This window comes from Mobula birostris, chromosome 11 (genome assembly GCF_030028105.1).
Source record: "Mobula birostris isolate sMobBir1 chromosome 11, sMobBir1.hap1, whole genome shotgun sequence".
NCBI classification, from domain to species: domain Eukaryota; kingdom Metazoa; phylum Chordata; class Chondrichthyes; order Myliobatiformes; family Myliobatidae; genus Mobula; species Mobula birostris.
This window is the reverse complement of record NC_092380.1, coordinates 36,046,362-36,190,540: the sequence shown is the minus strand read 5'-3', so window position 1 is coordinate 36,190,540 and position 144,179 is coordinate 36,046,362. Positions and strand designations below refer to the sequence as shown.

The 144,179-nt window shown below is 44.3% G+C and overlaps 1 protein-coding gene, 2 long non-coding RNA genes and 1 other non-coding gene across 5 annotated transcripts; 2 read left to right on the top strand and 2 right to left on the bottom strand.

The window, feature by feature from the left end:
- Nucleotides 1-36,395: 36,395 nt before the first annotated feature.
- Nucleotides 36,396-50,541, top strand: LOC140205024 (uncharacterized). The gene is made up of 3 exons (XR_011887734.1): nt 36,396-36,893; nt 47,889-48,233; nt 49,700-50,541. It is a non-coding gene; the product is annotated as an uncharacterized lncRNA (long non-coding RNA).
- On the bottom strand, nt 39,862-101,898 carry LOC140205022 (somatostatin receptor type 5-like). Of its 2 annotated transcripts, none has more exons than XM_072272095.1 (2): nt 101,702-101,898; nt 39,862-42,261 (listed from the first exon to the last, which is right to left on the bottom strand). In XM_072272095.1, exon 2 carries the CDS (start codon nt 42,222-42,224, stop codon nt 41,040-41,042), a length of 1,185 nt encoding a protein of 394 aa, XP_072128196.1. In that variant the 5' UTR covers nt 42,225-42,261; nt 101,702-101,898; the 3' UTR covers nt 39,862-41,039. The 2 variants fall into 2 exon arrangements, with proteins under 2 accessions (XP_072128196.1, XP_072128197.1); XM_072272096.1 differs by lacking the exon at nt 101,702-101,898 and adding an exon at nt 45,675-45,708.
- Nucleotides 68,059-99,418, top strand: LOC140205025 (uncharacterized). The gene is made up of 3 exons (XR_011887735.1): nt 68,059-68,206; nt 98,192-98,362; nt 98,986-99,418. It is a non-coding gene; the product is annotated as an uncharacterized lncRNA (long non-coding RNA).
- Nucleotides 68,105-68,229, bottom strand: LOC140205635 (U8 small nucleolar RNA). Its single transcript, XR_011887903.1, has one exon. It is a non-coding gene; the product is annotated as a U8 small nucleolar RNA (small nucleolar RNA).
- Nucleotides 101,899-144,179: the final 42,281 nt, after the last annotated feature.

Here is a 144,179-nt window from a genome sequence, read left to right as displayed (position 1 = left end):
ATACATAAAGTACAATAGAAAATATTAAAAGTAATGCTGACCATAAGACAGAAGATCAGAATTAGGCCAAAGTTCAAAGTTCAAAGTAAATTTATTATCGAAGTGTGCATATGTCACCAAACACTATCCTGAGATTCGTTTTCTTGTGGGCATTCCCAATAGATACAAATAAACACAATGGAATCAATGAAAAACTACACACAAACAAAGACAGACCAACAACCAATGGGCAAAAGACGACAAATTGTGCAAATACAGAAGGAGAAACAAAATGATGATAATAAATAAATAATAAATAATATTAAGAACATGAGATGTCGAGACCTTGAAAGTGAGTCCAAAAGTTGTGGAATCATTTCAGTGCCATTCAGCCCACTGGGTCTGCTCCATCATGGCCGATGTATTAACCCTCTCATTTCTATTCACCTGCCTCCTCCCCTTAGCCTTTGGTACCCTTACTAATCAGGAACGTATCAATGTCCACTGTAAATATACCCACCACCACTCAGTTCCACAGCACCCCCCACCCGCCCCCCTGTCTCGAATTTAGGAGTAGAGTCATCAAACACTACACACACTTTAACCTTTTCATTACCAGGATCATTCTCATGAACCTCCTCTAGACCATATGGCCATACGATGGTTGGCATCCATTTGTCTTGAAGGACAATGGGTGATGATGATCATCATCACAAGCCTGGGCGGGAGGTATGGAGATCCTGAGAAGCCCAGTCATCAAGATCCCCCTCTAGCTTCACCAGTGTAGTCCAAAGGAAAGCTTATGAAGCAATGTATTTGGCACCAGCTTGATTGCAGGAGCTGTTGGAAGGATGTTCAATGACATTCAGCCGCCTTAGGGGTTCCACTCTGGATTTACTGTCTGGGTTTACTCCTGTAGCCTTTGTCTTTCCCGAGGCTGCCCACAGGGCAGTGGGGCTATTTACCCATAGCTGGGGATCTGGTTCATTAGCACCAGGGTGTGTCCACATGTGCAGGGGCCAGACCTCCCCCCAACCTCGGAAGTTCAGCTGGAGTCTGAAAGGAGTTCAGTTTACATGTGTCGCCAGCAAGGAGGCACTACATGAGGCTTGCTGTTGGAGAGGCTAGGTACTGGCAGGGAGAGACTTACACATTCAGCTCTCCTTTTTGCAAGACTGCTAGCTAGCGGTAGAAGCTGAAAGTGATAGTGACAAGCACTACCCACTACTCTACCACACTAGATGCATCACAACAAGCATTTTGACCATAAGATATAGGAGTAGAATTAGGTCACTTGGCCCATTGAGTCTGCTCCACCATTTCATCATGGGTGATTCAATTTCCCTCTCAACCTCAATCTCCTGTCTTCTCTCCATATACCTTCATATCCTGACTAATTAAGAATCTATCAGCCTCTGTCTTAAATATATCAAATGACTTGGCCTCCACAGGTGCCTATGGCAATAAATTCCACTGATTCACCACCCTCTGGCTGAAGAAATTCCTCCTCATCTCCATTCTAAAAGGATGGCCCTCTATTCTGAGGCTGCGTCCTCTGGTCCTAGACTCTACCACCAAAGAAAACATCATCTTCACATCCACTCTATCGAGGCTTTCAACATTCGATAAATTACTGAATTTCAGTGAGTAGAGGCTCAGGGCCAGTGAATGGTCTTCATATGACAAGCCTTTCAGTCCCAGAATCATTTTTGTGAACCTCCTTTAAACCCTCTCCAATGTTAGCTTCTCACTTCCCACAAAATTCCAAGTGAGGCCTCACCAGTGCTTTATAAAGTCTTAACATTACATCCTTGGTTTTACATTAGAGTCCTTTTGAAATGAATACTAAAATTGCATTTGTCTTCTTCACTACAGACTCAACCTGCAAATTAGCCTTTAGGGAATACTGCACAAGGACTCCCAAGTCCCTTTGCACCTCAGATGTTTGCATTTTCTCTCCATTTAGAAAATATCTATTTTTTTATTTCTTCTACTAAAATGCATGACCATACACTTCCCAACACTGTATTCCATCTGTATTCCTTCTTTGCCCCTTCTCCTAATCGGTCTGTCCTTCTTTAGCCCATCTTCTTCCTCAAAACTACCTGCCCCTCCACCTATCTTCATATCGACTGTAAACCTTGCCACAAAGCCATCAATTCTGTCATCCAAGGCATTGATTTATAACATAAAAAGAAGCAGTTCTAACATAGACCCCTGTGCTATACCGCTGGTCACAACAGCCAACCAGAAAAGGTTCCCTCTATTCCTATTCTTTGCCTCCTGCCAATCAGGCACTGCTCTATCCATGCTAATAACTTTCCTGAAATACCATGGGTTCTTAATTGTTAAGCAGCCTCATGTGTGGCACCTTATTAGAGGCCTTCTGAAAATCCAAGTAAAGAACATTCATCAGTTCTCCTTTGTCTATCCTGCTTGTAATTTCATCAAAGGATTCCAACAGATTTGTCAGGCAAGATTTTCCCTTGACAAAACCATGCTGACTATGACCTATTTTATCATGTGCCTCCAACTACCCCAAAACCACGTCCTTAACAATTGACTCAAACATCCTCTGACTCCTCCAAGTAACCTGACACCTCAACCTTAATAATCAACTCCAATATCTTCCCAACCACTGAGGTCAGACTAATTGGCCTATAATTTCCTTTCTTCTGCCTCTCTCCCTTCTTGAAGAGTGGAGTGACACTTGTAATTCTCCAGTCCTCCTGAACCAAGACAGAATCCAGTGATTCTTGAAAGATCATTACTAATGCCTCCACAATCTCTTCAGCCACCTCTCTCAGAACCCTGGGGTGTTCACCATCTGGTCCAGGTGACTTATCTACCTTCAGACCTCTCAGTTTCCCAAGAACCTTCTCCCTAGTAAAGGCAACTTCACTCACTTCTGCCCCCTGACACCCTCGAACTGCTACCATCCTGCTATTGTCTTCCACAGTACAGACTGATGCAAAATACTTATTCATCTACCATTTCGCTGTCTCCCATTACTACCTCTCCAGCATTGTTTTCCAGTGGTCCAATAATCACTCTCATCTCTCTTTTACACTTCAAGTATCAGAAGTACTCTTTAGTATTATTGGCTAGTTTACTTTTGTATTCCTTCTTCACCTTCTTAATGACTTTTTTTAGTTGCCTTCCATTGGTTTTTAAAAGCTTCCCAATCCCTTAAGTTCCCACTAGTTTTTGCTGTATTATATGCCCTCTGTCTGGCTTTTGTGATGGCTTTGACTTTTCTTGTTAGCCACAGTTTTGTCATCTTGCCATTAGAATATTCCTTCCTCCTTGGGATGTATATATCCTGTGCCTTCCAAATTGCTTCCAGAAATTCCAACATTGCTGCTCTGCTGTCACCCCTGTCAGTGTTCTTTTCCAATCAATTCTGGCCAACTCCTCTCTTATGCCTCTGTAATTCCCTTTATTCCACTGTAATACTTGAACAGTTGAACAAAGGTAACTATGGTGCTATGAGGGAGGAGCTGGCCAAAGTTCAATGGAACAATACCCTAGCAGGGATGACAGTGGAACAGCAATGGCAAGTGTTTCTGGGAATAATATGGAAGGTGCAAGATCAGTTCGTTCCAAAGAGGAGGAAAGATCTCAAGGGGAGTAAGGGGAGGCTGTGGCTGACAAGGGAAGTAATGGACAGTATAAAAATAAAAGAGAAGAAGTATAACATAGCAAAGATGAGTGGGAAGCAGAGGACTGGGAAACTTTTAAAGAGCAACAGAAGGTAACTAAAAAGGCAATACGCGGAGAAAAAATGAGGTACAAAGGTAAACTAGCCAAGAATATAAAGGAAGATAGTAAAGCTTCTTTAGGTATGTGAAAAGGAAAAAAATAGCTAAGACCAAAATTGGCCCCTTGAAGACAGAAGCAGGTGAATTTACTATGGGGAATAAGGAAATGGCAGACGAGTTGAACAGGTACTTTGGATCTGTCTTCACGAGGGAAGACACAAACGATCTCCCAGATGTAATAGTGGCCAAAGGACCTAAGATAATGTATGAATTGAAGGAAATTTATTTTAGGCAGGAAATGGTGTTGGATAGGCTGTTGGATCTGAAGGCTGATAAGTCCCCGGGACCTGATGGTCTGCATCCCAGGGTACTTAAGGAGGTGGCTTTAGAAATGATGGATGCGTTGGTAATCATTTTCCAAAGTTCTATAGATTCAGGATCAGTTCCTGTGGATTGGAGGGTGGCTAATGTTGTCCTCTTCAAGAAGGGAGGAAGAGAGAAAACAGGGAATTATAGACCGGTTAGCCTGACGTCGGTGGTGGGAAAGATGCTGGGTCAATTATAAAAGATGAAATTACGACACATCTGGATAGTAGTAACAGGATCGGTCTGAGTCAGCATGGATTTATGAAGGGGAAATCGTGCTTGACTAATCTTCTGGAATTTTTTGAGGATGTAACTATGAAAATGGACAAGGGAGAGCCAGTGGATGTAATGTACCTGGACTTTCAGAAAGCCTTTGATAAAGTCCCACATACGAGATTAGTGGGCAAAATTAGGGCACATGGTATTGGAGGCGGAGTACTGACATGGACTGAAAATTGGCTGGCAGACAGAAAACCAAGAGTAGTGATTAACGGGTCCCTTTCGGAATGGCAGGCGGTGACCAGTGGGGTACCGCAGGGGTCAGTGCTGGGACCGCAGCTGTTTACCATATATATTAATGATTTAGATGAGGGAATTAAAAGTAACGTTAGCAAATTTGCCGATGACGCAAAGCTGGGTGGCAGTGTAAAATGTAAGGAGGATGTTATGAGAAGGCAGGGTGACTTGGACAGGCTGGGTGAGTGGGCAGATGCATGGCAGATGCAGTTTAATGTGGATAAATGTGAGGTTATCCACTTTAGTGGTAAGAACGGGAAGGCAGATTGTTATCTAAATGGAGTCAAGTTAGGAAAAGGGGAAGCACAACGAGATCTAGGTGTTCTTGTACATCAGTCACTGAAAGCAAGCATACAGCGGGCAGTGAAGAAAGCTAATGGCATGCTGGCCTTCATAACAAGGGGAATTGAGTATAAGAGCAAAGAGGTCCTTCTGCAGCTGTACAGGGCCCTGGTGAGACCATACCTGGTGTACTGTCTGCAGTTTTGGTCTCCAAATTTGAGGAAGGACATTCTTGCTATTGAGTGAGTGCAGCGGAGGTTCACAAGATTAATTCCCGGGATGGCGGGACTGTCATATGTCGAAAGATTGGAGCGACTGGGCTTGTATACTCTGGAATTTAGAAGGCTGAGAGGGGATCTTATTGAAACATATAAGATTATTAAGGGATTGGACACGCTGCAGGCAGGAAGCATGTTCCCACTGATAGGTGAGTCCAGAACCAGAGGCCACAGTTTAAGAATTAGGGGTAGGCCATTTAGAACAGAGTTGAGGAAAAACTTTTTCACCCAGAGAGTGGTGGATATATGGAATGCTCTGCCCCAGAAGGCTGTGGAGGCCAAGTCTCTGGATGCTTTCAAAAAAGAGATGGATAGAGCTCTTAAGGATAGCGGAATCAAAGGTTATCGGGATAAGGCAGGAACTGGATACTGATAGTGGATGATCAGCCATGATCACAGTGAATGGCGGTGCTGGCTCGAAGGGCCGAATGGCCTACTCCTGCACCTATTGCCTATTGTCTATAATACTGATACATCTGACTTTAGCTCCTCCTTCTCAAATTGCAGGGTGAATTTGATCATATTACAATCACTTGCTCCTGCGGGCTCTTTTACCTTAAGCTCTCTGATCAATTCTGGTTCATTGCATACCACCTAAGCCAGAATAGCTGATCCCCTAGTGGGCTCTACCATAAACTGCTGTAAACAACCAATTTGTAGGCATTCTAGAAATTCCCCCACTTGGGATCCAACACCAACCTGATTTTCCCAATCTGCCTGCATATTGAATTCCCTCAGGACTATTGTAACATTGCCCTTTTGACGTGCAATTTCTAACTCCCATTGTAATTTGTAGACCAAATCTTTACTACTGTTTGGATGTCTGTACATAACTCCCATCCGGATCTTTTTACCCTTGAATTTCCTAAACTCTACCACAATGATTCTATACCTTCTGACCCTATGTCACCTCTTTCTAATGATTTAATTTGATTTTTTACCAACAAAGCCATGCCACCTCCTCTACCTACCAGCCTGTCCTTCCAATACCACTTGTCTCCTTTGATGTTAAGCTCACAACTATAATCTTCTTTTAGCCAGGATTCAGTGATGCCCACAATGTCATACCTGCCCATCTGTAACTCTGCAATGTCTGCACAACCTTTCTTAGATAAGGGGCTCAAAAGAGCTTACAATATTCCAAGTCTGATCTAACCAATGCCTTTGCTTTTATATTCCAGTCCTCTTGAAACAAATGCTAATGTTTCATTTGCCTTCCTCACCACCGACTCAACCTTTAGGGAATCCTGCACGAGGACTCCCATGTCCCTTTGCACCTTGGATTTCTGTATTTTCTTTTTGTTTGTAAAATAGTCTAAGCTTGTATTTCCTTACCAAAGTGCATTACCTTACACCTCCCGACATTGTATCCCATCTGCCATTTCCTTACCCATTCTCCTAGTCCATCTGTCTGTCTGCAGACTCCATACTTCCTCAGCCCTACCTGTCCACAAACCTGCCACATAGCCACCATACACCATTGGCACCAATAGTGCAAAAAGAGAGCAAAATAGCGAGGTGGTCTTTGTGGACCGTTCCGAAATCTGATGGCGGAAGGAAAGGAGCATTTCCTAAAACATTAAGTGTGCTTCTTCAGGCTCCTGTACTTCCTCCTTGATGGCAGCAATAAAATGCTGGTAGTAATGTACTGAAGGGGGAGGGGGATTTTGTTGAAACCTATCCAACATTGAAAGGTCTGGATAGAGTGGACATTTCCTATAGTAGGAGAGTCTAGCACCATAGAGCACAGCCTCAGAAAACAAGGGCATCCCTTTAAACAGAGATGAAGAGGGATTTCTTTTTCCAGAGGGAGGTGAATCTGTGGAATTCATTGTGAGGCCAAGTCATTGGATATATTTAAAGTGGAGGTTGATAGTTTCTTGATTATAATAGGTATCAAATGATACAAGGAGAAGCCAGGAGGGTGGGGTTACCGTTACAGAGTCATAGAAAGTAACAGCACAGAAACAGGCCCTTCAGCCTATCTAGTCCATGCCAAACCAATTAAACTGCCTGTTCCCTTTGACCTGCACTGGGACCAGAGGGATAATAAATTAGCAGACTTGTTGGGCTGAATGGCTTAATTCTGCAAGTCTGTCTTATGGTCTTATAGAATATAGAACAGTGTAGCTCATGATCAGGCCTGTTGGCCCAAGATATTGTGCCAGACTAATTAAATTAGTAACCTTGGTGTAATGATGAATCAGGTTTGCAAGTCTGGAAAGGTCTGAATAGGTATATTAATCATTTATTTACAAAGAGTAAAAATTCTACCAACCATTCGCGTTCCCCAAGTTACAGAAACTACAAGGTAAATACACAGCAAACATACATATGTTCAACAAACACACGTGTTAAACGTGCGCACAGAGCATACCTTCCCAGTCGTCTTGCCTGAAACAAAAGGAAGAGAGTGAACCTCCCACACGTGCTCTCTACATACGCAGGATATTTGAAACTGGACACCAGGCAGCTATCCAATGGAAAAAGCACCTGCAGCTTCTAAACTACCTAATCAAGACAAAGCGACTTTCAACAGACAGAATAAGGCAACCCAAACCCCCCCCGCACCCCACAGAACACACGGCCAACTAAACTAATCCATTCTCCCTAAACAAAGTCCATATCTTTTCATTTCCCTGTGGAGTGTTGGCCGGAAGAAACTACAGTCTAATCAAGGACAGGGGAAGCAGACAAGCCAGTTTTCTTTGTCCCCCCCCCATTTTTGTGGACTCTGAACTGATTCTTGCTCTTGAGAGCAACTGAATGTGGACACAGGAGGCTTTAGGTAATGATCTGCTAAGCCTGAGACCATTCTCAAACAAAAAGCTATTTGTTATGTAAAGAGCGTGGACTCTGAACTGATTCTTGACTCTGGGACAATCTAATCAGAGCAATAAACTTGAGACCATTCTCAGAGTAGTATCTACTTGTTATGTAAAATGGCAGAGCTACCAAAGAAGCAATCGGTAATCTCGTTAGACTCTGTCTGGGTTGCCTCATTTAACTGGTTTGGACCAGTCAGAGTGTAAAGACAGAAATACACAAGGCTGCACTCACAACACCCTGGAGGAACTCAGCAGGTCGAGCAGCATTGGTGAAAATCTCGACTCATCGTTTCCACCGACGCTGCCCAACCTGCTGAGTTCTTCCAGCGTGTTGTGAGTGTTGCTTTGATCCCAGCATCTGCAGATTATTTTGTGTTTACAATATACAAGGCTGGGTGAGCAGAGCCATGGGACAATGTTGGCTGTAGCCCTGTACAATGACCAGTAAGAAGGTGACCCAGTTAGGTCAGGTGACCTTGAGCCAATGGGGTGAAGACCCAATGGTTCAATTGATGAGGAACAGTATAAGACCCAGGAGCTCCATATACACAGGGGTGATAACTCTCCAGCAGCTAGAGACTAACCATCACGGATAAGGAGGACCCCACGAACACGTGGAGATCGGGACCACGAGGAACACCTGGCCAGCGTGGACTTTTTCCCAGGTAATACCTTTTCTCCTCATTGACTGTTCACGGAGAGTCAGGGATTCTAGTAGGGTACGCATAGGTGGATAGAGTGTGAACCCACGTCCTTTTTAGTTAAAATCATAAAAGTTACTTGTTGGTAAATACAGATTCTCTGTGCTTCACTCATCATTATTACAAGGGGTGATTCTTGTAATAGGAGCTTCTTGAATTCCTCTCTCATTTCCTCCACCACTGCCCCGGCGTGCCATCTGGGCAGCCAGTACTCCGTGTAAAAAAAATGTCCCATGCATCTCCTTTGAGCTTTCCTCCTCTCACCTTCAATGCATCCCCTCTGATGTTAGACATTTCAACCCTGGGAAAAAGACACTGCTTGTCTATTCTATGCCTCTCATAATTTTATAAACCTCTATCAGATCTCCCCTCTGTTACTGCCGCTCCGGAGGTAAAAAAAAAATCAATCTGTGTTTCCCACCTCATTTCTCTCTTCCCTTCCTCTGTCTCATTGCCTCTCCCCCTCTCTCTCCCTCTTTCTCTCACACATGCACACAAAACCCCTCACTCCTTCCTCTGCCTCCTCCCCTCCACTTTTCCATTACCCCTTACATGCCCCACATCTCTGCACTAGCTTTCTCAAATGACATTCCCTCCCTTCCTTCCTTCCACACTTGCTTTACAATTTCAGCACCTTTGCCACCCCCACCCCAATGACTGGCAGACAAATAATCACAGCTGGCAAAGCATGAGTCACTTCTTGCTAAATGCACCAGCTCGGAGAGTAATCACAACAGTTTAATTGAGATTATATTGCACATCACCGGTGGTGTTTTACCTCCGAGTACTGTGAGTCTGATCTGTGCTGCCACTGATATCGCGAGGATTTATTAAGCCTAAAGGAATTTACCATAGAAACACTGACGTTATCCACTGAAAATAACAGCACACAAATACCTCACCAAAATCCACCCTAACTTTGGCATGTGGGAGAGAAGTGGTTGAACTAATGATTGCAGACATTTTGCTTAAAGCTGAGATGCGCCAGTCTCTTTATGAACAATTCACAGTGGTGGGTACAACCCAGACCTTCAAAGGAGAAGGCACCCCACCAGTGAGCACATCTACAAGCAGCACTGCAACAAGAAAGCAGCCTCCACCCCAACACCCCCACCACCCAGGACATGCTCTCTTCTCGCTGCTGCCATCAGGAAGGAGGTGGAGGAGCCTTAGCTCCCATACCACCAGATTAAGAAAGTTATTACACTCAGCCGTCAGGCTTCTGAACTGGCGTGAACAACTGCACTCACCACAACAATGAACACAGCCTGTGGACTCACTTTCAAGGACTCCACAACTCATGTTCTCGGTATTATTTATTTTTTTGGCTATTTTGGATAGTTTGTTTTCTTTTGCGCATTCTTTGTGTGTAGACACCAATACCAACAATGAACAATGGTGCAGAGGTAGATTGGAAACGTTCTTGAGAAGCGACAGGACAGGCTCAAGGGACCAAATTGCCTACTGCTTCTCCTGTTTTATACGCTCCTCATTTTATCACCCTCTTCATCTTACTCACCTTATTCACTCCTCCTCCATAAACCTCAGCCGCCGCTCCTAATCGCTGAGCTGAAAAGTTCCATGCCAGTTGCCTAGTGACAATGGTTTCTCCATCACTCTTTAGAGTCACTTCAATTAACAGTAGATTGTTAAATGTAAGATGCAAATGCATGCTGTCAGTAGTCTTCACTAATGAGTCCTTCAATTTGGTATCGTTGACACCCAGAATGGCGAGTGTGCGAATTAACATCAGTCTGGCATTATTCCACTCAAGGGTGAAATGTTAGGCACTTCATTGAAAATCTTCTTCCATTGTTATCTTCAGCATTGAATCCTGGGAATTATAAAATTGCACATCCATTTTCACAGTCTAATGTCTTTATGCTCCTAATTCAGCTATCCCCTCAGATGAAACTGTCACTTTTGACCAAACTTACCAACTGTGATGCCTAGCCAAGCTGATCCCATTTGCCTGTATTACGCACACACACCCAAACACACAAGTACGCACCTAAACACACACACACACACACACACACACACAAGTTCATTAGATTCAGTGGAGGCAACTGCTGAAAACTGTGTGCTCTCTGCCTCTGGGCTGGACAGCCAGCGAGACAATGAACAGACATTTGTTACTTTTCATTTCAGAACATGACAATTCTCAGACAACAAGAGTACATTGCAGAACAGGACCAAATACTGAGCTCAGTGCTGTCAGCAGTCAGCCTCCGAGCCTTGTGGCAGCTCTGGAGAAAATACTTTGCAACCTAAAGTAGCAGAATCTCCAACAAAAAAGCATAGAATCTGCCAGGAAATACTCGTCGGGACAGGCAGCACCTGTCCAGTTTATTGTCAATTCGTACCCCCGGGTATTTGTAATCCTCCACCATGTCCACACTGACCCCCTGGATGGAAACAGGGGTCACCGGTACCTTAGCTCTCCTCAGGTCTACCACCAGCTCCTTAGTCTGTTTTTATTTCTGATTTGCTGCATTTGCAGTTTATGGATTTACAAAATTTCCAACAATATATTTGCTGTTATGTAATTTTGAAGGTACTGACAATAGGAAGACCAATGAAATGGATTTAATTAATCTTTATAAAATATTGAAGTTATATTTTGATTAATAGATATTCCAGTTTATAAGATATTATAAATTAATTATCTTTAAAATGTTCCAAAGTTATCTGTTTAAAGTTGAGTCAAAGCCTTGCACTGTCTCTTAAACTGAGCACAGGAGGTTCTGCAAATGCTGGAAATCTTGAGCAACAGACAAAATTCTGGAGGAACTCAGCAGGTCAGGCAGCATCGATGGAAGAGAATAAACAGTTAATGTTTCAGGCTGATAGGCAGCCGTATAGGAAAATGTCTCCATATATTACCCTGAGATTTATCTTCTTGTAGGCATTCCCTGTAGAACAAGCAAGGACAATAGAATCAATAAAAATCTACACACAAAGACAACCAACGTGCAAAAGGAGACAAATTGTGAACAAATAAAAATAATTAAATAACACTGAGAGCGTGAGTTGTAGAGTCCTTGAAAGTGAGTCTATTGGTTGTGTAATCAGTTCATTGTTGAGGTGAGTGAAGCTGTCCACCCTGGTTCAGAAGCCTTATGGTTGATGGGTAATGGTAATAGTCATAGTCATAGTCATACTTTATTGATCCCAGAGGAAATCGGTTTTCATTACAGTTGTACCATAAATAATTAAATAATAATAAAACCATAAATAGTTAAATGGTAATATGTAAATTATGCCAGGAAATAAGTCCAGGACCAGCCTATTGGCTCAGGGTGTCTGACTCTCCAAGGGAGGAGTTGTAAAGTTTGATGGCCACAGGCAAGAATAACTTCCTATGACGCTCTGTGTTGCATCTCGGTGGAATGAGTCTCTGGCTGAATGTACTCCTGTGCCCCACCAGTACATTATGTAGTGGATGGGAGACATTGTCCAAGATGGCATGCAACTTGGACAGCATCTTCTTTTCAGACACCACCGTCAGAGAGTCCAGTTCCATCCCCACAACATCACTGGCCTTACGAATGAGTTTGTTGATTCTGTTGGTGTCTGCTACCCTCAGCCTGCTGCCCCAGCACACAACAGTAAACATGATCGCACTGGCCACCACAGACTCGTAGAACATCCTCAGCATCGCCTGACAGATGTTAAAGGACCTCAGTCTCCTCAGGAAGTAGAGATGGCTCTGACCCTTCCTGTAGACAGCCTCAGTGTTCTTTGACCTGTCCAGTTTATTGTCAATTCGTACCCCCGGGTATTTGTAATCCTCCACCATGTCCACACTGACCCCCTGGATGGAAACAGGGGTCACCGGTACCTTAGCTCTCCTCAGGTCTACCACCAGCTCCTTAGTCTTTTTCACATTAAGCTGCAGATAATTCTGCTCACACCATGTGACAAAGTTTCCTACCATAGCCCTGTACTCAACCTCATCTCCCTTGCTGATGCATCCGACTATGGCAGAGTCATCAGAAAACTTCTGAAGATGACAAGACTCTGTGCAGTAGTTGAAGTCTGAGGTGTAAAAGGTGAAGAGAAAGGGAGACAAGACAGTCCCCTGTGGAGCCCCAGTGCTGCTGATCACTCTGTCGGACGCACAGTGTTGCAAGCACACGTACTGCGGTCTGCCAGTCAGGTAATCAAGAATCCATGACACCAGGGAAGCATCCACCTGCATCGCTGTCAGCCTCTCCCCCAGCAGAGCAGGGCAGATGGTGTTGAACGCACTGGAGAAGTCAAAGAAACATGACCCTCACAGTGCTCGCTGGCTTGTCCAGGTGGGCGTAGACACGGTTCAGCAGGTAGACGATGGCATCCTCAACTCCTAGTCGGGGCTGGTAGGCGAACTGGAGGGGATCTAAGTGTGGCCTGACCATAGGCTGGAGCAGCTCCAGAACAAGTCTCTCCAGGATCTTCATGATGTGCGAGGTCAATGCCACCAGTCTGGGGCGCGGCGTCTTCGGCACAGGGACGAGGCAGGACGTCTTCCACAGCACAGGAACCCGGAGCCTCAGGCTCAGGTTGAAGACATGGCGAAGTACTCCACATAGCTGAGGGGCACAGGCTTTGAGCACCCTGGTACTGACACCATCTGGTCCTGCAGTCTTGCTTAGGTTGAGACGTTTCATCTGTCTTCTCACCTGTTCAGTTGTGAAGCCCACCGTGGTGGTTTCGTGTGGGGGAGGGGTATAGTCATGAGAGCAGGGTGGAGGACTGTGAGGAGGAGAAGGAGGGGAGAGTGGAATATGTGTTGATTGGGGGCCGACAACGGATGACTCATGTGGGGGATGGGCAGTGGCCACAATGTCAAATCTGTTAAAGAACAGGTTAAGTTCGTTGGCCCCTGTCCACACTGCCTTCAGCTCCTCTGTTGCTAGTTTGCCAGAGCCCAGTGATGGTCCTCATCCCCCTCCAGACCTCTCTCATGTTGTTCTGCTAATAACTGTTCCTGGACCTCCTCCCGAAGACAGCGGCAAAAAGAGAGTATGACCTGGATGGTGGGGATTCTAATACATGAGTATTAGTAAAGTAACTGTCCAAAAGTCAGTGTTGCCCCAGAATCCTTCATTTGTATCTTTATCTTGGCTTGCTGACCTTGGGTACCAGGCTTGAACAGAAATGCTGTATGAGAGTTAGGTATTCAAGAGCCATGTTCAGCCGGGGTGACCGCACTATGTCTGCACATGGTCCCTGTCCGCTTATCCTCTTGACTGTTTCCACACATACATAAGGCCGTACAAAGTGTCTGCACTCTTTTCTGTTCATACACCATCTTATCCCTCTCCTTGCCCAACTTCCACATTGGCATTGGTATTGGTTTGTAATGACCACATGTACAAATACACAGTGAAAATCTTGTTCATACAGATCAAAAGTACCCAGACAAGAGTAGATGTGCAGGGGATGTTTCCGATAATGGAAGAATCTACCCACCACAGGACACAGTCTCAGAACAGAAGGACATCCCTTTAGAACAGAGATGAGGAGGAATTCTTTTAGCCAGAGGGTGGTGAATCTGTGGAATTCATTGCCACAGGCAGCTGTGAAGACCAAGCCATTAGGTATATGTGAAGTGGAGGTTGATAGGTTCTTGATTAGTCAGGGTATCAAAGATTATGGGAGAAGGCAGGAGAATGGGATGAGAGGGAAAACAAATCAGCTGTGATCGAATGGTGACCTCCAAGAGGACCATAACCTTGTTGTGGTTTGGAGGCTTGCATGTCTCAATGACCTGGAGAGCTGTGTTGGCTGCAGTCCAGGCTTTATGCTTTGGCTGCACACTCAAAAAGTGGGAGAAACACAGAAAGCCAGGCAGCATCTAATGAAAAAAGTAAACAGTTGATGTTTCAGGCGGAGACTCTTCATCAAGACTGGAAAAAAAGATGAGAAGTTAGAGCAAGAAGATGGAGGGAGGAAAGGAAGAAGTACAAGGTGGTAGGTGATAGATGAAACCAGGAGAGAGGGAGGGGTGAAGTAAAGAGCTGGGAAGTTGATTGGTGAAAAAGATAAAAGGCTGGAGAAGCAGGAATCTGGTAGGAGACGGTCGAAGACCATGGAAGAAAAGGAAGAGGGTGGAGCACCAGAGGTAGGTGATCGGCAGGTAAGCAGGTAAGGTGAGGGAGGGAAACAGGAATAGGAATGGTGAAGGAGTTGGGGGGGGGAGGAGAACAATAACCAAAAGTTTGAGAAATCAATGTAGAGATGTTTATGCTTTGGCTCTTGGTTGGGTCACCCATGCCAAGCAGCTCAAAGGGTAGAGGCCAGACTAAGAATGGTCACCGCTCCTCCAGATTCAGGGTTCAGCTTAGGGCTAACAACCCTGACTGGTAAAACGAAACTGTTACAGAAACAGCAATGAAGAATCTTTCTATATCTGAGTGAGGCAGTATTCCCGAGTCTCCATCCAGATCTTGCATGACTGACAATAGTGAAAAACAAGAGAAAGCTACTGATGTGATGAAGGAAGATCTACACACCACCAGCGATGAAGGAGCTTAATTTGTTCCCTAAGTGCCAGCAGTAAGTAAGTAAGCGGGTGGTAAGTAAGATTGAATGGTGGAGTAGACTCGATGGACCGAATGGCCTAATTCTGCTCCAGACAGGGAGCCTGAGGAATGATGTGAATAGTCAGCATTAGAACCAGCCTTCAAAAATAAAACCTTGTTTGAGTGTAAAACTACTAGGGGTGATCAGTTTTGAAATTAAAAATACAGTAATCTAAATAAACAGTACTCCCTGCAGAACGCAGGCTACTTGAGAGATGTGGTTTGCAAACTGACCAAAGGCAGCAACGTCCTCCCCAGGCCATGTGGGTTTCGTCCAGCTGCTCCGGTTTCTACCCAAGCTCCAAAGACATATGGGTTAGGGTTAGTGAGTTACCGTCATGCTATATTGGTGCTTGGTCACAACTCACTAAAATAAATTTATAAAATAGTGAGGTAGTGTTCATGGGTTCAGAATTCTGATGGTGGAAAGGAAGAAGGTGTTTGTAAAGTGTTAAGTGTGTGTCTTCAGGCTCCTGTACCTCTGCTCAGATGGTAGTAATGAGAAGAGGGCATGTCCTGGGTGGTGGGGGTCCTTAATGATGGATGCTGCCTTTAGAAGGTGTCCATGATGGTGGGGTGCCTGGTACCCATAATGGAGCTGGATGAGTTTTACAACTCTCTGCAACTTTTTCTGATCCTGTACCAGACGGTGTTACAAGTTTTTTAATGTACGTCAGTAATGTGACAATAATGAACCTATTTCTCATATGCATCAGCCACCAGGATTATACTAATTGGTTCTCATCAAATCAGGTGTCAGGTACCTGTTTAAGTTATGTTACACCATTGTGACTGAGATCAAGGAAGCTTCAAGACGAGGCTTAATATTTTTTAGCACATCAAGCAGAGTTATAGGCATACACTTTATTAGGTATATGTATTCCTGTATATGTTCATGTTCTTCTGCTGCTGTAGCCCACTCACTTCAAAGTTGAAAGTGTTGTGCATTCAGAGATGCTGTTCTGCATGTAACGTGTTGTAACATGTGATTATTTGAGTTTCTGTTAGTTTCCTGTCAGCTTGAACCAGTCTGGGCATTTGCCTCTTATTAGCAAGGCACCTTTGTCACCGAACTGCTCACTGGATTTTTTTTGTTTTTCACACCATTCTCTGTACACTCTAGTGACTGCTGTTTGTGAAAATTCCCCGAAATCAGCAATTTCTGAGATACTCAAACCATCCCATTTGGCACCAGCAATCATTCCAGGGTCAAAGTCACTTTGATCACATTTCTTCCCCATTTTGAACAACAATTGAACCTCTTGACCAAGTCCAGATGCTTCTATGCAATGATTGGTTGATTAGATGTGTGCATTAATGAGCAAGTTTACAGGTGTACCACTGAGGGTGTTTGCTCTATTCTACAATAACTAGAACATTTCAATTCTGGTACTGTACTGTAAGGAGTCTCTGTATGTTCTCCCTGTGGAATGTGAGGGTTTCCTCTGGGTTCTCCAGTTTTCTCACCCAGTCCAAGGGTCATAAGACGTAGGAGCAGAATTAAGCCATTCAGCCCATCAAATCTGCTTCACCATTCCATCATGGCTGATCCTGGATTCCACTCAAGTCCATACACCTGCCTTCTTGCCCTACCCATTGATACCCTGACCAATAAGGAAATGATCAACTTCCGCCTTAAATATACCCACGGACTTGGCCTCCATCACAGTCTGCGGCAGAACATTCCACAGATTCACCACTTTTTGGCTAAAAAAACCTTCCTCCTTACTTTTGTTCTAAAGGGTCGCCCCTCAATTTTGAGGCTGTGGCCTCTTGTTCCAGATACCTCCACCATAGGAAACATCTTCTGCACATCCACCTTATCCTTGTATCCAGATCCTTTTAACATTTGGTAGGTTTTAGTAACATCCCCACACGTTCTTCTAAATTATGTGCCAGGCAGGTTAATTAGTCATTGTAAACAGTGCCATGATTAGGTTAGGGTTAATTGGGTTTGTCAGGGATTGTTGGGGAGGGGCGGTTCGAAGGACCAGAAGGATCTACTCTGCACTGTATCACAAAATACAATAAAGTTTGTGGACTCAAACCATCACCATGCCACTTTTGTGTGCCCAGATTCTCTGTCTTTAGAAAGCTTTTAGATGATTTTTGTGAAGTACTCTGTAACAGCAAAGTGTTTGAACATTCAGAGGCTTCTTGCCAATTACAGTGTGCTCCCATTGTAACCATCTAATTCTGGAGAAGTACTTGTCAGACACAAAATATTGAAGCAAATGATGTCTTTCTAGCTATTGAATCACACAGTGTTATTTTGTTCTTGGGAGTAAAGAAACCTGATGCACTGAGATTGGAAAATTTTGTACTGAGAGGAACTCGAATAGAATGGCGACTAATTATGATGAATGAAAGTCTATTGATGTCCCAGAATCAGGTTGAATATCACTGGCATATGCCGAGCTTCAACATCTTTAGTGGCTCAACACCCTCAAATAAATTGTTGAAATAGATGAACAGCACACACAAAATGCTGGAGGAACCCACAGGTCAGACAGCATCTTTGGAAATGAACAAAGAGTCAACGTTTTGGCCAGGACAGGAAAGGAAGGGAAAGAATAAAAAGGTTGGGAGGGCGGGGTGGTGTGTGGAAGGTGATAAGTGAGGCCAGGTGGGTGGGAAAGGTAAAGGGCTAGAGAAGAAGGAATCTGACAAGTGAGAGGAGTGAATTATAGGAGAAATTGAAGGAGGAAGGGCACCAGGGGGAGGTGATAGGCAGGTGAGGAGAAGAAGTAAGAGGCCAGAGTGGAGAATAGAAAAGGAAGGGAAGGGGAAAAATACTGGAAGGAGAAATCAATGTTCATGCCATCAGACACCTAGAGGTGTTGCATCTTCACCCCAAGAGTAGCCTCATCATGGCAAAAGAGGAGGCCATGAACCGATACGTCAAAATGGGAATGGCGATAGGAATTAAAATGGCTGGCAACTAGGAAATTCCACTTTTGGAGCAAAGGTGCTCGACAAAGCACTGCCCCAGTTTACGTCGGGTCTCAGCAGTGGGGCATGGTTCTTAGACCAGCACAGGATCAACAGTGGAGAATAACATATTAGGATATAAACCTTTTACAGGTTTCAGAAATATAATAATGCATTGGAATAGGATGAAAAACATAAGTAATAGACTATAATAATCAATAATAATCACCTGTATTAATGCAAAAAGTAATAAGAATAAAATAAACGAGCTGGAATTATATGGAAGTGCAAACAAGTATGATATAATAGCAATAACTGAAACCTGGCTGAGCTCAAAGGGTGGTGATGAATATAGTATTAAAGGATATACTTTACTGAGGAAAGACAGGGGAAGTCGTAAAGGTGGATGAGTAGCCATATACATAATAGAGAATTTAAACATGAGGCTGCTTATGATAGGAGATGAATCAAGACTTAGTGAAGACATCCGGGTGAGAATTGAAAGCTATAAGGATAAATTGAAAAGCTATGAGGAGAATTGAAAGGCTATAAGGAGAATTGAAAGCTATAAGGGGCAGCGTAGTTTGCGGGCGGCGGAGTGAGCCAGGAGCAAAGTGAAGGCTTAAGGGCTTAACAGGCTTAGGCGGAAACGGGCGAGGCGAGGAAGGTTTGGTATTCATTTTTTCCTGTTATTTGAGGAGAGGGGGAAGCATGAGTGTCAAGGGCAGCTTGTTCTTCTCAGTGGAGTCTCCCAGCCTCCGGACGTCCACATCTGCGCCAGGTGCGCCGAGATGCAGCTCCCAAGAGACCGCGTTAGGGAACTGGAGCTGCAGTTCGATGATCTTCGTCTGGTCAGTGAGAGAAAGGAGTTGATAGACAGGAGTTACAGGCAGGTGGTCACATCGGGGTCACGGGAGGCAGACGAGTGAGTCACGGTTAGGAGGGGGAAGAGGAAGAGTCAGGTAATAGAGAGTACCCCAGTGGCTGTGCCCCTTGACAATAAGTACTCCTGTTTGAGTACTGTTGGGGAGGTGGGGACAGCTTACCTGGGGGAAGCAACAGTGGTCATGCCACCAGCACAGAGTCTGGCCCTGTAGCTCAGAAGGGTAGGGAAAGGAAGAGGAGGGCAGTAGTAATAGGGGACTCGATAGTTAGAGGGTCAAATAGGCGATTCTGTGGACACAGTCCAGAGACCCGGATGGTAGTTTGCCTCCCTGGTGCCAGGGTCCGGGATGTTTCTGATCATGTCCAAGATATCCTGAAGTGGGAGAGAGAGGAGCCAGAGGTCGTGGTACATATAGGTACCAATGACTTAGGTAGAAAAAGGGGAGAGGTCCTGAAAGGAGAATATAGAGAGTTAGGAAGGGAGTTGAGAAAAAGCACCGCAAAGTAGTAATTTTTGGGATTACTGCCTGTGCCACGTGACAGTGAGAATAAGAATAGAATGAGGTGGAGGATAAATGCGTGGCTGAGGGATTGGAGCAGGGGGCAGGGATTCAAGTTTTTGGATCATTGGGACCTCTTTTGGTGCAGGTGTGACCTGTACAAAAAGGACGGGTTACATTTGAATCCTAGTGCGACCAATATCCTGGTGGGGAGATTTGCAAGGGCTACTGAGGTGACTTTAAACTAGAATTGTTGGGGGGTGGGAATCAAATTAAAGAGACTAGGAGAGAGGAGGCTAGTTCACAAATAGAGAAAGCTAGTAGACAGTGTGTGAGGGAGGATAGGCAGGGGACAGTGATCAGGAGCACTCAGACCAAAGATTTAGGGGACAAGGAAGAAAAAGATAACAAAGTTGTCTGCTCCATTAAGGATAAACAGAGAGTAAGCGGTGGAGAGTTTCTTAAATGCATCTATTTTAATGCTAGGAGCATTGTAAGAAAGGTGGATGAGCTTAGAACATGGATTGATATCTGGAAATATGATGTTGTAGCTATTAGTGAAACGTCGTTGCAGGAGGGCTGTGATTGGCAACTAAATATTCCAGGATTTCATTGCTTCAGGTGTGATAGAATAGGAGGGGCAAGAGGGGGAGGTGTTGCATTGCTTGTCAGAGAAAATATAACAGCGGTGCTCTGGCAGGATAGATTAGAGGACTCGTCCAGGGAGGCTATTTGGGTGGAATTGAGGAATAGGAAAGGTGTAGTGACTCTTATAGGGGTGTATTATAGACCACCTAATGGAGAGCGAGAACTGGAGGAGCAAATTTGTAAGGAGATAGCAGATATTTGTAGTAAGCACAAAGTTGTGATTGTGGGAGATTTTAATTTTCCACACATAAACTGGGAAGCCAATTCTGTAAAAGGGCTGGATGGTTTGGAGTTTGTCAAATATGTGCAAGATAGTTTTTTACAGCCATACATAGAGGTACCAACTAGAGAAGGGGCAGTGTTGGATCTCCCGTTAGGGAATGAGATAGGGCAGGTGACGGAGGTATGTGTTGGGGAGCACTTCGGGTCCAGTGATCATAATACCGTTAGTTTCAATATAATTATGGAGAAGGATAGGACTGGACCCAGGGTTGAGATTTTTGATTGGAGAAAGTCTAACTTTCAGGAGATGCGAAAGGATTTAGAAAGAGTGGATTGGGACAATTTGTTTGATGGGAAGGATGTAATAGAGAAATGGAGGTCATTTAAAGGTGAAATTTTGAGGGTACAGGATCCTTATGTTCCTGTTAGGTTGAAAGGAAAGGTTAAAAGTTTGAGAGAGCCATGGTTTTCAAGGGATATTGGAAACTTGGTTCGGAAAAAGAGAGGGATCTACAATAAATTTAGGCAGCTTGGAGTTAATGAGGTGCTCGAGGAATATAAAGAATGTAAAAAGAATCTTAAGAAAGAAATTAGAAAAGCTAAAAGAAGATACAAGGCTGCTTTAGCAAGTAAGATGAAAATAAATTCAAAGGGTTTCTACAGTTATATTAATAGCAAAAGGATAGTGAGGGATAAAACTGGTCCCTTAGAGAATCAGAGTGGACGGCTATGTGCGTAGCCAAAAGAGATGGGGGAGATTTTGAACAATTTCTTTTCTTCCGTATTCACTAAGGAGAAGGATATTGAACTGTGTAAGGGAAAGGAAACAGGAAGGGTAGTTATGGAAAGTATGAAGATTAAAGAAGAGGAAGGACTGTCACTTTTAAGGAATATAGAAGTGGCTAAGTCTCCGGGTCCGGACAAGATATTCCACAGGACCTTGAGGGAGGTTAGTGTGGAAATAGCAGGGGCTCTGACAGAAATATTTCAAATGTCATTAGAAACAGGGATGGTGCTGGAAGATTGGCGTATGGCTCATGTGGCTCCATTGTTTAAATAGGGTTCTAAGAGTAAACCTAGCAATTATCGGCCTGTGAGTTTGACGTCAGTGGTGGGTAAATTGATGGAAAGTATTCTTAGAGATGGTATATATAATTATCTGGATAGACAGGGTCTGATTAGGAACAGTCAACATGGATTTGTGCGTGGAAGGTCATGTTTGACAAATCTGATTGAATTTTTTGATGAGGTTACTAGGAAAGTTGACGAGGGTAAAGCGGTAGATGTTGTCTATACGGACTTCAGTAAGGGTCTTGACAAGGTTCCACTCGGAAGGTTAGTTAGGAAGGTTCGGTTGTTAGGCATTAATATCAAAGTAGTAAAATGGATTCAGCAGTGGCTGGATGGGAGATGCCAGAGAGTAGTAGTGGATAACTGTGTGTCAGATTGGAGGACGGTGTGTAGCGGTGTGCCTCAGGGATCTGTACTGGGTCCAATGTTGTTTGTCATATATATTAATGATCTGGATGATGGGGTGGTAAATTGGATTAGTAAGTATGCAGATGATACTAAGATAGGTGGAGTTGTGGATAGAGAGATTTAGGCCAGTTAGAAGAGTGGGCTGAAAGCTGGAAGATGGAGTTTAATGCTGATAAATGTGAGGTGCTACATTTTGGTAGGACTAATCAAAATAGGACATACATGGTAAATGGTAGGGCATTGAAGAATGCAGTAGAACAGAGGGATCTAGGAATAATGGTGCATAGTTCCCTGAAGGTGGAATCTCATGTGGATAGGGTGGTAAAGAAAGCTTTTGGTATGCTGGCCTTTATAAATCAGAACATTGAGTATAGGAGTTGGGATGTAATGTTGAAATTGTATAAGACATTGGTAAGGCCAAATTTGGAGTGTTGTGTACAGTTCTGGTCACCGAATTATAGGAAAGATATCAATAAAACTGAGAGAGTACAGAGGAGATTTACTAGAACGCTGAGCAACACACATCAGAGTTACTGGTGAACGCAGCAGGCCAGGCAGCATCTCTAGGAAGAGGTACAGTCAACGTTTCGGGCCAAGACCTTTCGTCAGGATGTCAGAATGTTGCCTGGGTTTCATCTCCTTAGTTACAGAGAAAGGTTGAACTAAGTTGGGTCTTTATTCTTTGGAGCGTAGAAGGTTGAGGGGGGACTTGATAGAGGCGTTTAACATTATGAGGGGGATTGATAGAGTTGACGTGAATAGGCTTTTCTCATTGAGAATGGGGGAGATTCAAACAAGAGGACATGAGTTGAGAGTTAAAGGGCAAAAGTTTAGAGGTAACATGAGGGGGAACTTCTTTACTCAGAGAGTGGTAGCTGTGTGGAACGAGCTTCCAGCAGAAGTGGTTAAGGCAGGTTCATGTTGTCGTTTAAAGTTAAATTGGATAGATATATGGACAGGAAAGGAATAGAGGGTTATGGGCCGAGTGCAGGTCGGTGGGACTAGGTGAGAGTAAGTGTTCGGCATGGACTAGAAGGGCCGAGATGGCCTGTTTCTGTGCTGTAATTATTATATGGTTATATGTTAAAGGAATAACATTGGGTGGATGTTATAGACACCCTAATGCTGATAGTGATTTCAACAAGCAACCCAATAAGAAAAGCAAGTTCTGAGGGTTATAGTTATGGATGACTTTAATTTCCCAAATATTGAGTAGGAGAACCCAGTGAATAATGGATCACAGCAAAGTGAATTCATTGAGCTATTGAATGATTGTTTTTTGTCCCAGTATATTAATCAACAAGAGGACAGGTCTGTCTAGATTTGTTATCCTTTAGCAATCAGGACAGAATTTTGAGTACAGAAGTTGTTGAGCCATTATGAGTGATCATAATATTGTTAGTCTCAAAGTACTTTGGGGGAGTATATCAGTAAAAACAAAAGTTATTAAATTAAATTTCAGAAAATTAGAATGCAGCAACAACATCTAAAGGAAAACTGGAAGGATCTGCTTGGACACTGAGTCAGTTGAGGAACAATGGGGTTGATTTAAAGAGGTAATACACAAATTGCAGGGATGTTTATACCCAAGTTTAGGAGAAGCAATAAAAACAACAGATCAACTACATGAATTAATAAAGATATACATAAGAATTTTAGAGAAAAGACAGCTATATAAGAAATATAGAAACAATAGTAACAACATTAGCTGTGGGGCATATGAAAATATGGATGCTATAGTGAAGAGGGAAATTCAGATTGCTCAAAGGCAGGTCCAGAAGGCTATTGCTGATAATGCTGATTGACTCTAAGAGATGTTTTCAATGCTTTAGCAGTAAAAGAAAAGTCAAGGAGGAAGTTAAGCGTATTAGGAATAATAACAGCGTGTTAAATTATGCAGAGAAGGACATTGTGGACACTCTTAATTCATATATTGCTAAAGTATTCGCCTGTGAAGAATGTAGTCAATACACCAGTAAGTGTAGAGAAAAATAAGGTTGTTTTAAGTGACTTGGTGATCTTAGAAAGTGAGGTCCTGCTTCAGCTGAAAAGGCTGAAATCTAATAAATCTCCAGGGTCAGACAATGTATATCCAAGGGTACTTAAACAGGTCTGTGATTATATATACAAACACCTAACATTTATTTTTCAAATGTCATTGAAGACTGGTGAAATCCCTAAGGACTGGAAATGGGCTAATGTTGTCCTGGTATACTGTATAAAAAGGGTGACTGTATTGACCCTGGTAACTGTAGACCAGTAAGGTTAACATGTACCACTGGCAAGATAATGGAAACAAACATAAAGAATGAGCTGGAAAAGCAGTTCATAAGAACAGGCATGTTAACAGAAAGCCAGCATGGGTTCAGAAAGGTGAAATCATGTTTTACTAATATGCTGGAGTTCTATGAAGAGGCAGTAAAAGCTAAGGTAATATTAGAGCGATTGATATCACCTAGTTGGATTTTCAGAAGGCTTTTGACAAGGTACCCCATGAGAGGTTAATAATCAAATTACAGGAGGTAGGGATTAAGAGTAAGGTGTGCGAATGGGTGCAGAATTGGCTCAAAAATGAGTTATGTTGAGAAGATCATTTCCACACCTAGAAGATGTTAGAAGTGGGACTCCGCATGGATCAGTTTTGTGGCCGCTGCAGTTTATAATTTACATTAATAATTTGGATAAACCAGTAAAGTTTGCCAATGACACAAAATTAGTGGGATGGTCTAATAAAATTCAGGCAGCAAAATCAATACAGTTCGATCTAAACAAAATCCATTTGTGAATAGATAAATGGTAGATGAAATTTAATGTAAGTAAATGCAAAGTATTACATATAGAAAGTAGAATTATTAGATATAAATATACAATGGGGGGGGGGGTCTTGAGCTAGAAAGTGTACTGTATGAGGAGGATTTGAGTGTCCTGGCAGACTCATCAGGATCAACATCTAGACAATGCACAGAAGCGATTAGGAACACTCATAGAATGCTGGGCTATATTGTGCACTCAGTTGAGTTCAAGTGCAGAGACGCTTTCTTGAATGAGGCCACACCTTGAGTACTGTGTACAATTTTGGTCCCCATATTGTGTAAAGGATGTGAAGGCACTGGAGAGAGTCCAGAGAAGGGCGACTAATCTCATTCCAGGTCTGCAGGATATGACCGATGAAGAAAGATTGAAAGAATTAAATCTTTTTAGAATGAGAGGAAACATGACAGAAGTGTTCAAAATCATTAAGGATATACTATAAATAAGATGGATGCCAGCTGCTACTTCAAAATTAATCCATCATCAAGGACACGGAGCCATAGGTGGAGAATGGTTAAAGGGAGATTTCGGATTAACATCAGGAAGCATTTCTTTACACAGCGAGTTGTGGACGCATGGAACAAACGGCCTAGTTGTGTAGCTGAGAGTAGTAGTTTAGAGACTTTCAAATCTAAACTGGATAGTTATTTCAACACACGATGTGAATAGGAATGTGACAGGCTCTGAGGGCTGAATGGCTTGCTCTTGTCAAAGACTTTTCAATGTTATAATGCTCTGATGTAAAGAAGGTTGCACCGGGAGCACCAGATACAATAGATGACCCCAACAGATTCGCAGGTGAAGTGTTGCTTCACCTGGAAGGACTGTTTGGGGCCCTGAATGGAAGTGAGGGAGAAGGTGAATAGGCAGGGGTAGAATTTCAGTTGCTTGCAGGGATACGTCCTGGGAGGGAGATTAGTGGGGAGAGACGAATGGACAAAGGAATCATGGAGGAAGCGATCCCTGTGGAAAATGGGGGACGGGATTGGGTTTGGTGGCAGGGTTCTGTTGAAGATGGCAGGAGTTGCAGAAGATGGTGTGTTGGATGCAGAGGCTCCTGGGGTGATAGGTGAGGACAAGAGAAATTCTACTGTTGTTGTGAAGCTGGGAAGAGAGGGTGAGTGTTAATGTTCAGGAAATGGATGACATGGGGGTGAGGGCAGCATCAATGTTGGAGGAGAGGAACCCATATTCTTTGAAGAAGGGGGGCATCTCTGAGTCCTGGAAAGGAAAACCTCATCCTGGGAACAGATGTGGCGGAGACGAAGAACTGAGGAAAGCAAATAGCATTTTCACAGGAGGCAGGATGGGAAAAGTTATACACAAGACAGGCACGTTTATAAAAGATGTCAGTACACAGTTTATCTCCAGAGATGTGAACAGAGAGATCAAGAAAGGGGAGAGTGGTGTCAGAAATAGACCAGGTGAAAGTAAGGGCAGGGTTTAAGTTGGAGGCAAAGTTGATGAAATTGACGAGCTCAGCATGGGTGCATGAAGCAGCACCAATGCAGTTGACAATGTAGCACAGGAAGAGCTGGGAGGCATTACCAGAGAAGGCTTGGAACATGGACTGTTCTACATAGGCAATGAAAAGGCAGGCATAGCTAGGACCAGTGCAGGTGCCAATGGCCACCCTTGAGGTGAGAGAAAGTGGGAGGAGTGAAGGAGAAATTGTGAGAGTGAGGACAAGTTCTGCCAGACAGAGGAGGGTAGTGGTAGAGGGGAAATGGTTGGGCATTGGAGAGCTTTAAAGCCTTTTGAAATGCATAGGGACAGAATATCCATAGTGAAAATGTAGTGGTCAGGGCCAGAGAATTGATAGCTTGTGAGGAGATTGAGAGCATGTGAAGTGTCGTGGATGTCGGTGGGAAGGGACCGAACTAAGGGGAACAGAATGGAGTTGAGGTACGCTTACTTGAGTTTAGTGGGGCAGTAACAAGCAAAGACCGGACCCATTGTTGAAATAGATTGTGGCCAAAGGCCAACCCCGGCAGTACCCCAACAGCATAAACACAAAAAATTCTGCAGATGATGGAAATCCAGAGCAACACATACAAAATTCTAGAAGAACTCAGCAGGTTAGGCAGCATCTATAGAGGGGTGGTAAATAAACAGTCCATCTGAAATAAATTTCCTACAGCTGGAACATCCATTTTGCTAACTTACAGTAATGTCTATCCCTTTCCCCCTTCTTCTTCTAACATTCCCCATTCTGGTTCCCCTCCACACCTTCTCTTCTCACCTGCCCATTACCTCCCTTTGATTCTCCTCCCCCTTTCCTTTCTCCCATGGTCCACTCTCCTCTCCTATCAGATTCCTTCTTCTTCAGCCCTTTACCCTTTCCACCTATCACCTCCCATTTTCTTACTTCATTCCCTCCTCTCACCTACCCACCTTTCCCCTCACCTGGTCTCGCCTGTCAGCTTGTACTCCTTCCCCTCCTTCCACTTCCTTATTCTGGCTTCTTCCTGCTCCTTTTTGGTCCTGAATGAAGGCCTCAACCTGAAACGTCGACTGTTTATTTCTCTCCATAGATGCTACCTGACCTGCGGAGTTGCTCCTGCATGATGTCGTTTGTGTGTTGCTCTGTATACCAACAGTCATAGCCTGCCAGCTAAGAAGGATCTATTTACACAGGACCCCTCTGCTCTCTAAAGATTTGAAGATTAATTTTATTAGTCACATCAAGACATCAAAACATACAGTGATACGTGTCATTTGCATCAAAGACCAAAGATATGATGAGGTGAAACCCACAAGTACCAAAAGTCTGTCTCTTCTCACGGCACACCAGCTCAGCTGCCGTCAGCATGCATGCTTTGATGAATTCCCCCTCTGAGTATAGCTTTGATGCAGCAGCTATTTTGCTGGCAATAACATAGCTGGCCTTGACAGCTCCATCATGAGTCTCCCGACTTTCGGTGAACATTGATTGCCGTTTTTTCAGGACTGCTTCGATGTCAATTTTTCTTTTCTTGGAAAGCATTTTGAACCACAGCAGCAAACAGTCTCAGCCTTGCTACAGGTGTTACTTACCTGAGTACTCTGTATGTTTATACTGTGTCTGACGACGTAAGTGGGGTCCTAGTGGTCTTCAGTGCAGGGTGGTAGGTGCTTATGCACAGCGGGTGGTTAACTGCCGCCTATTGTTTTCTAAGTACACAGAACAAGCTGCCGACGCAGCAGGCGGCACAGACAGCGGTGGGAGAGAGAGCGGCTGCCGTACAGATACATAATAAATGGTGGTGAATATACTTTATTTCCCCCCAAATCATCCCGCGGGCTGGATTGGACCCCTTTGGTCCGCGGGTCAGTAGTTTGACACCCCTGGAATAAGGTATGTTTCAAATCTCTCTCTTTCATTGGCTACTGCAGATTTTAACATGCTACTTCAAAATTAATCCATCATCAAGGTCACGGAGCCATAGGTGGAGAATGGTTAAAGGGAGATTTCGGATTAACATCAGGAAGCATTTCTTTACACAGCGAGTTGTGGACGCATGGAACAAACGGCCTAGTTGTGTAGCTGAGAGTAGTAGCTTAGAGACTTTCAAATCTAAACTGGATAGTTGTTTCAACACACGATGTGAATAGGAATGTGGCAGGCTCTGAGGGCTGAATGGCTTGTTCTTGTCAAAGACTTTTCAATGTTATAATGTTCTGATGTAAAGAAGGTTGCACCGGGAGCACCAGATACAATAGATGACCCCAACAGATTCGCAGGTGAAGTGTTGCCTCACCTGGAAGGACTGTTTGGGGCCCTGAATGGAAGTGAGGGAGAAGGTGAATAGGCAGGGGTAGAATTTCAGTTGCTTGCAGGGATACGTGTTGGGAGGGAGATTAGTGGGGAGGGACGAATGGACAAAGGAATCATGGAGGGAGCGATCCCTGTGGAAAACGGGGGAGGGGGTTGGGATTGGTGGCAAGGATCTGTTGAAGATGGCAGGAGTTGCAGAAGATGGTGTGTTGGATGCAGAGGCTCCTGGGGTGATAGGTGAGGACAAGAGAAATTCTACTGTTGTTGTGAAGCTGGGAAGAGAGGGTGAGTGTTGATGTTCAGGAAATGGAGGACATGGGGGTGAGGGCAGAATCAATGTTGGAGGAGGGGAACCCATATTCTTTGAAGAAGGGGGACATCTCTGAGTCCTGGAAAGGAAAACCTCATCCTGGGAACAGATGTGGCGGAGACGAAGAACTGAGGAAAGCAAATAGCATTTTCACAGGAGGCAGGATGGGAAAAGTTATACACAAGACAGGCATCGTTTATAAAAGATGTCAGTACACAGTTTATCTCCAGAGATGTGAACAGAGAGATCAAGAAAGGGGAGAGTGGTGTCAGAAATAGACCAGGTGAAAGTAAGGGCAGGGTTTAAGTTGGAGGCAAAGTTGATGAAATTGACGAGCTCAGCATGAGTGCATGAAGCAGCACCAATGCAGTTGACAATGTAGCACAGGAAGAGCTGGGAGGCATTACCAGAGAAGGCTTGGAACATGGACTGTTCTACATAGGCAATGAAAAGGCAGGCATAGCTAGGACCAGTGCAGGTGCCAATGGCCACCCTTGAGGTGAGAGAAAGTGGGAGGAGTGAAGGAGAAATTGTGAGAGTGAGGACAAGTTCTGCCAGACAGAGGAGGGTGGTGGGAGAGGGGAAATGGTTGGGCATTGGAGAGCTTTAAAGCCTTTTGAAATGTATAGGGACAGGATATCCATAGTGAAAATGTAGTGGTCAGGGCCAGAGAATTGATAGCTTGTGAGGAGATTGAGAGCATGTGAAGTGTCGTGGATGTCGGTGGGAAGGGACCGAACTAAGGGGAACAGAATGGAGTTGAGGTACGCTTACTTGAGTTTAGTGGGGCAGTAACAAGCAAAGACCGGGCCCATTGTTGAAATAGATTGTGGCCAAAGGCCAACCCCGGCAATACCCCAACAGCATAAACACAAAAAATTCTGCAGATGATGGAAATCCAGAGCAACACATACAAAAATTCTAGAAGAACTCAGCAGGTTAGGCAGCATCTATAGAGGGGTGGTAAATAAACAGTCCATCTGAAATAAATTTCCTACAGCTTGAACATCCATTTTGCTAACTTACAGTAATGTCTATCCCTTTCCCCCTTCTTCTTCTAACATTCCCCATTCTGGTTCCCCTCCACACCTTCTCTTCTCACCTGCCCATTACCTCCCTCTGACTCTCCTCCCCCTTTCCTTTCTCCCATGGTCCACTCTCCTCTCCTATCAGATTCCTTCTTCTTCAGCCCTTTACCCTTTCCACCTATCACCTCCCATTTTCTTACTTCATTCCCTCCTCTCACCTACCCACCTTTCCCCTCACCTGGTCTCGCCTGTCAGCTTGTACTCCTTCCCCTCCTTCCACTTCCTTATTCTGGCTTCTTCCTGCTCCTTTTTGGTCCTGAATGAAGGCCTCAACCTGAAACGTCGACTGTTTATTTCTCTCCATAGATGCTACCTGACCTGCGGAGTTGCTCCTGCATGATGTCGTTTGTGTGTTGCTCTGTATACCAACAGTCATAGCCTGCCAGCTAAGAAGGATCTATTTACACAGGACCCCTCTGCTCTCTAAAGATTTGAAGATTAATTTTATTAGTCACATCAAGACATCAAAACATACAGTGATACGTGTCATTTGCATCAAAGACCAAAGATACGATGAGGTGAAACCCACAAGTACCAAAAGTCTGTCTCTTCTCAGGGCACACCAGCTCAGCTGCCGTCAGCATGCATGCTTTGATGAATTCCCCCTCTGAGTATAGCTTTGATGCAGCAGCTATTTTGCTGGCAATAATATAGCTGGCCTTGACAGCTCCATCATGAGTCTCCCGACTTTCGGTGAACATTGATTGCCGTTTTTTCAGAACTGCTTCGATGTCAATTTTTCTTTTCTTGGAAAGCATTTTGAACCACAGCAGCAAACAGTCTCAGCCTTGCTACAGGTGTTACTTACCTGAGTACTCTGTATGTTTATACTGTGTCTGACGACGTAAGTGGGGTCCTAGTGGTCTTCAGTGCAGGGTGGTAGGTGCTTATGCACAGCGGGTGGTTAACTGCCGCCTATTGTTTTCTAAGTACACAGAACAAGCTGCCGACGCAGCAGGCGGCACAGACAGCGGCGGGAGAGAGAGCAGCGAGGGAGAGAGAGCGGCTGCCGTACAGATACATAACAAAAAGGTGGTGAATATACTTTTTTTTCCCCAAATCATCCCGCGGGCTGGATTGGACCCCTTTGGCCCGCGGGTCAGTAGTTTGACACCCCTGGTATAAGGTTTGTTTCAAATCTCTCTCTTTCATTGGCTACTGCAGATTTTAACATGCTACTTCAAAATTAATCCATCATCAAGGTCACGGAGCCATAGGCGGAGAATGGTTAAAGGGAGATTTCGGATTAACATCAGGAAGCATTTCTTTACACAGCGAGTTGTGGACGCATGGAACAAACGGCCTACTTGTGTAGCTGAGAGTAGTAGCTTAGCGACTTTCAAATCTAAACTGGATAGTTGTTTCAACACACGATGTGAATAGGAATGTGGCAGGCTCTGAGGGCTGAATGGCTTGTTCTTGTCAAAGACTTTTCAATGTTATAATGTTCTGATGTAAAGAAGGTTGCACCGGGAGCACCAGATACAATAGATGACCCCAACAGATTCGCAGGTGAAGTGTTGCTTCACCTGGAAGGACTGTTTGGGGCCCTGAATGGAAGTGAGGGAGAAGGTGAATAGGCAGGGGTAGAATTTCAGTTGCTTGCAGGGATACGTGCTGGGAGGGAGATTAGTGGGGAGGGACGAATGGACAAAGGAATCATGGAGGGAGCGATCCCTGTGGAAAATGGGGGAGGGGGTTGGGTTTGGTGGCAGGGTTCTGTTGAAGATGGCAGGAGTTGCAGAAGATGGTGTGTTGGATGCAGAGGATCCTGGGGTGATAGGTGAGGACAAGAGAAATTCTACTGTTGTTGTGAAGCTGGGAAGAGAGGGTGAGTGTTGATGTTCAGGAAATGGAGGACATGGGGGTGAGGGCAGAATCAATGTTGGAGGAGGGGAACCCATATTCTTTGAAGAAGGGGGACATCTCTGAGTCCTGGAAAGGAAAACCTCATCCTGGGAACAGATGTGGCGGAGACGAAGAACTGAGGAAAGCAAATAGCATTTTCACAGGAGGCAGGATGGGAAAAGTTATACACAAGACAGGCATCGTTTATAAAAGATGTCAGTACACAGTTTATCTCCAGAGATGTGAACAGAGAGATCAAGAAAGGGGAGAGTGGTGTCAGAAATAGACCAGGTGAAAGTAAGGGCAGGGTTTAAGTTGGAGGCAAAGTTGATGAAATTGACGAGCTCAGCATGAGTGCATGAAGCAGCACCAATGCAGTTGACAATGTAGCACAGGAAGAGCTGGGAGGCATTACCAGAGAAGGCTTGGAACATGGACTGTTCTACATAGGCAATGAAAAGGCAGGCATAGCTAGGACCAGTGCAGGTGCCAATGGCCACCCTTGAGGTGAGAGAAAGTGGGAGGAGTGAAGGAGAAATTGTGAGAGTGAGGACAAGTTCTGCCAGACAGAGGAGGGTGGTGGTAGAGGGGAATTGGTTGGGCATTGGAGAGCTTTAAAGCCTTTTGAAATGTATAGGGACAGGATATCCATAGTGAAAATGTAGTGGTCAGGGCCAGAGAATTGATAGCTTGTGAGGAGATTGAGAGCATGTGAAGTGTCGTGGATGTCGGTGGGAAGGGACCGAACTAAGGGGAACAGAATGGAGTTGAGGTACGCTTACTTGAGTTTAGTGGGGCAGTAACAAGCAAAGACCGGACCCATTGTTGAAATAGATTGTGGCCAAAGGCCAACCCCGGCAGTACCCCAACAGCATAAACACAAAAAATTCTGCAGATGATGGAAATCCAGAGCAACACATACAAAAATTCTAGAAGAACTCAGCAGGTTAGGCAGCATCTATAGAGGGGTGGTAAATAAACAGTCCATCTGAAATAAATTTCCTACAGCTGGAACATCCATTTTGCTAACTTACAGTAATGTCTATCCCTTTCCCCCTTCTTCTTCTAACATTCCCCATTCTGGTTCCCCTCCACACCTTCTCTTCTCACCTGCCCATTACCTCCCTCTGATTCTCCTCCCCCTTTCCTTTCTCCCATGGTCCACTCTCCTCTCCTATCAGATTCCTTCTTCTTCAGCCCTTTACCCTTTCCACCTATCACCTCCCATTTTCTTACTTCATTCCCTCCTCTCACCTACCCACCTTTCCCCTCACCTGGTCTCGCCTGTCAGCTTGTACTCCTTCCCCTCCTTCCACTTCCTTATTCTGGCTTCTTCCTGCTCCTTTTTGGTCCTGAATGAAGGCCTCAACCTGAAACGTCGACTGTTTATTTCTCTCCATAGATGCTACCTGACCTGCGGAGTTGCTCCTGCATGATGTCGTTTGTGTGTTGCTCTGTATACCAACAGTCATAGCCTGCCAGCTAAGAAGGATCTGTTTACACAGGACCCCTCTGCTCTCTAAAGATTTGAAGATTAATTTTATTAGTCACATCAAGACATCAAAACATACAGTGATACGTGTCATTTGCATCAAAGACCAAAGATATGATGAGGTGAAACCCACAAGTACCAAAAGTCTGTCTCTTCTCACGGCACACCAGCTCAGCTGCCGTCAGCATGCATGCTTTGATGAATTCCCCCTCTGAGTATAGCTTTGATGCAGCAGCTATTTTGCTGGCAATAACATAGCTGGCCTTGACAGCTCCATCATGAGTCTCCCGACTTTCGGTGAACATTGATTGCTGTTTTTTCAGAACTGCTTCGATGTCAATTTTTCTTTTCTTGGAAAGCATTTTGAACCACAGCAGCAAACAGTCTCAGCCTTGCTGCAGGTGTTACTTACCTGAGTACTCTGTATGTTTATACTGTGTCTGACGACGTAAGTGGGGTCCTAGTGGTCTTCAGTGCAGGGTGGTAGGTGCTTATGCACAGCGGGTGGTTAACTGCCGCCTATTGTTTTCTAAGTACACACAACAAGCTGCCGACGCAGCAGGCGGCACAGACAGCGGCGGGAGAGAGAGCGGCTGCCGTACAGATACATAATAAATGGTTGTGAATATACTTTATTTCCCCCCAAATCATCCCGCGGGCTGGATTGGACCCCTTTGGCCCGCGGGTCAGTAGTTTGACACCCCTGGTATAAGGTATGTTTCAAATCTCTCTCTTTCATTGGCTACTGCAGATTTTAACATGCTACTTCAAAATTAATCCATCATCAAGGTCACGGAGCCATAGGTGGAGAATGGTTAAAGGGAGATTTCGGATTAACATCAGGAAGCATTTCTTTACACAGCGAGTTGTGGACGCATGGAACAAACGGCCTACTTGTGTAGCTGAGAGTAGTAGCTTAGCGACTTTCAAATCTAAACTGGATAGTTGTTTCAACACACGATGTGAATAGGAATGTGGCAGGCTCTGAGGGCTGAATGGCTTGTTCTTGTCAAAGACTTTTCAATGTTATAATGTTCTGATGTAAAGAAGGTTGCACCGGGAGCACCAGATACAATAGATGACCCCAACAGATTCGCAGGTGAAGTGTTGCTTCACCTGGAAGGACTGTTTGGGGCCCTGAATGGAAGTGAGGGAGAAGGTGAATAGGCAGGGGTAGAATTTCAGTTGCTTGCAGGGATACGTGCTGGGAGGGAGATTAGTGGGGAGGGACGAATGGACAAAGGAATCATGGAGGGAGCGATCCCTGTGGAAAACGGGGGAGGGGGTTGGGATTGGTGGCAGGGTTCTGTTGAAGATGGCAGGAGTTGCAGAAGATGGTGTGTTGGATGCAGAGGCTCCTGGGGTGATAGGTGAGGACAAGAGAAATTCTACTGTTGTTGTGAAGCTGGGAAGAGAGGGTGAGTGTTGATGTTCAGGAAATGGAGGACATGGGGGTGACGGCAGCATCAATGTTGGAGGAGAGGAACACATATTCTTTGAAGAAGGGGGACATCTCTGAGTCCTGGAAAGGAAAACCTCATCCTGGGAACAGATGTGGCGGAGACGAAGAACTGAGGAAAGCAAATAGCATTTTCACAGGAGGCAGGATGGGAAAAGTTATACACAAGACAGGCATCGTTTATAAAAGATGTCAGTACACAGTTTATCTCCAGAGATGTGAACAGAGAGATCAAGAAAGGGGAGATTGGTGTCAGAAATAGACCAGGTGAAAGTAAGGGCAGGGTTTAAGTTGGAGGCAAAGTTGATGAAATTGACGAGCTCAGCATGGGTGCATGAAGCAGCACCAATGCAGTTGACAATGTAGCACAGGAAGAGCTGGGAGGCATTACCAGAGAAGGCTTGGAACATGGACTGTTCTACATAGGCAATGAAAAGGCAGGCATAGCTAGGACCAGTGCAGGTGCCAATGGCCACCCTTGAGGTGAGAGAAAGTGGGAGGAGTGAAGGAGAAATTGTGAGAGTGAGGACAAGTTCTGCCAGACAGAGGAGGGTGGTGGGAGAGGGGAAATGGTTGGGCATTGGAGAGCTTTAAAGCCTTTTGAAATGTATAGGGACAGGATATCCATAGTGAAAATGTAGTGGTCAGGGCCAGAGAATTGATAGCTTGTGAGGAGATTGAGAGCATGTGAAGTGTCGTGGATGTCGGTGGGAAGGGACCGAACTAAGGGGAACAGAATGGAGTTGAGGTACGCTTACTTGAGTTTAGTGGGGCAGTAACAAGCAAAGACCGGACCCATTGTTGAAATAGATTGTGGCCAAAGGCCAACCCCGGCAGTACCCCAACAGCATAAACACAAAAAATTCTGCAGATGATGGAAATCCAGAGCAACACATACAAAAATTCTAGAAGAACTCAGCAGGTTAGGCAGCATCTATAGAGGGGTGGTAAATAAACAGTCCATCTGAAATAAATTTCCTACAGCTTGAACATCCATTTTGCTAACTTACAGTAATGTCTATCCCTTTCCCCCTTCTTCTTCTAACATTCCCCATTCTGGTTCCCCTCCACACCTTCTCTTCTCACCTGCCCATTACCTCCCTCTGATTCTCCTCCCCCTTTCCTTTCTCCCATGGTCCACTCTCCTCTCCTATCAGATTCCTTCTTCTTCAGCCCTTTACCCTTTCCACCTATCACCTCCCATTTTCTTACTTCATTCCCTCCTCTCACCTACCCACCTTTCCCCTCACCTGGTCTCACCTGTCAGCTTGTACTCCTTCCCCTCCTTCCACTTCCTTATTCTGGCTTCTTCCTGCTCCTTTTTGGTCCTGAATGAAGGCCTCAACCTGAAACGTCGACTGTTTATTTCTCTCCATAGATGCTACCTGACCTGCGGAGTTGCTCCTGCATGATGTCGTTTGTGTGTTGCTCTGTATACCAACAGTCATAGCCTGCCAGCTAAGAAGGATCTATTTACACAGGACCCCTCTGCTCTCTAAAGATTTGAAGATTAATTTTATTAGTCACATCAAGACATCAAAACATACAGTGATACGTGTCATTTGCATCAAAGACCAAAGATATGATGAGGTGAAACCCACAAGTACCAAAAGTCTGTCTCTTCTCAGGGCACACCAGCTCAGCTGCCGTCACCATGCATGCTTTGATGAATTCCCCCTCTGAGTATAGCTTTGATGCAGCAGCTATTTTGCTGGCAATAACATAGCTGGCCTTGACAGCTCCATCATGAGTCTCCCGACTTTCGGTGAAGATTGATTGCTGTTTTTTCAGAACTGCTTCGATGTCAATTTTTCTTTTCTTGGAAAGCATTTTGAACCACAGCAGCAAACAGTCTCAGCCTTGCTACAGGTGTTACTTACCTGAGTACTCTGTATGTTTATACTGTGTTTGATGACGTAAGTGGGGTCCTAGTGGTCTTCAGTGCAGGGTGGTAGGTGCTTATGCACAGCGGGTGGTTAACTGCCGCCTATTGTTTTCTAAGTACACAGAACAAGCTGCCGACGCAGCAGGCGGCACAGACAGCGGCGGGAGAGAGAGCGGCTGCCGTACAGATACATAATAAATGGTTGTGAATATACTTTTTTTTCCCCAAATCATCCCGCGGGCTGGATTGGACCCCTTCGGCCCGCGGGCCAGTAGTTTGACACCCCTGGTATAAGGTATGTTTCAAATTTCTCTCTTTCATTGGCTACTGCAGACTTTAACATGTTTTCCTGTTAACCCAAGCACAACTGAACAACACCAGCGGCAGCGATAAGATGGGGGTTATTTCTTGTTGCTGTCTGTGAGAAGTTTGTATATTCTCTGATGACCATTTGCGCTTCTTCCAGGTGCTCCGGTTTCTTCCCACATTCCAAAGACACGTGGGTTAAGGTTAGTAAGTTGTGGGCATGCTGTTTTTGTGCTGGAAGCAAGGCTATAATATCAGCTTGTCAAAAAATATTGTGGCAAAGTGAATCGGGGACCTTGCCGGAGATTTGAATAGTCAACTAAAAGACAAAGTGACGTCATTTATTGCGTCTCTATTGCAATTGATGAGAGCACCGATGTGACTGATGTAGCTCAATTGGGAATATTTATTCGTGGTGTTGATGCATCTTCAACCGTCACTGAGGAGTTTGTGGAGATGGTGCCCATGACAAACACAACGGCAAATGACGTTTTCTTCAGCCTCGTTGAGGCCTTGGACAGATTGGAGTCACGCTGTTAGCGTGGCAATAGATGGTGCACCGTCCATGGTTGGGGAAAAAGGCAGGTGTTGTTGCGAAACCCAGAGAGAAAGTTCAGATAGAGAACCCAGAGCAGGAATTCTGGAATTTTCGGTGTATTATGCACCAAGAGGCGTTATGTAGCAGGAGCCTGAAAATGGACAATGTCATGGATGTAGTAATCAAAGCGGTTAATTTTATTAGAGCCGAAGGACCCAACCATTGGCAATTTGACACTCTTTTGTCCGAAAGTAATATTGGACACTGCCTACCCTACCACACTGAAGTCCGCTGGTTGAGCAGAGGGGTTGTGCTCAAACTTTTTTTCAATTACGTGCGGAAATTGGACTATTCATGAACGAGAAAGGGAAGCCAGTGGCAGAGTTGGATGACCCAGTCCGGCTTCACGATCTTGCAATTTTGGTGGATATAACAGAGCACTGAAATGTACTTAATGTTTACATGCAAGGCTGCAACAAACTTGTTACGGAATACTAGGACAGCATTCGTGCCTTTCACATTAAATTAGGCCTGTAGGAGATGCAACTGTCCCGGAGCAACCCAGCTCATTTCCCCTCTTTGCAGCCTGTGCGTGTCGCTCATGGGAATAATAACAACATGGACAGGTACAAGGACAAAATATCACGGCTGAAAAGTGAGTTTCAGAATCGTTTCCAAGTCTTTACTCAGCTCGAGAAGGAATTCTCACTATTTTGCTCGCCATTTGCCGTCAACGCAGCATCAGATGTGCCGGAAGATCTCCAAATGGAACTAATTGAAATTCAGTGTAACTCAGCTTTGAAATATAAATTTGAGACTGTGGGTCTGGACTCATTCTATCATAACCTGGGACCAATGTACCCCAAGATGACAGACTTTGCCTCAAAGATCCTTTGCATGTTCGGGACAACATATCTCTGTGAGCAGGCGTTCTCCGTAATGAACATTAACAAATCCAAACTGTGCTCGCAGCTGACACACAGACATCTAAATGACATTATGAAAATCACAACTGCTCAGAAACTGGTCCCTGATGTTGACAGGCTGGTTAAAGCCAAGAGATGTCAGGTGTCTGGAAGCAGCAAGTGAAAAATGAGTGACACTGTTCGATGCACTGCGACATGTAAGCAAAATGCATTATGAAATATTGAGTGTCATAATATTGTGATTCATTCATTTTCTGACTATTCTATTATTGTAAATGTGATCACTTCAATAAAAATTAGAGGCTAACAGTGTTCATTGTGTGAGTTTGATTGCTGGAAGCAGGCTAATAAAAATTAGGTGCAGTTATGTAGCCGACATTTACAATTTATTTCGTTAGGTCTACATTTGTGTCTGCTAATGTTCGATTTCAAATGGTTTGTTGATGGAAAGGATGTGACTCCCAAAACAATCTTAGCCAAAATAGCATGGTTTTTTTCTCTCTCTTATCACAACTTTCTTGTAGCCTACGACCGTAAGTTAATACCAATCATAAAAATAATGCTTGCTAGGCAATCTTCTTCATAAGAAACGAGATTTGTAAAGTGAAGCACTTTGTAGTTATAGCAGAGGCTGAGACACATGAAAGCAGGTTGAAAAACCAAAAGCAACGAAAGCTGTGGGAGCACACGTGCGTGCGTTCAAGCGTGCATAACTGATCCGGCCTGCATGAAGTCGCATTTTGCCCAATCTGGCCCGTGTCCTAAAATGAGTTTGACACCCCTGCCTTATTCATACTTCATCTCTGCCCCTCCAAGTTTCACCTATCACCTCTTTCCCCTCCCCCACCTCCTTTTAAATCTATTCCTCAGCTTTTTTTCTCCAGTCCTGCTGAAGGGTCTCGGCCCGAAACGTCGACTGTACTCTTTTCCATAGATGCTGCCTGGCCGGCTGAGTTCCTCCAGCATTTTGTGTGTGTTGCTTTTGGATGTCCAGCATCTGCAGATTTTCGCTTGTTTATTCTTTTAGTGATTTTTGTGTGGGTGGGCACACGTGTGTGTACATGTGAGTCTATACTCACTATACTCACAGGAATGAGGAGGAATTGCTTTAGCCAGACGGCGGTGAATCTGTGGAATTCATTGTCACAGGCCAAATCATTAGGTTATTTAAAGCAGGGATTAATAGGTTCCTGATTGGTAAGAGTGTCAAAGGTTATGGGGAGAAGGCAGGACACTGGGATTGAGAGGGATAAAAAATAGCCAGGATGGAATAGATTCAATAGGCTGAATGGACTGTCTGCTGCTATGTCTTATGGTCTTGTGGTCAAGGACAGAGAGGGATAAGTTGACCTGTTTCAACCAATGGGAATGGCTTCCTCGGGTTATGGTTACTCAACGGTTAGGTTAGATTAGGAAGCCTTAGACACACTTTAAATGTTGTCAGAGTTTTCGATCTGGCCTTGAAAAACACTGATACTTCACACAAGATTTGAGAAGTTTAATCAACGGGAAATAATGAGGCCAACAAAAACAGCGATGAAACAAACTGTCATGTATCAGGTATAGGCTCTGAGCTTCAGAGGTACAGGCACCAAACAGTACAGGCAGCAAGTTGTACATGTACAGGCACCTGGTAATACAGGCGGCTGGCCGAACAGGCACTGATGTGGTCAATACAGGTACAGTCAAGATAGTACAGGTGTAGACACTAGGTTGTGCTAGTCCAGCTTTTACAGGTAACAGAAAGATACCCAACAATAGACAAAAGGGTATTAGGCAGTACAGTGTAACAGCCAGGCAATGGAGGTACAGGCATATGACAGTACAGGTACAGGCACCCAATAACAGAGTACAGGCACCCAGGAGTACAACTGTCAGCACGGTACAATGACCAGGCAGTTCAGGCACAGGAGTCAAACAGCATAGACAGGCACCTTGAAGTACAGGCAAGGGCACCAAGCACTTAGTATAGGCACCTGCCAGTACAGGCACGTGTATCTGGGTGAACATGGAATGCAGTACAGTTACAGAATCTATATGTGATACAGTACACAAAAACATCACTGCAAACGGCACAAACGTCCAGGTGTCTGGTCGTGACGGCAACAAATCACAGCATCAACTTAGATGTCAGATCTGATCCCACTGCTACTGGCAGGCTCCAAGTTCTTCACATGTTCCTTCACAAGGTGAAGATCAATCCACTCCTTGTGTATCACAAAGTATGACTTGCATTATACTTGCATTCAGGGTCTTAAAGGTGGTAGAACATTGCACATTTTCACTGGCTCTTACAAAGATATCTCACTGTTTTATTTTCCTTGAAGAACCATTTTCCACTCTCACCTTGACCAGTTAGGTGTATGTTGGTGGAACTGGATGCAGCACTTGGTGTGTTAGGCTTTGGGGTTGGGAAAGCAACTGTCTGTGCCACTGGACCCCACCTCTCAGTCCACCTAATCCTCAACATGGTGCAAGACTGTAGAACATTGCCTCCAGTGGACAAAGGGTTCTAACCATCCCATCTCCCACCCGGAAAAAGTTCAGCTAATTCGGCCCAGAACCTTTCTTGCTCTGGGTGGTCCGATCCCAAGGTGGAAGGGTTTGATAGATACAGATCTGTTCATCACAGGAGGGGAGTGGAAAGAAACAGTCCTTCGATCCTGGCGGGTTACAAGTCACTGATCTCCAGTGGCCCACTTTTGACACTGTTGGGCAGGACTTCCCCAGGCATTTGCTGCTCTGAGCTCCTCTCCACAAAACCCACTTGGGCTTGCGCCTCCTGCGCGATATTGTTGACGTGGCACATCTCCACGTAGCTACTGCCCGTGGCCTTGCTGCCAACGTTCTTGTCGTCCACTCGTCTGGTGGTGCGGCAGAGGATCTTGCGGAAGCCCTGTTTGAAGTTGTCCGAGAGGAAGCTGTAGATGAAGGGGTTGGCGCAACTGTTGGTGTAGGACAGGAGCACCACGAAGAAGTAGAGACCGACCAGTGATGGCTCTGAGGGCATGGTGGACACCAGATTGACAATATTCATGACATAGAAGGGTAGCCAGCAGAAGACAAACACAGCCACCACGATGACCACCATCCAAGTTACTTTCCTCTCCGACTTCTTCCTTTTGGTGGAGGTGGCCCTTACCTTCCGGCCTGAGGACTTTAGCTTGATCACAATGAGGAGATAACAGAGGCAGATCACCAGCAAGGGTCCAAAGAAGCCCAGGGTGGCTGTGTAAATGATGAAGGCTGTTGACCAAACCATGATGGGCTCTGGCCAGTTAATGTTACAGGTGTGCATGCCGATCTTCACGCTGGAGAAGATGATGACCGGGAGGACCACGACAAAGGAAATGGCCCAGACCATGACATTGATAACCTTAGCCACCTGAGGCTTGCGCCACTTGATGGACTTCACTGGGTGGACCACAGCCAGGTACCTGTCGATGCTCATGACAGTCAGGCAGAAGATGCTGGTAAATTGGTTGATGCCGTCCACGGTCATCACCAGTCGGCACATCAGTGAGCCAAAGGGCCAGTAGGACAAGGCATTCTGAATGGCAAGGAAGGGGAGGCCAAGCATGAACAGCTCATCGGCGATGGCGAGGTTCAGGATGTAGATGTTGGTGACCGACTCCATCTTGGCATAATGCAGGATGACGTGGATAACGAGTGTGTTGCCACCCAGACCAATAACACAGACAGTGAAGTAGATGACGGGAATCAGGATGGCACTTCCACTGGTACTGGCCATGGGTTGCACGGTGCTGTTCTCGGATATATTTTCGATCCACAGCGTGGGAATGTTGAATCCTTTGGAAGGTGCTGCTGTGGCCAGATATGGTAAAGGTTTCTCCATTTCCTCCCGAAGTGACAAATGCAGATGTTGAGGATTCCTGCAAAAAGAAACAACATTCTTCTATTTGTGTTATGTTATTTTATTTTATTCAGAGATTTAGCACAGTTACAGGCCCTTCCAGCCTAACGAGCCCACACTGCACCCATGTAACCAATTACCCTACTAACCTGTATGTCTTTAGAATGTGGGAGGAAACTGTAGCACCCAGAGGAAATACACTGGTCACAGGCAGAATGTCCAAACTCCTTACAAACAGCAGCATGAATTACGAGGGTTAATATCTACCCTGTCCTCTGATTTTCCACACAAAAATACCTTTATTCACAGAGTAGATTTTGCGTTACATTATTCCTTAAAAGTGGTGTCACAGTTAGATAAGGTTGTAAAGAGAGCTTTTGGCACATTGACCTTCATAAGCCCCTATTGACATCAATGGAACTGGGGTTGAGAGAGTAAACAGCTTTAAGTTCTTCGGCATCCACATCACCGAGGACCTCATGTGGTCTGTACACACCAGCTGTGTGGTGAAAAAGGCACAACAGAGCCTCTTTCAACACAGACAGCGGAGGAAGTTTCGTATGGGCTCCTAAATCCTAAGAACTTTCTACAGGAGCACAACTGAGGGCATCCTGACTGGCTGCATCACTGCCTGGTATGGGAACTGTACCTTCCTTAATTGCAGGACTCTGCAGAGAGTGGTGTGGACAGCCCAGCACATCTGTAGTTGTGAACTTCCCATGATTCAGGACATTTACAAAGACAGGTGTGCAAAAAGGGGCCCAAGGGATCATTGGGGACCCGAGTCACCCCAATCACAATCTATTCCAGCTGCTACCATCTGGGAAACGGTACCGCAGCATAAAAGCCAGGACCAACAGGCTCCGGGACAGCTTCTTCCACCAAGCCATAAGACTGCTTAACTTATGCTGGTTTGAGTGTATTTCTATGTTATATTGACTGTTCTATTTATTATAAATTATTATAAATTACTACAACTGCACATTTAGATGGAGACGTAATGTAAAGATTTTTACTCCTGATGTACGTGCAGGATGTAAGAAATAAATTCAATTCAGTTCAATTCAAAGTATTAAGTACAGGAGATGGGATGTTATGTTGAAGTTGTATAAAATGTTGGTGAAGCTTCATTTGGGGTGCTGTTTGTAGTTCTACTTACCAACCTACAGGAAAAATATCAATAAGACAGAAAGAGTACAGAGGAAATTGACAAGGCTGTTGCTGGGGCTCGAGGACCTGAGTTATAGGGAAAGGTTGAATAGGTTAGGATTTTATTCCCTGGAGCACAGAATGAGGGGGGATTTGATAGAGGTATACAAAATTATAAAGGATATAGACGTGGTAAATGCAAGCAGGCTTTTTCCACTGAGGTCAGGAGGGACTCGAACTACAGCTGATAGGTCAAAGATGAGAAGTGAAATATTTAAGGGGAACTTCTTCACTCAGAGGGTGGTGCAAGTTGGAATGAGCTGCCAGCAAAAGTAGGAGATGAGGGTTTGATTGCAACATGTAAGAAAAGTTTGAATAAGTACATGGATGTGGAGGACTATGGTCTATGCAGGACTTAGGGACTAGGCAGAATAATAGTTCGGCATGGACAGGATGTGCTGAAGGTCCTGAGCTCTATGACACTTTGACTAGTTAATTTGTGCTATTTGTAAACTTTATGCTACTTTAACTATTCTTTTTTGCACTGTTTATTTATTTTTATAATTTATAGATGTTTCTGTCTTTGTACTGTTTGTCTCTTCTGCCACAAAACAACAAATTTTATATTGTATTTCAGTGATAATAATCCTGATCCTGATTCTGACGTGAACAATATTTATTTCAGTCAACCATTTTAATCATTCCAATAACCAATAAACTTCACCTCCATTGGCTCCATCTGCTCTTCGGGAAAGCAGCCAAAGTAATCAAGGACCCCTCCCACACTGGTCATTCTCCCTTTTCACCCCTTCTATCAGGAAGAAGATACAAGGGTTGAAAGCATGTACCACCAGGCTGAAGGACAACTTCAATCCCACTATGACCAGTCTCTAACAGACATCTCATACACTAAAAAATGTAGTTTTGATTTCCCAACCGACCTTGCAGTGGTCTTTGCATATGAGAGAATGGCAGGGCAGACTCAATGGGCTGAAAGGCCTAATTCTGCTCCGCTGTCTTATGACCTTATGGTCTTATTTGTCTACATGCACTGCACTTTCTCTGTAACAGAAACACTGTAATTCTACACCTGGTTTCCTTCCCTAAGTTTGAAACATTAGAGATGTGACTAGTGGTGTGTCTCAGGGATCGGTGCTGGATCCTATGCTGTTTGTCATCTATATCAATGATCCAGATAATAATGTGGTTAACTGGATCAGCAAATTTGAAGATGACACCAAGGTTGGGCGTGTAGTGGGCAGTGAGGAAGACTATCAGAGCTTGCAGAGAGATCTGCATCAGCTGGAAAATGGGCTGAAAAATGGCAGATGGAATTTAATGCAGACAAGTGTGAGGTTTTGTACTTTGGTAGGACCAACCAGGGTAGATCTTACACAGTCACTGAGGAGTGTGGCTGAATACAGGGATCTGGAAACACAGGTCCATAATTCATAAAAAGTGATGTCACAGGCAGATAGGGTCATAAAGAAAGCTTTTGGCTCATTTCCCACCGCTGTCTGTAAGGAGTTTCTATGATCTCCCCATGTTCACATAGGTTTTCTCCATGGTACAAAGATGTCCCAGTTGGTGGGTTAATTGTCCTGTGATTAGGCTGGGTTAAATCGGGGGTTGCTGTGCAATACGCCTCGAAGGGCCAAGTCCGTGCTACCTCAATAAATAAATCAATACTTTGAATGGGTAGTTTCTGGGATGTGTTGATACCTACCTTATGAGTAAATATGGCCAATCTGGCTATGACAATCAATCTGTGATGACACCATCACCCCAAATACATTGAGAAAACATCTCATAAATAACCTCCAGGTGTAAGAAGGGAAGACCAGCCTTCAAATCTTAGCATTTTTACGATCTCCTGAAAGAATCAGTGAACTTAACTCTCAGGAATGCAGGTATGGCACCTTACAGACACTGGCGGAAAAGAGAGCACCCATTAAAGCAACAAGCTCGATGAAAGTCCTGAAAGTATTGAATTCTTAAAGCAGAAAATGAAGCAGTGTTCAGTCCCGCTACCCCAAGCCAGCCAAGATACCCCATCTGAGCCCGGTTTGTTTGCATCTGACCCATCTCCCTCTCTTCTTGCTACGGCCATCGAGCTGGAGCTGCAGGAGTCTTGAGGTCCCATGTCAACAGGTTCAGGAGCAGTTGGTGCCCTGCACCCAATGGGCTCCTGGACTGGCTTCACTCACCCCAACGTGAACTGTTTCAGGTGTGGACTCACATTCAGGGATTCGGACCTCAAGTTCTAAGTATTAATTTGTTTACCTGTTATATTATTTACATGATTTGTCCTTTCTTGTTTCTTGGTCTTTGTTAAGCATAGTCTTTCTTCTTTGTTGGTCTTTGTTAAGCGTGGCTTCTCGTGGATTCAATTGTATTTTTTATTATCTGTGGGAGCTTGCAGGAAAATGAATCTCAAGGTTGTATATGGTTTATACACTTTGATAATACACTTACTTTGAACTTTGGCATCAAAATAGGACTTGATATCACTTGGGCTCCACGTGGACAGAATGTTGAAAAACAGCGAATTAAAACTTTTTGAGAATTCTGCTCGGGATTTTTTTTTTGGCTGGGTTAGCCCATCAAAGACAATAAAAAAACACAGGGACCTTTGAAAAAGACAGGTCAGTTTACATTATTTCACACAGCCACCTAGAAATCTACTGTTCTTGGTGTTTCTTTATCTCTCTGTTCCCTTCTGATGAGTCTTTGTGCCAAATTCAGCAGTGCTGGCACGCACAGGGCTCACAGCCTTTGGTCATTCACACCCAGGGGGGTCAGACCATGGATCATCAGATGCCATTAAATGCAAACATGCTCCCTCCTATCACTGGAAGTAGATGTCACGCTGGAATTTAACTCTTTCTGTACTCCTAACCCTGAGTGGTTGTGCACTAGTATTGAGTGCCCTTACAAAGAAGGCACAGCAGTGCCTCTCCTTCCTTAGTTGTTGGAGAAGAATCGGCACGCTACCTAAAGCCTTGACAGACTTCTACAGATGTGCGTTGGAGAGTACACTGACTGCTTACATCACAGCCTGCTATGGAAACACCAATGCCCTCGAACAGAAAAGCCAACAAAAAGTAATGGATCATAAACACAAAATAATCTGCAGATGCTGGGGTCAAAGCAACACTCACAACACGCTGGAGGAACTCAGTAGGTCGGGCAGCATCCGTGTAAAGTCCTGAGGAATGGTTCCAGCCCAAAACTTCGACTGATCTTTTCCACGGATGCTGCCCGACCTGCTGAGTTCCTCCAGCGTGTTGTGAGTGTTGCTGAAAAAGTAATGGATACAGCCCAGTACATCGCAGGAAGAACCATTGAGCAGATCTATGTATAGCAGTGTCGTAGGAAAGCAGCATCCATCATCAAGGACCCCACCATCCAGGTCATGCTCTCCTCTTGCTGCTGCCATCAGGAAGGAAGTACTGGAGCCTCAGGACTCACACCACCAGGTTCAGGAACAATTATTACCCTTCAACCATCAGACTCCTGAACCAGAGTGGATAACTTCACTCAAACCAGTACTGAACAATCTATGGACTCACTTTCAAGGACTCTACAACTCATGTTCTTAATATTGATTAGTTATTAATATTCTGCTTTTCTTCTTTTTTGTATTTGTACAATTTGTTGTCCTTCGCACATTGTTTCTTTGAATTGAATTGAATGATCTTCATTGTCATTATACATAGGTAAAATGAAACTCTGTTTGGCTTCCTCTCAGGCAATTAAACAAAGCGGTAGATAAAAACAAGACAGTAATAGAAACACAGTGTTAAATAGATAAGTAGCAGAAAATAAGTTGCAGCAGCACCAGAATATCACAGTAATGCACAAAGTGCCATTTGTGCACATATTTGAGTCCTTGTGTATGCAAGTGTGTGCTCGCAATTTCAGTCATTGTTCTGTGGGAGTGGTGTGATGGAGGCCACAGCTCTGGGCTAGAAGCTGTTCCTCAGTCTATTTGTTCTGAACCTTTTGCTGGATGGCTTTGTGTGTCTTTGTGTGCAGTATTTCATTGACTCCGCTGTGTTTCTTCGTATTTACTATGAATGCCCACAAGAAAATGAATTTCAGGGTAGTACGTGGTGACATGGTAGTATTTTGGTAATAAATTTACTTTAAATGCTGGCCTTTGAGTCCTGCTGTACCACTGTTCATATGGTGCATCAAACTGGTGCCAATACCTCAGGCATTCACTCCAACACTAGGATTTAGATATCGATTTATTTACTATGTGTACATGAAAACACATGGTGAAATGCCCTGTTTGCTTTAACAACTAACACAACTGAAGGAAGTGCTGGGGGCAGCCCACAAGTGTCGCCACACATTCCAGCACCAACATAGCCTGCCCACAATGCTTGGCAGAACAACACAGAATACAACAAACAACAATAGCAAAACAAGCTCTGTTCCTCCCTTGGTCCCACCCAGACACAGACAGTCATTTAACCGCATGACACACAGTCTTTTTCAGCCTCCAGTGGACTCAGACTCCGACTCGGGCCTGCAGATACTGGGCTTTGACTTCCCCAGGGGACTTGCAGAGATTCGCAGACTTGGCTCCGGCCAATGGGCCTCGACATCTGGACTTCCAATTTAACCCTCAGGACTTGATCCACTGCATTGATCTCAGAACACACCCATCAATGAACTCTGAACACTGGCTATCAAACACCAGACTCACCGATGATGGGAACCCAATCAGAAAGCCTTGAACTCTACATCCAGTCTCGTCCATCAGGGTCAGTGATCAGCATCAGTACCTGGACCGGCTATAGTTCTGGGCCTGCGATTTCCCCATTCCACTGGGTAAGTCAGAGGCCCGATGTCTCTATGTCCATGAGTTTCTCAGGAGGCTGAAGGGCTGGAGGCAGCCTGTCCTGGGGTTGGAGTGAGTTGGTGAGTGGGCAGGTGGGAAGGAGAAAAGGGGCTTGCTTTGTAGTTGTGGTTATTCCTTGTGTTATTCTGCCAAGCATGGTGGGCAAGCTATATTTGTGCCAGATTGTGTGGTGAAACATGCAGGCTGTCCCAGTCCATCCTAGGTTGTGTTGATTAACACAAACAAATGCTTTTCACTGTATGTTGGATGCAGATGTGATTAATAAATAAAGCTGAATCTGAGTCACTGTTACGAGGCACAATACAGGTTTGAGGAACAGAACCCCTTCGTGCGGACTCAAAGGTGAATTCTCCAGATAAGTCAAGTTTTCTGTCAGTCTGTAACAGAACAGTACAGCAACGGATGTGGACCTTCAGCCCACATGTACATGTTCAGCACAATGCCAATTTAAACTAATCCCATCTGCCTGCACATTCAGATCCAGATATACTTACTTGTCACATGTACATCGAAACAAACAGTGAAATAACAACCAAACACTCAAAAGCATTGACCTTTTAGGGATAATCAGCATGTCTTTGTGCAAGGGAAGTTGTGTCTTCTTTGAGGAGGTGATGAAGAGGTGGAGAAACGTCTTTGCCAAAGGTGCTCCTTCCCTCCACTAGCCAGCAGGTCACCCTCAGGCAAGGTGTAGCACCTGCTTAGCCCTCCCCCACTCCCCACTCATCATGGTCACGTGATGCCATGAAGACATGGCAGCAGGTGGTGGATGGTTGTATGAGCAGCTGTTGCATATCACAAGTCCTGGTTATGCCACCACTGATGCCAGATAGACAATCCCTGAAGAGTATTGATTATGGCTGGGATCATGTGTCTTGTAAAGACAGTGCCCAGAAGAAGGCAATGGTAAACTACTTCTGCAGAAAAATGTGCCAAGAATAATCATGGTCATGGATTAGACCCTGATCGCCTACGACATACGAAATGACACACAATGGATGATGGTGAAGATGTAGGGTAGAGCAGTGGATGTTGAATGTATGGATTTCAGTAAAGCTCATGACAAAATTTCCCATGGCAGGCAAAAGATTAAGACACTTGGGATCCATGGAAACTTTCAGTTCTACACATCCATCCCATCTTCCTTGCAAATATTTTGCTCCAAGATGTTCGAGCTACAACTTCTACTGCATTGCAGCTCAGATTTAGTTGGTATTTAGTTTCCTTTTTGGTTCATAGAGCTGGTTTTGGGGACAGAGATGGGAATTAGGGGTCAGGTTAGAGTTTAGAAGCAAGGATGTGGGAGAATTAGAGGTCAGACGAGAGCCTAGGTCACCGCTTCACATTCAAAGGCCAGTGAAGCAGATGTGGAAATATCATGATAAGTAAACTTGAATCTTGAGATGAAAACTAACAGATTTTCTCTCTTTCACAGTTCAGATGAAGGGTCTCAGACCTGAAATACTAAATCTGTTTCTCTGCCAGCTGACCTGAGATGTGTTTCCAGTATTTCTAGTTTCATTCGAACATCGGGGATATTGACTCACCTACCAACACCAATATTTAACATACCAATTTCAATCTCTCCCTCTCCCAGTGAAGAGTGCTCTCCTGCTTCAAACATCCACCATTGTCCCTGTATCTAAAAAGACCAAGGTAAGATGCCTAAACAACTGGCATCCTGTCGCACTCAACTCAATAATAAGCAAATGCTTTAAGAGGCTGATCAAGGGCTACATCTGCAGCACGCTACCGCAGACACTGGATCCCCTACAATTCGCCTACTGACACAACCAATCGACAGATGATTGTCTTTACATACCTGGAGAAGAGGGGTGCTTATGTGAGAATGCTGTTCTTGGTCCACATTTCAGCATTCAACACCATAACACCCCCTCCAGGCTTGACAAAAAGCTCAGAGACCTCTGCCTTCACCCTGCCTTATATAGCTGGATCCTGGACTTCCTGTCAGATCACTGGCAGGTGGGAAAAGTGGGCTCTCTCATCTCTGCCCCTCTGACTCTCAACACAGGAGTTCCCCGGGGCTGTGTCCTAAGCCCCCTCCCTTACTCTCTGTATACCCATGCCTGTGTTGCCACACCCAGCTCCAATCTGCTAATTAAATTTGCTGATGATACTACATTGTTTGGCCTTATTTCAAATAATAATGAGGCAGCCTACAGAGAAGAAGTCATCACCCTGACACAGTGATGTCAAGAAAACAACCTCTCCCTCAATGTCACGGAACAAAGGAGCTGGTTGTGGACGACAGGAGGAATGGAGACAGGTTAACCCCTATTGACATCAATGGATCTGAGGTTGAGAGGATGAACAGCTTTAAGTTCCACAGTATCCACATCACCAAGGATCTCACTTGATCTGTACATAATGGCTGTGTGGTGAAAAAAGCACAACAGCACCTCTTTCACCTCAGACGGTTGAAGAAGTTCGGCATGGGTCCCCAAATCCTAAGGACTTTCTACAGGGGCACAATTGAGAGCATCCTGACTGGCTGCATCACTGCCTGGTATGGGAACTGTACCTCCCTTAATCGCGGGAGTCTATAGAGAGTGGTGCGAACAGACCAGTGCATCTATATACATGTATTTCCCACTACTCAGGACATTTACAAAGACAGGTGTATAAAAAGGGCCCAAAGTCAAGTCAAGTCGCTTTTTATTGTCATTTTGACAATAAATTGCTGGTACGGTACACAGTAAAAATGAAACAACACTCCTCCAGGACCATGGTGCTACATGAAACAACACAAAACTGCTGCAGATGGTGGGATCTGAAGGGAGAGGAAGGTGGAACATGAAACCGAATAGGGGAGGTGGGGAGGGCAAATGGGAACATATCAGGAGGGTATGCAGTGGGAGGAGTGTTTTGGTGTGTGGGTGGAGGTTGAGAAAGAAATATAATGACAGAGTGGAATGTTGTGGGTGGGTGTGGGAAGACCTGGATAGATCAGGAGGAGCGAGAACTCCCTCTTCTCTTTTGGGCCCATATCTAAGGCCCATTAGCACCCGCTCTAAATCTTCAGCCACCCACACTAGGGGGTCACTTACAGTGGCTAATTAACCCAACGACCCACGATTCACTGGGTTATCAGAGGGAGCCCAAGTATCTGAGAGAAATCCACGCGGTCACCAAGTGAGTGTAAGGAAGGGTGTGCTTCCGTTAGGGAGAATCCAAAGGAGGTTTATGAAAATAATCCCAGGAAAAGAAGGTTAACATATGAGGAACATTTGATGGCTCACTGAAGTTTAGGAAAATGTGAGGGGAATTCATTGAAACCTATCCAGCCTTGAAAGGGATACCACACACAAAATGCTGGAGGAACACAGCAGGTCAGGCAGCATCTTCCCCCTTCCTTTCCAGTCACGATGAAGGGTCTCAACCCAAAATGTCAACTTCTTATTCATCTCCATAGATGCTGTTTCTCCAGCACTGTGTGTGTGTTGCTTTGGACTTCCAGCATCTACAGAATTTCTCATATTTAGAATAATGAAGGGCCTAAATTGAGTGAATGTCCAATAGCCAGAGAGCATAGCCTCACAATAGAAGGTTGTCCCTTTAGAACAGAGATGAGAAGGAGGAATTTCTTTAGTCAGAGTGTGTTAAATCTGTGGAATCCCTTGTCACAGACAACTGTGGAGGCTATATTATTGGGGATATTTAAAGTAGAAGTTGATAGGTTCTTGACTAGTAAGGGTGTCAAAGATTAGGAGGGAAGGCAGGAGAAGACCATAAGACCCTTAGACATAGGAGCAGAATTAGGCCTTTTGGTCTATTGAGTCTGCTCTGCCATTTCATCATTTCATCATGGCTGATCCAATTTTCCTCTCAGTCCCAATCTCCTGCCTTCCCCCCATATCCCTTCATGCCCTGACCAATCAAGAATTTATCAACCTCTGCCTTAAATATACATAAAGACTTGGCCTCCACAGCTGCCTGTGGCAACAAATTCCATAGATTTACCACTCTCTGGCCAAAGAAATTCCTCCTCATCTCCACTCTAAAAGTACACCCCTCTATTCAGAGGCTGTGTCTCCTGGTCTTAGACTCTCCCATCATAGGAAACATCCCCTCTATATCGACTTTATTGAGGCTTTTCTTCATTCGATAGATTTCAATGAGGCCACTCCTCATTCTTCTGAATTCTAGTGACTACAGGCCCAGAGCCATCAAACACACTTCATAGTCAGAGGCTTTTTCCCAGGGCTGAAATGGTTACCACAAGAGGACACAGGTTTAAGGTGCTGGAGAGTAGGTACAGAGGAACACTCACAACACGCTGGAGGAACTCAGCAGGTCGGACAGCATCCGTGGAAACGATAAGTCGATGTTTCGGGCCGGAACCCTTTGTCAGGACTGTAGGTGGAAGGGGCAGAGGCCCTGTAAAGAAGGTGGGGGGAGGGTGGGAAGGAGAAGGCTGGTAGTTTCCAGGTGAAAAGCCAGTAAGGGGAAAGATAAAGAGGTGGGAGAGGGGAGGCAGGGAGGTGATAGGCAGGAAAGGTGAAGAAAGAATAGGGGAAAACACAATGGGTAGTGGAAGGAGGCGGAACCATGAGGGAGGTGGTAGGCAGCTGGGGGAGGGGGCAGAGTGACACAGGGATAGGGGAAGGGAGGGGGAGGGGATTACCAGAAGTTGGAGAATTCTATGTTCATACCAAGGAGCTGGAGACTACCCAGACGGTATATGAGGTGTTGCTCCTCCAACCTGAGTTTAGCCTCATCATGGCAGTGGAGGAGGCCATGTATGGATATATCTGAATGGGAGTGGGAAGCAGAGTTGAAATGGGTGGCTAGTGGGAGATCCTGTCTGTTTTGGTGGACGGAGCGGAGGCGCTCGACGAGGCGGTCCCCCAATCTGAGTCGGTTTCACCGATGTAGAGGATGCCGCACCAGGAGCACCGGATGAAATAGGTGACCCCAACAGACTCACAAGTGAAGTGTTGCCTCACCTGGAAGGACTGTTTGGGGCCCTGAATGGTGGTGAGAGAGGAGGTGTAGGGACAGGTGCAGCACTTGCGCTTGCAGGGTTAAGTGCAGGGTGGGAGATCCGTGGGGAGGGACGTGTGGACCAGGGAGTCGTGGAGGGACTGATCCCTGTGGAAAACAGAGAGGGGTGAAGAGGGAAAGATGTGCTTAGTGGTGGGGTCCTGTTGACGGTGGCGGAAGTTGTGGAGGATAATGTGTTGGAGATGTCAGGGTAAGTTTTTTACTCAGAGAGTGGTGAGTGCGTGAAATGGGCTGCCGGCAACGGTGGTGGAGGCTGATACGATTGGATCTTTTAAGAGACTTTTAGATAGGTACATGGAGCTTAGCAAAATAGAGGACTATAGGTAAGCCTAGTAATTTCTAAGGTAGGGATATGTTTGGCACAACTTTGTGGGCTGAAGGGCCTGTATTGTGCTCTAGGTTTTCTATGTTTCTATGTTTCATATGACAAGCTATTCAATCCTGGAATCACTTTCATGAAGGCGTTAAGAGGAAAAGTAAATTGAATGGCGGAGCAGAATCAATGGGCCAAATGAATAATTTTGCTCCTGTAGTCTTATAGTCGTCTAGCGTGCTTAATTTCTAACTTACTTTTGAAAGGTTACTGATTGGAATTCATAAACATGAGAAATTCCGCAGTGCTGGGAATCCAGAGCACCACACAGAGAATGTTGGAGGAAGTCAGCAGGCCAGGCAGTATCTATGGAAATGAATAAACAGTCAACGTTTGGGGTGGACACTTTTCTTCAGGACCGGCAAGGAAGGGGAAAAGATGTCAGAATAGAAAGGTGGGGGGAGGGGAAGGAAATGCCATGTCTGCTTCTCACCCCATAGATGCTGCCTGACCTGCTGAGTATTTCATAAGCCAAAATAAATTTATTATCAAAGTACATAGAGTATATGTCGCCATATCATACTTGAGATTCAGATTCTTGCAGGCATTTACAGGAAATATAATGGAATTTCTGTATAAAAACAATCCAAAGACCAAGACAGACAAACAACTAATGTGCAAAGGGTCACAGAGAGAAGGTAGGACAATGGGGTTGAGAAGGAAATGGATCAACCATGATCAAATGTTGAAGCAGACCCAGTGAGCCAAATGGCCCAATTCTTCTCCCAAGTCTGAGGGTCTTATGATCAAAAATAAGACAAATTGTGAACAAAAAAGTAATTCTGAGAGTATGAGTTGTAGGGTCCTTAAAAGTGAGTCCACGGACTGTGGAATCAGTTCAGTGATACAATGAGTGAAGTTATCCACACCCAGTTCGGGACCATGATGGTTCCTGCACATGTGAATTTCCTACCAGACCATGATTTACGTTTTTATTTATTGAGATACGGTGCAGAATAGGCCCTTCCGGACCTTGGAACTACACCAGCCAACAACCCCTGATTGAACCCTAGTCTAATCACAGGACAATTTACAATGACCAATTAACCTGCTACCTGGAATATCTTTGGACTGTGGGAGAAAACTGAAGTTCCCAGAGGAAACCCACATGGTCATGGTGTAACCAGTCAGAACACTGAATGGTACATCTGTAGAAGTTTAAGTTGTAGAGTGTCCCATTTTTTGTTTTTAGTCACTGTTGAGGGTATGCCCCATGTAAAACAAATCCTTTAAATATGACAGTTCCCTTTTCTCGATATGTTCAAACCCACTACTTATTCCTAATAGAGACAGCATGGTAGTGCAGCAGGTAGTGCTGCTGCCTCACTGCCCTGGTTCAATTTGGGCTTCTGGTGCTGTCTGGGAGGAATTTGCATGTTCTCATTGAGACTGTATGGTTGCTCCAGTTTCAAAGGCCTGTGGCTCAGTCAGTTAACTGGACACTGGAAGCTGCTGCTAGTGTTTGGGTGAGGGGCGCAGTTTGGTGGGGGGGAGAGATGAAGGGAACATGAGGAGGATGACTTACAGGGAAAATTAGTAGGGAGAGCCCTCTCCACCACTGAGCACGTTTACATGGAGCACTGCCATAAGAAAGCAGCATCCATCATCAAGGACCCCACCGTCCAAGCTATGTTTCCCTTAGTACTACCATTGGGCAGAACTTACAGAAGCCTTCGGTCTCACACCACCAGTTCAGGAACAGATATTACCATCAGACTTCTGAAGTGGCGTGGATAACCTCAACAATGAACTGATCCCACAACCTGTGGACCCACTTTCAAGGACTCTTTACACTTCATGTTCTCAGTGTTATTTTTTATTTTGCCCAGATTTGTCTTCTTTTACACATTGTTTATTTGTCAGTCTTTACCTATGTATAGTTTTTAACAAAATTCTACTGTTTTCCTTTAAATGCTGGCAAGAAAGTGAATTTCAGGTTAGTGTATGCTAACATACAGTACTTTGATTATAAATTTGCTTTCTATTATTTGCACAATTTGTCTCCTTTTACACATTAGTTTGTTGGTCTTTGTCATGTAGAGTTTTTTCAGAAGTTCTACTGTATTTATTTATTTTCCAGTAAATGCCCGTAGGAAAATCTATCTCAGATTTGTATATTTGTATATGGTGACATATATGTATTTTTCAATTTATTAACTTCAAGTTTAACTTTGAACTTTTTGTTCATTCAGCAAGCTTTCTCTGTCATATGAAATTGTGCAATATTCAATCTTTTGTCATTGTCCTATTCCTGAAATTATTTTTCAGTTTTAATTCCATTCATTAAAGCCTCAAGTTGGACTGAAGCAAAATGGAATTGCCGTAAGTTAGCTTGATTCTGGAAGGTTAGCCCACACAGATTTATGATGGATTTAACAGACAGATGTCCAAAGGTTCTCTGGACTACTGAGACAAGCTATTAATATGCCTATAGACACACTTGGCAGGGCCACTCAGTGTATCTTGCCACACTTGGCTGAACCCTTTGAAGGACTCTCAAATCTGTCCCGAGAGATTTGCCAGGTTGTTACTAATATACTTCAATCATATTTCATAGATGAATTTTTGCTGGCTCATTTCAAATGGCTTTATGTCAAAATAGGTTAACAGGGTTAAGAACATGAAGCTTGGAAAAATAGAGGGCTATGGGTAACCCTAAGTAATTTCTAAAGTAAGTACATGTTCAGCACAGCATTGCGGGCCAAAGGGCCTGTATTGTGCTGTAGTTTCTCTATGTTTCTAACATTACAGGCCTTTCAGTCCACATCCCTCTGCAGTCCCTTGCAATCCTGTGCGGAGGTCCCTCCATACCAAGTGGTGATGCCACCATTCAGAATGTTCTCCAGGGTGCTTCTGTAGAAATTTGCTAAAGATTTTGGTGACATGTCAAGTCTCCTCAAGCCTCTAAGAACCATAGTCACTGGTGTGCCTTCTTTGTGACTTTGCATCTATATGTTGGGCCCAGAATAGATCCTTGGGGATGTTGATGCCCAGAACACTTATTGTTTTTTTCCTGCCTTGCCCAACCCAGCCCTGCCACAGCAACAGAACACTACTGACCATCTTTCGCACTACCATGGACTTGCCTCTGAATGTACTTCTGTTTGCATTAGTGTTTTGCTTTAGAACACAGATGTCGTGCCAACCTCCTAACCTATCGATAACCATTCCCTCCTACATCACCATCATTATGAGTCGTGTCGTGTGACATAGGCGATTGTGGTCTCATCACCATGGTTATTCTTGGCAAATTTTTCTACAGAAGTGGTTTGCCATTGCCTTCTTCTGGGCATTGTCTTTACAAAACAGGTGACCCCAGCCATTACCAACACTCTCCAGAGATCGTCTGCCTGGTGTCATAACCAGGACTTGCAACATGCACTAGCTCCTGCACCACCACCCCGGTAGCATATTCCACATACACACCATTCTCTGTGTGAAGAATTTACCTCTGACAACCCCTCTGTAGTTTCCTCCAATCACCTTAAAATTATGCCCCCTTGTAGTAACCATTTATGCCTTGGGAAAAAGTCTCCGGTTATTGACTCAACCTATCTCTAGTACACCTCTATCGAGACACCCCTCATCCTCCTTCGCTCCAAATGGAAAGCTGTCCTGTATCGTATAATTGATAATTGATATAGAGGTGTATAAGATGATGAGAGGTATTGATCATGTGGATAGTCAGAGGCTTTTTCCCGGGGCTGAAATGGCTGCCACAAGAGGGCACAGGTTTAAGGTGCTGGGGAGTAGGTACAGAGGAGATGTCAGGGGTAAGTTTTTTACTCAGAGAGTGGTGAGTGCGTGGAATGGGCTGCCGGCAACGGTGGTGGGGGCGGAAACGATAGCGTCTTTTAAGAGACTTTTGGATAGGTACATGGAGCTCAGAAAAATGGAGGGCTATGGGTAACCCTAGTAATTTCTAAGGTAGGGACATGTTCGGCACAACTTTGTGGGTTGAAGGGCCTTTATTGTGCTGTAGGTTTTCTATATTTTTATGATATACTGAGGTACAGTAAAGAGCTTTTAGACCACAAGACAGAGCAGCAGAATTCGAGTCATCCAGTCTGCACTGCCATTCCACCATGGCTGATTTATTATCCCTCTCAACCTCATTCTCCTGCCTTCTCCTTGTAATCTTTGATGCCCTGACTAATCAAGAACCTATCAACCTCTGCTTGAAATATACCCAATGATGATTCTACAGCCATCCATGGCAATGAATTCCATAGATTCACCACCCACTGGCTGAAGAAATTCCTCCTCATCTCTGGTCCTAGACTCCCCCACTATAGTAAACATCCAATCCACATTTATTAGGTCTTTCGACATTTGATAGGATTCAATGTGTTTGTTTGAATCCCCTGCACCACCACCTCTCATTCTTCTAAACTCCAGTGAGTATAGACCCAGAGCCATCAAGCTCTCATACATTAACCCTTTCATTCCCAGGGTTATTCTCTGGACCCGGTTTTGCTTGCCTGCTATTGAGACTGATCTATCCGTACACTAGTAGGTACATTAGGGAACTACAAATTAAGAGGAAAACAGAATATAGAATATACTGTTACAGAGAGAGAGTGATGCAAGCAGACAAATAAAGTGCAAAGACCATGACAAAGCAGACTGAGAGGTCAGGAGTTCATACTTAGCACAAGAGGTCCATTCAGACATTGCATTTTGAGCGGCACAGTTGCATTGCTGTTAGCATAACGCTTTTCAGTGCCACCAATCCAGGTTCAATTCTGTTACGCTACCAGGCTGCCCCTATAGATACAAAAAAAACACCAAGTTCTTTGCTTAAAAATACTTCACTCCCTCTGAGTTAGACAATAAATTATGTTCAGGAGAAGGCCGCCCAGACCTTTTACTCGTATGGCCATTTAACAAGATCAAAGCTGACCATTTGGTATCCACAACCATGCATTTCCTTTGGTTTCTGGTAACCTTTCTCCCTGTGTCAGGAACCTGCCTCCGAGGCTCTGCTGTCACCACACTTTGACAGTCTGAGATCAGCATTTAAATTATTAGTAATTGTCATTTTCTTGAGTTTAACTTTCTTTAAGCTTGTTTTTATGTTTTCATTGTCAGCTGTCTGTAAATGTTCAGTGTCATTTGCAGGAGAGCTGGAGTTATATTTTTGTATTTTGTCCATAAGCCAGTATAAAACAAGACTGCAAGCACGAGGAATTCTGCAGATGCTGGAAATTCAACAACACACACCGAAGTTGCTGGTGAACGCAGGAGGCCAGGCAGCATCTCTAGGAAGAGGTGCAGTCGACATTTCAGGCCGAGACCCTTCGTCAGGACTAACTGAAGGAAGAGCTAGTAAGGGATTTGAAAGTGGGAGGGGGAGATCCAAAATAATAGGAGAAGACAGGAGGGGGAGGGATGGAGCCAAGAGCTGGACAGGTGATTGGCAAAGGGGATATGAGAGGATCATGGGCCAGGAGGTCCAGGGAGAAGGAAAAGCGGGGGGGGGGGGGGAAACATTTCTACCTCCTACCCAAGATCCAGAAACCTGCCTGTCCTGGCAGACCTATTGTCTCAGCTTGCTCCTGCCCCACTGAACTCGTTTCTGCATACCTCGACATGGTTTTATCCCCCCTTGTTCAATCCCTTCCTACCTATGTTCGTGATACTTCTCACGCTCTTAAACTTTTCGATGATTTTAAGTTCCCTGGCTCTCACCGCTTTATTTTCACCATGGATGTCCAGTCCCTATATACCTCCATCCCCCATCAGGAAGGTCTCAAAGCTCTCCACTTCTTTTTGGATTCCAGACCTAGCCAGTTCCCCTCTACCACCACTCTGCTCCGTCTAGCGGAATTAGTCCTTACTCTTAATAATTTCTCCTTTGGCTCCTCCCACTTCCTCCATACTAAAAGTGTAGCTATGGGCACCCGTATGGGTCCTAGCTATGCCTGCCTTTTTGTTGGCTTTGTGAAATAATCTATGTTCCGAACCTATTCTGGTATCTGTCCCCCACTTTTCCTTCGCTACATCGATGACTGCATTGGCGCTGCTTCCTGCATGTATGCTGTGCTCGTTGACTTTATTAACTTTGCCTCCAACTTTCTCCCTGCCCTCAAGTTTACCTGGCCCATTTCCGACACCTCCCTCCCCTTTCTAGATCTTTCTGTCTCTATCTCTGGAGACAGCTTATCTACTAATGTCTACTATAAGCCTACTGGACTCTCACAGCTATCTGGACTATTCCTCTTCTCACCCTGTCTCTTGCAAAAATGCCATCCCCTTCTCACAATTCCTCCGTCTCCGTGACATCTGCTCTCAGGATGAGGCTTTTCATTCCAGGATGAGGGAGATGTCCTCCTTTTTTAAAGAAAGGGGCTTCCCTTCCTCCACCATCAACTCTGCTTTCAAATGCACCTCCCCCATTTCACGCACATCTGCTCTCACTCCATCCTCCCGCCACCGCACTAGGAATAGGGTTCCCCTGGTCCTCACCTACCACCCTACCAGCCTCCGGGTCCAACATATTATTCTCCATAACTTCCGCCACTTCCAACGGGATCCCACCACTAAGCACATCTTTCCCTCCCCCCTCGCTCTGCTTTCCGCAGGGATCGCTCCCTACGCGACTCCCTTGTCCATTCGTTCTCCCCCATCCTTCCCCACTGATCTCCCTCCTGGCACTTATCCTTGTAAGCGGAACAAGTGCCACACATGCCCTTACACTTCCTCCCTTACCACCATTCAGGGCCCAAGATAGTCCTTCCAGGTGTGGCGACACTTCACCTGTGAGTCGGCTGGGGTGATATACTGCGTCCAGTGCTCCCGATGCGGCCTTCTATATATTGGCGAGACCCGATGCAGACTGAGAGATCATTTTGCTGAACACCTACGCTCTGTCCGCCAGAGAAAGCAGGATCTCCCAGTGGCCACACATTTTAATTCCACATCCCATTCCCATTCTGACATGTCTATCCACGGCCTCCTCTACTGTAAAGATGAAGCCACATTCAGGTTGGAGGAACAGCACCTTATATTCTGTCCGGGTAGCCTCCAACCTGATGGCATTGACTTCTCTAACTTCCACTAATGCCCCACCTCCCCATCGTACCCCATCCGTTATTTATTTATATACACACATTCTTTCTCTCACTCTCCTTTTTCTCCCTCTGTCCCTCTGACGATACCCCTTGCCCATCCTCTGGGTTCCCCCCCCTCCCCCTTTTCCCTCTCCCTGGCCTCCTGTCCCATGATCCTCTCATATCCCTTTTGCCAATCACCTGTCCAGTTCTTGGCTCCATCCCTCCCCCTCCTGTCTTCTCCTATCATTTTGGATCTCCCCCTCACCCTCCCACTTTCAAATCTCTTACTAGCTCTTCCTTCAGTTAGTCCTCATGAAGGATCTCGGCCTGAAACGTCGACTGTACCTCTTCCTACAGATGCTGCCTGGCCTGCTGCATTCACCAGCAACTTTGATGTGTGTTGCTGAAACCAAGACTGGCCCTGTTGTCCCACTGGCTGTTCTTATTGAAGAAGGCTCCTTCTCCTGTACACAAACACACAAGTTTCTGCAGATGCTGGAAATCCAGAGCAACACACAAAATGCTGGAGGAACTCAACAGGACTGGCAGCACCTCTGGAGGGGAATAAGCAGTTGATATTTTGGCCTAGACCCTTCATCAGGATGGGAAAGGAAGGGGGAAGGAGGTGGAGGGGCGTGTATGATTCTAAGCTGGCAGGTGATAGGTGAGACTGGGTGAGGGGGTAAGTACCACTCATCCATACAATGTCCTTCTATTCTGAGGCTGTGCCCTCGAGTCCTGGACCCTCCCACTATTGAAACATACTCTTTGTCTCTCAAAATGTGGAAAGGAGTATTGTGCCTGCAGCAAGCTGAGATCCCTGTAGTGAGAACACCCGCTCGTACACATCCCAGCAGTGTCCTTCGGGCTTGCTTTAGCACCCCTGGCACTGCTGCAGTTCTCCAACATGGACAGCAGTTGTACAAGTCACCTGCATCAGCTGAAACTGCCAGCATTCCTGCGGCTAATTCCACTGAAAGTGGTCATTTTACTTGTAAGTCTGAATCAGAATCAGAATCAGGATAAATATCACTGACATACACCTCTATGCAAAAGTCTTCAGCACCTTTATGTAGCGAGGGTGCACGGTATTGTATTTGTCAATGTGGAGTTTGGTAATCTGGTGGGAGCAAAGGATGTTGGGAATGGCTAGGGTGAAGTGTCGCGGGAGGGGTGTGAGACAGGTGGCAGAGGAGTGTCAGGGGCTCAGTGTGTCGCGGGTACAGACACACCCAGCCCTGAAACAACAGGCAAGGTCATTTGATTCCAAACATTTGGTTTATTGATAATTACAGAATGTTTCTCTGGTGTTTCCCGCCTCCTCCCCTCTCCCTTCCCCTTTTCCTAACCATGATTCCCCTCTCCCTGTCCCCTTCCCACTCAGTCCACAATAGAGACCCATATCAGAATCAGGTGTATCATCACCCACATATGTCATGAAATTTGTTTGTTTTTGTTTTGTGCCAGCAGTACAGATCAATACACAATAAAAAATCTACAAATTACAATAAGAAATACACACACTATATGTATATTATTAAGTAAGAAATTCAAAAAGAGAGCAAAAAGACAGAGAGGTAGTGTTCATGGGTTCATTGTCCATTCAGAAATCTGTCAGTGGAAGGGACAATCAGCGGAATGAACATCACCTTTTGTCAGCTTGTTAATCTACCAGTAAAAGTGCAAGTTTATCACCCAATGTACAATCTAAAATTACAATGCAAGGACAAGTCTTGAATGATGTGTTGTTCTCACTGACTGTCTCAGGCTGTTTCTGGCTCCTTGTCACAATCTAAGTGAAGCTTATTGCCATCTGCACAAGTACATGCAAGCACAGGTGCGATGAAAAACTTACTCACAGTAGGATCACTAGCGCATAATGTCAGATAAGTAACATTTCCAAAAAAAGCAAACACTGAATAAAAATGCAGAGCATCAAACTGTAAATGCCAGAGGCACTCGTCAGGCCAGGCAGCATCTGTGGGGTTGAATAAACAGTCAATGTTTCGGACCGAGACCCTTCATCGGGACTGGAAATGAAGGGGGCAGAAGCCAGAATAAGAAGATGGGAGGAGGGGAAGAAGTACAAACTAGGTGATAGGTGAAACCTGGTGATGGGAAGGTAGATGGATGGGTGTACAGCTATAAATCATACACAACTTTTAAAAGAAAGAACACTATTAAAGCAAAAGGTCCAGTTTAGGGCTGTGGTCAATGTGGTCATAACATTGGTGGTACTGAGATAGTGGTTAGGGTGTTGTCGGTTGGTTCAAGAACCAAATGGTTGAAGGAAGTATCTGTTCTTGAACCTGGTGGAGTGAGATTTCAGGCTTCTGTACCTCCTGCCCAATGGGAGCTGTGAGAAGTTGGCATGACCCAGATGATGGGAATCTCTGATAATAGGATTTGCCTTCCTGAGGCTCCAAATGGTACGGTACTATGGCACAGGAACAGGGCCGGATTAACCTAGTCACAAAAGTAGCATATGTTACGGGCCCTGATTCTTGAGGGCCCCGCACTAAATGCTTGCAAGCTGCGGTCTGGTGAAATTGGCATCTCACCGTATTCTCACGACGATCTGGCAACACTGTTGTTTTCATGTGGGTGGAGCTGCATGTTGCATGGTATGTGTGTGCAGGCGTGTGTTGGCTCCTTGCTGTGTCGCGGTGACCTTTGTGCTATCTCCCACGCTCCCAAGCCGCTGCAGCGGGCGCTGTTACGCAGCTGGAAGGTGCCCCGCTGACTTTGACTGTGCGCTATGTTTTGCCGTCAGGACCAGTTGAAAGATTTGTGAAGTTTTTGGAGATGGAAGGTCATACTGCTGAACAGCTCGCTGAAAGTTTACTTGACTTTATAAAGGAAAATGACATTGATATAAAAGACTGCCGTGGTCAAAGTTATGACAATGTCAGCACATGAGTGGCAAGTATAGTGGCTTACAAGCACGAATTAAAGAGCTGAATGAGTTTGCGGATTACATTCCATGTTTTGAACATTTACTAAATTTGGTTGGAAAACGTGCTGTGAATGTTGTCAAGAAGCATTCATTTTCTTTCAATTTGTAGAAAGCCTGTACACATTTTTTTTCAGCTTCTATTTATCGGTGGGATCTCCTTTCTGCTGCATTGTCTGATGGTAGTGCTCATTTGCCCATTGTGAAAGGAATGTCAGATACCAGGTGGTCAGCTCGTGCAGATGCAACAAAAGCACTTTTACACAGCTTTTCTGCAATAAAACAAGTCTTGGGTGACATTTCAAATAACAATGATCAGAAGGCAGTCCCACAATAAGTGAAGGTTTCGTCACCCAGCCCACCGTCTCCCTATTCCTGGATTCTGATTTTCTTCCTGCCACCTCATTGGACTGGTGTATGGCATGAGAAGGAACTCCAAAACTAGGGGGCATAGACTTAGAGTGAAGACAGGAAGGATTTAAAAGGGACCTAGTGGGGGCAGTGGGGAGATCTTTTTCACACAGAGGGTGGTGGGTATATAAATCTGCCTTGGACAGTGCCAAGCCTGGCTGTGAAAGGAGGAGGGTTGGGTATGAGGCTGTCAACCCATCCCATAAAAACCCAGGACTACAGAGAAACCAACAGAAGCTCCAAAGTCCTCATCCCTGGATACACCAAGAAGATGAGCCACACCTGGGACAACTTGAAAGACCAGCTCAGGACAGAGTACTCTGGCAGGCTGCTTTCAGCGGTCAATGTCCCAGCTGGGGTGATGGGTTAAGAGAAACAAGATGGTGGGTAGATAGAACTATGATGTTGTGGCCATTACAGAGACTTGGATGTCTCAGGGGCAGGAGTGGCTGTTGAGTGTGCCAGGCTTTAGATGTTTCAAAAAGGACAGGGAGGGAGGTAAAAGAGGTGGGGTGTGGCATTGCTAATTAAGGATAGTATAATGGCTACAGAAAAGGAGGAAGTCATGGAGGGATTGTGGGTGGAAGTCAGAAACAGGAAGGGGGTAATTACTCTTCTGGATGTTTTTTATAGACCCCCTCCCCAATAGTAATAGGGATATCGAGGAGCAGATAGGGAGGCAGATTCTGGAAGGGTGCATTAATAAGAGGGTTGTTGTGATGGAAGATTTTTACTTTCCTAATGCTGATAGCTTCTCTTTAGCGTAAAGGGTTTAGATGGGGTGGATTTTGTCAGGTGTGTTCGGGAAGGTTTCCTGACGCAATGCGTAGATAAGCCAACTAGAAGAGAGGCTGTACTTGATCTGATATTGGGAAATGAACCTGATCAGGTGTCAGACCTTCTGGTGGGAGAGCATTTTGGAGGTAGTGATAACAACTCTATCTCCTTTACCATGACACTAGAGAGGGATAGCAGAAGACAAAATGATAGGGGGAAATATGATGCTATTAGGCAGGAACTTGGGAGCAGATGTTCTGAGGGAAAAGCACAACAGAAATGTGGCAAGTGTTCAGGGAGTTCTGCAAAGGTGTGTTCCATTGAGGCAGGGAAAGGATGGTAGGGTAAAAGAACCATGGTATACAAAGGATGTGGAAAATCTAGTTCAGAAGAAAAGAAAAGCTTATGAAAGGTTCAAGAAACTATTAGAAACTAGGTACTGTTAGTGCTCTAGAAAATTACAACAGTGCCAGGAAGAAGCTCAAGAATGAAATTAGGAGAGCTAGAAGGGACCATGAGAAGGCCTTGATGAGCAGGATTAAGGAAGACATCAAGGCATTCTTCAAGGTGACTTGCAGCGGACTGAAAAGCTTGAGCATGTAGATATTAAGAAAGAGGATGTGCTGGAGCTTTCGGAAAGCATCAAATTGGATAGGTCGCAGTGACTGGATGGGATGTACCCCAGGCTACTGTAGGAGGTGAGGGAGGAGATTGCTGAGCCTCTGGCAATGATCTTTGCATTATCAACGGGGACAGGAGAGGTTCCGGAGAATTGGAGGGTTGTGGATATCGTTCCCTTATTCAAGAAAGGGAGTAGAGATAGCCCAGGAAATTATAGACCAGTGAGTCTTACTTCAGTGGTTGGGAAGTTGATGGAGAAGATACTGAGAGACAGGATTTATGAACATTCGGAGAGGTATAATATGATTAAGAACAGTCAGCATGGCTCTGTCAAGGGCAGGTTGTGCCTTCCGAGCCTGATAGAATTTTTTGAGGATATGACTAAACACAGTGATGAAGGAAGAGTAGTAGATGTAGTGTATATGGATTTCAGCAAGGCATTTGATAAGGTTCCCCATGCAAGACTTATTGAGAAAGTAAGGAGGCATGGGATCCAAGGGGACATTGCTTTGTGGATCCAGAACTGGCTTGCCCATAGAAGGCAAAGTGTGGTTGTAGACGGGTCATATTCTGCTTGGAGGTTGGTGACCAGAGGTGTGCCTCAGAGATCTGTTCTGGGACCCTTACTCTTCATGATTTTTATTAATGTCCTGGATGAGGGAGTGGAGGGATGGGTCGGTAAGTTTGCTGATGTTTGGTAAGGTTGGGGGTGTTGTGGGTAGTGTAGAGGGCTGTCAGAGGTTGCAGCAGGACATTGATAGGATGCAAAACTGGGCTGAGAATTGGCAGATGGACTTCAACCCAGATAAGTGTGAGGTGGTTCATTTTGGTAGGTCAAATATGATGGCAGAATATAGCATTAATGGTAAGACTCTTGGCACTGTGGAGGATCAGAGGGATCTTGGGGTCCGAATTCATAGGATGCTCAAAGCAGCTGCGCAGGTTGACTTTGTGGTTAAGAAGGCGTACGGTGTATTGGCCTTCATCAATCATGGAATTGAATTTAGGAGCTGAGAGGTAATGTTGCAGCTATATAGGACCCTGGTCAGACCCCACTTGGAGTACTGTGCTCAGTTCTGGTTGCCTCACTACAGGAAGGACGTGGAAACCACAGAAAGGGTGCAGAGGAGATTTACAAGGATGTTGCCTAGATTGGGGATCATGCCTTATGAAAACAGGTTGAGTGAACTCAGCCTTTTTTTATTGGAGCGACGGAGGTTGAGAGGTGACCTGATAGAGGTGTATAAGTTGATGAGAGGCATTGATCGTGTGGATGGTCAGAGGCTTTTTCCCAGGGTTGAAATGGCTGCCACAAGAGGGCACAAGTTTAAGATTCGTGGGAGTAGGTACAGAGGAAGATGTCAGGGGTAAGTTTTTTAAGCAGAGAGTGGTAAGTGTGTGGAATGGGCTGCCGGCAACGGTGGTGGAGGCGGATATGATATGGTCTTTTAAGAGATTTTTGGATAGATACATGGAGCTTAGAAAAATAGAGGGCTATGGGTAACCCTAGTAATTTCTAAGGTAGGGACACGTTCGGCACAACTTTGTGGGCCAAAGGGCCTGTATTGTGCTGTAGGTTTTCTATGTTTTAAAGTATGTGAAGAGCAAGAGGATGAGCCATGTGAGAATAGGACCAATCAGGAGCGAGAGTGGAAACATGTGCATGGAGCAGAAGGAGGTAGCGGAGAGAATTAATGAATACTTTGCTTCAGTATTCACCATAGGAAAGGACCTTGGCAATTGTGGAGATAACCTCCAGTGGACTAAAACACTTGAGTGTATAGACATTAAGAAAGAGGACGTGCTGGAGCTTTTGATAGGTATTAAGTTAGATAAGTCACCGGGACCAGATAAACCCCAGGCTACTGTAGGAAGTAAGGGAGGAGATTGCTGAACTTCTGGCAATGAGTACCAGAGAATTGAAAGGTTGCAAATGTTGTTCCCTTGTTCAAGAAAGGGAGTAGAGATAACCCAGGAAATTACAGTATAGACAAGTGAGTCTCACTTCAGTGGTGGGCAAGTTGTTGGAGAAGATCCTGAGAGGCAGGATTTGCGAGCATTTGGAGAGACAGTATAGCGCAATTCTCATGAACACAAGAGATCCTGCAGACACTGCAAACCTTGAGCAACACACACAAAATTCTGGAGGAATTCAGCAGGGCAGGCAACATCTTTCAGATTTCCAATTCAGATTCTTTTACACATGTATATCAAAACATGAAGTGAAATGTGCTAACAACCAACACATCCAAGGTAAAAGTCGCTGCACGTTCCAAGGCTGACGTAGAATGCCCACAATCGTCCGCTGAACAAGACAGAACACAACCAAAAAAAAAGCTCATTTCCTTCTTCCCACCCACGCACAGTTCTGCATTCCCAGGATAGGCTTCCAGGAGGGAATAGCGTTAATCATAAACAGATAACGTGGTAGCATTATGACTGCCGCTATTCAGCACTACTTTCATTTTTGACAGAAACTGCTAATAGCACACATAACGGCCCAATAACAGCTGTTTCTCCTCCCCCACTACCCTATCAAAGCTCAGATATGAAAACGCATTACGCCTAGTGCCAGCAGTTCGTCATTGTATACTACAGTTAACATCAAGGAGAAGATTGCTAGCAGTCAGAATGGTCCTGAGGGGTTGTCAGACCCCCAGGGTGGGAGCTCGTTAATCACCGGCTCATATTTCACCATTCATCATTTCTGCTGCAAAAATGCAACAGGTAAGGATATACCTCACTGATAATAACGATGGATTGTCGGCGGATCAATACCAACAACTAGCCACACACATTTAAGTCACAGTATTCAGGGTATAAACTATACCGTCTACCGTTCACTGTAGTGCTTTTTCACATACATAGACAAAAGTCGATTCAAAATTTTTCCAAAGCTAATGGTTATAAACCGTTTGCTTTAATTTCCCATAATGCATTGCAGATTAGACTGCGTCAAACAAATCAGGGTCCACGGGAGGAGCAAACTCATTTAAACAGTTTTTTCACCTTTGATCTTACGAGTTGGCCAGTTGGCTGCGGGAGTGGCTGAGTTAGCTTGACTGGAAGCTGGCTGTGTTTTGCTTGATGCGTGAATGTGGTTTGGAACCTGTTGAGGGAAAGAGAGTGGGGAAGGAACGGAAATTGCTGGGAGGGGGTCGTGTGGGTCCGGTAATGGCGGACAAGATAAGAGGTGGGGTTGAGGGAAAGAAAGTGGAGAAGGAGAGGGATAGAGACTTGGGACCAGAGGTAGGTAGCTGGGGAGAGGTGGATTATTGTGAAGGGAGAAATAAAGGGAATGAGGAGGTAGTGAGGGGTCGGATGAATAAAAACCAAGACAAAGGGAATAAAAGAATAAGAAATGATAGTGGAGAAAGCTCTGAAAGTGAGGAAGATGAACAAGCTCAGAGAGGAGGTGTTGTCATAATTAGGTTTAATGAGAAGGCTCGTATGAAGAAAATTAACCCGTTTGTGCTAACAACAACTCTGACAAATAGGGTAGCGGAAATAGTATTTGCAAAAGTCCTTAATGATGGCAACCTATTGGTAAGATGTGTGAATGAGGAACAACTTGAGAAAGCACTCAAGCTAAAAGAGATAGGAAAATGCAAGGTGGAATACACTGGGAGGGTGGGAGCACAAAACAGTGGTTGTAAAGGAGTGATCACGGAGATACCAATGAGTATAAATATGGAGGAGATAAAGAGGAATATCAAAGGAGGGAAAGTAATGAATGTTCAAAGACTGAAAACAACAAAGGAGGGAGTGAAAAAGGAAAGTGAATCAGTATTGATTGAATTTGAAGAAGAAAGAGTGCCAAGGAAGGTGTTCCTGGGTTTCATGAGTTGCCCAGTAAGGGTGTATGTGCCAAAGCCATTGAGGTGCTATAATTGTCAAAGGTTTGGACACGTGGCTAAAAACTGTAAAAGGCAGAGGAGATGTGCTAGATGTGGGGGTGATCATGAATATGGAAAGTGCGGAACAGGAGTTCAACCAAAATGCTGCAATTGTGGAGGAGCTCATAATGTTGCATATAGTGGGTGTGAGGTTGTGAGACGGGAGACTAAAATTCAAGAAATAAGAGTGAAAAGAAAGATCACTTATGCAGAAGCTGTAAGAATGTCAAGAGAACAGAATAATGTTCCTAATGAACAGGGAGCAATAGGGATACGAGAGATGCAACAAAGAACAAATGACAGGATTTATGTAGACAAAAAGGCTCTAGTCACATTCATTGCAGGAGTGATTAATAGTACTGCTGAGGTAAAGTCAAAAAGTGACAAAATTCAGCTGGTGGTAAAAGCAGCAGTAAACCATTTAGGGTTAGTAGGACTGACATGGGAGGAAGTGAGGGAGAACCTCAGTAATCAGTCAAGCCAGGAAGTGTCATGTGTTGGTTAATACTAATTATGGTGATTCTTTTACAATGGAATGCAAGGAGCTTACTGGCCAATAGCCAGGAATTCAAGCACTTTATTAAAGAAATGGTTGTAAAACCGGATGTAGTGTGTATTCAGGAAACTTGGTTGAAACCAACTTTAGACTTTGTGGTATATGGGTATATAAGGAAAGATAGAAATCTAGGGGGAGGAGGGGGCTGTGCTATGTTAATCAAGCAGGGTATACCATATAGGGTACTGGAAAAAGATGATCAGGAATACATAGTGGTGGAAGTGTGGGAAAGAGGGGAGGGAGTGGTTATAATTAACAACTACAATCCATGTAAAAGGTTGGATTTGGACAGCCTATTAAAGATACAAGGACAAAACAGACATAAAGTAGTGTGGTGTGCAGATTTCAATGCTCATAGCACAATATGGGGGGATCAGATTACAGATCCAAATGGAAAGGTAATTGAAGATTTGATGGAACAAAGGGATTTGGTGTGTATGAATGATGGTAGCGGCACAAGGATAGATATAACAACAGGAACTGAGCCAGTGTTAGATGTTACGTTAGTGTCTAATACCTTGGCTGGCATTAGTAACTGGGGAGTTTGGACTGCTTCAACAGTAGGCAGTGATCACTACCCAGTTTCATGTTCAGTGGGTGAAAGAGTTGAAGTAAGACCAGGTGGCGGAACCCCAAAGTGGGTATTTGAAAAAGCTGATTGGGGTAAGTTCCAGAAGTTGAGTGAAGAAGGATTGACAAAGATTGATATTTCTGGAAATGTAGATGAATTAAACAGTCAGGTGACTTCAGCAATTATCATGGCAGCAGAAGGATCTATACCTAGGAGTAAAAATAGGATGAATAGAAAACTGGTACCATGGTGGACAGAGGAATGTTGTCAGGGTGTAAAAAAACAGAAATAGAGCATTCAGGCTAGTTAAAAGAACCCATAATATGCAGCATTTGGTTCAATATAAGAAAGCACAGGCAGTGGTGAGACAAACTATACATCAAGGTAAACAGCAAGTTGGAGGAGTTTTTGCGACAAGGTAGGAAGAACAACACCTGTGGGAGAGATATGGGGAATGATTAAGAGGATGGGAGGAGATAGAAGGGAATGGGAATATCCAGTAATGATATCTGAGGAGGAAACTGCAGTCTCCAGTAGGGATAAGGCTGAGGTCATGGCCAAGTCATTTGTACTGATACGCAGTTCAGAAAATTTGTCTGAAGAAGGGAGAAGAAGAAGGGAAAGAATAATGAGCCAACACCCAGGTGTGTTAAGCAGGAGGGAAGGAACAGATGATATAATTGATGATCCATTTACATTAGCAGAAATGGTGAGAGCAATAAAGAGATCGAGACCAACCTCCCCAGGGAAAGATCTGATATGCTCTGTGATGCTAAAAAATCTAGGAGAAGGAGTGCTCTTGAAGTTGCTGCATTTTTATAACAGAGTGTGGGAGGAGGGAAGATTACCAAGTGCATGGAAAGAAGCAGTAGTAATTCCAATAAGGAAGCCTGGCAAGGATCTATCAAAACCCACTAGCTACAGACCAATTGCATTAACATCAATTATATGTAAGATAATGGAAAGGATGATAACAGAAAGGTTATCATATGAGCTTGAGAAAAGGGGAATGCTGGCAAGTTATCAGAGTGGTTTTAGAAAGGGAAGGAATTCCATGGACTCAGTGATTATGTTAGAGACTGAAATAAGGAAGGCCCAGGCAAATAGAGAGTCAGTAGTGGCAGTGTTCTTTGACATTGAAAAAGCCTATGATATGATGTGGAAGGAAGGATTATTAATTAAACTGCACAAGATGGGGGTTGGTGGGAGAGTTTTTAATTGGATTAAAGATTTTTTGTTTGGTAGAAAAATTCAAGTTCGGATTGGATCAGAATTATCAAAACAGTACATAGTGGAAAATGGCACACCTCAAGGTAATGTGATTAGCCCATTACTTTTCATGATTATGATCAATGATGTCTTCACAAAGGTACCAGTGGATATAGGTAGGTCACTGTTTGCGGATGATGGGGCCTTGTGGAAAAGAGGCAGGAACATGGACCATATAATCAGGAAACTACAAGAAGCAATTGATGAAGTGGTGGAGTGGGGTTATGATTGGGGATGTAGATTTTCAGTAGACAAAACTCAAACTGTATTTTTTACCAGGAAAAGGGTTGAGGTAGGGAAGAAGTTAAGGATGTATGGGGTTGAATTAGAAAGGGTTGCATCATTTAAATTTCTGGGAGTTATATTTGTTTCACGATTAACATGGGCAGACCATACCAGGAAAGTTGAGGAGAAATGTAAAAAAGTAATAAATGTGATGAGATGTTTGACTGGTAGGGAATGGGGAGCAAGTTGTTCAGCTTTGAAGAGAATGTATGTGGCTTTAGTAAGATCTGTATTGGATTATGGAAATATAGTATATGGATCAGCAGCTAGGTCTCTTATAAGGAAACTGGATGTGATTCAGGCTCAGGCCTTGAGAGTGTGCAGTGGGGCTTTTAAAACGTCACCAGTGTCAGCCCTACAGGTAGAAATGGGAATAATGCCTTTGGAACTAAGAAGGATGCAACTGATGGCAAACTACTGGGCTAACTTGCAGGGGCACAATGATTCTCACCCTACTAAAGGAGTGTTGCAGGAGTGCTGGGAAAATGGGAGGTTTCAGAGGGATACCTTTAGTTGGGTGGGAAATGATATCGCGAAAGAATGTGGAGTATTTGATCTGAGGATAAGTCCTTCAGTAGTTTATCGGGTTGTAGCTCCATGGAAGCTTGTATGGCCTGACATAGACTGGCATTTGTTAGAGGTAAAAAGGAAAGAAAGATATAAAACAGATTTGGTAAATGCATTTAACTGTCATGTGATGGAAAAGTATAGTGATTATACTCACATTTATACGGATGGTGCGAAGGAACCTGAAACAGGAGTGACAGGGTTTGGGGTGGTAATACCAGCAAAAGAAATTGGAATCAGCAGAAGAACATCTAATAAGTTAGGGGTGTTTACAGTGGAGATGCTGGCAGTGTTGGTTGCGTTGCAATGGGTGCAGAAAGCCAGACAAGCCAAACCATTGATATGTTCAGATTCATCCTCAGTTCTAGCAAGTTTAAGGTCTTTTCACACAAACAGTCGGCAAGATGTACTTTATGAAGTCCTTCAGTTAGTTACAAGAATTGCAAATCAGGGAGGTCAGGTAAAATTTCTATGGGTTCCAGCACATGTAGGGGTGAAGGGGAATGAGAGGGTGGATGAGTTGGCAAAGAGGGCATTAAAGAAAGAAAATGTGGAAATGCACATTAGTATCAGTAAAGCAGAGGTTAAGTGTGTAATCTGAGAAAAAGTCAACCGAATGTGGCAAGAAAGATGGGACAGGGAGGGGAAAGGGAGGCATTTATATCAAATACAAAAGAGTGTTGCAGTTACTAGGGTAGGTAATGGAAACAGAAGAGAGGAAATTGTGTGGACTAGGTTAAGGCTGGGGCATTGTGCATTAAACAAAACATTGAAAATAATAGGGAAACACCAGACAAGATTGTGTGAGGAATGTCAGGAAGAGGAGTCAGTAGAACATGTAGTTTTGTGTTGCAGGAAGTATGGGATACAGAGAGAGATGATGAGAAATAAATTAAGGAAGTTGGGGATGCAGGAATTCACATTAAAAGGGTTGCTGGGCATGGGTGAGAGAGCACAAGTCCGGGTATTTTTAGCGTTTTTAAGGGGTACAGGGTTTTTTTTATAGAATATGACGAATAAACAGGAATAGGATACTAGGATGGTCAAAGATGGGAGGGTGAAGTGTAGGTGTGTGTGTGTGTGAGAGAGAGATTGGGTGAAGGGATTTAGAATGCAGGTCTAGTGCACATTCTGGAGCAGAGGGTGGCGGTAATGCACCACTAAGCTGGATGCCAACCACCGTAAAGCAAGATACAGACAGACAGATCTTACGAGTTTTCCAGCATCTATCGTTTTATTGTAATTGATTGCTCGTGCCAAGGTCGACCAGATGGGAAACTAGTACACATTATGGATTCGTTTGCTTTAGAGCTAGAAGGAGATTTACTTTTCAAAATTAAATAGAACAAAATTAAGTTTTTATTTATGAATTTGAAGTGGTTTATTATTGTCACATGAACTGAGATAGTGAAAAGCTTGTCTTGCATGCTGTTCAGACAGATCAGTCAATAAGGTAGATTAATGACTGAATGCACAATAACCTTAAAAAGTTTGAAGTAAATTTAGTATCAGAGTACATATATGTCACCATATACAACCCTGAGTTTCATTTTCTCCTGATGGTTGAGGGATAATAACTGCTCCTGAACCTGGTGGTGCGAGTCCCGAGTCTCCTGTACTTCCTGATGGAGGCTGCGATAATGGCAGTGGTCACTCGTCTTGTAAAGACACTTCCCGGAAGAAAGCAATAGCAAACCACTGCTGTAGAAAAATTTCCCAGGAACAATTATGAACATGGTGAGAGAGTAACTGAGTGAAGGGGTCTTCCCCACAGGCAACAATCCCTCGCTCGGTAGACAGATGAAATACCATGATTGCCCACGACATACAATGTGTGATGAAGATGGCTAAGAAGATTTTTCATCTTGGAAAAGTGTGAAGTGATTCACTTTGGAAGGTCAAATTTGAAGGCAGAAGACAGAATTCTTAACAGTTTGGAAGAATAGAGAGATCTTGGGGTCCACGTCCATAGATCCCTCAACGTTGCTGCACAAGTTGATAGGGTGTGTGCCCTACATTATTCAGAGGATTGAATCCATGTGCCACGAGGAAATGTTTATACAACCCTGGTTAAACTACACTTGGAGTATTGTGTTCAGATCTGGTCACCTCATTATAGCAAGGATGTGGAAGCTTTAGAGAGGGTGTAGAGGAGATTTAGTGAACATGTCTAATGAGGATGGGTTGAGGGAGCTGGGGCTTTTCTCTCTGGAGCAAAGGAGGGCGAGAAGTGACTGATAAAGTGTACAAGATGATATAAGGCATAGATCTAGTGGATAGCCGCAAAACATTCCCTGGGCAGAAATTACTAATGCAAAGGGGCTTCATTTTTTTCTCTCATCTGGTGGCAATCAGTATGAGAGGTCGTTCGTTTATGATGCAGCATGAGGTTTAAAAAGAGCTCGGGTCATTTTCGGCTTTTTCTCAGCGGGCAGCAATCAGCTCGGGTCAATAAAAAGAAAAGAGTTTGAAGCAGAGCAGCCATTAGTGGAGGAGGAGAAGATGGCGGCACGATGCAGCACTTCGGTGGTGATGTCTGTTATTTGTCAAGTAGGGGACCGTGCACAATTCTGATTCGATGGAGACAGACGTGAGAGTATGGAGGAACATCTGGAAAACTTCTGAAATGCCCGCTTGGCTGCCGCTGTTACTGTGTAGTCCGGACTCTCGGAGGAGAAGGCCCCAAATCCTCAGCTTTGCTTGTTTCGGTGGCCAGGCGAGGTTGATGGCACTCAGGAGGCTGTATCGGAGGGGCTGGTCAGAGGCTCGAAGTTTTCAGACGGACAGACTCAGTGTCGGCTGTGGTCGGGTGCATTGTTTTGCACTGCTGTAACTATATGTTATAATTATGTGGTTCTGTCAGTGTTAGTCTTTGGTTTGTCCTGTTGTTCTGTGATATCACTCTGGAGGAACATTGTATCATTTCATAATGCATGCATGCATTTCTAAATGACAATAAACGAGGACTGAGTGTTCTCATAATCTAATCTAATTATTGGAGTGGGGCATTGCTAGAGTGGTCTGGCTTTGACTCAACATGCTTTGGTTCAATAGGCTTGGGCAAGCAAAGGTGGAGGTTCTAAGTAAGTAAGTAAGTGAGAGAGATTCTAGTAAGTTTTTTTGGTTAGTACACAGCTAGTGCACTGAGAATGAGTCCAGAGTTAGTGCACTATGTTCCTTGTGAGAGCTGTGGGAAATCTGTGAGTCTCCCTGATAACTGCATCAAGCTGCAGCTCCTGAGAGATCGTGTGAAGCTCAGTTACCTTCAGCTGATACGGGACAATGAGGAGGTGATAGACAGGAGCTACTGGGAGGTAGTTACCCCAAGGTTGCAGGAGGCAGGTCCCTGGGTGAGTGTCAGTAGAGGGAAAGGGAGTAGGCAACCATTGTAGAGTACCTTTCAGTAATAAGTATACCTCTTGGCATATCGTTGGTGGAGGGGACAATCTAACGGGGGAACCTGGCACCGAGTCAGGCTCTGTTACTCAGAAGGGAAGGGGGAAGAAGAGGAGGGCGGTAGAGATGGGGGATTCCAGAATTTGAGGAACTGAAAGATTCTGTGGACATGAAAAAGACACCCAGATGGTTGATGCCTCCCAGGTGCCTGGGTCAGGGATGTCCTGGATCGGGTCCACGGCATTCTAAAGGGGAAGGGTGAACAGCCTGAAGTCATCATACATATTGGTACCAATTATATAGGTAGGAAAAGGGAGGAGGTCCTGAAGAGAGAATATAGGGAGTTAGACAGAAAGCTGAAAAGCTGGACCTCCAGTGTAGTAACCTCTGGATTTCTACCTGTACCACATGTCAGTGAGGGTAAGAATAGGATGACTTGGTAGATGAACATTTGGCTGAAGAATTGGTCCGGGGGCAGGGTTTCAGATTTCAGGATCATTGGGAAGGTATGACCTGTACAGAAAGGACAGGCTACACCTGAACCTGAGGGGTCCAATATCCTTGTGGACAAGTTTGCTAGACCAGTTGGAGAGGGTTTAAACTAATTTGGCAAGGGATGAGAACAGGAGTGATAGGGCTAAGGGTGGGGCATTTAGTGTACAACTAGATGCAGTGTGTAGTGAGACTGTGAGCAAGGACAGGTCAGATTGGGCAAAATTGCAATCAGTAGGAAGAGTTAAAGTGTAACAGGCAGGCAAAACCAAAAAAGGTAATGAATACATGACTGAAGGTGTTATATTTGAATGCACGCAGTATACAGAATAAGGAGATGATCTTGTAGCAGTTACAGATTGGCACGAATGACGTTGTGGGCATCTCTGAGTCATGGCTATAAGACGATCATAGTTGGGAGCTTAATATTGAAAGGTACACCTTGTATCGAAAGGACGGGCAGGTAGGCCGGGGGTGGGGTAGCTCTATCGGTAAAAAAGGGGTGGCATAAGATCAGGATGATATAAAATCCTTGTGGGTTGAGTTAAGAAACTGCAGGGGTAAAATTATCCTGAGGGGAATTAAATACATCATCCAAACAGTAAGCAGGGTGTGGGCTGAAAATGACAACCGGGCACAGGAAAGGCGTGTGAATATATGAAAGAGGACACAAAAAGCATTTTTCAGATAAATAAGGAGTAAATGAGAGACGAGAGTGGATATTGGACTGCTGCAAAATTACGCTGGAGAGATGGTAATCAGGGACAAAGAATTGGTGGAGGAACTGAATAAATATTTTGCATCTGTCTTCACTGTGGAAGACACAAGTATAATGCCAGAAATGTGAAAGTGTCAGGGGACAGAAGTGAGTGTTGTTGCTATTACTAAGGAGAAGGTGGCTGTGAAGCTGAAAAGTTTGAAGGTAGATAGTCTCTAGGGCCAGATGGACTATGCCCCAAGATTCTGAAAGAAGTGGCTGAAGAGATTGTGGAGGCATTAGTAATGATCTTTCAAGAATCAGTAGATTCTGGAATGGTTCCGGATGACTAGAAAATTGCAAATGTCACTCCACTGTTCAAGAAGGGACAGAGGCAGAAGAAAAGAAATCATAGGCCAGTTAGCGTGATGTCAGTGGTTGGAAAGATGTTGGAGTCTATTATTAAGGATGGGGTTTCAGACTACTTGGAAGCACATGATAAAATAGGCCAAAGTCAGCATGGGTTCTAAAGGGGAAATCTTGCTGAACAAATCTGCTGGAATTCTTTGAGGAAATAACAGGCAGGATTGTCAAAGGAGAGTCAGTGGATCTTGGTTATTTGGATTTTCAGAAGGCCTTTGACAAGGTATCACACATGAGGTTGCTTAACAAGTTAAGATTCCATGGTATTACAGAAATAGATAAAAGATTGGCTGATTGGGAGGAGACAAAGAGTGGGAATGAAGGGACCTTTTCCGGTTGGTCTCTGGTGACTAGTGGTGTTCCACAGGGGTCACTGGTAGGACTACTACTTTTCACATTGTATATCAATTATTTGGATAAAAGAATTGATGGGTTTGTGGCCAAGTTTGTGGATGATACGAAGATAGGTGGAAGGACAAGTAGTGTTAAGGAAGCAGGGTATCTGCAGAAACATTTAGACAGATTGGGGGAATGAGTAAAGAACTGGTAGATGGAATATAATGTAGGGAAGTGCATGGTCATGTACTTTAATAAAGGCATGGACAATTTTGTAAAGAGGGAGAAAATTCAAAAAATCAGAGGTGCAGAGGGACTTGGGAGTCCTCATGCAAGGTTCCCTAAAGGTTAACTTTAGGTTGGGTCAACAGTAAGGAAGGCAAATGCAGTGTTAGTATCCATTTCAAGAAGACTAGAATACAAAAGCAAGGGTGTAATTCTGAGGCTTAGTCAGATCACACTTGGAATACCATGAGCAGTTTTGGGCCCCTTATCTAAGATGGCATTGCTGGCATTGGAGAGGGTCTGGAGGAAGCTCATGAGAATGATCCCAGGAATGAAAGGGTTAACGTACGAGGAGTGTTTGATGGCTCTAGGCCTTTACTGATTGGAGCTTAGAAGAATGGGGGGGGGGGAATCTCATTGAAACCTATCGAATATTGAAAGGTCTGAATAGAGTGGATGTGGAAAGGATGTTTCCTACAGTGGGGAAGTCTAGGACCAGCGGGCACAGCCTCAGAATTGAGGGACATCCATTTAGAACATAGGTGAGGAAAATTTTCTTTAGGCATTGGGTGGTGAATCTGTGGAATTCTGCTGTAGATGGTTGTGCAGACCAATTCAGTGGGTATATTTAAGGTGAGGTTGATAGGTTTTTGATTAATCAGCACATCAAAGATTACGAGGAGAAGGCAGGAGAACTGGGTTGATTAAGGATAATAAATCAGCCATGATGGAATGTTGGAACAGACTCGATAGGCTGAATGGCCTAATTCTGCTCCTAGGTCTTACTGTATTAATTTTAATATGAATGGAGGGAAGTATAGAAGGAATGCCAGAGGCAAGTTATTTTACACAAGAGATGGTGGAATGCCCTGCTAGGGATGGTGGCAGAGGCAGATACATTAGGACCATTTTTAAAAACTCTTAGATTGGCACATGGATGGTAGAAAAATGGAGGGCTGTGTGGGTGGTTTAGGGTTAGATTGATCTTTGAGTAGGTTAAAAGGGTAGCAGAACATCATTTGCTGAAGGGCCTGTTGCTGTTGTTGTTCAGCCATTCAGTCGAGTCCGACTCTTCGTGACCTCATAGACACCAAGCCTTCTTGTTGGAAACTGCCTCTCTAAGATCCCCCAAGGTCATACGCATTGTCTGAGTATTATCTATCCATTGTAGCCTCTGTCATCCTCTCCTTCTTTTACCTTCTGTTTGACCTAACATGAGAGTCTGCTCCAAGGAATCCTGTCTTCTTATGATGTGGCCAAAACATTTGAGCTTTTGTCTCATAAGCCTCCCAGTGAGTAATCTGGCTGTATTTCTTCATGTATTGACTTGCTGGATCTTCTTGCTGTCGAATGAACTCCTAACACTTTCCTCCAACATCCAAGTTCGAAGGCATTAACTCTTTTGTGTTCAGCCTTACAACCATACATCACAACTGGAAATACCATAGACTTGACTAAACGGATCTTCATAGTCAATGCTATGTCTCTGCTCTTCAGTATTTTATCTAGATTTGCCATTGCTGCCTCCCTAGAAGTAAGCCTCATTTAATTTCTTGGCTGCGGTTACCATCTAAAGAAATCTTTGAACCAAGGAAGACACCTAATGGATAAAAGTAACCAGAGAAACATAGAAAATAGGTGCAGGAGTAGGCCATTCGGCCCTTCGAGCCTGCACCGCCATTTATTATGATCATGGCTGATCATCCAACTCAGAACCCCGCCCCAGCCTTCCCTCCATACCCCCTGATCCCCGTAGCCACAAGGGCCATATCTAACTCCCTCTTAAATATAGCCAATGAACTGGCCTCAACTGTCTCCTGTGGCAGAGAATTCCACAGATTCACCACTCTCTGTGTGAAGAAGTTTTTCCTAATCTCGGTCCTAAAAGGCTTCCCCTTTATCCTCAAACTGTGGCCCCTTGTTCTGGACTTCCCCAACATCGGGAACAATCTTCCTGCATCTAGCCTGTCCAATCCCTTTAGGATTTTATACGTTTCAATCAGATCCCCCCTCAATCTTCTAAATTCCAATGAGTACAAGCCTAGTTCATCCAGTCTTTCTTCATATGAAAGTCCTGCCATCCCAGGAATCAATCTGGTGAACCTTCTTTGTACTCCCTCTATGGCAAGGATGTCTTTCCTCAGATTAGGGGACCAAAACTGCCCATAATACTCCAGGTGTGGTCTCACCAAGGCCTTGTACAACTGCAGTAGTACCTCCCTGCTCCTGCACTCGAATCCTTTCGCTATAAATGCCAGCATACCATTCGCCTTTTTCACCGCCTGCTGTACCTGCATGCCCACTTTCAATGACTGGTGTATAATGACACCCAGGTCTCGTTGCACCTCCCCTTTTCCTAATCGGCCACCATTCAGATAATAATCTGTTTTCCTATTTTTACCACCAAAGTGGATAACTTCACATTTATCCACATTAAATTGCATCTGCCATGAATTTGCCCACTCACCCAACCTACCCAAGTCACCATGCATCCTCTTAGCATCCTCCTCACAGCTAACACTGCCACCCAGCTTCATGTCATCTGCAAACTTGGAGATGCTGCATTTAATTCCCTCATCCAAGTCATTAATATATATTGTAAACAACTGGGGTCCCAGCACTGAGCCTTGCGGTACCCCACTAGTCACCGCCTGCCATTCTGAAAAGGTCCCGTTTATTCCCACTCTTTGCTTCCTGTCTGGTAACCAATTCTCCACCCACACCAATACCTTACCCCCAATACCATGTGCTTTAAGTTTGCACACTAATCTCCTGTGTGGGACCTTGTCAAAAGCCTTTTGAAAATCCAAACATACCACATCCACTGATTCTCCCCTATCCACTCTACTAGTTACATCCTCAAAGAATTCTATGAGATTCGTCAGACATGATTTTCCTTTCACAAATCCATGCTGACTTTGTCCGATGATTTCACTGCTTTCCAAATGTGCTGTTATCACATCTTTGATAACTGACTCCAGCAGTTTCCCCACCACCGACGTTAGGCTAACCGGTCTATAATTCCCCGGTTTCTCTCTCCCTCCTTTTTTAAAAAGTGGGGTTACACTAGCCACCCTCCAATCCTCAGGAACTAGTCCAGAATCTAACGAGTTTTGAACAATTATCACTAATGCATCCACTATTTCTTGGGCTACTTCCTTAAGCACTCTGGGATGCAGACCATCTGGCTCTGGGGATTTATCTGCCTTCAATCCCTTCAATTTACCTAACACCACTTCCCTACTAACATGTATTTCGCTCAGTTCCTCCATCTCACTGGACCCTCTGTCCCCTACTATTTCTGGAGGATTATTTATGTCCTCCTTAGTGAAGACAGAACCAAAGTAATTATTCAATTGGTCTGCCATGTCCTTGCTCCCCATAATCAATTCACCTGTTTCTGTCTGTAGGGGACCTACATTTGTCTTTACCAGTCTTTTCCTTTTCACATATCTATAAAAGCTTTTACAGTCAGTTTTTATGTTCCCTGCCAGTTTTCTCTCATAATCTTTTTTCCCCCTTCCTAATTAAGCCCTTTGTCCTCCTCTGCTGAACTCTGAATTTCTCCCAGTCCTCAGGTGAGCCACTTTCTCTGGCTAATTTGTATGCTTCTTCTTTGGAATTGATACTATCCCTAATTTCTCTTGTCAGCCACGGGTGCACTACCTTCCTTGATTTATTCTTTTGCCAAACTGGGATGAACAATTGTTGTAGTTCATCCATGCAACCTTTAAATGCTTGCCATTGCATATCCACCGTCAATCCTTTAAGTGTCATTTGCCAGTCTATCTTAGCTAATTCACGTCTCATACCTTCAAAGTTACCCCTCTTTAAGTTCAGAACCTTTGTTTCTGAATTAACTATGTCACACTCCATCTTAATGAAGAATTCCACCATATTATGGTCACTCTTACCCAAGGGGCCTCTCACGACAAGATTGCTAATTAACCCTTCCTCATTGCTCAAAACCCAGTCCAGAATAGCCTGCTCTCTAGTTGGTTCCTCGACATGTTGGTTCAAAAAACCATCCCGCATACATTCCAAGAAATCCTCTTCCTCGGCACCTTTACCAATTTGGTTCACCCAATCTACATGTAGATTGAAGTCACCCATTATAACTGCTGTTCCTTTATTGCACACATTTCTAATTTCCTGTTTAATACCATCTCCGACCTCACTACTACTGTTAGGTGGCCTGTACACAACTCCCACCAGTGTCTTCTGCCCCTTAGTGTTACGCAGCTCTACCCATATCGATTCCACATCTTCCCGAAGGCCAGTATTGTGATGCAATGTGCATGTAATAAAGTGTAGCATGAAGACACTAAGGTGCAAGATCATAACAAGGTAGATTGAGAGGTCAGGAGTCCATCTTATCATCCCAGCCCTCTAGCAGTGGGATAGAAGCTGTTCTTGAACCTGTTGGTATGTGCTTTTGTATCTTCTGCCCAATGGGCGAAGGGAGAAGAGAGAAGTAGGTCATTTTTGAGTGTGACGATGGTTCATAGTACCTCCAACATGCTTTCCAGCAAATAGTTTTAGACCTTACTACCCTTTATCAGTGGCGGCATGACCAGGTCCTCCGGACAATTGCTGAGACAATCTGCAGCACCCTTAACATCTGCTGGAAAACAAGTCCGGTCAAGAATACCATCTGCTTTGTCAAAGAGGGTGAAAGACCAACAGAACACCAGAAAGCAACCGTGTTGCTCTTCACCGCACAGGACTGGAAGCTAAAAGCAGACCTGGGAAAACAGCTGCAGTTTCCTCCCCACATCACAGAGACTACAATGTGGCCTGACATTGTGTTGTGGTCCAACTCACTGAAGCACGTTCTTATGCTTGAACCTACTGTGCCGTGGGAAGAATGCATGGAGGAGGCCTACAAGCGGAAGAGAGCCAAGTATGATGATCTGAAGAACAACTGCCAAAGAAGAGGCTGGAGAGCAAAGTGTTGGCCCGTGGAGGTCGCGTGTCGTGGCTTTGCAGGCCAGTCGCTCTGCAAAGTATACATTGCACTTGGAATCATGGGAGAGAGAGAAGAAGGAGAGCCATTTCTACCACCATAGATGCAGCAGAGAAAGTGTCAAGATGGCTCTGGATGAAGACGGCAGATCCATGGGTTGCTGCTAGGGCACAGGCCGGGGTCTGATCAACCCCAGTCGGGTCACCTGGCACAGTCCGGAGTCTGATCAACCCCAGTCGGGTCGCCTGGGCAAGGCCGGGGTCTGATCAACCCCAGTCGGGTCGCCTGGGCAAGGCCGGGGTCTGATCAACCCCAGTCGGGTCGCCTGGGCAAGGCCGGGGTCTGATCAACCCCAGTCGGGTCGCCTGGGCAAGGCCGGGGTCTGATCAGCCCCGGTTGGGTTGCCTGGGTGAGGCCGGGGTCTGATCAACCCCAGTCGGGTCACCTGGCACAGTCCGGAGTCTGATCAACCCTGGTCAGCTTGCCTGGGCGAGGGTGTATGATGTTGAAAGACCCAAAACATCTGACGACCCCAGGTAACATCACTAATGATGTGCCCTATCTTAGCATCATGCAGATGTTTCTATAAGAAGAAGAAAGATGTGAGAAATGTTTCATCATCCAATGTCATCCGCCTTCCAATGACTTAAAACTGAGGTTTTATAACGCACTGGTCAGACCACATTTTTGGAATACTGTGAGCAGTTTTGGGCCCCTTATCTAAGAAAGGATGTGCTGGCATTGGAGAGGGCCTGGGGGAGGTTCATGAGAGTAATCCCAGGAATGAAGGGGTTAATGTATGAGGAGCGTTTGATGGCTCTGAGCCTGTATTCGCTGGAGTTTAGAGGAATGAGACGGGGAAGCCTCTCATTAAGTATCGGATATTAAAATGCCTTGATAGAGTAGATGTGGAGAAGATGTTTCTAAAAGTAAGACAGTCTTTGACCAGAGGCACAGCCTCAGAATACAAGGATGTCCCATTAGAATAGAGATAATGAGGAATTTATTTAGCCAGAAGTTGGTGAATCTGTGGAACTTATTGTTACAGATGGCTGTGGAGATCAATTCATTGGGTATATTTAAAGTGGATTTTGATAGATTCTTGGTAAGGGTTTCAAAGGTTACAGGCAGAAGGCATGAGAATGGGGTTGAGAGGGAAAATTAATCAGCCTAATGGAATGGTGGAGCAGACTCGATGAGCCGAATGGCCGAATTCTGCTCCTATATCTTATCGTCTTTTGAGTCAGGCAGCATCTGCAGGGAAATGGACATCAGTGATCAGGGTTCAATTCCTGCCACTGCCTGTAAGGAGTTTGTACATATTCCCCGTGACCACGTGGGTTTCCTCTGGGTGCTCTGGTTTCCTCCCACATTCCATAGGCATGCTTGTTAGAGTTACTAAGTTGTGGGCATGCTACATTGGTGCCGAAAGCATAGTGACACTTGCGGGCTGTCCCTGGAACATCCTCGGAATGTGTTGATAGTTGACACAAATTACACATTTCACTGTATGTTTCAAAGTTCATTTGATGATTAAAGCTAATCTTTATCTTTACCTGTAAAACTGTTGTCTACCAATAGATAATGGCTGTCTATCCCATCTATGTTTCTCATAACCTTATAAACTTCTGCCAGTTCTCCCCTTGGCCTCTGCTACTCCAGAGAAACAACCCACATGGTGATGGGAGCTGCATTGTTGTCACACTCTCAAAACTCAACAATCAGGAAACAGTGCGCTTTGGTCTCACTTCACTGGAAGACTGAAAATGTTTTACACCCAGTTAATTGTGTTTTAATTGAAGCATTTCTACTGTGCCGACACAGGTAAAGAGAAAACAAACATTGCAAGCTGCTGTCAATATTAAATCCAAGTTCAAAGTTCAAGGTAAAGTCATTGTCCATGTATGCATTATGTCACCATATACTACCAGGATTCATCATCTTGTCAGCATTCACACTGGAACAGAGAAATACAATGGAATCAGTGAAAAACTGCACACAAAAACTGACAACCAAAGTGCAAGTGAAGAGAAACTGTGCAAATACAAAAAATTATTAATTAATAAATAGATAAGTAAGCACTGAGAAGATGAGTTGTAGAGTTAAGTGAGTCGATAGGTTGCAGAATCAGTTCAGTGTTGCGGTGAGTGAAGTTGTCCTGGCTGATTCAGCAGCCTGATGGTTAAAGGGTAATAACTGTTCCTGAACTTGCTGCTATGGGCCTAAAGCTCCTGTACCTCCTTCCCAAAGGCAGGAGCGAGAAGAGAACATAGACTACATGGTGGGGACCCTTGATGATGGATGCTGCTTTCTGGTGGCAGTGCTCCCTGTGGATATGCTGGATGGTGGGGAAGGCCTTACCTGTGATAGATTGGGCTATATGCGGTAAGAGTCAGACAAACTGCTGTTCCTTGAGGGGTGAAGATCACCAGAGTACCAAGAGTTATCTTTGCTCTCAGTCAGTAAGGCATCTTGTGTTCATGTTGTGAACATGGGTCAGCAAAAGTCTTAACAAACTTCTATAGTGGCACAGTGGAGTGGATACCAACTGGTTGCATCATGGCCTGGTATAGAAACACCAATATCCAGGACAGAAAGTGGCAGATAGAGTCCAGTCCATCACAGGCAAAGCCCTCTCCACCATTGATAGTATAGACATTGGGCGCTGCCACAAGAAAGCAGCATCCATCTTCAAGGACTCCTACCATTCAGGCTCTGCTGTCTTTTCGCTACTAACCATTGGGAAGGAAGTACAGAAGCTGAAGGTCCTACACCATCAGGTTCAGGAACAGTTATTAATCTGCAGCCGTCGGGCTTCTGAACCAGTTTGGAGACTTTCACTCACCACAACTCTGAATTATACAGTATCTGTGACTTCAGATTCACGTTCAAGGACTCTTTGCAACTTGTACTCAGTATTATTTTTGTTTTATTTGCATTTGTCTTTTGCACATTGGTTGTTTGTCAATCTTTGTTTACGTATGGTTTTTCTTAGATTCTATTGTATTTCTATAATTTACCTGTAACTACCTGCAAGAAAATGAATCTCAAGGTAGTATATAGTAACATGCTGTAAATGTACTTTGACACATTTATTTTGAACGTGGAACTTTGAGCGTTTGATTTTGGTTTAATATGTATTTGAAAGACTGCACCTCCGAAACGGCAACAATACAGCATGTGGGAATGTGGGAGGAAACCAAAACACCCCAGAGGCAACCCTCACAGGCAGAACATACAGGCAGAGCGGGAGTTGAACCTGGACTACTCGTGCTGTAAGGCGTTACACTATGCTACTGTATCATTCTTGGGCTTACACTTTGTGGGTGGTGTTGCAGTCCCTTTGGTAACAGCCTCGGGAAGCATTGTGATGTGAGAGGAGCCACATTAATGCTCGTGGTTGTCGGAGGAACCCCAGGGTACTCTGTGTGTTAATGTAACACAGTTCTGCCATTATGCCAGCCTTCCGTCTCTCATCTCACATAGAACATCATAACATCTGCTCAATAACAGCGAAGATCAAGGATTCCAGCCTAGCATTTGCTCTGATTGTGAAACTAATATCGCTCACCTTTACACAGAGCCGTTGACATTTGGAAGAGTTGAGGGTGATGTCACTGCCCTTCAGGGATTTTTGTCTGTGTGGTTAAATACAGATGTAAGTGGTCTATATGCTTAAATGAGAATTATGGTTAAAATATGTGCCTGGGACTTACACAGTGAGTGGTAGAGCACTGAGGAGTGTGGTAGAACAGAGGGATCTGGGAATACAGACACATGATTCGTTGAAAATGGTGTCTCAAGTAGATAGCGTCACAAAGAGAGCTTTGACACATTGGTCTTCAAATATCAAAGCACTGAGTACAAGAGTTGGGATGTTACCTTGTATAACATATTGGTGAGACCAAATTTGGAGTATTGTGTACAGTTCCGGTCACCTACCTACAGGAAAGACATCAATAAAATTGAATGTCTACTGAGAAAATTCACAAGGGTGTTGCTGGGACTCGAGGAGCTGAGTGATAGGGAGAGGCTGAAGAAGTTTGGACTTCATTCGCTGGAGACTAGGAGAATAAGGGAAGACTTGGTAGACGTATATACAGTTATGAGTGGTATAGACAGGGTTAATATAAACAGGAGTTTTCCACAGAGGTTGAGTGAAATTATAACTAGGGGTCATAGGTTAAGGGTGAAAGATGAAATATGTAAGGTAAACTTCTTCACTCAGAGGACAGTGGGATGAGCAGAAGTGGTGGATGGAGGTTCAATTGCAACAGGCTTTTATTTTCTGTGCTGTGTGTTTTGTAACTCTTCAGCAGCCTGAACATCACCGAAACTTGTTCAGTCATTTCCTTGGGGGCTCAGATTCAGAGTCAAAATCAGGTTTGATATCACAGACATACTAGGGGTGATTGATAAGTTCGTGACCTAAGGTAGAAAGAGTCAATTTTAGAAAACCTAGCACATTTATTTTTCAACATAGTCCCCTCCTACATGTACACACTTAGTCCAGCAGTTGTGGAGCATGCGGATCCCTTCTTTATAGAAGTGGTCCACAGCAGGAATGATTGATAACTTCGTGGCCTAAGGTAGAAGGAGATGAGTTATACAGCTCTCGTTACATGCATGTACAGTTCAACTTTTTGAGTGAAACTGCATAAAGTTTGAAGTTAATAATAATTGAACTTCTCAATCACCCCTTCTGTGGACCACTTCTGGAGGTCCAAGACGCTGACCTCTACAAAGAAGGGATCCGTATGCTCCACGACTGCTGTACTAAGTGTGTAAATGTAGGAAAAATAAATGTGCTAGGTTTTCTAAAATTTATTCCTTCTACCTTAGGCCAAAAACTTATCAATCACCCCTCATATATCATGAAATTTGTTGTTTTCGTGGCAGTGGTACATTGCAATACATAGAACATAGAAATCTACAGCACAATACAGGCCCTTTGGCCCACAATGTTGTGCAGACCATGTAACTTACTCTAGAAACTGTCTAGAATTTCCCTAGAGCATAGCCCTCTACTTTTCTAAGCTCCATGTACCTATCTAAGAGCCTCTTAAAAGAACCTGTTCTATTCGCTTCCACCATCGCCGCCAGCAGTGCATTTCATGCACCCAACACTCTCTGTGTGAAAAACCTACCCCTGACATCCCCTTGGTACCTATTTCCAAGCACCTTAAAACTATATCCCCTCATGTTAGCCATTTCGGCCCTAGGAAAAAGCCTCTAGTTATCCACACAATGCCCCTCATCAGCTTATACATCAATACGTAATACTAATAAATAGCAGTGGGAAGTATGTATAAAAATTAAATAGGTAGTGCAAAAAGAGAGAGAAAGTGAGGTAATGTTCATGGGTTCATGGTCTCTTCAGAAATCTGATGTTGGAGGGGAAGAAGCTGGTCCTGAAATGTTGAGTGTGTGCCTTCAGGCCCCTGTACCTCGTCCTTGACAGTAACAATGAGAAGAGGGCAGGCCTCAGAGGTTCCCAACCTTTATTATGCATGGACCCCTACCATTAACCGAGGACACCAGATCGGGAATCCCTCTGGTGGGGGTCACTAACGAATGGATGACGCCTTCTTAAGGCATTGCCTTTTGAAGGTGTCCTGGATGCTGGGGAGGTGAGTACCCGTGATGGACCAGGCTGAGTTTACAACTTTCTGCAGCTTGTGCAATCCTATGCAGTGCCCCTTTCTCTCCAGATGGTGATGCAACCAGTTAGAATGCTCTCCATGGTACATCTGTAGAAATTAGTGGGAGATGATGACACTGGCTCTCAGCTCCTGTGACCCAGGTTCAATTCTTTCAGCTCCTGTGACCCAAGTGTGGTCTGTGAGGAGTTTTCATATTCTCCCTGTGATCTTTTCCCCAGGTGCTCTAATTTCCTCCCACATCCCAAAGCGCTCTTAATTGCCCCTGATGTGTAGGTGAATGGGAAGTTCAAAGTGAATAGGATACAAGCAAAAAATGGGGAGAGAGCTTATTGATGGGATTGATCTGAAACATTATAGAGGGAGTCATTGATCAGGATTCAATGGGTTGAATAGTCTCCCTTTATAATATTAGGATACACACTTAATGGCTACTTTACGTACACCTGTACCCCTGCTCATTAATGCAAATATCTATTCAGCCAATCATGTAGTGGCAACTCAAAAATAAAAAAAACATGAGACATGGTCAAAAGGTTCAGTTGTTGTTCAGACCAAACATCAGAATGGGGAAGAAATGTGATCTAAGGACTTTAACCATTGGTTCCAGGTGGGGTATTTCAGAAATTGCTGATCTCCTGGGATTTTCACACACAACAGTCACCAGAGTTTACAGAGAATAGTGTGAAAAACAAAACACATCCAGTGAGCAGCAGTCCTGTGGGCAAAAACACCTTGTTAATGAGAGAGATCAGAGGAGAATGGCCAGACTGGTTCAAGCTGACAGGAAGGTGAGAGTAACTCAAATAACCACACGTTACAACAGTGATGTGCAGAAGAACATCTCTGAACACACAACACATTGAACCTTGAAGTGGATGGGCTACAACAATGGAAGATCACGAACATACACTCAGTGGCCACTTCATTAGGTACAGGAGGCTTGAAATAAAGTGACCACTGAGTGTATGAAAGCAGCAGGAACCACAATCAAGTGCTGATTGATCATGTGTGAGGCATAGATAGCATCGAAAGTCAGAAATTTTTTCCCAGGGTAGATATATGGAAAATGTCAAGTACTACAGGATATGTATTTAAAGGTGAGGGGAAAAATGTAAGAGAGATTGGCAGGGCAATTTGTTTTTCTTGAAACACAGAGGATGGTGGTTGCCTGGAATGTGCTGCCAGGGTTGGTAGTGGACGCAGATAAGATGAAGGCAGTTAGATAAACAGGGAATTGAGAATATGGATCATATCCAGGCAGAAGAGAGCAGGAAGGAGGTATAGGACCAACATAGTTTCTCCTTCTCTGCTATCCAATTTTTGAACGGCCCATCAACCCACGAACACTACCTCACTATTCCTCTTTACAAAGTACAATATAAATTTATTATCATATTATATGTCACCGTATACTACCCCGAGTTTAGTCTTTGCACTAGTTATTTATTTTATTTCTTATTGTAACTTATGGTATTTTTATGTCTTGCAACTTACTGCTGTCACTGAACAACAAATTTTATGACATCCTGTATGTCAGTGATAAACCTGATTCATATTTAATGAGGTCCATGAACCAAAGAAGATCAGCTCATTATTCAATTGTTTTGCACTTGTGATTTAGTCACTTATAGTAATTTTATGTCTTTGCACTGCACTGCTGAGGAGAAACGACAATTTTCACGTCATATACGACAGCGATAATAAACCTGATTCTGATGCATTCCACTTATTTATGACAACTGATAAGCAGCTGTGCCTGCAGCCCTGAACATACAAGTGCACAGCCAGATAGACAATGAGGATGAAGAGGGAAGGAAGGACAGCCTCTGTGATAGGGATCAGGCCAACTTGTGCCCTTGTGTTTCATTGCCTAAATCTCTCACTGGTGACAACAACCTTTCCCATTTAGAACACAGAACATCGAACCCTACAGCACAGAACAGGTCCTTCAGCCCACAATGTTGTCCCAAACCAATTCAATTAGTAATCAAGTGGCTAACTAAACTAATCTCACTGGGAAGAAGATACTCTCTGTCTATTCTATCTATGCCTCTCATAATCTTGTAAACCTCTGTGACAGCTTTCCTCAGCTTCCACTGCTCCACAGAAAACAACCCAAGTTTGTCCAGACAGCATCCTGGTTAAAGTCTTCTGCACCCTCTCCAAACCCTCAACGTCCTTTGGGCGACCAGAACTGCATGCAATACTTTAGGTGCAGCCTAACTAGAGTTTCACATAGCTGCTATAAAACTTCCTGGCTTTTGACTCTCGACTAATGAAGGCAAGCTTGCCATATGCCTTCTTAACCACCCTATCAACCTTCACAAACACAAGAAAATCTACTGATTCTGGAAATCCCGAGCAACACACACAAAATTCTGGAGGAACTCAGCTGGTCAGGCAGCATCTATAGTAAAGAGTAAATAGTTGACGTTTCGGGCCAAGACTCTTCATCACACACAATTTTGTGTGTGTTGCTACCAACCTGTGAGCTATGTCCTTGAACCCCAAGATCCCTTTGCTCACCGAGGCTCTTTACGTTTGACCTGCCAAGGTTCAACACAACTTTCTGGGTTAAATTTCATCTGCCATTTCTCCTCCCATGTCTGCAACTGATTTATTGTTCCCTGCATGAGTAACAGAGCAGGCAGGCAGGGGCAATGAATCTGTCATTAGTTACCTGGAGAAGCGGGGCAGGGGTCTGTGATGGCCCTTCTTCGGTGATGTGTATTTTAAGAGGATAATGAACTGCTAGTGTCTGATGTTTATCACTGGCCTGGTAAAGTACTAAACAGAGTCTGGCATTGAATAAAGTATTGCTTAGGTACTGTGGAATGTGTGTCTGTAATAGTGGAGTGATCATTCAGTCGAGTCTGATATTCTCCTGAGGGGTTGTCTATTGGTGGGTCTTCAAGTGGCTGTAGAGGCTGATCTGGGATCGACATATGCTTAGGGGCTCCCAGACCTCCCTGAAGAGGGGAGGCTGATACATGGGCAGACACCACACGGTGTTTGACGGATCAGGGTCAGGGCCCAGTGGCATGGGCTGAGCAGTGTCCGTGAGGGGAGGGTGGGGGAAGGAATGTGGGAATCAGATGCCGACAGTGCTAAGTGTCTTTGTATCAGACAGTGCAGAGTTGAAAGGGTTAACTACCATCCTGCAGTAAGGGTTAATAGATTCATCGAAGTAAGCAGCTTGGCACTGCAGGAATGCCACACCATCTTCTGTCCCACTTTAGACATTTTTCTCTCTCCCCACCACCACCCGCCCTCCATTGGGCAAAAGATACAAAATCCTGAAAGTAGGTATCGCAGGAGCAATGACAGCTTCCATCCTGCTGTCATAAGGCCACTGAATGGACCTCTCGCATGGTAATGCTGAACACTTGACCTCACAATCTACCTCCCTGTGGCCTTTGTTCCTTACTGTCTCATCTGCATTGCATGCACTCCTTAATTGTAACTCTTTTCTCTGCATCTATTGCTGCTTTCCTCTTGGACCCTGAGGAGCATTAATACAGGGGACGATCTTGAGTTGCAAGCCCGTAGTTCCCTGAAAGTGAAAATGCAAATAGACAGGGTTGTAAAGAAGCTGTACACATGCCATACCTGTCATATACCCAATGACTTGGCCTCCAAAGCCAACTGTGATATGTTTTGTAACTCCAAAAACGTAAAACTGATTGAAAGCAAAAGCACAGAGCCAGGAGAAACAGTGTACAATTCATTTTTACTTGAAGTGAGGCGCACACACATGACGTGGTGGTGTGATGACATTATTATTCAAACAAATGAATTATTTAATTGTACATATTGATAATTTGAGTAAAGAATACTTAATCAAACAATATATTTACAATATTACTCAAATATTAAATGCACAGCAATCCTCACTACTCAACTATAAACTCCAACTTAAAAAAGAATGGGTCTCAACTTATGCATGTATATATCTGTATATAGAGCCATCTGGTGGCGTGGTGGCATCCTCACTGGTCCTGGGTTCGAATTCTGCCGGCATGTTGCATGCTTTTCATCTGTGCTGTGTTGAGCTTTGGGCTACCAATTGGGCCTCATAAAAACAAAATGCTAAAGAAACAGCCAGGTTGCCGCCTGATGCACCACAAGGTGCGGAGAGGAAGAGTGCGTGCACACACACACATATATATATACACACATACACACACAATATACTATATAATGCAACTACTATATAGACATCCGTAGCATAGTAAATTTTATACTTGTGGCCATGAAATAACCTCAGGTTCTGGGGCCTCCTCCATGGTGAATGCAAGCATCCTGAACAGTGCACAGCAATCTTCACTACATGCTGTGTGAGTACCGTGTCTGACAGCACCGTTTCCTTTATCTTTTGGAAAGCCACCTCACACTGCTTTGTCCATTGCCATTTTCTCCGCATCTGCAGTAATGAGTACAAGGTGTGGAGCACAGTAGCCAGCTTTGGCAGGAACCTGTTATAGTAATTGACAATTCTTAAAAAGGATCACAACTGTGACATGCCATTTGGCCTTGGGGCATCCAGCACTGCTTGAATTTTCTCAGCACATCTATGTAATAATTATGTGTCAATGATGTGACCACAGTAAGTGATGCTTGGTTTAAAGAATTCACACTTGCTGCATTGTGCTCTGAACCCATAATCTTCCAATCTTTTTAACACTGAGATTTTGAACATGTTCTTTGTCATCCTCACCAGTAACAATGATGTCATCCAGGTAACACTGAGTGCCTGGGCAGCCTTGCGGCACCTGGATCATGGCTTTCTGCCAGAGTGCAGGTGAGATGCCACTACAAAAATAAGCCTATTATAGTGATAAAGCCCCTTGTGAGGGTTTCTGGAGAGAAACACTTTGGACTCTTCTTCCATCTCCAGCTGCAGGTAGGCCTCAAAATAAGTCCACTTTGCTGAAGTGTTTTCCTTCAGAAAGGTTTGCAAAGATATCCTCTATCCTGGGCAGAGGGCATTGATCTACTTTCAGTACTGGGTTGATGGTAACCTTAAAGTCACCACAGATCCTGCCAGACCTAATCTTCTTGGTTACCGGGAGCACTGGTGTTGCCCATGGGCTCCACGCAACCTTGGAAAACCTCCATGTGATCTCTCTTAATTGGTACTTTATCACTGATGGTGGAAGGAATTGAATGGGCTTTGTAAAAGTTGGGTGTGACATTTTCGTTTTACACTATTTTACCCTTGATATGTTTGAGTTCTTCAATGTCATCCTTAAACACTGCTGCAGCATCATCCAGCACCTTTCTTACTTTGCTTTCAGTTGACTCTGATGCAGGGACCTGGCATGCTGGATCTCCAGTCAAATTGTCATTTCCTTAGCCAATCACATGCCCACAATGTTGGTCCTTCTGTTTTTACAACATACAAGCCCAAAGCAGCTTGTTGGTTGTTGTGTTTCACTGTTACAAATATCATTCCCACAGCAGTTATCTTTTCTTCAGTATAAATTCTTAGTTGGATATCTACAGTTCAGTATCTTTAAAATTCCATTCAAACATATTTTGTGAAATGACTGAAACAGCTGAGCAAATATCCAATTCCATTTTAATTAATTTGCCGTTCACTTCTGGTGTAAGCCATATTGCTTGTCTATTGTCAGTTTCAAATCCACACAGTCCTTGTTACTCTAATCGTTATCAGGTTTTTCAACAGAATGTAGATCAGTGCTCTTTTTGAATCTGCAACTTCACTTCTTGTCTTTTTCTCTTCCCTTACAAGTCCATTTATTTTCATCTGCCCAACATGCTCTTTGTATGTGTCCTACTCTGTTACATTTTCTGCAAGTTTCACCTTTAAGTCTACATTTGTTTGGTGTATGCAAGTCCCTGCCACAATGGTAACACAATTTGTTCGGCCAGGCTGGTTTCTATTTAGATGTTGCAATTTTATTTACTCTCACTTTTATTCCTGACTGCAACTCAATTGTATCTCTGTTTGTTGTTTCCATTGATATAGCTATTTCAACTGCTCTTTTAAACGTGAGTTGTGCTTCAGTTAGAAGCTGTCTTTGAATGTTTTCTTGTAAGATTCCACAAACTAAACAATCTCTCTATGTGTCATTAATCCACCACTGAACTGAAAATGCTCAGACAATCTCTTTTATTCAGCCACATAAGCTGAAATAAACTCCCCTTCCTTTTGATTCTGCTTATGATCACCCATTCTAAAGATTCACTATCCATGACAAACTTGGATTATTTTATTTGGAGCATTGGAGACTGAGGCCTACCTAATAAAGGTATATTTTTGTAACTAAAATAAACTTTATTCATCATAACAGTAACAAGAGTAAACCTTTACAATACCCTTTCATTCTTACATTCATAGACAAAGTGTTAAGCAGTGTCAAATTAATTTGTTAAAGCCACTATTGCCACTTATGTGGCCCTCTGGAGTTGTACACGACAACAATAACTGAGGGGCTTCCTCAATCAAGCCAACCATGCCCTGTGCAGGATATACCGTAGCATTAGGAAAAGCATTAGGATGGGAAACAGCTTTCTCCCCCAGACTGTGAGACTACTGAACTCCCCAGCACCACCCAAGTCTCATCATACCTGAGACACAAGTAGCTTTTTAACTTGTTTCACAAGTGCACCTTATGCTAAATGCCAAACTCCTGGAATATATTTTATTATTTATTAATTTGTTTGTGGTAATATTACTTTATGTGGCGTGTGTGAGTTATATGTATTGTATTGTGCACGTTGGACTGGAAGAACATTGTTTAATTTGGCAGTATGCATGCATATGGTTGAGTAACAATAAACTTGAATTTGAACTTGAATAGAGTCTTTTTCCCAGGGTGGAAATGACAAATACTAGTGCATAGCTTTAAGCAGAGAGGGGGAAAGATTAAAGCTGAATTGTAAGGCAATTTCTGCCCCACACAGAGCGGTAGGTGCTTGGAACACTCTGCCAGGGCTGTCAAAGTCACAGTCAAAGTCAAGGTACATTTTTTAATCAAAGGACATACATGTCACCTTGAGATTCATTTTTTTGCAGGCATTTAGAGGAAAATGAAGAAATACAATAGAATTTATGAAAACACTTACACATATACAAAGACTGACAAACAACCAATATGCAAAAGAAGACAAATTGTGCAAATTTATTTAAAACACTGTGAACATAAGTTGTAAATAATCCTTGTAGATGAGTCTGTATGTTGTGGAACCAGTTCATAGTTCAGGTCAGTGAAGTTATCCATGCCAGTTTAGGAGCCTCATGGATAACTGTTCCTGAAGCTGGTGATGTGGGACCTCAGGCTCCTGTACCTCCTACCTGCTGGGAGCACTGAGAAGGCTGCATGGTTTGGATGGTGAAGGTCCTTGTTGATGCAGTGCTCTACAGTATGTAAATGTGCTGAGTGGTGGGGGGGGGGCTTTCCCTGTGATGGGCTGGGTGGTAGTTGAAGCAGATATGACAGCAACAATTAAGAAGCACTTGGTCAGTCACACGAAGAGGCAGGGAATAGAGAGGTACCGACCATGTGCTGGCAGGCAGGATTTGTTTAGATTAGCATTACGGTCAGTGCAAAAGAATCGTTTTCATGTCGTATTCTTCAGTGATTGATGATATTCCAGTGCGGTACTAGAGAAATTGCAGCAGATACTACCTTCCAGATACCATATTAAATCCAAAGTCTTATTCATCCTTGCAGTGAACGATAATGATTACAGAGCATCATGTGGAAGGGCAGAACACTTCTCCACTGTGCTCTACTCGATAATCATCCATTTTTCACTCTCTCAGCATTTTTCACCCCCCCCGCTCTGAAACAATCTTTAACTATTATCTAATTGAAAAATCAAAATAAAAACCGACTTACAGTTTTCATTCTGAAGATGTTAACTCTGCTGCCTGACTTGCGAGTGTTTCCAGCACTTTCTGTATTTATGTCAACAATCGGGTCTTCTGCTGAAGTCCCTCTACATGTGGCTCATGTCTGCATATTGAATGGCACACTGAACCATCGTACAGTACTGCAGCTCTCAAATATTGGACTTTAATGTAAAATGACCTAGAGACATTGACAATTTCATAACAGACCAGCCAAATTACAATATGTTCATTTCATTCATAGTTAAGAAAAATTAAAGAATTAAGTCGTTTCCTTATTCATTATCCAGAATAATCTTATCAGAGATATTCCCTTCATTTCACACAACCCCCTCCCCCACCTTCTCTGGCACATAACATGAACTAATTTCTTAATTTCTCTGTTTCTGTTTAATATCGCCGGCTTCTATTTCAGATTTACGACTTCTGCAGTATTTATTTTCAGTAATTCGATTACTAGGAAGAATAAATGAAATGTTATGTCCCTTGACTATTAGCTACAACCACGACCAGAAGCACAAGTTATTGTAAGGAGGAGCCACCTGTGAGACATCAGCAAAGAAAGGATGCTCTTTACCCCTCTGTGTAAGTCTGGTTGCATCATGCTCTGGTACTGTAGTCTGAATGCACAGGAACGCAAGAAGCTGCAGGGAGTCATGGACACAGCCCGAACACCACAGTCACATCCCTCCCGCCCATCAGCAGTATCTATAGGGGGTGCTGTAATATCCACCATCCTAGACCTCCAGCATCCAGGTCACATGCTATCTTCTTGCAGCTACCATCAAGCAGGAGGTACAGAAGCCTGAAATCCCACACCACCAGCTATTTCCCTTTAGCCAGTTGGTTCTCCAACCAATGGGTATGACCCTACACACCACCTCAATATAGCAACATTATAACCACTTTGCACTACAAAAGACTTTGGGTTTTTAGTGTTCTAGCACACATGTACAGATGGCAATAATCTTGACCTTCACTTTGACCTTGACATGTCTTTTAACCATCTGCTGTCACCATTCACAAGATCGAGACTCATTGGCAATGCCAGCTTTTACTGTCTATCCCTTATGACCCTGAACTATAAGCAGTATGGACACAGGGCATTCAGCCCATCAACCCCCATTGTACTAACCCTACATTTAATCCTGTTTTACTTACCCCACATTCCTGTCAACTCCCTCAGACTCACGAGGAGCAATTTACAGAGAACATAAATCAGTATAGGAACAGGCCACTCAGCCCATGATATTCTGCTGAACTAATAAATTAATCCCTGTGTCTGCACATAGCCATTTTCCTCCATTTCCTGCACATTCATGTGCCTATCTGAGAACCTCTTAAACACAACTATTGTATCTGCCTCCACACCACTTCCAGGCACCTACTACACTCTGTGTCAAAAATGTGCCCCACGTTTAGAACATTTATCCAACCAACATATTTCTGAATGGCCTAATTCTGCTGCTGTATCTTCTGCTCTCTCCATAGATGCTGCCTGAGCAGGCGCATTCCTCCAGGCAGCAGCTCTACCAGCTGGACCACTGTACAAGCAACCACTGTGGCTGGTCTGGAGCCACATGTAGGCCAGAGCATGCCAGAGTTTCCTTCCCTTTCCTTCCTTTGGTGCACATGGCTAGTTTTTCGCAAAGCTAAGTCCAGGTTCGTTTAATAACTTTCCTCAGCTCGGAAGGTTGTTTTTATATATTCATTCAAGGGGTGTTGTGTCATCCAGCGTTTGATTGATACTGAGAAGGTCATGTTGAGCTGCTTTCAAGGACCAGCTTTATTCACCATGTACATTTACAGAGATTAGGAATTTGCTGTGGTGTGTTCGCATGACATAAAGCAAAGAAACAACATTCATCAAATGTAAAGAATAAAAAAACTATATAAAAAATAAAGTTAGAGATTAAAATATGGATACAGATAAAATATGCTTAAATACATAAATTCTTCAACTGCTGCAGTCTTGTGGGTAATACCCATAATACTATTGGGGATGTTGTGAGGGATAAGTTCCAGGATTTTCACTCAGCAGCTGTGAAGGAAATGTCATCTCTTTCCACGTCAGGATGGTGTGTGGTTTGGAGAGCAACTTCCAGGTGGTGGCATCTATGAGAAAGAGTAATCAGGTGATGTTTCTGATGAAGGGTCGCTGCTTGAAATGTCAATTGTTTACTGTTTTTCATAGATGCTGCCTGGCCTGCTGAGTTCCTCCAGTATGTTTTGTGTGTTGCTTGGATTTCCAGCAACTGAAGGTTTTCTTGTGTTTCAACTTCCAGGTGGTGTTGCTTTTGGTGCCCTTGTCCTTCTAGCCGACAAAAGCCACGAGTCTGCAAGGCTCACCAATGTCTGTACTCTCTGAGGAGATTCAGCTTGTCTCTGAACCCGCTAACAAACTTTTGCTGATGTACCTTTGAAGGTTCTGACTGGTGTGGTACAGGAATTCAAATGCACTGGAACCGTTAGGCCCTGAACCGGTGTGGATAACTTTACACCCCGCAACCCTGAGCTGATTCCCCAGCACACAGACTCACTCAACAACTCATGTTCTCAGTGTCATTTGTTTTTATTTACAGTGTTACTTTGCACATTGGTTATTCGTCAGTCTTTACGTGTGTATAGTTTTTAAGTAAATTCTACAGTATTTCTCAGGGTAGTGGTATATGGTGACAAACAGTTTAAGTAATTTGATAATAAATTTACTTTGAACACTGCAGAGTAGTGGACTCAGCCCAATACATCGCAGGCACATCCCGCCTCACCATTGGAGATACCTACACGAGGCACTGCCATCATCAAAGATCCCCATCACCTGGGCTATGCCATCTTCTGGCAGCCACTATCAGGCAAGGGTACAGTAGCTTGAAGTCCCAACCACTGGGTTCAAGAACAGCTACTTCCCTTCAGCCATTCCTTTCTTAAACCAACCAGCACTACCTCAGTAAAACAACATTTTGATCACTTTGTCTTCAATGGACTTTGGTTTCTCTTGTTCTCATGGTGCTCTTTCTTAGAGCATAGAACATAGAAGAATACAGAGCAGGAACAGGCCAATCGGCCCACAATGTTGTGCTGAACCAGCTAAAAATCAAATCAAAAACACCCAAACACTAATCCCTCCTACCTACACCATGTCCATATCCCTCCATCCTCCTTACATCCATGTACCTATCAAAACAACTCTTAAAAGCCTCTAATGTATTTTTCTCTACCACTGCATCAGACAGTGCATTTCAGACATCCACCACTCTGAGTAAAAAACTTACCCCTCACATCCCCCTTGAACCTACCCCCTCTCACCTTCAATGCATGCCCTCTGGTATTAGACATTTCAACACTGAGAAACAGATATTGCTCCAAGGAGAAAAGGCCAAGTTCACTCAACTTATTCTCATAAGGCACACTCTCCAATCCAGGCAACGTCCTTGTAAATCTCCTCGGCACTCTATAGTATCCACATCCTTCCTGTAGTGTGGTGACCAGAACTGAGTACAGTACTCCAAGTGGGATCTGACCAAGGTCTTATATAACTGTAATATTACTTCAGGGCTCTTGAACTTAGTCCCACAGTTGATGAAGGCTGACACATCATACGCCTTCTTAACAACACTGTCAATCTACTCAGCAGCTTTGAGTGTCCTCCGGACATGGACCCCAAGATCTCCCTGATCCTCCACACTGCCAAGAGTCTTACCATTAATACTATATTCTGTCTTCATATTTGACCTACCAAAATGAACTACTTCACGCTTAAGCAACACACATCAAAGTTGCTGGTGAACGCAGCAGGCCAGGCAGCATCTCTAGGAAGAGGTACAGTCGACGTTTCAGGCCGAGACCCTTCGTCAGGACTTGAATTTCCAGCATCTGCAGTGTTCCTGTTGTTTGCATTTTTCCCTCTTCCTAGAGATGCTGCCTGGCCTGCTGCGTTCACCAGCAACTTTGATGTGTGTTGTTTGAATTTCCAGCATCTGCAGTATTCCTGTTGTTTGCGTACTTCACGCTTATCTGGGTTGAAGTCTATCTGCCACTTCTCAGCCCAGTTTTTCATCCTATCGATGTCCCACTGTCACCTCTGACAATCCTCCAGACTATCCACAACACCCCCAACCTTTGTGTCATCAGCAAATTTACTAATCCACCTTTCTACTTCTTCATCCACGTCATTTATAAAAATCACAAAGAGCAGGGGTCCCAGAACAGATCCCTGCGGAACACCGCTGGTTTTACGCTCCAGATTCCAGCATCTGCCGAGTCTTGTGTCTCCTACCATGTTTCCATTTGCATCCGGGTTCTCAGTCATTAACTGCTTGTACTTAATGCAGAAATGTCAACAATGCAGTGTGGTGGACAGAGTTCCCCGTGCCATCTGCTCCCGGGTGGAGTTCTTCCGCCACTATAAGAACCAGGGGAAAAGAGTAGCGGGGAAGACTAGAATTTATCTAGCACGGCCATCCTTCTCCAGTTCTGGAGGATTCTATTTTGGGGGCCGGAGGATAACTGACCGGGCGCCAGTGGGAGTCCCACACCTGAGTCCACAAGGCTGTGTCAACCTCCCGCCCGTCCCCCGCTTCGCGCTGCTCAATTTAACCACAATCCCATCGCCAATCCCTCTCAGGTGACTCTACTGTTATTTTCCCTGCACCGACGAATGGGGGAAAGGGGGAGAACAAATCCTAAAGTTGTCCTCAGAAACAAAGCGTGGGAAAAATTGGAGTTCTTTGAAACAGATTGTGCTATTCTGGCGTTCGACATACTCTACGTTGGGGAAGAGAGATTGCTTTATGCGGGGTAACTACTTAAAATAAACACGTTCCAGCAGCCTTTATAAGTTTTTGGAGAGTCTTGCAGATTCCCACATTCCCACATGATACAAATTAAACCATTCCCATTCAGACACGGTTCTCCAAAACAGGAGCAAAGCCCCTCTTTGCTCGGTGTCCCAAATCGAAAGCACACTTTGTCACTAGAAAGGGCACATTCCCGTCGCCTTACCTCTGGGCTGGTTAGCCGGCTTCAGATAAGAGTTGTCCCGTTGGAGCCTCACACCCTCCTGGATGGATCTGTCAACGCTGCTGGCGCCACAGGTTCACCAATTTGCAAACAGTGCCTCAGCGCTCTGACACTCTCATACATATTGCCACAAACCCTGTCAATCTGTCAGAGCGACAGTTCTGAGACCCGTTCAGAAGCTCGACTGGATCCAGCCAATTAGCTCCTTCGTGCGAGCAATACAACCAATCAGACTTCAGTGTAGGGGCGGAGATTGACAAGGTTTGGGGAGCTGACTACTATGTTTAGACGTTTGCCGTAGTTTCCTTTAATATTTATATAAAGAACTTGCTGTACCTACAGTGTCTTCACAGACAGCAGCACACATTACCATGGCTACCTTATGAAACTGACTCTCTGAATGCTGGAGATTTTCTTGGAAGTGGAACCAACTAGGATGAATGCATGGTCTCCCCCATTCCTTCCTCCTCCAACCCTACCTCCAAGGTCTTTTACACTCCTCCACAGTCATGACCTTATTACCAATCTGTATTTAATCACCCCAATCCAGTGCAGCTGCTTGGGGCCTGAGCTTGCACGTCCCTCTCTAAACCTCTCCACCTGTCAGACCTGCAGATGCTGGAAACCCGAAACAAAATCAGGCACTGTGGGGAAACATTCTGCAGGTCAGGCAGTATCTGTGGGGAAAGAAACAAAGGAAGCAAAGGTCTGGTATGGAGGTGGCAACGCGCAGGATCAGGGAAAAAGTTGCAGAGTTGTAGACACAACTGCTGGGCCATGATGCGCCCTAGCTTCCAGCATTAAGGCCTCAAAGGGCAATGCCTCAGGAAAGCAGCATCCATCATTAAAGACCCGCATCACCCAGGATATGCCCTCTTCTCATTACTACCATCAGAGAGGAGGTACAGGACACACACTCAATGTTTTAGGGACAGCTTCCTTTCCGTCATCAGATTTCTGAATAGACCAGGACCCATGAACACTATCTCACCATTATTACTCTCTTTTTGAAAACTTGTTTATTTTTAAATATGTATCTTATTGCAATTTATAGCACAGTTTATGTATTGGACTGAACTACTACAGCAAAACAACAAATCCCACAACAATAGTGACAATAAACCTGATTCTGGTACATGTTTGGTTGAAGAGCCTTTGTCGGAACATTCGTTAAAGCAAAGATCTTTGGAGGAAGATGAACAGTGGGCATTTTGGGTAAAATAGAGGTTCGTGATCTGAATTGTCAATGGTCCATTTCCCTCCATTGATGCCTCCTGATCGATTGAATTGCTCCAGAACTTTTTCTATGTTGCTTCAGATTGCAGCATCTGTAGTCTCTTGTATCTCCGTTCTATAAAACACTTCTCTTTATTCATGTATTTGGTTACACATCTAAAAACCCCATAAAACACTGAACAGGAAGAGGCCATTCAGCCCCACTTGTCTGTGCTGAATATTTACACTCATCCCATCATCATGTGACATCCTGATGATCAGCCGGAAATGTTAACTCTCCTTCTCTCTTCACAGATGCTGCAGGGTAAATTATGAACATTAGTAAATTGCTTTATTATTTCCACAGGTTTCAAAGTAAAGTGAAAAACTTTGATTTACACTCCATTCATACAGATCTTTCATCGCGTCAGCGCATTGAAGAGATACGAGGGAAACAATAACAGAGTGTTGCAGTTACAGAGACCATACAGTGCAAAGTTCAAAGTCAATACGACCCTGAGATTCATTTTCTTGCAGGCACTCACAGTAGAACAAAGAAATACAATCTAAAAAAGCAAATAATGACAATAATAAATAGATACTGTGAAAATGAGTTGCAGAGTCTTTGACCATCAGTCCATTGATTGTGTCCAGTGATCAGTTTGGTGATGTACTGAGTGAAATTAAGCAGGCAGACAATCAGGTGCATCGGTTGTTGTGATCTGAAAAGTTTTGTGTGATATTTTGAGATGAGGAGCTCTGGGCCTGGACTCGCTGGAGTTTAAAAGAATGAGCAAGGGATGAGAATTGAAACCTATCAAATATGGAAAGTTCAAGGTAGAGTGGGTGTGCAGAGGATGTTTCCAGTAGTAGGGAAGAGGGCACAGCCTCAGAATTCCCTTTAGAACAGAAATGAAGAGGAAGTTCTTTAGCCAGAGGGTGGTGAATCTGTGCCACATACACTTGATGGGCTGTCATTGGGATTATTCAAGGCAGTGCTTGATAACTTCTTGATTAGTAAGGGCATCAGAGGTTACTGGGAAAAGGCAGGAGAATGAGTTTGAGAGGGATAATAATTCAGCCATGATGGAATGGCAGAGCAGAATTGATAGGCCAAATGGCTGAATTCTGCTCTGACAACTTTTGGTCTCAAGGGGACTACACTGAAGTCGTGTTGACTTTCTCATTTGACCTAAATTTCCTTAGCAGAGTTTTAATTTCATTTATTCATGACTATGCTTTAGTTAACTCTTCCAGTTGTCAAAGCCTGTGTACTAGAGAGCAACTTTTTGTATTTTTAGATCTCTGAAGGTCCAGGAAGGATTGTGGAGGAGGCTCAATGATATGGTTCTGGAGATAAGGGATTTTGGGTTCCATTATTAGAAGGGCAAAACGAGGGATGTTATTCAGAGATGTAATGTGGCAACAGGCCTTTCTGTGATGCCTAATCCCCCCCCTCCCCCATGTGGCCAATTAACCTACCAAACCATATGACTTTGGAATGTGGGAGGAAACCGGAGCAGTCACAGGGATATGTACAAACTCCTTACGGATAGAGGTGGGAACGGCACTTGTTTCACTGGCACTATAATGGTGTTGTGCCACCTCTACACAACCATGCCAACCCCTGATGTTGTGATGAAGCTTTTGAAGTGGATGAGAACATAGAAGTTTTCAGTGGGGTAAGGAAAGGGAAATAGTTCAAGTACCATAGGGTCACAGAGAAGTAGAGTGCAGAAACAGGCCCTTCAACCCATCTCAACCATGCTAGCCATCCCACTTGCCTGTGTTTGACCCATATCCCCCTCAAACTCTCCTATCCATTACCTATACAGCTATTTTTAATATTGTTATTGTTCCTGCCTCCTATGTACACTAACTCACTATTACTGTTTTTGCAATCCTTATTTAATTTATTATAAATATATATTTCTTATTGTAATTTATAGTTTTTTAAATTATGTATTGCAATGAACCACTGCTGCAAAAACAACAAATTTCATGACATATCATTCATCATCATAATACGCCGAGTCGTATGATGTGAACAATTATCGTCTTCCATCTCTCTTTAATCTGAGAAGTTCCAATAAGCTCTTTAAAACTTTCATCTGTCCATCCCCTGATGTAACTCAGGAATATCATTTGCTGTCGACTCTGACTCTTTCTTCCATCACCTTTTCCCATCATACGAGATGTTTGAGCTTCTCTTTCCTCAGTGTGTGTCCCAGAAATTCCTGTTGCCCAACTGATGATATCAGCTCTCTTGTTATTCCAGCTTTTCACAACACTTCCTCATTAGTTACTCTGTTCGTGACATATTGCAGTGATATTAAATCTGCTTCAGATTCTGATTCAACCAGATACAATAACAACATTAAAAAGACAGTTGTGTATATACTGATTACTGTTTAGGAGTCCAGAGGGATACGGGTCAAACACAGGCATCTGGCAGCTCATTCCATACACGCATCATGAAGAAGTTGACTCTCTGTTCTCCTGTAAAACTTTTACCTCTGTCCTTAAACCCATACTCTCTATGTCCCAGAGGGAAACTGATGTAAATGTTTTTTTAAGTCAGAGATCTACAGCTCACAGCCAGGAGAGGTGGCAGAGACAGGTCCAATTATGTCTTCGAAAGGATGGGTACCTTAAAGAGAATAGCTTCCAGTCTGGTACACAGTGATGCAGCTATCAGTGTAACTGCCTGACAGCTTCTGTTGCACACACAAAATGCTGGAGGAACTCAGCAGGTCGAGCAGCATCTATGGAGGAGATTAACCAGACAACATTTCAAGCTTAGACCCTTCATCTAGACTGGGAAGGAAGGGGGCGGGGTGCGGAGGTAGAAGTCAGAATAAGAAAGGGGGAGGGGACGATGACAAGCAGGCAGGTGATAGGTGAGACGAGGTCAGAGGAAGGTGCGTGACTGGTGAGAAACTGGGAAGTAATGGGCGGAAGGAAACAGCTGAAGAAGAAGGAATCTGATTGGAGAGGACAGTGGATCATGGAATAGAGGGAAGGAGAAGGAGAACCAGAGGAGGTGATGGACAGAGGGAAGGAAGAGAAGGGGTGAGAGGGCCACTAGAATGAAGGAAATGTAAAGACGGGAGTGGTAGGTATACAGAAGGGAGGTGTTACCAGATGTTAGAGTAATCAATGTTCATGCCATCAGGTTGGGGCCCCCCAGGGCTGTGTGCTCAGTCCACTGCTGTTCACTCTGCTGACCCACGACTGTGCTGCAACACACAGCTTGAACCACTTCAAGTTCGCTGATGAACGATGAGTCAGCATACAGAGAGGAGGTGCAGCGGCTAACGGACTGGTGCAGAGCTAACAACCTGTCTCTGAATGTGAACAAAACAAAAGAGATGGTTGTTGACTTCAGGAGGACACGAAATAGCCACTCTCCGCTGAACATCGGTGACTCCTCCATAGAGATTGTTAAGAGCATCAAATTTTTTGGTGTTCACCTGGTGGAGAATCTCACCTGGTCCCTCAACGCCAGCTCAATAGCAAAGAAGGCCCAGCAGCGTCTCTACTTTCTGCGAAGTCTGAGGAAAGTCCATTTCCCACCCCCCATCCTCACCACATTCTACAGAGGTTGTATTGAGAGCATCCTGAGCAGCTGCATCACTGCCTGGTTCAGAAATTGCACTATCTCGGATCGCAAGACCCTGTAGCGGATAGTGAGGTCAGCTGACAAAATCACTGGGGTCTCTCTTCCCGCCATCAGAGACATTTACACCACACGCTGCATCCGTAAAGCAAACAGCATTATGAAGGACCCCACGCACCCCTCATACAAACTCTTCTCCCTCCTGTCATCTGGCAAAAGGCACCAAAGTATTCGAGCTCTCATGACCAGACTATGTAACAGTTTCTTCCCCCAAGTCATCAGACTCTTCAATACCCAGAGCCTGGACTGACACCAACCTACTGCCCTCTACTGTGCATATTGTCTTGTTTATTATTTATTGTAATGCCTGCGCTGTTTTGTGCACTTTATGCAGTCCTGGTTAGGTCTGTGGTCTAGTGTAGTTTTGTGTTGTTTTTTATATAGTTCAGTGTAGTTTTTGTATTGTTCATGTAGCATCATGGTCCTGAAAAACATTGTCTCGTTTTCACTGTGTACTGTACCAGCAGTTATGGTCGAAATGACAATAAAAAGTGACCTGACTTGACTTGACTTGACTTAAATTGGGATTAATATTGACACCAGGGCTGAACATAGAACAGTGCAGCACAGTACAGGCCCTTTGGCCTGCAATGTTATGCTGAAAACTTTTAATCCACTCAGATCAATGTAACACTTCCCTCCCACATCACCCTCTATTTTAAAATTTCTAAAAGTCTCTAATGTATCTGCCTCTACCACCACCCCACCACCCCATCGCCCATGGCAGTGTGTTCTGTGCACTCACCACTCTCTGTGAAAAAAGTGTACCTTTGATTCCCCCCCGTACTTTCTTTCAGTCACCTTACAATCACACCTTTTCGTATTAGCCATTTCGACCCTGGGAAAAAGGCTCTGGCTGTCCACCCTGTCAATGCCTCTTATCATCTAATGCATTGCTATTGTCAACTATCAATCCTCCTTTGCGAGCCTTAGCTCACTCAACCCTTCAAGCTAGTGAGAAGGCATTCAAGAGCTCAGCTTATTCACCCCCACTACCTATCTACCCCAACACCCCTCACCCCCACTACTCGTCTACCCCCACACCCTTCACCTCCCACCAGCCATCTACCCCCACTCACCATCTGCCCCCACACTTGTCACCCCCCACTACCCATCTCCCCCCACACCACCCCCTCTCCCCCCCCCACTTTTTGTCAAGTGGTGATCACTAAATTACTTTCTTTTCCTGCCTCGTTGAAGCAGGGAAAGGTAATATGCAGTGAGACAGCTTCGGTGACAGGCAGGATGGGGCATCGAGTCTTGTGAAAACCAGCACTCGCGCCAAGGTAATTAAGCACAGTGCTGGAACTAATGCAGTTATGCGCTTGCAAGATGACAAGGCTTTAGGCAGGGCTCTGGATTAATGGTCCTTTCTCTATCAATGTTAATTCTGCCGTACAGTGTCAGCCTCTGAATCTCTCACAGCAGTCATTCCAATAATGTCAACTGTCACTTCTGTTTAGACAGTGAGGTGACGAATTTCCAGGGAAACTGTTAAATTTAGAGTGCATGAAAAATATCATGAGTGCTAATGAGCAAATCCAGGGCTTGGAAGAGTTAAACAGGGCAATCAAATTATTTATTGTGATCCACAACACTGGCAAGTAATTAGGACAAGTGCATAAGGGTATTACAGGAACCATACCAAAGACATTTTCATATCAATAGTAGATCAGGAGTGTGGAGCCAGGACCATACCATCCCACACCAAAGACAATTTCAGAACAATACTAGTTCAGGAGTGTGATGCAAGAATTATACCAAAGACAGTTTCTGTCAATACCAGATCAGGAGTGTGGAGCAAGGACCATAATAAAGACAGTTTCAGACAAATACTAGATCAGGAGTGTGGAGCAAGGACTGGATGAAAGGTGAAAGTTTAAAAAAATGCAGCACATCATCCTTGATGAAGAGTCTGAAACATTCCCACTCACAGATGCTGCTCACCCCCCTGAATAAATGCCCCTGACTGGTACATTCTAGACGTAGATGTACATGCTGAAGGATGCACTGAAGTTTGGTAGGGGAGTTTAGCTACTGACAGTTGAGTACAAGTTTGAACCTAGCCGCAATGTTTTGGATCAGCTTGTGTTCATGACTTCTTGGTAGAGTGAGGGTAAGAACTGAAGCATGGAGGCTGAGGGACGATGCATGAGAATTATAATATATACAATTGTGAGAGGCATGGATAAGATGAGTTCAGTTTGAAGGACAATCATTTTAATCTATCTTGGAGCATGTTATAGAGTCAGAGCATTACAGCATAGAAACAGGCCCTTCATCCATGTCATACTGTTATCTTGCTAGTCCCATCGACCTCTGTAGCCCTCCAAACTCCTCCCATCCATGTACCTACCTAAATTTCTTTTAAATGTTGAAATCGAACCTGCATTCATCACTTCCAATGACAGCTCATTCCACCCTCTCACCACTCTCTGAGTGAAGTTGTTCCCTTTAAACATTTCACCTTTCACCCCTAACTCATGACCTACAGTGCTAGTCTAACCCACCGCCTGTGGAGAAAGCTTGCTTGCATTTACCCTATCTATACCCCCATAATTTTGTGAAAATAATAAACCAACGCCAATACCAATAAGGTAGATTGTCAGCCTTTTTCCCGAGGTGGAAACTTCATTACCAGAGAGCATCCGTCCATGGCAGGGGTTCCCAAACTTTTTTATGTCAAGGACTCCTGCCATTAACTGAGGGTCCATGGACCCCAGATATGGTGAGAGCGAAGACTTTAAGATGCAAGTTTTGTTACACAGAGAGGTCGGTTCCAAGAAAATGCTACTGGGGAAGTAGTAGTCGAAGCAGATATGATAGCAGTGTTTTTGAAACATTTATACAGGACCATATAACATAGATCAGTACAGCACAGTGCAGGCCAAAGGTTATTTTTTTTTATTTCAAAATATACTTTATTCAAAAATAAATATATACAATAAACCATTCAATAACTTTTCATCCTTTACATACGTTTCCATTATAGTCAGTACATATCCGTATTTATAGCCACCCACGTGGCACTCCAGTAGTTCAGCTTAGCATATCATTGTTGAGGGGTATACTGCCCACCCACTGACCCCTCCCACTCCCACGGGTGGAGAAACCTATACTGTGGTCCTTCTCCACCGGGCCCTTGCGGTGGCTGCACCAAGTTTCAGTGCGTCCCTCAGCACGTACTCCTGCAGCCGAGAATGTGCCAGTCGGCAGCATTCTCCCACGGACATCTCCATGTGCTGGTAGATCATCAAGTTTCGGGGCCAACCAAAGAGCATCTTTCACCTAGGAACATACACTCAGTGGCCACTTTAATAGGAACGTGATGTACCAAATCAAGTGGCCATTAAGTGTACGTCCTGACATTTGTTGTTTGGTGGTAGCAGTGCAGATCGTTTATCATGTGCCATGTCATGTGACGGGGCAATCATATTCTTTCCATGACCATGATTGTTCTTGGCAACTTATTTTATAAAAGTGGTTTGCCATTTCTGTCTTCTGAGTAGTGTCTTTACAAGATAGGGGACCCCAGTCATTACCAATACTCTTCAGAGACTGTCTGCCTGACACCAGTGGTCACATAACCAGGACTTGTGATGTGCACCAGCTGCTCGTATGACCATCCACCACCTGCTCCCACGGCTTCATGTGACCCTGATTTGTTGGGGCCCAGGGAGTGTGCTAAGCAGGTACCACACCTTGCCCAAGGGTGACCTGCAGGCTAGCAGAGGGAAGGAGTTCCTTACACCTCCTTTGGTAGAGACATACCTCCACCCTACCACCCTAGAAGTGCAATTTTAAAAATTACTATGGTACAATAAGAAATATTTAAAAATAAACAATGGAAAAAGAAAGTGAGGTAGCGTTCATGGGTTCACAGCCCATTCAGAAATCTGATAGCGGAGGGGAAGAAGCTGTTTCTAAAATGCTAAGCATGGGTCCTCAGACTCCTGTACCTCTTCTCTGATGAGAGTAGTGAGAAGAGGCCATCTCCTGGATGGCGTGGGTCTTAAAAATGGATGCTGCCTTCTTGAGGCATCTTTTGAAAAGGTGCCTAGTGCCCATGATGGAGCTAGCTGAATCTGCAACCCTCTGCAGCTTGCTTTCAATCCTGTGCATTGCCGTGCCCATACCAGGCAGCCATACAACCAGTTAGAATGCTCCCTGTTGAAATTTGCTGGAGTCTTTGGAAACATAACAAATCTTCTTGCATTCCTAATGAAATAAAGGCACTGGCGTGTTTACTTCTGTATTGGGTCAGTCCGTTGGGCCCAGGACAGACCCTCATAAATGTTTTATTTAAGTATTTTATTTATTTATTGAGATTCAATGCGGAAAGGCCCTTTGACCTTTTGAGCTGCACTGCCCAGCAATCCTTCAATTTTGTCCTGGCCTCACCACAGGACAATTTACAATTATGAATTAACCTACCAACTGGTACATCGTAGGACTGTGGGAGGAAACTGGGGCACCCGGAGGAAACTGGAGCACCCAGGGGAAACCAAAGCCCCCAGGGGAAACCCATGCAGCTATGGGGAGAACGTACAAACTGTTTCCAGGCAGCGTCAGGAATTGAACCTGGCTCACTGATTCTGTAAATCATTGTGCTAACCACTACGTTACTGTGCCATCCCAATGTTTACTCTCAGGAGCTTACTTTCCAGTCCTGATGAAGCACCTCAACCCAAAATGTTGACTGTTTATTCTTCTCCATAGATGTCGTCTGACTTGTTGAGTTCCTCCAGCATTTTGTGTGTGTTACTCGAGATTTCCAGCATCTGGAAAATTTATTGTGCTTTTACCCAGGAACTTGAAACTGCATTATTCACCCTGTCTTAATGTATAAATAAACTGTTGGGCAGCTGGGATTCGAACTGATGTTGTAAAACAAAATTGTTCAGAAATCACAATGATTTGGCATCGTGTTCATTGGAGACCCAGTTCCCCTGGTCCTTTGACTCACCAAAGCCATGTATCCCATGTAACCTTTAAACTCATCAGAAGCACACACCAGGTTCACTGAAAAAGTTTTCATACTGCATGTAGTGTCAATGCACCACAGCAAATTCCTAATGCACATAAATGTATATGGGGAACAGAGGTGATCCTTCATCTGCGATTAAAATACATCCATATTAATATGGCCATTGTTGGAGCGGACCTGGGGCAAAATCGAAATGTCAGGGCCCAGGCCTGAGAGCAAGGAACAAGCTGATGCTTGGCCAATTTAAGAGCCCGGCCAGATGGTAAAGGTCAGGGTGTTGGGGTCAGAGGCGAGGTTCAGCTCACTGCTCTGTGACGTCTCCTCGTATCTGCGTTGAACTGAGGCTGTGGCTTGCAATTAACAGACTCCTGGACCAGCTGCAGTGATGAACTGGCTTCGAAGCTGTGGACCCCATTTCATTCTGAGTGTTACTTGTTTATTTTTTTATTGTTTGCATGATTTGTGTTTTTTTTAACACATATTGGGTGCTTGATGGTCCTTTTCAATGGATTCTATTGGGTTTCTTTGTTTTGGTGGCTGCCTGTAAGAAGAAAAATTTCAAGGTTATGTATAGAATCGATACTTTGATAATAAATGTATTATGAACTAATATCCAACAGTGTGGAAAAACCAACCCCAACAAAGTCTTGAAGGTGCTGGTATTAAAAGGTCGCTCAGATATTCACATTTCTATTACCATAACTTCATCTTATGTAGGAGGTACCGAAGCCTGGTGTCCCCCACCAAAGATACAAGAACAATTACTTCCCTTTGACCATTCTGTTCTTGAACCAACTGGCAAAACCCTAATCACAATAGATACCCCTGACCTGCTGTAATCTCGAATCATTACAGTTTAGTAACACTATGACAACTTTGACCTTTTTGCACTACACTGATAAACACAAGAGATTCTGCAGATTATGTAAATCTTGAGCGACACACACAAAATAGGAGGAACTCAGCAGGTCAGGCTCTGTCTATGGAGGGGAGTAAACAGTTGATGTTTTGGGCCGGGGCTGGGGCCGAGTCCCTTCATCAGGACTAGAAAGAAAAGCAGCAGAAACCAATCAGCTGCGATAGTGGAAATATGTGCATGGAGTCAGAGGAGTAGCGGAGGCACTCTATGAATACTTTGCTTCAGTTTTCACCAGGGAAAAAGACCTTGGCAATTGTGGGGATGACTTAAAGCAGAATGAAATGCTTGAGCATATAGTCATTAAGAAAGAGGATGTTCTGGAGATTTGACAAGCATTAAATTAGATAAGTCACTGGGACCGGATGAGATATACCCCCAGGCCACTGTGGGAAGTGAGGGAGGAAATTGCTGAGCCTCTTGTGATGATCTTTGCATCATCAATAGGGATGGGAGAAATACTGGAGGGTTGCAAATATTCTTCCCTTATTCAAGAAAGGGAGTAGCGATAACCCAGGAAATTATAGACCAGTGAGTCTGACTTCAGTGGTGGGCAAGTTAGTGGAGAAGATCCTGAAAGGCAGGATTTATGAACATTTGGAGAGGCATAATATGATTAGGTCAGCATGGCTTTGTCAAGGGCAGGTCATGCCTTACGAGCCTGATTGAATTCTTTGAGGATGTAACAAAACACATTGATGAAGGTGGAGCAGTGGATGTAGTGTATATGGATTTCAGTAAGGCATTTGATAAGGTTTCCCATGCAAGGCCCCTTCAGAAGGTAAGGAGGCATGGCGTCCAAGGAGACCTTGCTTTGTGGATCCAGAATTGGCTTGCCCACAGAAGGTGGTTGTGGATGGTTCGTATTTTTCATGGAGGTTGGTGACTAGTGGTGTTCTGCAGGGATCTGTTCTGGGACACCTCCTCTTTGTGATTTGTATAAATGAACTGGATGAAGAAGTAGAAGGATGGGTGAGTAAGTTTGCTGATGACACAAAGGTTTGGGGTGTTGTGGATAGTCTGGAGGGTTGTCAGAGGTTACAGTGTGACATCAATAGGATGCAGAATTACTTGGAGCACTGTGCTCATTTCTGGTCAGGAAACATATGGAAACCATAGAAAAGGTGCAGAGGAGATTTACAAGGATGTTGCCTGGATTGGGGAACATACTTTATAAAAAACAGGTTGAGTGAACTCGGCCTTTTCTCCTTGGAGCGACGGAGGATGAGAGGTGACCTGACAGAGGTGTATAAGATGATGAAAGGCATTGATCATATGGATCGTAGTCAAAGACTTTTTCCCAGGGCTGAAATGGTTGCCACAAGAGGACACAGGTTTAAGGTGCTTGGGAGTAGGTACAGAGATGTCAGGGGTAAGTTTTTTACGCAGAGAGTGGTGAATGCATGGAATGGGCTGCCGGCAACGGTGGTAGAGGCGGATACGATAGGGTCTTTTGAGAGTCTTTTGGATAGGTACATGGAACTTAGAAAAATAGAGGGCTATGGGTAACCCGAGTAATTTCTAAGGTAGGGATATGTTTGGCACAACTTTGTGGCCTGAAGGGCCTGTATTGTGCTGTAGGTTTTCTATGTTTCTAATTGGGCTGAGAAGTGGCAGATGGACTTCAACCCAGACAAGTGTGAAATGGTTCATTTTGGTATGTCAAATTTGAAGACAGAATATAGTATTAATGGTAAGACTCTTGACAGTGTGGAGGATCTGACAGTTTGACAGTGTTGTTAAGAAGGTGTATGGTGTGTTGGCATTCATTAACTGTGGGATCGAGTTCAAGAGCTGTGAGGTAATGTTACAGCTATATAAGACCTTGATCAGATCCCCACTTGGAGTACTGTGTTCAGTTCTGGTCACCTCACTACAGGAAGGATGTGGATACTATCTGGAGAGTGCAGAGGAGATTTATAAGGATGCTGCCTGGATTGGAGGGCGTACCTTATGAGAATAGGCTAAGTTACCGAGGTCGTTTCTTCTGGGAGGTGACCTGATAGAGGTGCATAAGACGATGAGAGGCATTGATCATGTGGATAGTTAGAGGCTTTTTCTCAGGCTTGAAAAGGATAACACGAGGGGACATAGTTTTAAGGTGTTTGGAAATAGGTACTGAGGGGATGTCAGAGGTAAGTTTTTCACACAGAGAGTGGCTGGTGCGTGGAATGCACTGTCGGTGGTGGCGGTGGAAGCGGATACAACAGGGTCGTTTAAGAGCCTCTTAGATAGGTCTATGGAGCTTAGAAAGATAGAGAGCTATATGCTAGGGAAATTCTAGGCAGTTTCAAGAGTAGGCTATGGTCAGCACAACATTGTGGGCTGAAGGGCCTGTACTGTGCTGTAGATTTCTATGTTCTATTTTGTATGTTTAAGCCAGAATAAGAAGGGGGAGGAGCACAAGCTGGTGGGTGAGAAGTGAGATCAGGTGAAGGGGAAGGTGGGTGGATGGGGAAGAGTGTATGAAATAGGAAGCTGGGAGATGAAAGTGGAAGAGATAAAGGGCTGAAGAAGAAGGAATCTAATAGAAGATGGAATCTGATGGGGTGAGAGGGTTTTCACTAGAACTTCGGAGCTGAGGACTGACCCAAGAAAATTATGTAACATTTTAAGAGTCATGGATAAGGTAGACTGTCCCAGGATGGAAGTGTCAAATATCTGAGACCATCGGAGGGGGCAATTTTTATTCAGATGTGCTCTTCTACAATAAGCATAGTTTTTTATTCTAATTGTGCTATTTCCTGTAACAGAATTGTGTATATTTTATGCTTCTTTTGTGAATGCTGCTTAGCTGATGGTCCACGTCTGAGAGTGTGCTGGAAGAGAGATTTCACTTCAGATGTACTTGTGCTTGTGATAATAGACTCTACTTTGAACCAATAGATGATAGCAGCATTATCGGTTTACGGATTTTTATCTGATACTTCTGTCCTTTGAGAAGAACAGACATTTAAGAACTTCACATGTGATATGAACTTTCTACACTGGGTTCAGTCAGCAATATAACTTGCCCACTGTGTTTCTGTCATATTTTAAGCATCTTTTTTTTAATGTTTTTTTCAAATACCCAGAATACCAGGGTAAATAAACTGTACTGTTTGCCACCAGCAATTGGGGAACAGGAGAATTGGGAGCTGATGAGCATGAACTTGTGATCACTGTTGCAGAAGATAACAATAAAATAAAGCTAAAATATTAGGGTCAACGCAAATCAGGTTTCCAGAGTTGAAGAAACGATCTGAGGCAGGGCTGGAGATTGTTCTAACTGCAAGCTGAGGATGAGACATGGAAATAAGTGGCTTGAAATTCTACCTCTTGCATTTACAAAGATACGAAAAGTGGCTATTCTGCCTATAGAGTCTATGCTGGTTCACATCACTCTCATTCCCTGTCTCCTTATTTCCCTGTACTCCTGCACACCCAGCAATTTCCCTTCAATCCTTTTTTGAGGTTAAAGGGTGAGTAGCTTCAAGTGCCTGGATATCAGCATCTTGGAGATTTATTCTGGGCCCAACATATTGATGCAATCACGACAGAGGCTCCCAGTGGCTATACTTCATTAAGAGTTAGAGGAGATTTGGTAGGTCACCAAAGACTAGCAAATTTCCACAGATGTATGTGGAGAGCATTTTGAATAGTGGCATTACCACCTGGTATGGAGATGCAATGCACAGGATAGAAAAGAGGCTGCAGAGGATTGTCGACTCAACCGGCTCCATCACAGGCACCTGCCTGCTCACCAGCGAGGAGGTGTCTCAATAAGATGACATCCATCTTGAGTAACCCTCACCATCCAGGACATGCCCTCTTCTCACTAATACCATCAAGGAGGTGCCACAGGAGCCTGAAGACCTTCACTCAATGTTTTAGGAACAGCTTCTCGCGCTCTGCCATCAGATTTCTGAATGGGCTATGATCCCATGAACACTATTTCACAATCTTGCTTCCTTCTTGTATGATTTATTTATTCATTTTCATATTTCTTATTGTAAACTATGTTAATTTTTAAAGTATTGCACTGTACTGCTGCAAAACAACAAATTTTGTGACATATATCTGCAGTAATATACCTGATTCTGATTCTGATTCAGTTCAGTGTAAAGACATAAAAATTGCTAGAAGTTATAAAATAAATAAATTGTGCAATAAAAAGGAATAATGATGTAGCGTACATGGACCATTGAGAAATCTGACAGTGGAGGGGAAGAAGCTGTGTGTAACATCTGTGTAGTGCTTGTCTGATCTTGTGTGACTGGTCGCGGCACTCTATGAGAAAAATCAAATGACGTACTACTCCACTAGGTGCTCGTAGGCCATCAAAAACTCTAGGTTTCGGAAGGAGGCAGTGAATAGAAAACACACACTTCTGGAGGTAAGTTTTGTTTATCAAAAATCAACACATACAAAATATTTACGTGAGTAAGAACAATTCAAAATTCCAACATTCTGTTTAGCTTCCAAATCTCAGATATCAGCAAAAAACAAATTCCTGTTTATTTAGAATCAGTGATATTCATTAGAATAACCTTTGTTGCTCCAATTTCTCTAACTAACTACATCTAGTGTTACTCCCTATTTAAAGGTTTACAGACTAACTTTTCTTTTTTATTTATCCCTAGTTAGTTAAAAAACTAATTGAATTCCTATTCTTAATTTTATGGTTAACTTCAGTTTCAGTTCAGTCAGTATATCTACAAATTCAAATTCAAAAGTTATATGTCTATACAGCTTAACTCCTTTCAAAACAATTCTCCAACATCCCAACTTTTAAACAAAGTAAATCTCGTTCAGTAACTTACCAAAGTCTTGGCAAAAATAATCAGTCCTTCCAGAAAATGAAATTCAGGTCCTTTGAATGAGAATAAACTTATACATCCAACTGTATTAAACCCTCTATGTCATGAAACATTTCGTTCCTGCGCTGGTTCTTCATCTTGAGTGGCTTGCCAGCTTGGTTCTTGTTTGGTTGGATGAAATAGTTGATCATCCACAGTAAATCGACTCACAAACTTATACAAAAAAAACCCTGACCTTGGAATAATTTAACAGAACTAATTCCTGTTTACACGATAGTGATTGTGGACACTCGTCTCTGCTGATATTGCCTCGTAAACACAAAATAATCCGCAGATGCTGGGATCAAAGCAACACTCACAGCACACTGGAGGAACTCAGCAGGTCAGGCAGCATCATTGGAAATGATGAGTCAACGTTTCAGGCCGGAACCCTTCATCAGGGCTGAAGAAATAAGGAGGGGGAAGCATTTGAAGAATGCTTGTAGTTTCAGTTGAAAAACCAGTAATTTGAAAGACAAAGGGGTGGGGGAGGGGAAGCAGGGACATCATAGGCAGGAAAACAATGGGTAGTGGAAGGAGGCAGAAACATGAGGGAGGTGATAGGCAGCTGGGGGAGGGGGCAGAGTGAAATAGGGATAGAGGAAGGGAGGGGGATGGAATTACTGGAAGTTGGAGAATTCTATGTTCATACCAAGGGGCTGGAGAGTACCTAGACGGTATATGAGGTGTTGCTCCTCCAATCTGAGTTTAGCCTCATCATGGCAGTAGAGGAGGCCATGTATGGACATATCTGAATGGGAATGGGAAGCAGAGTTGAAGTAGGGTGGCCACCGGGAGATCTTGTCTGTTGTGGCGGATGGAGTGGAGGTGCTCGACAAAGCAGTCCCCCAATCTGCGTCAGGCTTCATCGATGTAGAGGAGGCCGCACCGGGAGCACCGGATGCAATAGATGACCCCAACAGACTCACAAGTGAAGTGTTGCATCACCTGGAAGGACTGTTTGGGGCCCTGAATGGTGTCAAGAGAGGAGGAGTAGGGACGGGTGTAGCACTTGCGCTTAAAGGGATAAGTGCCAGGTGGGAGATCTGTGGGGATGGACGTGCGGATAAGGGAGTCACTGAGGGACCGATCCCTGCGGAAAGCGGAGAAGGGTGGAGAGGGAAAGATATGCTTAGTGGTGGGGTCCTGTTGAAGGTGGCGGAAGTTGCAGAGGATAATGTGCCGGATCCGGAGGCTAGTGGGGTGATAGGTGAGGACAAGGGAAACTCTGTCCCTGTTGTGGTTGCGGGAAGATGGGGTGAGGGCCGAAGTGCGGGAAATGGAGGAGATGCGGGTGAGGGCATCATTGATGACCGTAGAAGGAAAACCAAGATCCTTAAAGAAAGAGGACATTTGAGATGTCCTGGAATGGAAAGCCTCATCCTAGGAGCAGATGCGGTGAAAACAGAGCAACTGGGAATAGGGAATGGCAGTTTTGCATGTGGCAGGGTGGAAAGAGGTATAGTCGAGGTAGTTATGAGCGTCAGAGGGCTTGTAGAAGATGCCAGATTTCACCACTCCTCTCTCCTGTTCCAACCTCACTCCCTCGAGCACACAGCCCTCCACTCTCTCCGCACTAATTCCAACCTCACCATCAAACCTGCTGACAAATGTGGTGCTGTAGTAGTCTGGTGGATGGACCCCTACCTCACTGAGTCCAAATGGCAGCTCTTTGACACCTCCTCTTACTTACCCCTGGACCAGGACCCCACCGAAAAACATCAAACCATTGTCTCCAGCACCATCACCGACCTTATCAAGTCCGGAGACCTTCCATCCTCAGCCGCTAAACTCATTATTCCCACACCCCGTACCGCTTGGTTTTACCTCCTCCCAAAGATACACAAGCCTGACTGTCCAGGTAGACCCATAGTTTCTGCCAGCTCCTGTCCAACCGAACTTGTATCTGCCTACCTGGACTCCATTTTGTCACCCATAGTTCAGTCTCTCCCCACCTACATCCAGGATACATCCCATGCCCTCCACCTCTTCAATAACTTCCAGTTCCCCGGTCCCAACCGCTTCATTTTTACTATGGATGTCCAATGCTTATACACCTCCATTCCCCATCAAGAAGGCCTCAAAGCCCTCCGCTACTTCCTGGATAATAGACCTCACCAGTTCCCTACCCTCCAGTTGACGGAACTGATTCTCACACTTAATAATTTCTCTTTTGGCTCTTCCCACTTTCTTCAGACTAAGGGTGTAGCTATGGGAACTCGTATGGGACTCAGCTACGCCTGCCACTTCGTTGGTTATGTGGAACAGTCTGTGCTCCAAACCTATTCTGGTACTGCTCCCCAACTTTTCCTTCGGTACATTGATGACTACATTGGTGCTGCTTCCTGCACCCATGCTGAGCTCATCAATTTCATTGACTTTACTTCAAACTTCCACCCAGCCCTCAAATTCACTTGGTCTATCTTGGACACTTCTCTCCCCTTTCTCAATGTCTTGGTCTCCATCTCTAGAGACAGACTGTCCACTGACATCTTCTACAAGCCCACTGACTCTCATAACTACCTCGACTATACCTCTTCCCACCCCACCACATGCAAAAATGCCATTCCCTATTCTCAGTTCCTCCGTCTCCGCCGCATCTGCTCCCATGATGAGGCTTTCCATTCCAGGACATCTCAAATGTCCTCTTTAAGGATCATGGCTTCCCTTCTACCATCATCAATGATGCCCTCACCCGCATCTCCTCCATTTTCCGCACTTCGGCCCTCAACCCGTCCTCCCGCAACCACAACAGGGACAGAGTTTTCCTTGTCCTCACCTACCACCCCACCAGCCTTCGGATCCGGCACGTTATCCTCTGCAACTTCCGCCACCTTCAACAGGGCCCCACCACTAAGCACATCTTTCCCTCTCCACCCTTCTCCGCACGTCCATCCCCACGGATCTCCCACCTAGCACTTATCCCTTTAAGCGTAAGTGCTACACCTGTCCCTACACCTCCTCTCTTGCCACCATTCAGGGCCCCAAACAGTCCTTCCAGGTGAGGCAACACTTCACTTGTGAGTCTGTTGGGGTCATCTATTGCATCCGGTGCTCCCGGTGCAGCCTCCTCTACATCGATGAAACCCGACGCAGATTGGGGGACTGCTTTGTCAAGCACCTCCACTCCATCCGCCACAACAGACAGGATCTCCCGGTAGCCACCCACTTCAACTCTGCTTCCCATTCCCATTCAGATATGTCCATACATGGCCTCCTCCACTGCCATGATGAGGCTAAACTCAGGTTGGAGGAGCAACACCTCATACACCGTCTAGGTACTCTCCAGCCCCTTGGTATGAACATAGAATTCTCCAACTTCCAGTAATTCCATCCCCCTCCCTTCCTCTATCCCTATTTCACTCTGCCCCCTCCCCCAGCTGCCTATCACATCCCTCGTGGTTCCACCTCCTTCTTCTACTACCCATTGTTTTCCTGCCTATGACGTCCCTGCTTCCCCTCCCCCACCCCTTTGTCTTTCAAATTACTGGTTTTTCAACTGAAACTACAAGCATTCTTCAAATGCTTCCCCCTCCTTATTTCTTCAGTCCTGATGAAGGGTTCCGGCCTGAAACGTTGACTCATCATTTCCACTGATGCTGCCTGACCTGCTGAGTTCCTCCAGCGTGCTGTGGGTGTTGATATTGCCTCGTTACAACTGCTGCTCATTATAGCTGTAGCTTCAATAGATCTTTTATCACTATTGTCTCTCTTCCAGGGGTTTCACCCTGAGGTTTTCCACTAAGTAGGGTAGAGATACTCACTACTAATTTCACTTTTAACCATTTATAGCTTTAGTTTCTAATAGGTGCTGTGTTTCTCTTGCTTTCCCATGCTGCGTCAGCCACATCTGGTTCTTGCACAGTTTTTTCCCAAAGTTCTTTTTTTAAATTTGGTAAACCTCGTTTTCATCCCTCCACAGGTGGAGCTTTTTAACATTACATCTTTGGGTTTAATTAACCTGTGTTACATGTTTCTTAAACACTGAGTGGGGGTCTTCAGGCTTCTGCATCTCTTTCTTGATGTTTTAATGAGAAGAGGGCATCTTCTGGATTGTGAGGTTCCTTAATGGTGGATGCCACCTTTTTGAGGCACCACCTCATGAAGAAGTCCTTGATGGCATGGAGGGTTGTGCTGTGATGTACCTGGCTGAATCTACAACCATCTGCAACCTCTTGCAGTGTTGTGCAATAGAACCTCCATAACAGGCTCTGATGCTACCAGTCAGAATTCTCTCCACTGCACATGTATAGAAATTTGCAGAAGTCTTTGCTGACATACTTCCCAGTCCCTGGGTATGATATGGCTAATCATACACAGGCTCATCCAGGAGGAAGTGAGCGCAGCTGTGGATGAAGAGAGAAGCACCAAAGCAGTGGACTTGAGCAGCAGGGAGCTTGGACCAGGTGGGAGCAGGCCATGGAAAGGAGAGTGACATGGACTGATCTCTGGCGAGCAGAGCAACACAACATCAAGTTCCTTGTCCAGGCATCTTTCCCAGCCCATCCAACATCCCACAGAGAAGGTTGATGCCCCAGACTGTCTGTTGTGTTCCAGGAGAGGAACCTTGGAGCACATCCTGAGCTGTTGCCCGAAAGCTGTTGGAGATGGCCAATACCACTGGAGACATGACCACATATTACAGAAGCAATCTTCTTAAGAATCAGTAACAGCAAATGAGCTCAAACCTGCAATTGAGCCATTACCTTTGTGAGAGCAGGAGAACAACCAGGAGCAAAAGTAAAGCCACCCACAGGGCTTCTGTCACCCGCTCACAACTGGCAGCTGATGACTAACCTGGATAAACAACTAAAGTTCCCACAGCACATCGTCAAGGCCACATTGAGATCAGACATCCTCCTGGTCTCAGAGGCAGCAAAACGCATCATCTTGCCAGAGCTGACAGTGCCATGGGAGGAGTATCTGGATGAGGCTCATGAGCAGAAACTGGCCAAAAATGAGGAACGGGTCAGTGACTGTCAGAGGCAGGAATTGAAGGGTAAGTGCATGCTTGTTGATGTGGGCTGCCGGCGCTTTGCTGGGCAGTCTCTTCACAGAGCCCTCAGTGCATTGGGCATCGCTGGTACAAGGAGGCAGAAAGTCATCAACAATATCACCGAAGCAGCTGAGAAAGCCTCAAGACGGCTCTGAGTGAAGAGAGCAAGTCCATGGGGATCTGCAGCACATGCTACCTGAACACAAGTTGTGGCTCGATCAACCATGCCTGGGTCGTCTGGGAAAGGGTGTCTGATGTTGAAAGACCCGAATCACATGAAGCCCTCAAGTTACATCACTGATGATGTGTTCAGAGCATCATGAGATGTACTGTATTCTTCAAAAAATTCTCTTCAAACTCTGAATGATGCTGATCAGTTCAACACTATGATCACTCTGCACAACAATGGACTTTAATTTTGTTTTAATTATGTTCTTTCTTGTATAATTTTGCATAATATATCTTTGATTTACATTTCCCTTGTGAATGTGCCCCTAGTTCTATGTGCCTGCAATGCTACTAAAATATGATTTGCATTGCACTTGTGCATAAAATGAAATATAAAGGTTAACTAGCCAATAATATCAAAGAGGAAACCAAAAGTTTTGTCAGATATATAAATTGTAAAAGTGAGACAAGAGTAGGTACAGTACCAGACTGCTGGAAAATGACAATGAAGAGATAATAATGAGGGACAAGGAAATGGTGGATGAATTGAGCAAGTATTTTGCATCATTCTTCACTGTGAAAGGCACTAGCAGTGTGCTAGATGTTTGAGTGTCGAAGGAGAAGCGAGTGCAGTTGCTATTACTAGGGAGAAGGTGAGGGAGAAGGTGCTTGGGAAGCTGAAAGGTCTGAAGGTGGAAAAATCACCTGGACCAGATGGACTACACCTGAGGGTTCTGAAAGAGGTAGCTGAAGATATTGTGGAGGCATTGGTAATGATCTTTCAAGAATCACCAGATAGGAAAATTGCAAATGTCACTCCACTCTTCAAGAAGGGAGGGAGACAGAAGAAAAGAAATTATAGGCCAGTTAGCCTGACCTCAGTGGTTGGATAGATGTTGGTGTCGATTGTTAAAGATATAGTTTCAAGGTACTTGGAGGCACATGATAAAATGGTCCAAAGTCAGCAAACTTTCCTTTAGAGAAACTCTTAACTGACAAATCTTTTGGAAATCAGGTGTTGTGTACTTGGCTTTTCAAATGGCCTTTGACAAGGTGCCACACATGAGGCTGATTAACAAGATAAGAGCCATGATATTATAGGAAAATTGGCAGCATGGATAGAGCACTGGCTGATTGGCAGGAATCAAAGAGTGGGAATACAGCGAGCTTTTTCTGACTGGCTACTAGTGACTCATGGTGTTCCAAAGAGTTCAGTGTTGGTGCCACATCTATTTACGTTATATGTCAATGATTTGGATGATGGAAGTGATGGCTTTGTGGCCAAATTTGTGGGCGATATTAAGATAGTTGGAAGGGCAAGTAGTTTTGAGGAAACAGGGAGGCTGCAGAAGGACTTAGACAGATTAGGAGAATGGGCAAAGAAGTGGCAGATAATGTATGAAAGTGTCAGAAAGTGTATGGCCATGCTCTTTGGTAGAAGAACTAAAAGTACACTATTGTCTAAATGTGGAGAAAATTCAAAAATCTGAGGTGTTAAGAGAATTAGGAGTCCTTGTGCAGGAATCTCTAAAGGTTCACTTGCAGGTTGAGTTGGTGGTGAGGAAGGCATTTCTAGAGGACTAGAATGTAAAAGCAGGGATGTAATGTTGAGACTTTATAAGGCACTGGTGAGGCCTCATTTGGAATATTGTGAGCAGTTTTGGGCCCCTCATCTTAGAAAGGATGTGCTGAAACAGGAGAGGGTTCAAAGAAGGTTCATGAAAATGCATCCACAATTAAACCCCTCAGGATATGAGCAACACACATCAAAGTTGCTGGTGAATGCAGCAGGCCAGGCAGCATCTCCAGGAAGAGGTACAGTTGACGTTTCGGGCCAGCCTGAAGAAGGATCTCGGCCCGAAACGTCGACTGTATCTCTTCCTAGAGATGCTGTCTGGCCTACTGCATTCACCAGCAACTTTGATGTGTGTTGCTTGAATTTCCAGCATCTGCAAATTCCTCGTGTTTGCCTCAGGATATGTAGAGTGTTTCATGGCTCCGGGTTTGTATTCACCAGAATGCAGAAAAATGAGAGGTGACCTCATTGAACCTTTCAAATGGTGAAAGGTATTGATAGAGTGGATGTGGAGAGGATGTTTCCTATGGTGGGAGAGTCTAAGACCAGAGAACACAGCCTCAGAATAGAGTGGCATTCTTTTAGAATGGAGATAAGGAGGAATTTCTTTAGCCAGAGAGTGGTGAATCTGTGGAATTCATTGCCACAGAGAGTTGTGGAGACCAAGTCTTCATATGTATTTAAGGCAGATGTTGATAGATTCTTGATTGGTCAGGGCATGAAGGGATATAGGGGGAAGGCAGAATCGGAGCTGAGAGGTTTTGCATACCTCATGGATGTCTTGTGACTGTCTTATGACCATGATGTAATTGAGTATCTTAGGAGCATGACGTAATGGTCTTGCAGAGGTCAAATGATGTAATTTTCCCGCCAGTGAGGTCACATGATGACCTGTTCTCAACAGATATATAACGGAGACCCCTGGTGTGACGCAGTTAGCTTTTCAGTTTAGTTTTGTGTTAGTTACTCCGTATTGCTTCATATTGGTCTTATGACACAGTTTCGTTTGAAAGTAGAGTCCTACTTTCTATTGTAAGTAATATTGGAGAGTGAAGACCTTACCTAGGTACAGGAATTTACCGAGTCGAGTAAAGCTGATATCGTTTGGAGGGTTTAGAGAAGATCGACTTTTATTGAATCTTCATTCAAGAAGAAGTGACCTGCAACTGAGATATCCCCTGCTAAAGTAGGAAGGATAGTGCAGTGTCTATTCTTCAAAGGAAAAGGTCGATTCCTTTAAACCATTTTATTTCCGTCATTGTGAATCCTGTGGACAAGGCAGGTTCCGGCTGGGATCAGCAGTAACAACAGGTCTTTGAGGAGTTCTTTACTTCAGGAAAGTCTCTCCTAATTGACTGTATAAATCTCTTGTACTTTCAAATTTACCATTCTAAGAACTGTGTTTGAATTTACCACTTTAAGAACTATTTTTGCATTTACCCTTTTAAGAACTGTTCCAGAGTTGCCGTATAGCAGTAAAGTTAGTCATTTAAATACATTTCGTTATTTTTGAGCAGAGTTTAATAAATGTTTCTTTTTATAAAACCTGACTCAATGGATATTCATTGTTGCCGGTCACGTGACATAAATTGGGGGCTCGTCCAGATTTGTTCCAATTTTGAGCTTAAGTGCTTGTTTAATTATCAACCTGATTTGGTAAAAGGAAATACCCAATTCTTTTGTCTGTTTGGTCTGTGGGTGGTATTCGGCAGCAATGAATATTAACGACTTTATGGAATCGCCAGACCAGGAGTTTTTAGCGAAGGCAAGAAAGGGTGATGTATCCGAGATTGCTAGAAGGTTGGATCTTAAAGGAATTATGAAGGTTGCAACAAAGCCCGTAATTCAGAGAAAAATCAAGAAACATTATATAAGTTCGGGAAAGTTTGATGATGAGGTGTTAGGGAGGTTTCCAATGAATGCAGTTACATCTTGAACAGATAAAGTTTGAACAATTTAAAGCGGAAATGGCTGAAAGAGAGGCAAATAAAAAGAGGAAGTTTGAGCTAGTGATGGAGAAATTAGGGATGAAAAATCAGTCCTCTGGTTCTAGGAAACAGTTCGTTGCTAGTCGAGAGGTCATTTTGGCTCCTCAATTTAATGAAGCAGAAGTGGACAAATATCTCCAACATTTGCTCTGAGTTTAGTGTGGCCGAAAGATAAATGGCCAGTGATGTTACAAAGTGTAATTAGAGGCAAGGCACAACAAGTTTATACAGCTTTAACTGCTGAGCAAGCACTTGATTATGATATTGCGAAGCAGCGTATATTGAAAGCGCATGAACTGGTTCCGGAAGCTTATAGAGAAAGATTCAGAAATTTGAAGAAACCTGTGTAAAAAACTTATGCGGAATTTGCCCACGAGAAATCTGTGTGTTTTGAGAGATGGGTTTCTTCTAAAAATGTGAATGGGGGGTATAATAAATTAAAAGAGTTGATTTTACTGGAGGAATTTAAAAGGAGCATTCCTGTTGAAGTGAGGACATACTTAAATGAAAGGGACACTGCTACGTTGCAGGAGTCTGCTAAATTAGCTAATGAGTATGCTTCAATTCATAAGAGTAAATTTTCTCCAGGTAGAACTTTTAAAAGGAAAAGTAGCGCAGAGAGTCAAGGTAAACCAGAAATTAAATCTGAAGGTTAGTGAGAAAGGTAAAGATGAAGGGAGACATGTGAAGGAAAGACATTTTGTTATTATTTGTAATTATTGTAAGAAACCTTGACATGTGATAGCTAACTGTTTTCAATTAAAGAAGAAAGAGAAGGAAGCAGTCCCAGATGCTTGTGTGCAGCACATTGAAACATCTGTAAATCCACAAAGTTTGATAAATGCCAATGAAGTTTTGTCAGAGTCTGACCAAATTAAGAGGAGATATGAACATTTTATAACTGAAGGATTTGCATCCTTGAAAGAGGGATCCACTCCTATACAAATAAGAATCCTTAGAGATACTGGAGCTTCTCAATCATTAATGTTAGATAGTGTTCTAAAGTTTAGTGATGAATCTAACATTGGTGAGGTAAACTATATAAGAGGAGTTGGGAGTGCCCTTATGCTGGTACATTTGCATAAAGTAAATTTAAGGTCAGGGTTAGTTACAAGGCTTGTTACTGTAGGACTACAACCCAGTTTACCTGTGAATGATGTTTCTTTGTTGTTAGGCAATGATTTAGCAGGTGGACAAGTTTTTCCTGAAGTGCATTTGACAATAAAGCCTATTTCTGAGGATCCACAGAGGGATTCTAACACAGATTCTTCCTGTGGTGTAACCCGAGCTATGGCTAAAAAGACTGATGTACAGGATGAGTTTGTTACCCATGCCTGTTCAACTCAGGATGCGACATTTCGCAGGACGTGTCATACTTGTCAAATTGTGGGTAAACTTAATCAAGTTACTCCAGTGGCCCCACTGCAACCGATTCCAGCATTTGGTGAGCCGTTTTCCAAAATTATTATAGATTGTGTAGGCGCATTGCCAAGAACTAAAACTGGACATCAATATTTGCTGCCCATTATGTGCACAACGTTTAGGTTTCCAGAGACAATACCACTCAGGAATATAACAGCCAAAACTGTGACAAAGGCTCTTATAAAATTCTTTACTTATTTTGCTTTGCCTAAGGAAATACAATCTGATCAAGGTAGTAATTTTATGTCTGGATTGTTTCAGCAGATAGTTTATAAACTGGGAGCAAAACAGATTACCTCATCTGCATATCATCCAGAATCGCAAGGAGACTTGGAGAGATTCCATTCTACTCTCAAAACTATGATTAGGACGTATTGTGTGGAAAATGAAAAGGACTGGGATGAAAGCGTACATTTACTACTTTTTGCAGTATGGGAGGCAGTACAGGAATCATTAGGTTTGAGTCCTTTTGAAATTGTGTTTGGGCATAGAGTTTGAGAATCTTTGGCCTTGTTGAAGGAACAGTGGATTAATAAAGAGGTACATACTAATTTGCTGGATTATGTTTTAAAATTTAAGGAAAGATTACATAAAACTTGTAGCTTAGCCAAGGAAAATTTAAATTCAGCTCAGGAGAAGATGAAGACTTGGTATGATAAGGAAGCTAGAATAAGGTCATTTAAGCCTGGAGATAAGGTGTTGGTTCTTTTCCCACTGCAAACGAACCCATTACAAGCTAAATTTCATGGTCCTTATGAGATTAAATCTAAAGTAAATGATGTGGATTACGTGATAACTATAATTGTCACAGTGGCGGGGGCATTGGGAGCAAGGGTGGACCCAAATGCAAGACACATCTTCTGAGATTACTTAGATTTAGTTTATTGTTCGATACCAGAAGAGCTAGGCAGGAGCAGGAGTAGCGAACTGGACAAGGACTCAGGACTACTACTAGGCTGGGACTAGTGGTCTAGGCTAGGTCTCGGAATTCGATCCCAGAACTAGAGGAGATATGAAGAGGCTAGGGTATGGACTCCGAGCCCAAGACTGGGCAAGGACCCAGTACCTGGGTCTTGCCTCGGGCTTGGACCCCAGAACCAGGCATGGACATGACATGGGCTAGGAAGAGGAGGAACATGGAAAACAGAGCCTTGGTCTCGGGAGAGCAGGTACATGGAACCATAGTCAGACACAGAACACAGAGTTGGGACCCCTGCTTGGGTACAGGACATAGGGCCGGGACTCGCACACAGAACAGAGAGATGGCATCCCTCCTTGGGTACAGGACATAGGGCCGGGACTCATGACCCTCCGCGGGGCAATGGCAAGACGGCCTGACTTACCCCACGGAGGCGAGGACAAGACAAGACGAGACCAACACGAATGAACACCAGACAGTACCTATCTAGCTCCGGCGATGGAACTAGACCGAAGTGTGGGCAGGGGCTGCAGACGAGGGCTAGAGGCGAGAGGGGCAGAGAAGGGATTCAGACAAGGGGGTCAGACAAGAAACACAGACCGCCAGGGCCAGGACTTGACTCAGAACTGGGAAGCCGCCAGGGCCAGGACTTGACTTGGTGCTTGAAAGCCGCCAGGGCCAGGACTTGACTTGGTGCTTGAATGCCGCCAGTGCCAGGACTTGACCTGGTGCATGAATGCCGCCAGGGCCAGGACTTGACCTGGTGCATGAATGCCGCCAGGTACTGGACTTGACTTGGTGCTTGAATGCCGCCAGGGCCAAGACTTGACTTGATGCTTGAATGCTGCCAGGGCCAGAACTTGACTTGATGCTTGAATGGCGCCAGTGCCAGGACTTAACTTGGTGCTTGAATGCTGCCAGGGCCAGGACTTAACTTGGTGCTTGAATGCTGCCAGGGCCAGGACTTGACTTGATGCTTGAATGCCACTGGAAACAGGACTTGACTTGGAACTTGAATGCTGCCGGAGCCAGGACTTGACTTGGAGCCTCCGGGTAGTGGCGAGCTCTCGACTCGACCCGGGGACAGTAGACAGTGGTTCTTGATTCCCTCTGGCGGGTTAACTGACGGACCCACCTTGGTGAGAAAACTTTGCAGGCTCGCTTTGGCGAGGGAACTGGACAGGGTTGCTCTGGTGAGGAAGGGCGAATTACCGGCTCTCGCTTCGGCAGAGACTAGGCTTGCTCTGGCCAGATGACATCAGCACACCATACCTTGGATGATTTTGCAGACGCACCCGTGCCAAATGGCTGAAAGCCCGAGACTATAAACTACCAGTTCAGCCGAGCATTAATTGCCTCTAATCACCAAAGTCGAGGGACACAGGAAAACAGGGAATGAACAGTCTGGATCATAACATTAACAAGGTAAATTTAAAGGGACCCCGATCCGGACCATGACAGTATCCCTCTCCCAATGGGAGCCTCCAGGCAACCAACAGATTTGCCTGTATTATCATTGACCCAGGTAGGTGGGGGGGATTTGGCCAGCGGACAAAACAGAACAACGACACCTTGACTTTCAGGCTGACAAGAGTTTGGAAAAACAGTTTGTGTCTGCTGGGTCCATGTTTGGCGAGAGCGTTCTGTCACAGTGGCGAGGGCATTGGGAGCAAGGGTGGACCCAAATGCAAGACACATCTTCTGAGGTTACTTAGATTTAGTTTATTGTTTGATACAAGGAGAGCTAGGCAGGAGCAGGAGTAATGAACTGGACAAGGACTCAGGACTACTACTAGGCTGGGACTAGGGGTCTGGGCTAGGACTCGGAATTGGATCCCAGAACTAGAGGAGACATGAAGAGGCTAGGGTATGGACTCCGAGACCGAGACTGGGCAAGGACCTGGGTCTTGCCTCGGGTTTGGACCCCAGAACCAGGCATAGACATTGGCACACCGTACCTTGGATGACTTTGCAGACGCTCCTGCGCCGAACGGCTGAAAGCCGGAGACTATAAATTACCAGTTCAGCCGAGCGTTAATTGCCTCTAATCACCAAAGTCGAGGGACACGGGAAAACAGGGAATCAACGGTCTAGATTGTAACACAAACAAGGTAAATTTAAAGGGATCCTGATCCAGACCATGACAATAATAGTTGTCAACCTCTGCTCAAATCCCCTGACTTTGAAAAACCATTTTCATTAGCTGTAGATGCTGGTGATGAAGCTGCAGGAGCAGTGTGACTTCAAAGGGATTTGGATGATGAAGTTGATTATCCGGTTCTCTGTTCTAAAAAGTTGAAAGAGTGCAGAAAAGGTTTACAAGGATGTTGCCGGGACTTGAGAAACTGAGTTACAGAGAAAAGTTGAATAGTTTAGGACTTTATTCCCTGGAACGTAGAAGAAAGAGGGGAGATTTGATAGAGGTATATAAAATTATGATGGGTATAGATAGAGTGAATGCAAGCAGGCTTTTTCCACTGAGGCAAGGGGAGAAAAAATATCAGAGGACATGGGTTAAGGGTGAAGGGGGAAAAGTTTAAAGGGAACATTAGGGGGAGCTTCTTCACACAGAGAGTGGTGGGAGTGTGGAATGAGCTGCCAGACGAAGTGGTAAATGCGGGCTCACTTTTAACATTTAAGAAAAACTTGGACAGGTACATGGATGAGAGGTGTATGGAGAGATATGGTCCAGATGCAGGTTAGTAGGACTAGGCAGAAAAATGGTTCAGCACAGCCAAGAAGGGCCAGTACAGTGTTTCAGTACTGTGATGTTTTATGGTTCTATAGTTCTATGGTTCTAAATGGATATACCTCTATTCTGAGGCTGTGTCCTCTGGTCTTAGACCACCCCACCCCAACCCACCTTTGGAAATATCCTCTCCACATCCACTCTATCAAGGCCTTTCACCATTCAATATGTTTCAATGAGATCCCCTAGTTCTTCTGAGTTCCAGTGAATACAGGCACAGAGCCATCAATCTCTCCTTGTACGCTAAGCTTTTCAATCCGGGAATCATTTTCATGAACCTCCTTTGAAAACTCTCCAATATCAGCACATCCCTCTTTAGGTAAGGGGCCCAAAACTGCACAAAATACTCCGTGAGGTCTCGCCAGTACTTAATAAGGCCTCAAAATTACATCCTTGCTTTTATATTCCAGTCCTCTCGAAAAGAGTGCTAACATGGCATTTGCCTTCCTCACAACTGACTCACGTGCAAATTAACCTTTAAGGAATCCTGCATGAGCACTCACAATTCCCTTTGCACCTTGGATTTTTGAATTTTCTCTCCACTTAGAAAATAGTCCATGTTTTTATTTATTCTACCAAAGATCGTGACCATACCCTTCTCAACATTGTATTCTATCTGCTGCTTCTTAGGAGCTGGGTCGAGTCGCTGTCCTTGGAGCGGCCACTGGGTCCTGATGCTCTTGGATTTATGCATTTATAGATATTTATGGATTGGATTGTAGTTCAAACTGACTGTAGTTCATATTGGCTTCTTTCAATTCTATGGTGTATTTCATGCTATTGTCAATTCTTTCTTGCTGTCAGTTGGTGGGCTCGGGGTTTGGGGTTTGCTGTTTTGCTATTGCTTCTCTGTGTGGGTGATCTGTTAGTTTTTGTACAAGGGACGGGTTGGGGAGGGCTTTGGGATTTACAAGTTTTTGTTTTTTTTTCTTTTCTTTTCTTTCCTGGGGGTAGGGGAATGATATTAATGTCTTTCTTTCAACTACTTCTATAGTTTTTTGTATTTTATGACTATCTGGAGAAGATAAATTTCAGAGTTGTATTCTACATACATACTTTGATAATAAAATGAATTATTTTGCCTGGGGGTGGGGGTGATATTAATGTCTTTCTTTCAACTACTTCTATGGTTTTTTGTATTTTATGACCATCTGGAGAAGATAAATTTCAGAGTTGTATTCTGCATACATACTTCAATAATAAAATGAATTTTTGAACCTTCGAACCTTTTTTCTTTGCCCATTCTCCTAATCTGTCAAAGTCCTTCTGTAGCCTACTTCCTCAGAACTACCTGCTCCTCCACCTAGCTTTGTATCGTCTGCAACCTTGTCCACAAAGACATCAATTCTGCCATCCAAATCATTGACATATGATGGAAAAAGAAGTGGTCCCAACACAGACCCCTGTGGAACACCACCACAGTTACTGGCAGCCAACCAGAAAAGGCTTTCTTTATTTCTACTCTTTGCCTTCTGCTAGTTAGCTAATGCTCTACCCGTGCTGGTATCTTTTCAGTATTACCATGGGCTCTCAACTTGTTAAACAGACTCATGTGTGGCACCTTGTCGAAAGCCTTCTGATAATCCAAGTACACAATATTCACTGATTCTCCTTTGTCTATTCTGTTGTTATTTCTTCAAAGAACTCCAACAGATTTGTCAGGCTCGATGTTCCCTTAAAGAAACCATGCTGACTATGGCCTATTTTATCATGTACCTCCAAATACCCCAAAATCACATCCTTAATAATTGACTCCAACATCTTCCCAACCACTGAGATCAGACTAACTGGCCTATGGTTTCCTTTCTTCTGCCTCTCTCCCTTCTTGAAGAAGTGGAGTGACATTTGAAATTTTCCAGTCCTCAGGATCCATGCTAAGATCTATTGATTCTTGAAAGATCATTACTAATGCCTCCACAATCTCTTCAGCCACCTCTTTCAGAACACCATCTCGTCCAGGAGGCTTAGGGCTTTCAGTTTCCCAAGTATTTTCTCTCTAGTAATGGCAACTTCACTCCCTTCTACCCCTGACACTCTTGAACTTCTGGCATACAGCTGGTGTTTTCCACAGTGAAGACTGATGCAAAATACTTATTCAGTTTGTTCACCATTTCCTTGTGCCCCATTACTACTTTTCCAGCAGTGTGATATCTACTATCATCATTTTCAGAATGGCAGGCGGTGACTAGTGGGGTACCGCAAGGCTCAGTGCTGGGACCCCAGTTGTTTACAATATATATTAATGACTTGGATGAGGGAATTAAATGCAGCATCTCCAAGTTTGCGGATGACACGAAGCTGGGTGGCAGTGTTAGCTGTGAGGAGGATGCTAAGAGGATGCAGGGTGACTTGGGTAGGTTGGGTGAGTGGGCAAATTCATGGCAGATGCAATTTAATGTGGATAAATGTGAAGTTATCCACTTTGGTGGCAAAAATAGGAAAACAGATTATTATCTGAATGGTGGCCGATTAGGAAAAGGGGAGGTGCAACGAGACCTGGGTGTCATTATACACCAGTCATTGAAAGTGGGCATGCAGGTACAGCAGGCGGTGAAAAAGGCGAATGGAATGCTGGCACTTATAGCAAGAGGATTTGAGTACAGGAACAAGGAGGTACTACTGCAGTTGTACAAGGCCTTGGTGAGACCACACCTGGAGTATTGTGTGCAGTTTTGGTCCCCTAATCTGAGGAAAGACATCCTTGCCATAGAGGGAGTACAGAGAAGGTTCACCAGATTGATTCCTGGGATGGCAGGACTTTCATATGAAGAAAGACTGGATGAACTGGGCTTGTACTCGTTGGAATTTAGAAGATTGAGGGGGGATCTGATTGTAACGTATAAGATCCTAAAGGGATTGGACAGGCTAGATGCAGGAAGATTGTTCCCAATGTTGGGGAAGTCCAGAACGAGGGGTCACAGTTTGAGGATAGAGGGGAAGCCTTTTAGGACCGAGATTAGGAAAAACTTCTTCACACAGAGAGTGGTGAATCTGTGGAATTCTCTGCCACAGGAAACAGTTGAGGCCAGTTCATTGGCTGTATTTAAGAGGGAGTTAGATATGGCCCTTGTGGCTACGGGGGTCAGGGGGTATGGAGGGAAGGCTGGGGCGGTGTTCTGAGTTGGATGATCAGCCATGATCATAATAAATGGCGGTGCAGGCTCGAAGGGCCGAATGGCCTACTCCTTCACCTATTTTCTATGTTTCTATGTTTCTATCTCTCTTTTACACTTTAAGTATCTGAAGAAACTCTCGGCATCCTCTTTATTATTATTGGCTAGCTTTCTTTGTATTCCATCTTTTCCTTCTTTATGACTTTTTTAGTTGCCAAGTCTGATCTGACTGAGGCCTGATGAACCAAAGCCACTCCAACACTGGCCCCCTCACACAATGGCCGCTCCGCTTGCCCCTGCTTTATTTTTATTCACCCTTTCTAATGAATCCCATTCACTGATTAGGTGCAGTCCAACTCCAAAAACTGCCACAAAGGACTGCCTTTTTAAATCTTCAACCACGGACCTGTTTGAAATTGTTGTTTCTTGTCATGTTCCCGTTCACTGACTGGGCGCAGTCCAAAAGACGGCATAAGGTTGCCTAGCAGACAAGGTGAAGGAGAATCCGAAGAATATGCTCAGAGTAAAAGAAGTGCAAGGGACAAAATTGGTCATCTGAATGATTATTTTTAAGCGTGTCGCACCAGACAGTCAGCCATTCTTGTTTGGCACGTGGTGCCAGGATTAACCGGGTCACATTATGAACGTTCCTGACTCGACCCTTGTATTTTTTATGAGGCCGTGGCTAGCTCGACACTCAACCCGGCACAGATGAAAAGCGTGCTTGGGGGTGACCCGAATTGGATTCGGACTTGGGACCCTTCGCTCCGGAGTCCGGCGCTGATTCCATTGCACCACCAGCCGGGCGCTCTGAAAGATCAGAATGGCAATCTATGCGTGGGGCCAAGAGAGATGGGGGAGATCTTAAATGGATTTTTTGCTTCTGTATTTACTCAGGAGACAGACAAGGAGTCTATAAAGGTAAGACAAAGCATTGGCAAGTTCATGCACCCTATTTACAGAGGATTAAAGAGGAGGTGTTTGCTGCCTTGAGGCAAATAGGGTGGACAAATTCCTAGTGCCTTATAAGGTGTTTTCTCTGACCCTGTGTGAGGCAAGTGCAGAAATTGCAGGGGCACTAGTAGAGATATTTAAATAATCCTCAGCGACAAGTGAGGTACTGGATGATTATAGGAGAGCTAATGTTTTTCTGCTGCTTAAGACAGGCTCTAAATATAAACCAGGAAATTATAGGCCAGTGAGCCTGTCCTCAGTAGTGGGAAAGTCATTAGAAAGTATTCTAAGGGAGCAGATATATAGGTATTTGGATAGACATGGACTGATCAGGGATAGTCAACATAGCTTTGTGCATGGTAGGTCATATCTAACCAAGTTTCTAGAGTTTTTTGAGGAAGTTACCAGGAAAGTGAATGAAGGCAAGGCAGTGGATCTCGTCTACATGGACAAGGTCCTGCATGGGAGTTTGGTCAGGAAGATTTAGTCACTTAGCATTCAAAATGAGGTAGTAAACTGGATTAGACATTGGCTTTGTCAGAGAAGCCAGAAAGTGGTAGTAGATGGAGAGAACCCGGGTAATATGCTCCCTCATCCTGGTTTTAGTTAAATTCTAGTAGCTAATAGAACATGAGTTGTAGAGTCCTTGAAAGTGGGATTATTTCAGAGTTGCCGTGAGCAAAGTTATTCATGCCGGTTTGGGCAATTGATGGTTATGGAGTAATAACTGTTCCTGACCTGGTCGTATGTGGCCTACGGCTCCTGTACCTCCTTTCTGCAGTAGCAAGAAGACAGCATGGCCTAGATAATGAGGGTCTTCACCTAATGGCATCTTTCCCATAAATAAATTGGTAAATTGATTTATTATTGCCACATGTACCAAGATTCAGTGAAAATCTTGTCTTGCATGCCATCCACTGGGATCATACAGAGTGCAGAATCAGGTATTACTGCTGAAGGGAAAGTGTAGTGCAGGCAGAAGATATGGTGCAAGGCCTTGATGAGGAAGATAACCTTGGAATACACTGGTTGTCAGACCCTATCTTCCCTTGTTTGGGATTTGTTATAATCAGATGTCTATTAAGCCATGGAGGCGATCCAGGCTGTTTGTTTAGAATGTTTTCTGAAAAATAACTATTCAAACATCATGCATATTAATTTGGTCAAACATTTTGAAAATCCCCAACTATACAAGAAACTGCTAATCCCAATTTATGTCTGAGAATCTCTGCAGGATTTTAAAAGATTTGTAATTCAGTCTCGCTGGTGAGTATGTAAAAACACTAGACATTTCAGACTGAGTTAAATGTATGTGGGCAGTGTGTGGGAGTAGTTTATTTGTTTCAAATCAGTTGTAATGGAACTCAAACCCACTTAGTGGCAGCTTTTTTCCTGCACGTTAATTTGTGTTTTTAAAGCAATTCTGATGCTTCGCAGATCATTGATAAAAAACAGATATGATAAGCTTTCTTTCTGCAGAGCCTAGGGAGAGTGCTCAGAGCAATTAGATTCAAGCATGGCTCACAAGCACACTTTGAGGGTCAGCTTTCTGCTCTAGTGAATAGGTCACGAGTATCCAGGGTGATATTCCAGTGTGCTGCAGGACTCTCATCAGCAATCTGCCTGATACTAGGCCATTAATTATAATGGTGAGAATTTTAAAGGGCTCAGTCAATAAGAGTTATTTAATTCTGAAATTTCAATCTTTATTCAATAATTGACAGTTTGATCTCTATTTGGAAATAGTGGTTGAGGTGGGCACATTAGTGATATTTAAAAGCCGTCTAACTAAGTACATGGATTCAGATTCATTTATTTATCATGTCTGTTGAAACTATCAGTAAAATGTCTCATTTGCATTAACAGCGAACACATGCTGAGGAACTACTGGGGGCAGTCCATATTCAGCTGCTGACAGAGCATACCCACAATGCTCAGCAGAACAACACAAGTAACAATGACAACACACAACAACAACGAAACAACAGCATCATAATCCCCTTTCCTCCCAACAACCCACCCACCCACTCACAAACGCACAGACAGACCTCCAACCCCAGGATAGGTCACTTCCGGGCCTCTAGCCTCGAATGGAAGCATGGACTTGCAGAGAGTAGGCCTCTGACTTCATTCTGGGGCTTCAACCATCAGGCCTCGATTCTGGACTTGCCAACTTTGGTCTTTGATCCTCAGTATCAACTCCAGTTTTGCCAGACCCCAGGGTAGGAGGCATCAGAGGGAAATGGGACAAACATGGGAAGATGGGACTAGCTTGCTGGAAAACACAGTCAACATGGGCATGTTTTCATGTTGTATGCCTCTGTAACTCTAGTGAATAAAGTAGATATATCCTTAATTCCAATCCCCATACCCATTATGACATGTTGGTCCAGGGCCTCCTCTATTGCCATGATGAAACTAATTTTAAAATGGAGGAGCAACACCTCATATTCTGATTGGGTAACCTCCAACCTAAAGGCATGAACATCAATTTTACTAACATCCAGTAATTTCTCCCTCCCTCCCTTCTCTCTTATTTCATTCTTCATTCTGACTCATCTCTTACCCCTTCGCTTCTCCTTACCTACCTATCACCTCCCTCTGATGCCCTTTCTCCCATTTTCCACTCTTCTCTCCTATCAGATTCTTTCTTCTTTAGCCCTTTACCTTTTCCACCTATCACCTCCTAGCTTCTTACTTTATCTCCCCTGCCTCACCCACCCACCTTCCCCCTCACCTAGTTTCAGCTACTATCCTCTAGCTTCTAGCGTAATAAGCAAATTGCTTATTACGAGCCTGATTGAATTTTTTGAGGATGTGACTAAACATATTGGTAAAGGTAGAGCAGTAGATGTAGTGTTTATGGATTTCAGTAAGGCATTTGACAAGGTACCCCATGCAAGGCTTATTGAGAAAGTAAGCAGGCATGGGATCCAAGGGGACATTGCTTTGTGGATCCAGAACTGGCTTGCCCACAGAAGGCAAAGAGTGGTTGTAGACGGGTCATATTCTGCTTGGAGGTAGGTGACCAGTGGTATGCCGCAGGGATCTGTTCTGGGACCCCTACTATTCGTGATTTGTTTAAATGACCTGGATGAAGAAGTGGAAGGATGGGTTAGTAAATTTGCTGATGACACAAAGGTTGGAGATGTTGTGGATAGTGTGGAGGACTGTCAGAGGTTACAGCGGGATATTGATAGGATGCAAAACTGGGCTGAGAAGTGGCAGATGGAGTTCAACCCAGATAAGTGTGAGGTGGTTCATTTTGGTAGGTCAAATATGATGGCAGAATATAGTATTAATGGTAAGACTCTTGGCAGTGTGGAGGATAAGAGGGATCTTGGGGTCCGAGACCATAGGCCACACAAAGCTGCTGCGCAGGTTGACTGCATTAAGAAGGCATATGGTGCATTGGCCTTCATCAATTGTGGGATTGAGTTTAGGAGCTGAGATGTAATGTTGCAGCTCTATAGGACCCTGGTCAGACCCCACTTGGAGTATTGTGCTCAGTTCTGGTCGCCTCACTATTGGAAGGATGTGGAAACCATAGAAAGGGTGCAGAGGAGATTTACAAGGATGTTGCCTAGATTGGGGAGCATGCCTTATGAGAATAAGTTGAGTGAATTCAGCCTTTTTCCCCTGGAGCATCGGACGATGAGAAGTGATCTGACAGAGGTGTATGAGATAATGAGAGGCATTGATCTTATGGATAGTCAGAGGCTTTTTTCCAGGGCTGAAATGGCTAACACGAGAGGACACGGTTTTAAGGTGCTTGGAAGTAGGTACAGAGGAAATGTCAGGGGTAAGTTTTTTATGCAGAGAGTGGTGGGTGCATGTAATGGGCTGCCAGCGACGGTGTGGAGGCGAATATGTTAGGGTCTTTTTACAGACTCCTGGCCAGGTACGTGGAGCTCAGAAAAATAGAGAGCTATGGGTAACCCTAGGTAATTCTTAAGGTAAGGACATGTTCGGCACAGCTATGCGGGCCGAAGGGCTTGTATTGTGCTGTAGGTTTCCTATGTTCTATGCCCTTCTCCTACCTCACCTTCTCATTCTGGCTTTTTCCCTTTCCTTTCCAGTCCTGAGGAAGGGTCTCAGCTGGAAATATCAGCTGTTCATTCATTTCCATGGATGCTGCCTGACCCGTTGAGTTCCTCCAGCAAGTGTGTTACACTGAATTTCCAGCAGAATCCCTTCTGTTTAGATCCTTAAATCAGTTTTTGAGTTAGCTAATGAATGGATGCCTTCTGGTTATCTCTGCGCAAATTGCTTATTTGGAGCACTTTAAGTTCCTGCTACATCAGATTTTGGTTGCCTACTCCCTCCCTCCTTGGTAATGCACTACTTCTTAAAACCCCAAATCCGTCCCTGAAGACATAAGGGGGAGCAGGGAAAAACCTCCAGCATTTGTTCTTAAACCAACAGATTTTCTGATCATTGTCTTGCTTTAGGAGTTCAGGAATTATTGAAATGGGCTGTTCAGTTGCCCACAGTCCTTCCAGTAAGACACTCAGGCGCAGCAGTTTCTACAGGGTGAACTAAAGGTGTTATTGTCTTTTTTAAAAGTGTTTTTTATGAATGCTAGGTCCTACTGGACATTTAAGAACTTAAAGTACTGCAAGTCTAGCCTAAAAGCGAACTGCTCGTTGAAAGTGAAGGAGCTGGACTTGATGTGGACCATGCTGCTGTCAGCAACAGAGGTACATCGGTACACGAAGGCAGTGTGCAGTCTAACAACAAGTGATGATCTAGTTTCTTTTTTTGTGATCGCAAGGCCCTGTTGGACATTGGAGGTATGGAATGTTGCACAACCCTTTCATTGGTTTATTGACGAATGGTGGGGATGCTGGACGGCCTCGGTTGTAGAGGGAACTGGACCTTGAGTTGCTTGCTGTCTCTCAGGGGAAGCTTCAGAGTTGGGCACTCCACCGGAGTGCCGGAGATGGTGTGGCGTAGTTTCCATGCTAGAGTCAGTGCTCCCCCAGTGTTTGCTCCAGCAGAAGACAAGCTGCATTGTGTTTGACTGCACACTGCCGCACCATTCGTGGACTCAGGGTCGTGGACTATATATTTTTGCGTGTGACTGTATTTGACTGCTATCTTATACGTGCTATGTGTGCCTTGTGCAGTGAATGACTGCAGGCACTGTGTTTTGCACCTTGGCCTCAATTACGCTGTTTCTTTTGGCTCTACTCATGGGTTTTTGTGTATGGTTGAATGACAATTAAACTTGAACTTGAACTACATTACGACCCTAAACAATCTTTATCAATGCACCACAGCGATCAGGATGCACCAGAGCTTGTTTTGGTAACTTTTTTGCATCTGAACACAAAAAACTGCAGAGTTGTGGACACAGCTCAGTACATCAAGGAAACCAGCCACTCTTCAATGGATTGTGCCTACACTGCTCGTTGCCTCAGCAAACCAGCCAGCGTAATCAAAGACCCAACCCACTCCGCACATTCTCTCTTCTCCCCTCTTCATCTGGCAGAAGATACAAAAGCCTGAAAGCACACACCGCCAAGGTGAACAACAGTTTCCATTCCACTGTTATCAGACAGGTACAATAAGATGGACACTTGGTGCGAGAGTCTAGGACCAGAGGGCACAACTTCAGAATACACGGTCATCCCTTTAGACCAGAAATATGGAGGATTTTTTTCAGACAGAGGGTGGTGAATCTACAGCCAAATGCCATTGGAGGCCAAGTCTTTGGTTATATTGAAAGTGGAGGCTGATAGGTTCTTATTTAGTAAAGGTGTCAAAGGTTACCGTGAGAAGGCAGGAGCATGACATAGAGAGGAAAAATAAATCAGCCATTGTGAATGGCGGAGCAGACTTGATGGCCTAATTCTATTCCTATGTCTCATGGTCTTAACAGTAAGTAAACATGTCCAGATTATGACACTTGAAGACCTCTATGCTTTTCAGTGCTGTGCACTATAGGGGCAGATTCATCCCATTTCTCCAGGGCAGATTCATCCCGTTTCTCCAGGGGCAGATTCATCCCATTTCCCCAGGGGCAGATTCATCCCATTTTCCCAGGGGCCAGATTCATCCCATTTCCCTAGGGGCAGATTCATCCCATTTTCCCGGAGGCCAGATTCATCCCGTTTCCCCAGGGGTAGATTCATCACATTTTCCTAGGGGTAGATCCATCCCATTTCTCCAGGGACAGATTTATCCCCTTTCCCCTGGGACGGATTCATCCCCTTTCCCCAAGGGCTAGATTCATCCCATTTCCTCTGTCAACTTTTTTTTCATTCACAGTGTTACGTACCCTGTAACTGGGTTGCCAAACCAGCAGAAATGGAATGCTCATTGGAGTCTGTGATTACTAGGAACTAATAAAGTTTTATTAAAGAAATAAGTAATACAGTACTCTAATCGCAAGGATATAAATGTAACAGGTTAGCAATGATAATACACACATATACACAGAAACAGGGTAATAGGAATCAACCTAGGAAACACATATACACAGAAACAGGGTAATAGGAATCAACTATTGCAGTCTAAGGGTAAAATGATCAGTCTTAAGTGAAGCAGAGTTCAGTTCAGTTTAATGCAGTTCGAAGTAATCGCTGTTGCTGTACCGTTGGAGAGAGAGAGAGAGAGAGAGAGAGAGAGAGAGTGTGTGAGAGATGCAGTTGATTTCCGGCAGACCTTTTGATGTCTTCTGATCCCACTGTGGTCACCGACTGTGACCCCTCCGTTCCGGATGCGATCGTTCTTCCGCGGTGAACCCGACACCCAGGCAAGGGCGAACACACACCCTAGGTTCCCACCAATCGTACCTTTTCACCCTGTGAGCCTCTGACCAGTTCCGGCGAACCGGTCCTCCAAACTCCCACCAACTTGTGGGGGCACACTGCTCTTTCCAGGGTCTCGTGACGTGTCGTGCCTTAGCAAACCTGCTCTTTTTATCCCCCTGCTGGGGTATCACCTGTCCATCAAACTTCAAACAGTTCAGGTTCAAAGCAAACGGTCTGTCAATATCTGAATTGTGTTTCTTTCTTGTTAATCTCTCTCTTCTCTCTTATTAGCATTTTGAATGTTTCTCCATTGTATTCCATTATCTCCCTCATTAGCATCATCCGTCCAGTAGCTCTGCTTGGCGTCACACATGACACCCCCACCCTTAAAAGGACTTTTACCAGGGTAAAAATTATGGGTATGAATGCACTAATATACAGGTAGTCATCAGCTATTCTGCTAATACAGAGAACTTTAAGTTTTAACACCTTGACAGACAATCAGCAATCACATTGTCAGTTCCTTTTATATATTTTATCTTAATATCAAATTCCTGTAATACCAGGCTCCAACTCAACAAGCGTTTGTTTTTATCTTTCATTGTAGCCAAAAGCACTAATGGATTGTGATCAGTGTAAATTATCAGTGGTTTCCGTGCCAGACAAATATAAACCTCAAAATGTTGTAATGCCAGTATGAGTGCCAGTAATTCCTTCTCCACAGTGGAATAATTTCTCTGATGGACATTAAACTTCTTAGAAAAATAAGCCACTGGGTGTTCAATTTCCTCTTTGTCTGTCTGCAACAGCACCGCCCCTGCCGCTTCGTCGCTAGCATCTGTTGCTAGGGAGAAGGGTTTTGAAAAGTCAGGCGCACTCAATACAGGGTGGTGACACAGAATCGCCTTCAGACTCTCGAAGGCTTGTTGACAAAGGTCGTTCCACACAAACTTCGCATTCTTCGGCAAGAGCTTAGTAAGAGGGAGGGTAATATCCGCAAAGTTTTTGCAAAACTTCCGATAGTACCCCACCATCCCCAAAAACCTTCTCAGGGCTCTCTCTCGTCCGTCGGGATGGGAACTTTAGAGATAGCCTGCACCTTAGCCTGCATCAGTGCCAGCTGCCCCTGTCCAACCACATACCCCAGATAAGTGACCTTAGCGTGGCCGAACTCACTTTTCACGAGGTTCACTGTCAGGTTGGCTTCAGACAGCCGTTTAAACAGTTCCTCTACTGCCACAATGTGCTCCTCCCATGTGTCACTCCAGACCACTAAATCGTCAAAATACGCTTCTGCGTTCTTTAACCTTTTTATCACTGAATTAATCATCCTTTGGAAGGTCCCTGGGGCGTTCTTCATGCCAAAAGGTAAAACATTATATTCGTATAACCCAGATGGAGTGACAAATGCTGAGATTTCTCTAGCCCGGTTGGTTAAAGGAACGCACCAGTACCCTTTCAGCAAATCGATCTTTGTGATGTACTTAGCTCTCCCCACTTTATCGATGCAATCGTCTACCCTTGGGATGGGGTAAGCATCAGTTTTTGTGATGGTGTTCACATTTCTGTAACCTGTATAGAATTGTATGCTCCCATCGGGTTTCAGGACAACCACACAGGGAGAAGCCCATTCCAATTTGGATGGCCTAATAGTACCTGTGGCTAGCATGTGTCCAATTTCTTTCTCCACTAGCTTTCCATTCTCCAAGTTCATCCTGTAAGGGTGTTGCTTAATAGGCTGATCTGATGTGACAACAACATCATGTACTGTCCCCTTGCATCGCCTCGGGACATCCGGACATACATCTGTATGCTGGTTAATTAGCTTTACCAGCAGCTCGCTCTGTTCAGGGGTTAAGTGAGAGACCTTATCAGCAAAGTTGGCCAAAACAATAGAGTTCTCCAATCTGGTTGGCAGTATATTTATCTTTACAAGATGGGTTTTCCCCTTATCATTTGGCACCCCAGCCTCATTTATCTTTGTGATAACACCAACTAGATCTGTTTTCTTATCATGGTAAGCTTTTAACATATTAATATGCATTAACTGTGTCGGCTTATGTCTACAATACTCGATAATATCCTTCCTCATGTTGGGCCAGTAAAACTCTTTCATAATTCTATCGACTATTTTCCTCACCCCAAAATGTCCACCGAGGGGTATCTTGTGGTCCAGGTTAAA

Coding starts and splice junctions, on each gene's coding strand:
- LOC140205022 (XM_072272095.1), bottom strand. CDS start 42,224: ATGGAGAAACCTTTACCATATCTGGCCACAGCAGCACCTTCCAAAGGA.